Source organism: Giraffa tippelskirchi, chromosome X, assembly GCF_054371585.1.
Source record: "Giraffa tippelskirchi isolate mGirTip1 chromosome X, T2T-mGirTip1v1.2.pri, whole genome shotgun sequence".
Classification (NCBI taxonomy): Eukaryota; Metazoa; Chordata; class Mammalia; order Artiodactyla; family Giraffidae; genus Giraffa; species Giraffa tippelskirchi.
Window position 1 is genome coordinate 94904628 of NC_137289.1, and position 144179 is coordinate 95048806.

Below are 144179 nucleotides of genomic sequence, written 5' to 3' on the forward strand. Positions count from 1 at the left end.
TTAAGAAAGAAGTTTGTTTGGCTTTTAAAATGTCAAGATGAGAGGAGAAGCAGCTTGCACCCACTAGGGGGCAGCAGATGCGTTCCAGATACCAGGCAGAAAAACCGCTGAGGAGAGGGATATCTGCCTGAAGAGGTTTTGAATACAGATAAAAGTGCCCTATTCTGCCGGAACCATGTGGAAAAAGACATTTACGAGTAAGTAAGAGAAGCAAGCACCGAGATTGAAGGCAGGGACGTCAGGACTGACTGACAGACGCTCCGTCGTGTCCGACTCTTTGCTTCCCCGTGGACTTTATAGTCCGTGGAATTCTCCAGGCCAGAATATCGGAGTGGGTAGACTTTCACTTCTCCAGGGGATCTTCCCCACCCGAGGATCATACCCACGTATCTTGCTCGTCTCCTGCCCTGGCGGTCGAATTCTTTACCACTAGCGCCCAGGTAATGGATATAACATACAAAATATGTGTTAATCAACTGTTTATGTTAACCATAAGGCTTCCAGTCAACAGTAGACTATTAGTAGTTAAGTTTTGGAAGAGTCTAAAGTTATACTTGGATTCTTGCCTCAGAGGGGGGTTGGTGCCCCTAACCCCTACGTTGTTCAAGGGTCAACAGAACTGTCATTGTTGCTTCCATGACCCAATACATCACCGGGACAGTGTTTTGCATGCTTGTTCTAGGAATGCTGGATGAAGACCAAAGGAAATTCTCTGGTTCAGGGGCTGCCACATGTAGAGAGATGACAGCAGAGTGTGCAGTGCATTCCCCAACCCATCTCCCTATCCTCTCCCAGGTGTCCGAAGAGAAACAGCAGAGAATCCCTGGAGGACAAAGAGAAGTTACGGCCTTGATTAAGACTAAGATGTGGCAGGTAGATTAGGACAGTAAAGCATCAATACAATGGCCCAGTCTGGCCAGTGGGAAAAACCAGCGCGGGGTGCAGGCTCACTGTGGATTACCGCCAGCGGAATGTATGTTGCTCCGGTGGCCCTGGCCATTTGAGACTTTGTGGCTGTAAACAAATGTACAGCACAGACTGATGGCACTGGGAGTGCTGTGTCACCGCCTAGGCCTTCTTTTCTGTCCCACTGGACTTGGAAGACACTCCTCCATGGGTCTCTTGCGCTCCTACACATCTTGCTGAGTGTGACAGGAAAGCAAGGCCCCGAGTGCTCTTTCCCTGGCATTTCTCAGGTTTGTGCTTACAGCAAATGACTCCAAGGCTGGTTTCCAGGCTTCTCTTAGGGAGCAGGTTGCCCAGGCTCAGGGTCCTTTCCTGTAAGGCAACTCAGTGCACAGGCAGGCATTTGTCAAGGATGATCTGCGTCACCTCTGCGGGAACTCAGGCTTAGGAAACTCACAGCCTTTTAAAACTCACAGCCGTTTTTAAAAAACGGAATCTTCCCTGTTGCTAGAAGAGAAAGAGACCTTTTCCTCCTTCCCTTTTCTTAGAACATTTCCTTGAGAAAACTGGTATTTATAAACCCTTCCTCTGCCCCTTGGGTACATATGTAAATCTGAAAAGGGTTCATAAGCCTTCTGCCAGCAAAACAACCCGGGAATAATTTTCTTTTGGGCCTAGGAGCCATCTCCTTGAACGATAAACACCAAAGCAGACAGTGCTCTGTCTCTCTGTCATCCTGGCACCTTAGCCTCAGGCCCTGGCTCTAAGCTGGAACACAGTTCAGTTCAGTTCAGTCCCTCAGTCCTGTCTGACTCCTTGTAACCCCATGGGCTGCACCACGCCAGGCTTCCCTGTCCATCACCAACTCCCAGGGCTTGCTCTAACTCATGTCTGTCGAAGTCAGTGATGCCATGCAACCATCTCATCCTCTGTGTCCCTTTCGCCTACAGCCTTCAAACTTTCCCAGCAACAGGGTCTTTTCTAATGAGTCAGTTATTCACATCAGGTGGCCAAAGTATTGAAGATTCAGCTGCAGCATCAGTCCTTCCAATGAATATTCAGGACTCATTTCCTTTAGGATTGACAGGTTGGATATCCTGGCAGTCCAAGGGACTCGCAAGAGTCTTCTCCAGCACCAAAATTCAAAAGCATCAATTCTCTGCCTCTCAGCTCTCTTTATGGTCCAACTCTCACATCCATACATGACTACTGGAAAAACCATAGCTTTGACTAGACGGACCTTTGTGGGCAAAGTAATGTCTCTGATTTTTATCACACTCTCTTGGATTGTCATAGCTTTTCTTTCAAGGAGCAAGCATCTTTGCATTTTGTGGCTGCAGTCACAATCTGCAGTGATTCTGGAGCCCAAGAAAATAAAGTCTCTCACTGTTTCCACTGTTTCCCCATCTATTTGCCATGAAGTGATGGGACAGGATGCCATCATCTTTGTTTTTTGAATGTTGAGTTTTAAGCCAGCTTTTTCACTCTCCTTTTCCACTTTCATCATGAGGCTCTTTAGTTTCTCTTTGGTTTCTGCCTTAAGGGTGGTGTAATTTGCTCATGTGAAGTTATTGATATTTCTCCCGACAATCTTGATTCCAGTTTGTGCTTCATGCAGCCAGGCATTTCCCATGAGGTACTCTGCATAGAAGTTAAATAAGCAGGGTGACAATATACAGGCTTGACGTATCCTTTCTCAGTTTCGAACCAGTCTGTTCTTCCATGTCCAGTTCTAACTGTTGCTTCTTGACCTGCATACAGGTTTCTCAGGAGGCAGCTTAGGTGGTGTGGTATTCCCATCTCGTGAAGAATTTTCCATCGTTTGTTGAGATCCACAGAGTCAACGGCTTTAGCATAGTCAATAAGGCAGAAATGCATGTTTTTCTGGAATCCTCTTGCTTGTTTTATGATCCAACGGATGTTGGCGATTTGATCTCTGGTTCCTCTGCCTTTTCTAAAAGCAGCTTGAACATCTGGAAGTTCTCGGCTCACGTACTGTTGAAGCCTAGCTTGGAGAATTTGGAGCATTAATTTGCTAGTGTTTGAGATGAGTACAATTGTGTGGTAGTTTGAGCATTCTTTGCCATTGCCTTTCTTTGGGATTGGAATGAAAACTGACCTTTGCCAGTCCTCTGGCCACTGCTGAGTTTTCCAGATTTGCTGGCATTTGAGCGCAGCACTTTCACAGCATCATCTTTTAGGATTTGAAATAGCTCAGCTGGAATTCCATCACCTCCACTAACTTTGTTCATAATGGTGCTTCCTAAGACCCACTTGACTTCAGGATATCTGACTTCAGGATATCTTGACTTCCAGGATATCTGACTCTAGGTGAGTGATCACACCATCGTGGTTATCTGGGTCATTAACATCTGTTTTGTGTAGTTCTTCTGTGTACTCTTGCCACCCCTTCTTAATATCTTCTGCTTCTGTTAGGTCCATGCCATTCCTGTCTTTATTGTGCGCAATTTTGCATGAAATGTACCCTTGGTATCTCTAATGTTCTTGAAGGCATCTCTAGTCTTTCCCTTTCTATTGTTTCCCTCTGTTTCTTTGCATTGATCACTTAGGAAGGCTTGCTTATCTTTCCTTGATACCTGCTTGTCATAAGAGACAGGAGAAGTCTGACTCTGCCTTCGGATAAAGACAATTAACTGGCACAGATGCCACTACCATGACCAGCTGAGCTTAGGATGAACTACAAGAGAATGTAGAGAAAATGGTGGTCTCAGGTCCTCTTGCAGGACCACTAGTTGTCGTTCTTCTTAAGAACATTCAGGTACTGGACTGTGTATGCTCAGTTAAGCAAAAGGTTGATTTCTTGCTACCTTTGCAGTCTGATTAGCAGATTGCGCATGATGCCAAGCACAGTCTGGTTTAATACTCAGTAATGAAATCATTCTGTCTCTATTCTCCATTTGTGGAGAAGATCTCCTGCGTTTTCAGGAGACTGTATTTTTAATTTTCCCAGTTTGCTGATGAGGCTGGGATGGCCTGAAATTTCCCGAACTGAGCAGACCAGTGAAGATGAATTATAAAATGCCTCCCCCTTAGCTCTTTGCTCTTTTCCAATACTACCTGCATGGATCTCACTGTCCAGATTCTAGATTTTCTTTTTGAGTAAGCATGCGTAATACAGGACCTAAAAATCCATCAGGGTCACCATCAGCTTTAATGGTGGGAAAGACGGGAAGCCCAGATGTTGCCTGCAGATCTTCTCTCTTGAATGGCCACTAGAGCTCTAGATGACATTTGGAAGGGAATCCATTTGAAAGGAAAATGCAGGCTTATATTGGCCTGAGGATGCTTCCATTAATTTGGATGAATTAACACATGCGGTGGTTTTTAGAAGAACCTCTTGCCCAGGTTTCCCTGGTGGCTCAGACGGTAAAGAATCTGCTAGCAACGCAGGATAACTGGGTTCAATCCCTGGGTCAGGAAGATCCCCTGGAGAAGGGAATGGCAACCCACTCCAGTATTCTTGCCTGGAGAATCCCACGGACAGAGGAGCCTGGCAGGCTACTGTCCATGGTGTTGCAAAGAGGTAGACACGACTGATCGACTAACACTTGCACTTTCATCCCCAGCAAAGGAATTACTTGTGTTTACAGGATGAGTATCATCCTAGGAAGAAGGTTAAACACTATTTGGGAAGATGTAGGAAAATGGAAGAGGAAATGGGAGAATTAAAGTCACTTTCTCTTTCTGCAAATCCTCCTCCTCCTTTCTCTGCTGTCTCCCCTCATTTTGGTCCCTTTCCATAGCATCTCTTTATCTTCACACCTCGATCAGACTTCTAGTGAAGGCAAAACTATGATCTTCAAGATGGGCAGTTAAATAGATTTCCCTGCAAAGAAGGACAAGGAGACAGTAATGAATTATCGGCCCTATGTGAGGTGTGTGAGTCTCATGCCCCAGCTCTGACTCCATTTCGGGCTTAGCCTAGATCTCGGTCTTCAAGAGTATTTTCTTATCTACAAACTAAATAGCTAGAAAAGCCGAGATGAGAAAGCAATACTGTTAAGGAGTAAGTGGGAACTTTAATAAAAGACGGTGTCCCCACCCCACCTCCCATGGTGGCTACAGGATGGGGATTTGTCACTTGGAATAGACCAGCAAAAATGGTGCTAGGCTGAAAAATACAATATGGGAAAGGAAACCCAAGAGTCATCTAATTCTACATTTTTCCTGACTCAATGACAAGACAGTTAGCCTTCCCTAACCACTTTGCCAATGAAACTGATGCCATTAAGTGGCTACCCAGACTTGAAACAGTACAAATCTACATGCTGTTCAACTTCCCTACATTATTCACTGAGGGATTCTTTTTGTGGGCCCAGGAAAGACCCACAGAAGTTTGCACAAGTACCTGGCAGTGTGTTTTCAATTTACAGCCCCAAACATTGGGATGTGCCCTGGTAGCTGCACAGAATTGTGCAAGCAGCAGGCTGTGGTTGGTTGATGGAGCAGGCATGTCAGGACCGAAAAGCAACCCAGCATATCAGGGGGAAAGGTGGCCAAAAGACTCAGACTATATGCCACCTCCCACAACCATGGAAGAACTAATGACTTGAGGGACCCACTGAGAGGCCTGCACATGGCCATACTTGAAGTCCTTCTACGAAAAGTGAGCTGGGAGAAATCACCCCACAACTTACCGGCCTGGATCCAGAGGCAGTTCAAAATCACCCACTAGTCCTAGCAACGTTTGCTTCAACCTAGAACAGACGATTGCATAAAACTTAGCAGCAGCTGCTCAATTTGGGGGCATGCTAGAGAAAAAGGAAGGAGAAAAGAAGCAGTTAAACATCACTGTGTTAGCCACTTGGTTACAGCTATTTTCTAAGGGAAGAACCCCTACTCTGGACAACACGTGAAGGGAGCCAAGTTAGGTGGGAAAACTGTATGTCATTATTACAGTATGCCAAGACACTGGATGAGGGACTGGAGAAAGAGACTCCTGAGAATGCAGAACCTGCAGGAACAAGGGAATCAGGAAAGCCCAGGACGAAACCCTCAGCCAGGGAATACTAGGGAAAAGTCTCAAAGTCAACTGATTGAGGGAACCTTGGAGGTGGAACCCAGTGAACTACAGGTTTCAATAACTTGCCCTGAGGCTAATCTATGCTTGCCTTTTCTGGTAAATAGTCATGCTGCAGAAGACTCTTGAGAGTCCCTTGGTCTACAAGGAGATCAAACCAGTGAATCCTGAAGGAAATCATCCCTGAATATTCATTGGAAGGACTGATGATGAAGCTGAAGCTTCCAAGGCATGATGTGGACAGGAGCAGGAGCAGGGTGGGCAAGATCAAGGGCAGGATGTGGGTGGGCTCAGAGGCAAAAGTGGGTGAATTGGGGGGCAGGGTTTGTGTGAGGAGCCACCAGGGAAGCCCACTTGGGTGGGATTGGGAGAAAGTGTGGCCTGGGTTCAGGGTGAAACCACCCTCCTCTTCATCTTTAGCACCTCACTTTCAATCTCTCCCCAGAGCCACAAGGCTCTTCTACGATGTTTACAACCCACAGAGTAAGAGGTCCCAAGCCCTCAGTGGACCCCAAGGTGAGACTTTTCCTTCTCTATTTCATGACCTTCCATTTCTCCCCTTCTCCCTACCTGACCACCTTCTTCTTCTGGTTCTCCATGCTTGAAGTGCCTCCTATTCCTTCTTCCCTCTGCCTGACTGCTTTCATACCTACTGACCAATCTCGGTGGGTCCCCTCCTCTCTTCCTGACCTCCCCTACACTCCCCCGCCCTACTGCTCAGGCATCTTCTAGTCTCACTTTTCTCTCTGCCTGGTTGCTGCTTCTTTATTGATAAGCTCCTTGCCTGACCACACCCCCCCCAAACATTTCTCTTTCTGCCTGTCTCTCTCTTTCTGCCTGTCTAGCCTCCATTCCTCTCCTGCTCTGTAAAACCATCTCCTGTTCATCCTGTCTCCTTGCTTGCCCATCTACTTTCTTTTCCTAGCCCCTGCCCGACATTCCACCCCAACCATCCCTGAAAAGCCACCCTCAATTCCTCTCTTTTGAATTTCGGACTTCCCTTCATTTATGTTTTTATTCTTGCTGCCTCACTTGTCCAGTCACCTTCTCCCTGCTTCTCATCTCCAAAATCCCTTCTTCTTTGCTTGATCAGCCCTCATCCCTCCACACTCCTGACCCCATTCCTCACCTCCTCTATGTTTTACCAACCTCCATTCATCTACTGTGGTCCAGCTAGTAAAGAATCCGCCTGAAATGCGGATGACCCGGGTTCAATCCCTGGTTTGAGAAGATCCCCTGGAGAAGACAAAGGCTACCCACTGCAGTATTCTGGCCTAGAGAATTCCATGGGTCCATGGGGTCGCAAAGAGTTGGACATGACTGGGCGGCTGTCACTCACATTCATCTACTTCTCCCTGTCAGACTTCCCCTCCATCCTTCCTCTCCTTCCTGTTTGATCTCTTTCTACTCTTCCATCCATCCTACCCATCACACCCTTTCCTACATCCCAGCTTAGCTTCTTCCTCCATCCTCCGTGCTTGATCATACCCACTTTGCCCCCTTCTTCTTTACCTAGTAATCACTGAATTCCTCTCTTCCTTCCTGCTAGGTCACTTCCCGGCCCTCTCCTTCTGCCCGACTGCCCTCCAATCCCCCTCTTCCTCTCATTTTACCTGCCCGATCACCCTCCATAGCCACCCCCCTCCACACCTCATCATTATTCTTTCTGCCCTCAGGCTCCAGATGATCAGGTGTGTGGTTGTCCACTAGTGCACAATGTCTTTGAGGTCACTGATGATTTCTGTCATCTCCCCAAATGCCTTTGCAACCTCCACTATTGCTGGGAGAAGCTGAGGCGTGCCGAGGTGGACCTAGAGCATGTTTGTGTGGTAAGTTACGAGGCTGAGTGTGGCTGAGGGGCAGCATGGGATCCTAGAAGCCCCTTCTCACACTTACCCCCCGCAGTTGCACGAGCTGGCTGAGCAGGAACACAAGGAGCGCACAGCCATGATGAATCGGACAGGGTTGCCGGCCCTGATGCTTCACCAAGCAATCCAGCATGATCCACTCACCACTGACCTTCGCTCCAGAATAGACAGCTGAGCTCTGCTCAACTGAGGTCCTATGCCCGATACCTGGTCCAAGGGAGACACTACAAATTTCTCACACACCTGTTCCTATAACCATGTCTTTCTCAGGGCATCTCAAAGTTTCTCTGTGCTTCTCTGTTCCCCATTTAGCATCCTGTCTCTACGCCTCCTTAAGGTGGACTGGTCTTTAAAATTTCCCCATTTCTGTCCTTTCTCTTATCCCCCGTCTCTCTCTTTCCTGAATCTGGGCGGGGCCAAAGGGTCTGCCCTGTGCTCATCTCCCACTGGCCAGAGTTTTGTTTAGAAACTTGAGATTAGCAAGACATTTTAATATCTCCTGGTGGCCCCTAATCCAGTCTCTGTGCCCACAAACTCAATTCCACACCTCCGATGGTGGTGGGTCACAGTGCAGCTTTACTTGGGTGGCAGGCTCATTTGGAGTTGGCTGAGAAGTGCTGCACACTCAGCTCAGTTTGTCCTTTTCTGTCAAGGGAGAGGTGAGGCTACAAAGTGGGTACCAGTGACCCTGAGTCCCCCGTCCCAGGCCATCAGTTCTGTCATTGTCACCTGATCAGTGCACTTTGACCAACTTCTGTATAATTCTTGGCATTCCCCAGGCCAGAGGTGCTGGAAAAATGTTGCAATGGAGGGAAAAGGTGATGATTCCGTTTTGGGACACTGAGGAGAGTTCAAGGTGTCAATGCGATCGTGCCCTTGCCCCTGCCCATCTTGTTCCACCCCTCACCATACCATGAGATCCCAGCCCTTCTGTCAGCCTTGGCCCCTGTCAGTAGAGTCCTGGTCTATGCACACCCCCACTCCCAGACCTCTGATCCTGTCTTGTTCTCCTCTTCCCACTACCCTGCTCTGGGTCTACTCTTTCCAGCTGACTCTGTCTACCTAATGCCTGTAGGGTTGCCAGAAGAGGATTGGGACCTCTGCCACATCTGCCTTTGCCAGGCCCTGCCAGGCCGGTGGAGGTGTGTCCAGTAACGCTGCCTGTGGGGACTGGTATGCCTCCAATGAGAGACTTCAACTACTCTTCCTGTTCTTTTTATATTCACTTGACCCTCAGAGATTTTGGGGGGGCAAGTAATTTTCACTATTGTTTCTTCTGCATGGACTCAGATATTTCATCTAAATATTTCGGGATGTTGCTCTAGACTTACACCTCATATTCCACCATCACTAGTATATTAGTTATCTAATGCACTCCCTATCTGGTGCCATATCTCCTTTTTTTATTCCCAGTATTGTATTTTTTTCTTTCTTGATCATATTTTCCAGGAGCTAATCCCTTTAAATAATTATAAGATTAGATGTTAGTTTTATTTATACTCCCTAAGTTTATATTTATTTCTGTAAACTTTCATTTGATTAATTGCCACCTTGATTGTTTGTTTTGTGTTTCATTTGTATGTGTTTGCTTCATTTTGTTCTTTCTTGAATTGAATTCCTAACTTTATTATTTTTTGTTTTCCAGTCTATTATAGTAGTAAAGGATTTGAAACTACACACGTTTTTCTAATGCAGCTGTACCTCATAAACTCTGGTCTGAAAAGTGCAACTTCAGAATTGATTTCTCACTCTGATTCTACCTTTTGAGGAATGTTTCTTAGTTTCTAACTGCTTAAGCAGTTTTGGCTATCTTTCCTTTCTATATTTGTAATTATGCTTTTACTGTGATGAGAGAATGTAGCATGTTGAATCTGAACTCCAAACATGACTCAAGATTTTCTTTGTGGCCCAGATTACTCAAGTGAGTTTTGTAAGACTTTTCATGGATGTAAGAAAACATATTTTCTGTTAGGTTCAGATTACTCATTAGGACTTTTCTATCTAGTTTGACAGTTACTGCTTCTTTACTCTGACTTTTGTCTTTTTGTCTGTTCCAACTCTTCTGTTATCAAAAGATAGAATAAATGTTGTAATATTTTAAGACAAATTTCTCTTTGTAGTTGTGTTTTTGGCAGGTAGAGGTGGGAAACCCCAAAGTTTTGCACAATCTTAGGCTCTTTTGCACAACGCCACTATGGGTTTTCTCTGTTTTGCTTGTTGAGTCCTTTTGACCTTGAATTTACTTTGCCAAGCACATCATCACTGCTTCTTTTATTTTGCAGCCACTAACCTTCTGTGTGGGTTTCCCAGGTGACTCAGTGGTAAAGAATCCACCCACAATGCAGGAGAGATGGGTTCTATCCCTGGGTCGGGAAGATCCCCTGGAGTAGGAAGTGGCGCTCCACTCCAGTATTCCTGCCTGAAAAATTCCATGGACAGAAGAGCCTGGGGGCTACAGTCCAGGACTTGCAACGAGTCAGACACGACTGAGCAACTGAGCATGCACAACCTTGTGTATCTTTGCCTAAACCTTATTTTTCTCACTGTTTAAGGTATGCTTCTTTTCAACTGTATACATTTGTTGCTCTCATCACACACTTGTGTCTTCGGCTTTAGTCCATTTAAATACGTGTAAGTACGATAATCTTGTCTTTTCTATTATACCATCCTTATTATCAATTTTACTGTTTCCTAAATGCAACGTTTTTCTTTCCTTCTTCCTAATACTTTGATGCTTCTGTTCATTTTTGTCCCTCCCCCTTACCGCATTAATGCTTTTTATGTTTACTAATTGTACAATTATATATTGGGTCACTTCTAACAGGCATGATTTATGTGTTCTCTATTATTTGATCAGAATATAATCAGCCTTTCCTTGTAGAGAAGGATATTTATCACCCGTATTTGCCTCAGGAAGATGAACAGTATTATTTTTGGGTTTTTCTAGCAATATTTAAACTGATCTTTGGAAGACTGTATTTTTCTTAGGGTAAGTCAATTCTGCTTCAAGAAAACTTACTTAGTATTTGTACCTCAAGGTCCCAATCACTTTATTTACCATAATTTAACTCTAGCTACATGAATGTGCAAATGTTTTACCACAACAGTTATTGCTAATCATTGTTTTGCTCTCTTATTTTGAGGTCTATCTTCTCATTCAGTATTCATTTATTTAGAATACTTCCTTTAGTGTTTTCATCAAATAGAGTAAACTGGTGGAAGAGTCTTCAAATTATTTAGTGTCTGAACCTGTTGTTCTTTTGCTTTAAGGAGTGTTTTCTTGGGAGTGGGTATAGGATCTCTGCACTAGAGTCCTTCTTTTTAACTACACTTTTTATTTTTGTATTGGAGTGTAGCAGATTAACAATGTTGTGATAGTTTCAGGTGGCAAACAAAGGGACTCAGCCATACACATATAGGTATCCAAGAGTCCTTCTTTATTGATGGCCTATGAGAAGTGGCTTCTAAGATGGCTCCCAGTGATCCCAGACTCCTGGTAGTCAAGACTTTGTGTAATTCCCTCCATTTGTGTGACTCACTTCTAAGCAGTAGCATACCTTTAACACTGAGGAGATGCCACCTTCGTGATTTGCTTACAAGAGATTGTAGCTTGTGTCTTGCTAACAGACTCTCTTCCTTGTGGACTTAGTGAACCAACTTGCCGTGCTGGGGAGGCCTAGATAGCAGGGAACTCAGGACTGCCTTTGACGAATAGTATGAAACTGAGGCTCTCAGTCCAACAGCCCAGATGAACTGGATCCTGCAAACAACCACATAAATGAGCTTGGAAGAACATCCTTCCCCAGGTGAGCCTTCGCATGAGGCCCCAAGCCCTGCTGAGACCTTGATGGCAGCCACACGAGAGACCCTGAAACAGAGAATCGAGCTATGCTGTGCCTAGGATCTTGACCCACAGAAACTATGAGATAATCAGTATGTGTTGTTTTCGACAACTCAGTTTATGGGGATGTGGAGACAGACAGGTAGGGACTGGAGGGTCAGTGATTTTGTGAAAGATACTAGGTGGGTTTCTGAAATGAAAACCATAGCATCCATCAGGAAAGTTCAGTGTTTGGCTGCTCCATGAGGCAGTTTTCAAAACTACGTGGGTCATTAATTGGTAGTCTGGGGAGACAGATAATTGGAAACCTGCATGGGATGGGGCACTGCTGCACTTGTGTTGGTTATTATTCAGTGTTGTCATAGTCATCACTGTGGATTAGTAATATGAGGAGCCTGGCCATTCAAGTGACTTTGAAGTGTCCTCTGGCAGTCCCTGTAGTGCATCCATGGGTGGATTCTGCTGGGCAGTGAGTGATTGGCAGCGAGAGGAATCAGGGGTATAGTGCCAGGGACGTGAGGTGAGCAGAGACCAACATTTTTGAGTTGGTCAGTCACAGGGGGACTTGGTGCACACCTGGTTTCCAGGGTCTAAGAAAGGAGGGAGGATGAGTTTGAGTTTTGGCCTCTGTCAGAAAAGGGAAATTCAAGCAGGTTGCTGTGGATGTGCACAGAAATATGCAGAAGCTCAGTTTATGCCCACAAGATGTCCTCCTTCAGCCGGAGCATCTTGAAGACGATGGATAATAGGAGTATTGTTTATTGGGAGCCGACCCGGTATGGGGTTCAGAATCACAGACTGACTTTGGAGTCGGCTGACCTTGGCTTCAGTATTTCCTGGTCTTTCTACTTGCTAGTAGTGTGACCTTGGGATAACTGACTTAGCCTCATTGTGCTTCAACAGCTTCTGCTGTCAAATGGTTTTAATGATCATCATTGTCATGTAGCTGGCAAGGTTACAGCGAAAATTAAATGAGGTACCTGATATTGATCAGCAGGGCCTCAGGGCAGAGCAAGTGTGTCACAGGAGGGGCAGATTCCAGACTTGCTGCCCCTGAGATGAATCACCATCCCACTTCTGAGCGTGAGTACCACGTGGCTGGTGTCCCACATCCAGAGCCCTGCCTGTTTCAGTGAAAAATGTGATGTAGTTGATGGAGGAAAGGTGGGATGAAGGGTTAACCCCCAGAGCCTGGGAGAGGGGGAGGTCCAGGGTGTCTGCAGGCAGCAATGTTCAGGTAGGGTGACCACCAGCCCCAGCCTGGGAGACATTGCCCCCTGATGTCCAGCATGCCCCACTGGCTCTGTGGCAAAGGCTCAGCTGATCACCACCCGATCTTCTGTTTTCCTGATCCTTGGGGATTTGCTAATTTCCCCTCTACCCTCATCTAGGGCAGAAAATTCCTTTTTTTTTTTTTTTGGACCCTAGAGGATGGCCAGGTAGTAGGGTGAGCACAGTCTCTAGGGCCCTTCTAGTTCTTCCTCTTCTTCTCAAAGATGAATAAAGTGGCCTGAGAAGGTACATGAGTTGCCCAGGTCCCTGGGGTTGTGACTGTAATGAACTGGAGCCAGGTCTCCTGACTGTGTCCTCCACCCTCCCCACACTCCAGCCAAGACCAGCTTTCCCACTAAAAGTTCCCCTTGAAATTTTGCAAACAGAGGAGAATGAGGGAGCCAGACATTGCCCCACAGCTCCCTTCTTCTGACACTCCCGACTCTGCTGTCAACTTCGGGGACAGGCTGGTTGTCACAGGAGCTCAGTAAGACAGTATGTGTTATAAAACTGCATTACTTTAGTTTTGTTGATTATATGGATTTGAAATAGTTAAATGTATTTTATATTATTATATAGATTCATATATGTATATAAATATGTAAAAATGTATATTAATATATATGATTATATAAAAATAGTTTCATGTTTGTAACAGGAAGTGACACAATCTAAGTAGAAAGATGAAAATTAAAATGACCTCTAACTCTATTATCACCTAACTATCAATTCTAGTAACGTTTTGATGTTTATGGTTTCAGACATTTTTTCTGTGTATGTGCATGTGTGTCTGTTCCTGAGTGTTTAATATATTAGTAATATATGCACACTTAGTTTATATGAAAATTAGAATTGTTTACCTTCATTTTTTGCTCTTTACACTAACTTAAACTTTTCTCCATGTCAGCAAATATTTTTGTATGCAAATTTAACAGTTGCATAATATTGAGTTTTTGCATGTATCATTTTTATAACCAATATACTGTTAATCTAGGAATCATTTTAGGAATCAGTGACCTAAAATAGACTGGAATGGGTGAATTTAACTCAGATGACCGTTATATCTAACACTGTAGGCAAGAATCCCTTAGAAGAAATCGAGTAGCCCTCACAGTCAGTGAAAGAGTCTGATGTGCAAGAGTCTGATACTTGGGTGCAATCTCAAAAATGACAGAATAATCTCTGCTCGTTTCAAGGCAAACCATTCAGTAGCACAGTAAACCAAGTCTATGCCCCAACCAGTAGTGCTGAAGAAGCGGAAGTTGAACAGTTCTATGAAGACCTACAAAACTTTCTAGAACTAACACGCAAAACAGATGTCCTTTTCATTATAGGCAACTGGAATGCAAAAGCAGGAAGTCAAGAGATACCTGGAGTAACAGGCAAATTTGTCCTGGAAGGACAAAACAAAGCAGGGCAAAGGCTAACAGGGTTTTGCCAAGAAAACGCACTGCTCATAGCAACACCCTCTTCCAACAACACAAGAGAAGACTCTACACATGGACATCACCAGATGGTCAATACCAAAATCAGATTGATTATATTCTCTGCAGCCAAAGATGGAGAAGCTCTATATGGTTAGCAAACACAAGACCGGGAGCTGACTGTGGCTCAGATCATGAACTCCTTATTGCCAAATTCTGACTTTCATTGAAGAAAGTAGGGAAAACCGCTAGACCATTCAGGTATGACCTAAATCAAATCCCTTACGATTATGAGTGGAAGTGACAAATAGACTCAAGGGATTAGATCCAAAGGACACAGTGCCTGAAGAATTATGGACAGAGGTTCATGACATTGTACAGGAGGCACTGATCCAGAGCATCCCCAAGTAAAAAAAATGCAAAAAGGCAAAATGGTAGTCTGAGGAGGCCTTACAAATAGCTGAGAAAAGAAAAGAAGCTAAAGGCAAAGGAGAAAAGGAAAGATATACCCATTTGAATGCAGAGTTCCAAAGACTAGCAAGGAGAGATAAGAAAGCCTTCTTCAGTGATCGATGCAAAGAAATAGAGGAAAACAACACAATGGGAAAGACTAGAGATCTCTTCAGGAAAATTAGAAACACCAAGGGAACATTTCATGCAAAGATGGGCACAATAAAGGACAGAAATGTTATGGACCCAACAGAAGCAGGAGATATTAAGAAGAGGTGGCAAGAATACAGAGACGAACTATACAAAAAAGATCTTCATGAACCAGATAACCATGATGGTCTGATCACTCACCTAGAGCCAGACAACCTGGAGTGTGAACTCAAGTGGGCCTTAGGAAGCACCACTATGAACAAAGCTAGTGGAGGTGATCGAATTCCAGTAGAACTATTTCAAATCCTAATAGATGATGCTCTGAAAGTGCTGTGCTCAAATGCCAGCAGATTTGGGAAACTCAGCAGCGGCCACAGGACTGGCAAAGGTAAGTTTTCATTCCAATCCCAAAGAAAGGCAATGCCGAAGAATGTTCAAACTACTGCACAATTGCAATCACCTCACACGCTACCGAAGTAATGGTCAAAATTCTCCAAGCCAGGCTTCTTCAACTGTACGTGGACCGTGAACTTCCAGATGTTCAAGCTGCTTTTAGAAAAGGCAGACGAACCAGAGATCCAATTGCAACATCCGTTGGATCATCGAAAAAGCAAGAGAGTTCCAGAAAAACATCCACTTCTGCTTTATTGACTATGCTAAAGCCTTTGACTGTGTGGATCACAACAAACTGGAAAATTCTTCAAGAGATGGGAATAGCAGACCACCTGACCTGCTTCCTGAGAAATCTGTATGCAGGTCAAGAAGCAACAGTTAGAACTGGACGTGGTAGAACAGACTGGTTCCAAATCGGGAAAGGAGTACGTCCAGGTTGTATACTGTCACCCAGCTTATTTAACCTCTATGCAGAGTACATCATGGGAAATGCCTGGCTGGATGAAGCACAAACTGGAATCAAGATTGCCGGGAGAAATATCAATAACTTCACAGGTGCAAATTTCAGCACCCTTAAGGCAGAAACCAAAGAGAAACTAAAGAGCCTCGTGATGAAAGTGGAAAAGGAGAGTGAAAAAGCTGGCTTAAAACTCAACATTCAAAAACCGAAGATGATGGCACCCGGTCCCATCACTTCATGGCAAATAGATGGGGAAACAATGGAAACAGTGAGAGACTTTATTTTCTTGGGCTCCAAATCACTGCAGATGGTGACTGAAGCCATGAAATTCAAAGACACTTGCTTCTTGGAAGAAAAGCTATGACAATCCAAGAGAGCGTGAAAAACATCAGAGACATTACTTTGCCCACAAAGGTCCGTCTAGTCAAAGCTATGGTTTTTCCAGTAGTCATGTATGGATGTGAGAGTTGGACCATAAAGAGAGCTGACGGGCAGAGAATTGATGCGTTTGAACTTTGGTGTTGGAGAAGACTCTTGCGAGTCCCTTGGACTGCCAGGAGATCCAACCAGTCAATCTGAAAGGAAATGAGTCCTGAATATTATTGGAAGGACTGATGATGCAGCTGAAGCTCCAATACTTTGGCCACCTGTTGTGAGTAACTGACTCATTAGAAAAGACCCCGTTGCTGGGAAAGATGAAGGCTGTAGGAGAAGGGGACAACAGAGTATGAGATGGTTGGATGGCATCACCAACTCGATGGGCATGGGTTTTAGCATGCTACGGGAGTTGGTGATGGAAAGGGAAGCCTGGCGTGCTGCAGTCCCTGGGGTCGCAAAATTTGGACACAACTGAGCGAATGAACTGTACTGATACTGTTAGTAAACATGCATGAAGGATAGTTTGGGTTTTGACAATTAATACCACTGTAGTTACATTTCTGCACTTAAACCTTTCTTCATATAGGTGACTGATTTCTAGAAATTGAAGTCTTGGATCACGGTGTAAGGAAAAATATTTAACAACTTAGGAGGGGATAGTCGGTACACATAGTCCCAGTGAGAAACCTGCCTTTTCTAAGTGTCACACAATCATATCAGTTACAGATACACAGCTTGTGGCCATAGAAATATGGTGCCCCTTGGGTCTCCCACAGGGTGCGACCCCCAGCTGAAGTGTGGGTGTTTTCAGACGGGTGGATCTGATCTCTACAACACTTATGACTTCACAGACCAAGCTCCTTCCCAAAAAAGCAGGAAGTAACCAAGTTTTTAATGAGTTATCATCAATTCATGTATTTGTTTTTTTGCATCCATTGCTTTCCCAGTGTCTTTAGGGGGCCTTTAAGAATCCCTGAAGCATAGCCAAAGCAATCTTGAGAAAGAAGAATGGAACTGGAGGAATCAACCTGCCTGACTTCAGGCTCTACTACAAAGCCACAGTCATCAAGACAGTATGGTACTGGCACAAAGATAGAAATATAGATCAATGGAACAAAACAGAAAGCCCAGAGATAAACCCACACACCTATGGACACCTTATCTTCGACAAAGGAGGCAAGAATATACAATGGAGAAAAGACAATCTCTTTACCAAGTGGTGCTGGGAAAACTGGTCAACTAGTTGTAAAAGAATGAAACTAGAACACTTCCTAACACCATACACAAAAATGAACTCAAAATGGATTAAAGATCTAAATGTAAGACCAGAAACTATAAAACTCCTAGAGGAAAACATAGGCAAAACCCTCTCTGACATAAATCACAGCAGGATCCTCCATGACCCACCTCCCAGAATATTGGAAATAAAAGCAAAACTAAACAAATGGGACCTAATTAAAATTAAAAGCTTTTGCACAACAAAGGAAACTATAAGCAAGGTGAAAAGACAGCCTTCAGAATGGGAGAAAATAATAGCAAACGAAGCAACAGACAAACAATTAGTCTCAAAAATATACAAGCAACTCCTGCAGCTGAATTCCAGAAAAATAAACGACCCAATCAAAAAATGGGCCAAAGAACTAAACAGACATTTCTCCAAAGAAGACATACAGATGGCTAACAAACACATGAAAAGATGCTCAACATCACTCATTATTATTAGAGAAATGCAAATCAAAACCACAATGAGGTACCATTTCACACCAGTCAGAATGGCTGCTATCCAAATGTCTACAAGCAATAAATGCTGGAGAGGGTGTGGAGAAAAGGGAACCCTCTTACACTGTTGGTGGGAATGCAAACTAGTACAGCCACTATGGAGAATAGTGTGGAGATTCCTTAAAAAACTGGGAATAGAACTGCCATATGACCCAGCAATCCCACTGCTGGGCATACACACTGAGGAAACCAGAATTGAAAGAGACGCGTGTACCCCAATGTTCATCGCAGCACTGTTTACAATAGCCAGGACATGGAAGCAACCTAGATGTCCATCAGCAGACGACTGGATAAGGAAGCTGTGGTACATATACACAATGGAATATTACTCAGCCATTAAAAAAATACATTTGAATCGGTTCTATTGAGATGGATGAAACTGGAGCCCATTATACAGAGTGAAGTAAGCCAGAAAGAAAAACACCAATACAGTATACTATTGCATATATATGGAATTTGAAAGATGGTAACGATAACCCTATATGCGAGACAGAATAAGAGACACAGATGCATAGAACGGTCTTATGGACTCTGAGGGAGAAGGTGAGGGTGGGACGTTCTAGGACAATAGCATGGAAACATGCATATTATCATATGTGAAAGAGAACTCCACTCCATGTTCGATGCATGAGACAAATGCTCAAGGCTGGGGCAATGGGATGGCCCAGAGGGATGGGGTGGGGAGGGAGGTGGGAGGGGGGTCCAGGACGGGGAACACATGTAAACCCATGGCTGATTCATGTCAATGTATGGCAAAAACTACTACAATACTGTAAAGTAATTAGCCCCCAACTAAAATAAATAAATTTATTTGAAAAAAAAAAAAAGAATCCCTGAAGCAAAATGTCCAGCTATGACTCTATAAATTTAGGTCAGAGGAGATATAGAGAGAATGAACAAAGTCAGCACCAAGATCTATCTTGAGTGTAGACAGTTGTGCCTGATAGTCCTGCAAAGGAAATAAAATTGAGCTATAAGTTTCTTTCTTACCTTCCTATTAGATGCAGCTGGAAAAGAAATGCAGTCATTTGCAAGATTTACATTGGTCACAGATAGAAAATATGCCAATTCTTCCAGGGTAAATGTTTCCTGATAATTGAATTTCAAAAACAAGTTTGATCTCCTTATGGAGTGTAGATGAGTTAACCTTGTACTTTATCATCTAAATCAGGGCACTTTAGAATGCGGAAGGGGCATCGTTAATAATTATGGTGGGGGACTTCCTTCCTGGCAGTCCAGTAATTAGGACTCTGTGGTCTCACTGCTGAGGATCTGGGTTCAATCCCTGGTCAGGGAACTAAGACCTCACAAGCTGTGCAATGCAGCCATTAAGAATAGTAATAGTGGTTATACCAAACAACAGGTGTAAACTGGAAAAGGGGTCGGCCTAAGGAAAAAGACAGAGTGTTATCGACAGTAATCTTGTCGTTAAGTGTATTGTAGTAGGGTCTGCCACAGCCGTCTTCTAGAAAACGGTTCTCACATATATATGTATCTCACATATTCTCTATCCGTTCGTTTGTCTATGTAGTCCTCATTTTTAGTAAAGAACAACTATTACTGCATGAAAACTGAATTTCAGAAATTTCAGTTATATTTTCTCCTACAAAATGTTCTTTTATATTAGGTATTTAGTAACAGGCATACTATGTTTTATACTAGGATTAAAACTCATTAAGGACTTTGCAGGTGGCACAGTGGATAAGACTCCACTTGCCAACACAGGGGACATAGGTTGGATTCCTGGTCCAGAAAGATTCCTGCAGTAGGAGGAGGGGGGTTGTTTGGATCTGAGGATAGAGATCTGTGATATTTACAGTGCCCCAGTGGTACCCTCAGTTTATTGCATGGGAGCAAGACAGAGAATTATCTTCTAAGACATACAACTAGGGGAGAGGGTGGAAATTTAGGATGGAACAGTCCCCCTTCTGAGATTTACCACTGGATGATCTGAGGAATGGGCAAGTCAGGGAGGTTCACAAGCTACCAATGATAAGATAGCATTAGAGAAGACTGGGGAGGTGTCAGAGTGGTCATGAGGGAGTTCAGGGTATTTCACATTCAGCACACACAGAAGGTTTCCTTCCAGTATGAACATTCAGGTGTACAATGAGGTACGACTTCTGGGTAAAGATTTTCCCACAGTCACTGCATTCATAAGGTTTTTCACCAGTATGAATTCTCTGATATGTAATCAAGACTGACTTGTAAGTGAAGGCCTCTCCACATTCAGTATAAACATAAGTTCTTTGTCCAGTCCGAGTCTTCTGGTGTAGAAGGAGATTGGATCTTTCGGTGAAGACCTTCCCACATCTTGTGCACGTATGGGTTTTTACCCTGTGTGAGTTCTTCTATGCTCATGCATTGGATTTGGAAGGGAAAGATGTCCCATAGTCACTGCATTCATACGGCTTCTCTCCACTATGAAATTTCTGATGTGCGGTCAGGTGGGTCTTCTGGATAAAAGCCTGCCTACATTCAGTGCATATGCAGGGTTTCACTCCTGTGTGAATTCTCTGATGCAACCTCACTATTGACTGATGAGTGAAAGTCTCATCACACTCATTGCATTCATAGGGTTTTCCCACAGACTGGGTTGGAAAAAGAGGTGTGGCTTCTGAGTGAAGACCTTTCCACATTCACTGCATACATAGGCTATCTTCCCAGTAAGAAATTTTCAATGAGGAATGTGTTCTTGTTTCTGGCTGAGGGCTTTCCCACACTGATTAGGTTCACAGAATTTCTCATTTAGATGAGAATTAACATAGTATAGAAAAGGGAATAACTAAAATTTGACTACGACCAACAATCTTCTCAAGGTTTTTCTTATGTTACTTCTGTTAGGACTTGTAAGTTTAACCTATACTTCAAACCATTTCCAAATGTATCATATTTAAGGGGTTGTTCTTATGAACTAACTATGGGCTCACGTAAGTTATTATTCCAGTGTACTTACATTCACAATCTCTATACTTATTCAATGTGTTCTTATTGATGAAAGCAACATGACACAAAGGTGTATTTTGGTTTCCCTTATATTTATCTGGTCATTGTATTGTCACAGTTTTTGTTTAAAATGAATGCAGCTGCTGCTGCTGCGAAGTTGCTTCAGTCATGTCTGACTCTGTGTGACCCCATAGATGGCAACCCACCAGGCTCCACCGTCCCTAGGATTCTCCAGGCAAGAGTACTGAAGTGGGTTGCCACTGCCTTCTCCGTTAAAATGAATAATCATTTTAATTAAAAAGAAACAATGAATAATTCCTCTTGAATTCATCCAGTTTCTCATTGTGAAATGAAGCTTTTACGGTAATCTACTCTATGATTTCAGTCTCAGGTTTCTTTATTAAAAGGAGAAAAAGAAGGCAAAATTCAAACTTAGAACAGTTAGCCAAATATAGAGGAGCTACATGCAAGTGATCCAGGTTGGACACAGGGAAAGCAGATGAGGATGAGGATGATGATGATAGAGAACACTCCTATCGCTCTCTGTTTATGCTATGTGCTTATAGTTTTTAGGACATGCCAGGCACTGTCCTATGTGACACAGAAGTATGTACACACATATAAACTCATTTAATTCTCTCAGAAACCGTAAGAGCTGGATACTATTAAACATTATTTAAAAAGGAAACTAAAGGCCAGAACAAGTAAATACTTTTCTCAAGATGGCATGGGTCATATGCAGGAGAGATTAAAACAATGCAGCACGTCTCCACTTACATAGTCTATCTGGTACCCATTTGGGGGCTTCCCTGGTGGCTCAGATGATAAAGAATCCACCTGTTAATGTAGGAGACACAAGAGACACGAGTTCCATCCCTGGGTCGGGAAGATCCCCTGGAGAAGGGAATGGAAACCCACTCCGGCATTGCTGCCTGGGAAATCCCATGGACAGAGGAGCCAGGTGGGCTACAGTCCACGGGGTCGCAAAGAGTCGGACACGACTGAGTGACTAAACATGCACCTACATAGTACCCATTTAGTTCTTCCAGCAGCTCAGCTTTACCCTAAGTAACGTACCAACTCAGCTGGAAGGGAAAATCACTGATGCTTTGTACAGAAGATGAAATACAATAGGTTTTAATATTAAATAGAATGAATAAGTTATGCTATTATCCCATTATACTAAATTTTAAAATATTGAGCCTGATCAGATCATGAAATCCAGTTTGTTTTCCTCGTTTAGTTAGGCTAAAATAGTGAAATCTAGAACTTTGTCTTATCCCTGCCAAGCTTCACTATTCTTTCACTCCTATGCTGTACTCTTTATATCCACAAGCCTCATTTCATTTATTCTAGAGATCTTATGCATCCCGATTCACAGGCATGGATTGAGACTTCTTCCAACTTTCTACTTCATTTAGTATATATGTACAAAATTCTCTAGAGCCAATAATATCTAGTTACAGTTAACACCATTCAATGTAAAATGTTAATGCCTGTGCTGAAAATAATTATCTTTAACATTCTGAGCCCATAGACTTCCTTATCAGCACATAAATAGAGTCATCAGTCTGGAAACATAGCTATGAACGTGAGTTTGTATTCTGCCAGTCGTGGAAGTGAAAGTCGCTCAGTCGTGTCCAACTCTTTGCAACTCCATGGACTGAACAGTCCCATGGAATTTTCCAGGCTTGAATACTGGAGTGGGTTGCCTTTCCCTTCTCCAGGGGATCTTCTAAACCAAGGGATCGAACCCAGGTCTCCCACATTTCAGACAGACTCTTTACCAGCTGAGCCACAAGGGAAGCCCAGAAATACTGGAGTGGGTAGCCTATCCGTTCTTCACAGGATCTTCCTGACCCAGGAATCAAGCCGGTGTCCCCTGCGTTGCAGGCGGATTCTTTAACAACCAAGCTATGAGGGAAGCCGTGAGTCATGAACGTGTCCTCAAAACATCCAGCTTATTCCCCACTCCAATAATTATTCACATACACGTCTTCCATTCATTTGGCTCTTTCTGCTCTTTGTGCCAGTTCAAAATACATATGTGATTCATAGACCAGTTAAGAGCACTATGCTCTGAAAATTAGTCCACAGTCTCACCACAACTTTAGGGAGACATAATTTTCTCTGAATGTTAAAAGCAGACTTTATCTATGCTGCCCGCCTTGATGCTTTTTGAGGGAGAGTTGTCTCCTTCACTAGAGTGATTAATGCACAAGGCTGAATTCTTTTTTGTTTTCAAGCCATTTCCCCCTTCCTACTAACGAACTCTTTTTGACACACTTTAAAAATAAAAACCCACTGAAACATCTCCAAAACACTATTAATGTCAGTACTTGAACTGTTTGCTCCATTTTTCCACTAGAAAATTTAAGGATAAAATATTATTAATTGTTTAAAGTTTCCTCATAGGTATAGGATGGAATACAATCATGTACCACACAATCGAAAAACATTATCTTTAAAGATATATTTCTGGAAAGAAAGCAAAAAAATGATTAACATGGGTAGTCCCTGGGGAAGAGAACCGGAGCGTAGAGGTGAGAGTGAGATGTTTTAGTGTCTACTCTTTCACACATCTGAATTTCAAAGTTTGTGAATGTGTCATCTCTACAAACAAACAAACTCTGACATCAGATTGTATACTCTTGCTCATCACCCTATACCTCATCCTCAGCTGCTAACTTTGTGGTGTTTCAATTTCTCTTATAATCTGCTACTTTGAATGTTAATTGGATTTCTTATCCATGTGGGGTTCCATTCCGTGAAGTGCTTGTTCTTATTGTTCTATCCATTTGTAACTGTAGATATTTTGCATTTTCCTTCTTGATGAGTACCTTCTTTTCTTTATCCAAACTTTTTCCTTCCAATTAAATTAAAAATTAAATAGAGGGGGGAAAGTTTTTATTTGCTCTGAGTTCTATGGGATGGTGGGGGTGAGAAAAGGAAAAAAAAAATATTAGATACTGGAGTGATTAAGGGCCCAATTTTATGGAACAGGTGAAGCCTGTATCAAAATAGAGCCCTAAATAATCAATAGCCCAGACACAGAGAGAAATTTCCTATGTAGGAAGCATTAAGAAAACTGGAGTTAAACATGAGTTGTGGAAGATATACAGATACAAGTTTGAGTTAGAAATAAGGGGCCTGCTGTCATTAAGAGCAAAGTTTCATTATCATGTGCTACATAATAGGGAGTAACTGCAATTTTATTTCATAAGGCTAGCACAAGATAAATGTCATGGTTTAGGTAATGATATCTGTCAGTAGCACTTAAAATAAACTTGTCAAAAAATGGAATTAGTTATCCCATTAAGAACAGAATGATTCAACCAGGATACAATATGGACTTGTGTTGTGGTGACAGAGATGGGACTTAAAAGGGTGGGGGGGGGGCATTTAAATAACACTTTCAAAAAGAGAAAAAAAGAGGAATTGCAGAGTGAAGAATGTTGGAGAACAATATCTGATTTGGGCAATGATGATTCCAGTTAATAATATATTTAGAGTGAAAGAACTGCACAGTGAGGAATGTCACTCCACATAGGTAAATTTTGGTACTAAGGTACAGACATAATGCAAGGACTAAGGGTATCACTATATGAGTCAGTAGAACAGGAAAATAAAACGTGTTCAGAATGGATGGAAGATTCCATTAAGGAAGGGACGAGCAGAGGACAGTAGACAGCGCCTTTCAGTTAAAGGGAATGGAAGGAAAAAAGTTTGTAAAAAGAAAACAAGGTACTCATCAACAAGGAAAATGCAAAATATCTACAGTTACAGATGGATAGAACAATAAGAACAAGCACTTCACAGAATGGAACCCCACATGGATAACAAATCCAATTAACATTCAAAGTAGCAGATTATAAGAGAAATTGAAACACCACAAAGTTAGCAGCTGAGGATGAGGTATAGGGTGATGAGCAAGAGTATACAATCTGATGTCAGAGTTGACATATATAAAACAAAATGAGGTTGGTTTTAGATGACATTGAGAAGCTGGAGAGGAAATGGAAAGGGATTGGCAGGAGCAAGGGCGGGAATTGGTTCTTTTGAAAGGAAGCAGAGCCATGAAATCCGAACACATAAGGACAAAAACTATGGTGGGGAGGGGGGCAGGACAAAAGAAGCACAAAGTAGGGAAGGAAAAAAATAACTAGGAAAGCAAGGTGCCTGAGATGGTAGCGTGGCATGTGATCTAGAGTACAGGGGTAGGGGGAGAAGGGCAGATAGCTCTCCTGCCAAAAAGCCAAGCAAAGAAGACAATGGATATTCCCAAGGGTCATACTAGGACATGGCATTTAAGTATTAAAGGGGCTTCTGTCAACTCTGCCTAAGCAACCCTAAAAGTTTAGAGACATTATTTTTTTACAGAAACAGTTTACAGTTTTTAGTGAATCTGTAAACCAAAAAGCTCTCGTTTCCAAGTAAAAACAAATTCCAGATCATGTAGATGTTTATAGTGACTAGTTTACCTAAACATATATCCATGTTCAGTTGTAAGATGTTAACTAAAATTCTGTGACAAATATGCTTTTTCTTAAATACCAAGAACATTAGAGAATTAATGCAGTCCTAAGGGTAATCTAGTGGTCACTAAGTTTTTCTTAAGCCTTCACTTAAGATGCTGTTATTTCTAGCACAGGTAAGCAGGCACAGTCTTTCATATGATCAAACACTGGAATCTTTGATTGCTACCATAACAGCTGGCTTGCAAACAAGTAGCCAGCCATTTAAAGAATGTTTTAAATGAACAACTTGCAAACCCCAGGGTTGGATAAACCCTCAGAATGCATTTACAGCCATAGCAACTGTGCTTAAAGACTGTACGGGTTGTTCTTCTGAAATGAGATCTCTCAAAGCAGTAGAGTTCAAAATAAACGATTTTAATTAAAACTGGCATAGGCACAATTTTCCCACCAATTTGTGTGTGTCAAGCATTTAGTGAACTTTTCCACTTGAAAAAGTGATATAGAAAACCAGATACCATGTTTTACTAATTACAGAGCCTTCAGGAGACACCACATCTCTGCTGACCAGAGCGTTTATAGGGAAATTAATTTCCTGCTCCAATCTCCTGCTCTGCATCTTCTGTTCCTTGATTCATGCTTGAGGAGCTTTCACTTTACTTTTGGTTTTGTCACTTGGCTTGCCTGTCCGGGTTTGGGCCTGCTGACCCTGCCCACTTGAAGAGGCAGCCTGCTGTGCTGCTTTCTGCTTTAACACTATCCAATCAAATGCATAGTCATGTTGGTAATTCAGGGTCCTGAAAAGAGTGCGGAATAGCTGCCTCAGGTACGCGTAATCTGGGGCTTCGTCAAAGGACAGCCCACGACAGTGCTTTAAGTACATGGCAAATGCTACAGGAAATCCGTCACATAAGACTTCAGCAGGTGTGGTCATCTTCATTTTGCTAATCTTTTTACATGTTTGCTTCATTGTTGGAGCCTTTAGTCCCTGCCATGGCAGGCTGCCTCTACAAAAATACATCAAAAGATATCCTAACGATTCCATGTCATCTCGGCGACTTTGTTCACCCCCAAGATGTGTGTTGAGGCTAACAAAGTCGGGTGTTCCACTCAGATGTTTACCGTCTCTATAGGGTATGTGTTGCCCTGTCCTGCTGTCTCTGTACTTCTTGGCCAAACCAAAATCAATAAGGAACAACCTCTTCCACTGCTGCCCAGTACCCATGACAAAATTTTCTGGTTTAATATCTCTATGTATCATATTCATTGTATGGACATATTCGAGTCTACTGATCATCTGATTAGCTAACATCAGTATAGTTTTCATCGTGAACCTTCTTGAACAGAAATTGAAGAGGTCTTCGAGGCTGGGTCCCAGAAGATCCATCACTAGCACATTGTATTCTGTTTCCTGACCACACCATCGTATCTGGGGGATGCCAACCCCACCCTCAAGGATACTGTAGAGTTCCTTTTCATGTATCAAGAGCGGCTGCCTCACCTTCCGTGATTCTAATTTTACGGCCACTTCTTCGTGGTTGGTGAGGTCAATCGCCAAATAAACGTCCCCGAAAGAGCCAGAGCCGATGTGCCGTACCAGTTTATATCTCCCTCCGACAATGAAATCAGCCTTGTATCCGCTGCTGCTCGCCATCCTGAGAGACAAAGATGGCGTTAGGGTTAAGCCCCAGCACCTCTAAGGGGACGATGGACGCCCGTAGGGCTCGTCCACGGAGCAAGGCTGTGAAGGCAGGCTAGGAACAGAAAACGCTGGCTGTTTCTCAGCGTTACAGGGCCCAGAATCGGCCAAGGGGAACCTGACCACCGCTACTGTCAGGTTTCTTTTCACCAGCCCTCAGATTGTTAAGGGGGTTCTCACCTTTAGCAGGCTGAGCCACTTGTTTCTGGCGGCGGCCGCGGCCTCGCTTTCGCGGCGAATTCGGGGGCTGGGGAGCCGTGAAGTTACGGTGGTGATACCGCTGCCACCACGGCCGCCGGCTCCGGTCAGGCCAGGCGAGATCCCTCGTCACCCCGCCGACGCTGCCATCTTGGTACAACGGCTGCAGCCAACACAAACTGCCCCGAGTTCCAGGAGGGCGCTTCGTGGCGCAGAGAACTCTGGGAAAGGAATCACGGGCGCTCTTAGAACCTTCAAGCCAGATTCTCTTCAGAGCCTTTCAAAGGCATCAGCCTCTCCTAGAAAAACAGATCTACTCCACGGCCCCATCTCCTCAGCTCACACATCTGAGCAGCTGTGATGTGGGGTTTCCTCCTGCAATGTCCGTGGGCCCTCTCCTTGCTCCAGCTTGAAGATGACCTCTGGTTTGGGAACTTGGTTCCCTGTGAACAGGACACGATACAGGATTGGGTCCGGGTCATTGGGTTTCAGGGCCTTTCAACCACACTTCTATCTGCTCTTCAGGAAAGGGATCCCATTTCCCTGGGAATAGAGTAATATTCAAAGAAGTGCAAAAGGACGGAAGTACCTCGGGCAAATCAAGGATGACACCATTACACACTTCGGATGCCCCAGAGCATTCAGCAGCTGAGAATGGAAGCAGCCTCTCTGAGGCCCCTGGCAGGTGCACAGGGCAGCTGTGCTTACTTACCCACCGCGCACAGGTGGCTGTAGGTCTCCAGTGTCACATCCCGGTACAGGCACCTCTGTACAGGGGCCAAGTGCTGCCACTCCTCCCTGCTGAAGCCCACAGTGACGTCCTCGAATGACCCCTGTTACAATACAGTCCCATTCAAGGTGACATGGTCAGCACTGGGGGTTGGATGGAAGAGATCTAGGAAGTTAGTTGTCTTGAATGATTTTCGCCATGATATGCTATGCTTATTAAATACCTAGTTATACCTAACACTGTGCAGGGTAAAAATAGCTAAAGCTATTAATTTCTCGTATTCAACATGTGTTAAATTCAATCAGTAAAGAATTATTCAGAAATTAAGATTAAATTAGCTTTTCTAAATCTTCTAGTTCTTTTAGGAAATACCTAGAATTCATTTTCTAAACAGGTAGGTACCAGACACGCTAGGTTCCTTGGCCAGTGCTGTGTGCTAATTCGCTTCAGTCGGGTCCGACTCTTTGTAACCCCATGAACTGTAGCCCGCCAGGCTCCTCTGTCCGTGAGATTCTCCAGGCAAGAAAACTGGAGTGGGTTGCCCTTTCCTTCTCTGGGGGTTCTTCGTGACCCGGGGATGGAACCCGAGTCTCCAGCATCGGCAGGAGCCTTCCTGCCATCCCAGCGTCACCTGGGAAGCCTATCTGAGACCTCAGCAAAAACACAGTTATTCCTATTTCTCCCACCAGTTTCTTTGAGGCAACCTAGCCTTTTCCATCAAGCACCTACAAATTTTTCCAGCCTCTACCCGCTGCCCAATTCCAAAGCCACTGCCATGTCTTTTTAGGTGTTTCTTATAATAGCACTCCACTCCCAAGTACAGAAAGCTGTAGTTTCCTAGGACTGTCGTAACAAAGTACCACAAACCGTGTGGCTCAGAACAACAAGAATCTCTTGTCTTGCAGTTCTGGGGGCCAGAAGTCTAAAATCAAGGTGTCAGCCAGGTCATACTCTTGTTGAAGGTGCTAGGGAGGGTTGTGTTCCATGCCTCTCTCCTGGTTTCTGGTGGCCTCAGGCATGTCTTGTCCTATAGAGGCATCACTCCAATCACACGGTCATCTATTCCTTGTGTGCCTCCACGAGGTCTCCCTTGTGTGTTTGTGTGTCTTTGTGTCTACACTTCCCTTTTTTGTAAGAATGCCAGGCATATTGGATTGGGGCCCACCTAATGACCTCATTCTAGCTTGATTACTTCTGGAAAGACCTGATAGGTTACTGCTGTGAGCCGTGTGCTACGCCAGGATTCGTGGCCTCGGGAGGAGAGGAATTCGATCCAGGGCCAGAGATGAGGCTTGGCCACTGGAATTTTTTGTGTAACAGAATTTTATTAAAGTATAAGAGAGACAGAGAAAGCTTCTGACATGGACATCAGAAAGGGGCAGAAAGAATGCCCCCTTGCTAGTTTTTTAGCAAAGTGTTTTATGTCTGTTAGCAAGCTTATTAATCAGATAAGAGAGACACCTCAAGGCTGAGGGAGTTTCACCAGGCCCCTCTCCCACAATAAGCATTTTTGAGATAGGAGGGCCCAAGGTGTGTCATCCCCCAGCCATAAAACAACTGACATGAATACTGGTTTGTTGAGCCATTATCAGCCCAAGGGTTGAGTAAAGAAAAACAAGTTAGTCGTAGGCAGAACCATTTTCAAGGAAGGCAGATTCCAAATCAAATACATGGTTTCATTAACATAGCTTAAGAAAAACTTTTCCATAGGAAACATATTGGTTAGCTCAATTCTGAACCAGGTGTCGTCAACACAGAATTAAAAGCAGAGAAGGAAAACTAATGTCTGCCACTTGCAGTTTATTTTCTCCTGCCGCTCTGGGACTTCTGTGCTTCCTACCTGTTACCCTCTCAGACCCTATTTCTACTTAGGTCACATTTAGAAATAGTGGGGGTTAGGACATCCACATATTTTCTTGGATGGACACAATTTTACTCATAACAGGGTCCTCATACATTCACAGGGTAGCTGCACATACCCAGTGAGAGGAGGTGGCTGTAGTTTTCAGCATCACGTCCTGGTACAGGATCCTGTGAGCAGAGTCCAGGTGCTGCCACTCCTCTCTGCTGAAGTCCGCGGTCATGTCCTCAAAGGACACTGACACCTGTAAACACAGCCCCATTGGGGGTGACCAGGTCAGCGCAGGGGGATCAGGGGAAGATAAGAAATTGCTTTTAGTGAGTTGTATCGTAATACCTCATGGGCTATGATTTTTCTATTGTCACTCTGCTTATTTGACTTATATGCAGAATACGTCATGAGAAATGCTGGGCTGGAGGAAGCACAAGCTGGAATCAAGATTGCCGGGAGAAATATCAATAACCTCAGATACGCAGATGACACCACCCTTATGGCAGAAAGTGAAGAAGAACTAAAGAGCCTCTTGATGAAAGTGAAAGAGGAGAGTGAAAAAGTTGGTTTAAACTCAACATTCAGAAAACTAAGATCATGGCATCCGGTCCCATCACTTGATGGCAACTAGATGGGGAAACAGTGGAAACGGTGACATACTTTATTATTTTGGGCTTCAAAATCACTGCAGATGGTGACTGCAGCCGTGAAATTAAAAGATGCTTACTCCTTGGAAGAAAAGTTCTGACCAACCTAGACAGCATAGACATCACTTTGTCCACAAAGGTCCGTCTAGTCAAAGCTAAGGTTTTTCCGGTGGTCATGGATGGATGTGAGAGTTGGACTATCAAGAACACTGAGTGCCAAAGAATTGATGCTTTTGAACTGTGGTGCTGGAGAAGACTCTTGAGAGTCCCTTAGACTGCAAGGAGATCCAACCCGTCCATCCTAAAGGAGATCAGTCCTGGGTGTTCTTTGGAAGGACTGATGTTGAAGCTGAAATTCCAATACATTGGCCACCTGATGCGAAGAGCTGACTCATTTGAAAAGACCCTGATGCTGGGAAGGATTGAGGGCAGGAGGAGAAGGGGACGACAGAGGATGAGATGGTTGGATGGCATCACTGACTCAATGGACATGGGTTTGGGTAGACTCCGGCAGTTGGTGATGGACAGGGAGGCCTGGCGTGCTGCGGTTCACAGGGTCACAAAGAGTCAGACACAACTGAGTGACTGAATTGAACTGAACACATAATGTATAGAATAAAAATATCTAGTCATAAATTTCTGCCATCTATTGTACGTAGCAGTCTTTCATTTAAAAAATAATAATTTTCATTAGTTATCTATTTTATACATAGTATACACAGTATACCTGATTCAGTATGCTATACAGCAGAAACCAACACAGCAGTGCAAAGCAACTATACTCCAATAATAAATAAATAAATAATGTGATTGAAAGGGGAAAAATAATGTTGTCCAGGATTTGAAGTTTATTCTATTGTGTTGCTCACGTTAAAGGGGAATTTGTGTTTTATTCTGTTTTGAAGGAGGCATGTACACTGTATAAAAATTTATTTACTGATTTATCATTGGCTGTGGTGGGGTCTTTGTTCCTGTGCATGGGCTTTCTCTAGTTGTGGCAAGCGGGGGCTACCATCCAGGTGCAATGTGAGCGCGTCTCATTGCAGTGGCCTCTCTTGTTGCAGAGCACAGTCTCTGGAGTACACGGGCTTCAGCGGCTGGTGTGCATGGGCTCTGAGGTGGGCTCCTGGGTTCTAAAGTGCAGCCTCAGTAGTTTTAGTGCACAGGGTCACTTGAACGGGAGGCCTTTGTCTTGACAAGTGGACTCTTAACTGTTGGACCACCAGGAAAGCCCAGCATCAACCCTTTTTTCTCAATTTACATAGCTCCCACTACTGCTGCTTTCATTTAGTCTTCAAAAATACAGGCATTTTCTCCTGATGCCTTTTTTCTGAGTCAATTTTCACTTAATTCCCTAGTTGTCAGAAAATGTTCAGTTCAGTTCAGTCGCTCAGTCGTGCCCAACTCTTTTGTGACCCCATGGACTGCAGCACACCAGGCTTCCCTGTCCATCACCAACTCCTGAAATTTGCTCAAAGTCATGTCCATCGAGTCAGTAGTACGATCTAACCATCTCATCCTCTGTTGGCCCCTTCTCCTTCTGCCATCAATCTTTCCCAGCATTAGGGTCTTTCCCAGTGAGTCAGTTCTCTGCAGCAGGTGGTGAAAGTATTGGAGTTTCAGCTTCAGCATCAGTCCTTCCAATGAATAGTCAGGACTGATTTCCTTTCGGATGGACTGGTTGGATCTCCTTGCGGTCCAAGGGACCTCAAGAGCCTTCTCCAACACCGCAGTTCTAAAGCATCATTTCTTCGGTGCTCTGCTTTCTTTATAGTCCCAACTCTCACATCCGTCCATGACTACTGGAAAAACCATAGCTTTGACTAGATGGACCTTTGTAGGCAAAGTAATGTCTCTGCTTTTCAATATGCTGTCTAGGTTTGTCATAGCTTTTCTTCCAAGGAGCAAGTGTCTTTTAATTTCATGGCTTCAGTCACCATCTGCAGTGATTTTGGAGCACAATAAAATAAAGCCTCTCACTGTTTCCATTGTTTCCCCATCTATTTGCCTTGACGTAATGGGACTGGATGCCATGGTTTTAGCTTTCTGAATGTTGAATTTTAAGCCAGCTTTTTCACTCCCCTCTTTCACTTTTATCAAGAGGCTCTTTAGTTCTTCACTTTCTGCCATAAGGCTAGTGTCATCTGCCTATCTGAGGTTATTGATATTTCTCCCAGCATTGTCGGTTTCAGCTTGTGCTTCATCCAGTCCAGCATTTCTCATGATGTACTCTGCATATAAGTTAAAGAAGCAGGGTGATATTATACAGCCTTGTCGTAGTCCTTTCGCGATTTGGGACCAGTCTGTTGTTCCATGTCCAGTTCTAACTGTTGCTGCTTGACCTGCATACAGATGTCTCAGGAGGCACATTAGGTGGTCTGGTATCCCAATCTCTTGAAGAATTTTCCGCAGTTTGTTGTGATCCACACAGTCAAAGGCTTTGATGTTGTCAATAAAGCAGAAGTAGATATTTTTCTGGAACTCTCTTGCTTTCTCAATGATCCAGTGGTTGTTGACAAGTTGATCTCTGGTTCCTCTGCCTTTTCTAAAACCAGCTTGAACATCTCGAAGTTCACGGCTCACGTACAGTTGAAGCCTGACTTGGAGAATTTTGAGCATTACTTTGCTAGTGCGTGAGATGAGTACAATTGTGCGGCAGTTTGAACACTCTTTGGCTTTGCCTTTCTTTGGGAACGGAATGACATCTGACCTTTTCCAGTCTTGTGGCGATTGCTGAGTTTTCCAAATGTGCTGGCATACTGAGTGAAGCACTTTCACAGCATCATCTTTTAGGATTTGAAATAGCTCAACCGGAAGTCTAAAACCTCCACTAGCTTTGTTCGTGATGATGCTTCCTAAGGCCCACTTGACTTCACTTTCCAGGATGTCTGACTCTAGGTGAGTGATCACATCATCGTGGTCATCTGGGTCACTAAGTCTTTTTCGTATAGTTCTTCTGTGTATTCTTGCCACTTCTTCTTAATAGCTTTTGCTTTCGTTAGGTCCCTAATATTTTTGTCCTTTATTGTGCTCAGCTTTGCATGAAATGTTCCCTTGGTAGCTCTAATTTTCTTGAAGAGATCTCTAGTCTTTCCCATGCTATTGCTTTCCTCTATTTCTTTGCATTGATCACTGAGGAAGGCTTTCTTTTCTCTCCTTGCTATTCTTTGCAATTGTGGATTCAAATGGGTATATCTTTCCTTTTCTCCTTTGCCTTTGGCATCTCTTCTTTTCTCAGCTATTTGTAAGGCCTCCTCAGATAACCGTGTTGCCCTTTTTACATTTCTTTTCCTTGGGAATGGTCTTGATCACTGCCTCCTGTACAATGTCATGAACCTCCATCCATAGTGTTTCAGGCACTCTGTCTATCAGATCTAATCCTTTGAATCTGTTTGTCACTTCCACTGTATAATCATAAGGAATTTGATTTAGGTCATAACCGAATGGTCTAGTGGTTTTCCCTACTTTCTTCAATTTAAGTCTGAATTTGGCAATCAGCAGTTTTGATCTCAGTCACAGTCAGCTCCCAGTCTTATCTTTGCTGACCGTGTAGAGCTTCTCCATCCTTGGCTGCAAAGAATATAATCAATCTAATTTCTGTATTGACCATCTGGTGATATCCATGTGGAGTCATCTCTTGTTTTGTTGGAAGAGGGTGTTTGCTATGATGAGTGTGTTCTCTTGGCAAAACTCTATTAGCCTTTGCCCTGCTTCATTTTGTACTCCAAGGCCAAATTTGCCTGTTACTCCAGGTATCTCTTGACTTCCTACTTTTGCATTCCAGTTCCCTATGATGAAAGGACATCTTTCTTGGGTGTTAGTTCTAGAAGGTCTTGTAGGTCTTCATAGAACTGTTCGACTTCAGCTTCTTCAGCATTACTGGTTCGTGACTAGACTTGGATTACTGTGATATTGAACGGTTGGCCTTTGAAACAAACAGGGATCATTCTGTTGCTTTTGAGATTGCACCCAAGTACTGCATTTCGGACACTTTTGTTGACTATGAAGCCCATGAACAGTTGGAAAACGTACTCTGTTCGATATCAACCCATGGTCTATCTAGAAGAATGTTTCAGGTGTCCCAAGAAAAGAATGCATATTCAGCCAAGGATGGGTGCCGTGTTCTCTAATATATGTCAAGTTGATTGAGTGTTGTTGAAATTTTATAACACTTTACTCATTTGTCTTCTACTTGATCAATCAATTATTTGTCAACTTTTTGGTGAAAACTGAAATGGAGATGTTAGAAATTTATACTTCTACGCAAAGGAACTAGAATACACAAAGCAGGGACTAGCATGGAGGATTTCTATTATGTAATGTTAAGACTTACCCTAAATCTACAATAATTCAGACAGTGTGTTACTGATGCAAGTAAGTACAGACACATATATTAATGAAACAGAATAGAGGTCCAGAAACAGATTTGCACACATATACACAACCAGTTTATGAAAAAAGTGACGAAGTACTTCAATGGGGAAAAGCAAAGCCTTTTTATTTATTTATTTATTTTGGGGTTTTTTTTTAATCAATTTATTTATTTTAGTTGGAGGCTAATTATTTACAATATTGTAGTAGTTTTTGCCATACATTGACATGAATCAGCCATGGGTTTACATGTGTTCCCCATCCTGAACCCCCCTCCCACCTCCCTCCCCATCCCATCCCTCTGGGTCATTCCATTGCCCCAGCCCTGAGCATTTGTCTCATGCATCGAACATGGAGTGGAGTTCTGTTTCACATATGATAATATACATGTTTCCATGCTATTGTCCTGGAACGTCCCACCCTCACCTTCTCCCTCAGAGTCCATAAGACTGTTCTATGCATCTGTGTCTCTTATTCTGTCTCGCATATAGGGTTATCGTTACCATCTTTCAAATTCCACATATATGCATTAGTATACTGTATTGGTGTTTTTCTTTCTGGCTTACTTCACTCTGTATAATGGGCTCCAGTTTCATCCATCTCAATAGAACCGATTCAAATGTATTTTTTTAATGGCTGAGTAATATTCCATTGTGTATATGTACCACAGCTTCCTTATCCAGTCTTCTGCTGATGGACATCTAGGTTGCTTCCATGTCCTGGCTATTGTAAACAGTGCTGTGATGAACATTGGGGTACATGTGTCTCTTTCAATTCTGGTTTCCTCGGTGTGTATGCCCAGCAGTGGGATTGCTGGGTCATATGGCAGTTCTATTCCCAGTTTTTTAAGGAATCTCCACACTGTTCTCCATAGTGGCTGTACTAGTTTGCATTCCCACCAACAGTGTAAGAGGGTTCCCTTTTCTCCACACCCTCTCCAGCATTTATTGCTTGTAGACTTTTGGATAGCAGCCATTCAGACTGGTGTGAAATGGTACCTCATTGTGGTTTTGATTTGCATTTCTCTGATAATGAGTGATGTTGAGCATCTTTTCATGTGTTTGTTAGCCATCTGTATGTCTTCTTTGGAGAAATATCTGTTTAGTTCTTTGGCCCATTTTTTGATTGGGTCGTTTATTTTTCTGGAATTCAGCTGCAGGAGTTGCTTGTATATTTTTGAGACTAATTGTTTGTCTGTTGCTTCGTTTGCTATTATTTTCTCCCATTCTGAAGGCTGTCTTTTCACTTTGCTTATAGTTTCCTTTGTTGTGCAAAAGCTTTTAATTTTAATTAGGTCCCATTTGTTTATTTTTGCTTTTATTTCCAATATTCTGGGAGGTGGGTCATGGAGGATCCTGTTGTGATTTATGTCGGAGAGTGTTTTGCCTATGTTTTCCTCCAGGAGTTTTATAGTTTCTGGTCCTACGTTTAGATCTTTAATCCATTTTGAGTTTATTTTTGTGTATGGTGTTAGGAAGTTTTCTAGTTTCATTCTTTTACAAGTGGTTGACCAGTTTTCCCAGCACCACTTGGTAAAGACATTGTCTTTTCTCCATTGTATATTCTTGCCTCCTTTGTCTAAGATAAGGTGTCCATAGGTGCGTGGGTTTATCTCTGGGCTTTCTATTTTGTTCCATTGATCTATATTTCTATCTTTGTGCCAGTACCATACTGTCTTGATGGCTGTGGCTTTGTAGTAGAGCCTGAAGTCAGGCAGGTTGATTCCTCCAGTTCCATTCTTCTTTCTCAAGATTGCTTTGGCTATTCGAGGTTTCTTATATTTCCAGACAAATTGTGAAATGATTTGCTCTAGCTCTGTGGAAAGCCTTTTTAAAAAAGTGTGCTGGAACAAGTAGATAAACACTTTGGAAGAGAACACAAACCGTGATCCACACTGCACACCATACACAAAAATTAACTTTAGTGTTCACACCACACACACAAACACACAGACACACAAACTAACTCTGTGAGGTGATGAGTGTGCTGACGAACTTGATTGTGCTATGAAAACGGACATACAGATCAACAGGACAGATGAGAAAATCTAGAAATAAACCCACACATTGATGGTCAATTGCTTTATACCAAAGGAGCCAAGAAAATGAAAAGGGAAGGTCAGTCTCTTCAATTACTGGTCCGGGAAAACTGAACAGCCACATGCAATAGAATGAAACTGGAGCACTCTCTTCAGCACACATCAAAGTGAACTCAAAATGGTTAAAGACTTGACCTTAAGACCTGAAACCATACAACTTCTGTTGAAATCATAGGTGGTAAGCTCCTTGAAATAACGCATGGAGATAAATTCTTGGACTTGACACCAAAATCAAAGGCAACAAAAACAAAAATAAACAAGTGGGAATATACCAAACTGAAAAGTTTATGCATAGCAAGTCAAACCTTCCACAAAATGACAAGGTAGCATACTGAATGGGAAAAATTATTTGCAAATTGTATGTCTGATAAGCGGTTAATATCCAAAATATGTGGGGCTTCCCTGATGGTTCAGATGATAAAAGAATCTGCCCACAATGCAGGACACCCTGCTTAGATCCCTGGGTCGGGAAGATCCCCTGGAGAAGGAAATGGATTTAAGGAAATAGAATTCAAATCCATAGATGTAAAATCTGTGGATTGGGTTGACAACACTTCAACACAGCAAGAGAGATAACCAGACATTATGTGCCATCTGGAGGGATGAATTAACACGCATTCAGTACCATTTCTGAAGTACTTGTGCCTAAAAATCGAATCTGTATCGATCAAGCCTCTAAAATTATCAGTCCATATTAACATAGGGACATGGGAACTATGAACTAACATCACAAGAATGCAATTAGAAAATTCCAAAAGGTGGAACATAGTTCAGGGCAAATGGCCCAGTTGCTTCCACAAGAATGTAACTGGAGTAGAGACCATTACCTCAGTTCCAGATTAAAAGGGACTTCAGAGATTATTGAGGGAGAATTCTCCACAAATCTCAATTTCTGTATATCTTTCAAGCAGACCCAAGATTGCCTTTTTTCCAAACTATATTTTCAAAGATATTTATATAGTGAACAGCCTTAGAAGATAGAGTCACCCTCTCTCGAGCAAAGGGCAGGTTATACTAGAAATTATGCCCAAGACATTTCTTCCTCAAGGCAAGATTCAGGGAGGCTTACCACCCTTTATGAAAGACTCCATCGATGCCCATAAGCTAGGGGTGCTTCTCCTATGATGCAACCTAGCGCACATGCAGGTAGCATCTGGCCTCTGCATTACCCTGTGGGAACTGAAGTCTGGGGAACTGGTGAGAATGTTCATACTCTGGCCACCACTAACGCTATGAGTATTCAAATCGTTTGACTCTGACCCAGGAGTCTCATGTCTGCTCTCAGCAGCCATAACACCGTGGCCAGCTAACTTGTTAGCTTGCATGTAGGATAAAATCTTAGATCCTGTACAGTTCTTGGAAGTTTTGGTGATTAGGATGTGCTGTGCACAGATATGTGGCTTTCTGGAAAAGGAAATAGAAGGGACTCATGAACATCCCTGCCCCAGAGATGTCCACCTCCTAGTCTCTGGAACATGTGGATATGTTATACTACACAGCAAAGGGGGAATTAAGGCTGCAGATGGAATTAAGGTTGCCAATCAACTGCCCTTAAAACAAGGATACTATTTTGGCCTTTCTGGGTGGGGCCAGTGTAAAGAGTCCTTAGAAGTGTAGGAGTGAGGTAGACGAGAAGGCTAGAGTAATGTATGAGAATATCCAACCCGCTGTTGCTGGTGTTAAGGATGACGTGAACCATATCAAGGAATATGTGTGACCTCGAAAAGCTAGAAAGAGCAAAGCAATTGATTCTCCCCTTGAGCCTTCAGGAAAGAATCCATCTGGGTTTCCCTGGTTCGTCAGTCAGGAATCGGCTTGCCAATGCAGGAGACGAGGTTCGATCCCTTATCTGGGAATATCCCACCTGCTACGGATCAACTAAGTCCATGTACCACAACTACTGAGCCGACGCTCTAGAGCCTGGGAACCACAAATACTGAGCCCATGTGCTGCAACTACAGAAGCCCACACACCTAGAGCCTGTGCTCTGCAACAAAAGAAGCCTCCACAGTAAGTCCTCACACAGCAACAAAGAGTCGCCCCCGCTCACTGCTACTAGAGAAAAGCCCACGCACCAACGAAGATCCAGCACAGAAAAAATTAACAAAAATAATAACAAAGAACAAAACGAACCCATACCTGCCAACATCCTGACCTTGGCCCAGTGGGAGCCATTTAAGACTTCAGAACAACAAGATTAAAAATTTCTCTTGTTTTAAGCCACTGAGTTTATGGCAGTTTGTTACAGGAATGATAGAAAAGTGACAGAGGCAAATTAAGGAGATTTGAGAGAAGTCCCTGGAATCAGTAGTGGGAAAATGTTGATCAAATTGTATGGTCAATAAATGGTCCTCCACTTTACTGCCAGTCGGTGAGGAGGAATTGGAGAAGTTATTGCACATGAAGTACCATGTAGTAGGTTTAGACAGCTGCCTCAATAGTGTTACGTATGGTTGGTCTTAATTCTTCTAGGTGGGGGACTTCCTCACCAAACTGTGATCAGTCTCAAGTGTAACTTATAGTACACACTCTCAAGCCTCTAATTGTAACAACTCGTACAGGCATACCTCAGAGATATTGTGGGTATTCCAGACCACCACAATGAAGTGAGTATCACAATAAAGTGAGACACAAATTTTTGGTTTCCCAGTGCATATTCCAAAAGTTACCTTTAAATCATACTGTAGTCTTTAAGTGTTCAACAGCATTGTATCTTAAAAAGCAATGTAAGTTAATAATTAAGAAATATTTTATTCTTAAAGGGCTTCTCAGGTGGCACAGTGGTAAAGAATCTGCCTGCCAGCAGAGGAGATGCAAGAGACAGTGGGTCAATCCCTGGGTCAGGAAGACCCCCTGGAGTAGGAAATGGCAACCCATTCCAGTATTCTTGCCTGGAAAATCCCATGGACAGAGGAGCCTTGAGGGCTACAGTTCATGGTGTTGCAAAGAGTCAAACACTACTGAGCACAGAACAGCACTGAGGCCTAAAAGATGCTAACCATCATCTGAGTCTTCGGTGAGTCGCAGTCATTTTGCTAACGGAGAGTCTTGCCTTGATGTTGATGGGTACCACCTTGACTAAGATGGTGGTTGCTGGGGTGACTGTGGCATTTCTTAAAATAAGACAGAAATGAAATTTGCCTCACTATCTCTTCCTTTCACGAACAGCTTCTCTGCAGCATCTGATGCTGTTTGATATAGCATTTTACCCACAGCAGAACTTTTATCAAAATGTGAGTCAATCCTTTCAAATTCTGTTTTATCAACTAAGTTGATGTCATATACAGCAATCTTCATGGCATCTTCACCTGTAGTCGAGTTTATTTCAAAAAACTTTTTTTTTTTTTTGCTCACACGTAAGAAGCGGCTGTTCATCTATTCAAGCTTCACGATGAGATTGCAGCACTTAAGTCACATCTTCAGGCTCTACTTCAAATTCTAATTCTCTTGCTATTTCTGACATCGGCAGTTACTTCCTTCAGTGAAGTCCTGAAACCCTCAATATCATCCATGAGAGTTGAACCCACTTCTTCCAAACTCCTGTTAATGTCAATATTTTGACATCCTCCCATGAGTCATGAATGTTCTTAATGGCATCTAGAATGGTGAAACCTTTTCAGAATATTTTCAATTGCCCTTGCCCAGATCTACATGAGGAATCACTACCTATGGCAGCTAAAGCATTATGAAATGTATTTCTTAAATAATAAGGCTTAAGCTGAAATTACTCCTTGATCCATGAGTTGTAGAATGAATAGGGTGGTAGCAGGTATGAGAACAATATTCATCTCATTGTACATCTCCATTAGAGCTTTTGGGTGACTGGTCCATTGCCAGAGAGCAGTAATATTTTGAAAGCAATCTTTTTATTTTTCTGAGCAATATGTCTCAAGAACAGGCTTAAAATATTCAGTAAACCATGCAGTAAACAGATGTGCTGTCATCCAGGCTTTGTTGTTCCACTGACAGAGGATAGGTAGAGTGAAAGTGAAAATGTGAGTCTGTCAGTCGTGTCTGACTCTGTGGCCACATGGACTGTAGCCCACCAGGCTCCTCTGTCCACGGAATTCTCCCAGGCAAGAAGACTGGAGTAGGTTGCCATTCCCTTCTCCAGGAGATCTTCCCTACCCAGGCATCGAACCCAGGTCTCCTTCACTCTAGCCAGATTCTTTACTGTCTGAGCCACCAGGGAAGCCCACTTCCAAAGGACAGGTAGAATACATTTAGCCTAATTCTTAGGAGCGCTAGGATTTTCAGAATGCTCAGTGAACATTGGCTTCTTTCTTAAAGTTACCAGCTGCATTAGCCCCTAAAAGAGAGCCAGCTTGTTCTTAGAAACTTTCAAGTCAGGCCTTGCATTCTCGCTGACTATGAAAAGTCCTAGATGACATCTTCTTCTGATATAAAGCTATTTGACTACACTGGAAATTTGTTGTTTGGTGTAGCCACTTTTATTAGTTATTGTAACTAGATCTTCTGGATAAGTTGCTGCAGCTTCTACGTTAGCACTTGCGACTTCAACTTGCACTTTTATGTTCCAGAGACAGCTTTCATTAACCCTCATGATCCAGCCTCTGCTAGATTCAGACTTTTCCTTTGCAGCTTCATTCAACTCTCTCAGGCTTCACAAAGGAGAAGAGTTACAGCTTTGCTCTGAGTAAAGCTTTGGCTTAAGGGCATGTTGTGGCTGGTTTGATCTTCTGTGCAAAGGTGAAAACCTTCTCTCCATATCAGCAGTGAAGGAAAGTTGCATGGCTCGAGGTAGGCTGGAGTTAAAACTCCCCTCCAGGTCCTCCCCACCATTCTAGGCAAAAGAAAGAACTCTCTCACTCAAAGAAAAAATAGACATTAGGTTGATTACACCCAGCTCCAAGCTGGCCCAGCTTCTGGCCGATCTCCAGAACTCCTCGCCCCAGCCATTTAAGAGATAACTACTCCCAGCAACCTTGGAGAAGAACAGGCCCCCTTAAGACAGTAGCTTTCTACATACATGCCTATATATACTTACTCTTTTCTTAGATAAGTGCAGCAGCTCGCTAACCTGACTGCTGCCCCTTCTCACCTCATTAAAGGTGATCTGTTCCTGTAGAGTGTCAGTCTCATTCTTTTTCGGAACCTCGCCTACTCTAACTCCGTACCTTACATTTTTGATGCTGACACCCAGGAGGTTGAGGTTCCTTCTCCTTCTCCACGGCCAGCTCTTCGGAGCGTGGAAGACTGTCGAGCTCACTTTCCTGCCCGAGCTTTCAAGACCTCCTCGAGAGGACGCCTTGTGCCTTCGTGAGCGGTACAAGTCCTGTGTAAGGGCTTTATTGGTTTTCCACGTACCCCGAGGAATACTGCGCCCCTCTTCCTGTTTTCTCTACACTCTCTTTTTCTCGAGACCGATCAACTCCAGGAGAGAGGCCTTTTGCCATTTGACCGCTTTACATGCAACACTCCATTCAAGCCGGCCCCTAAATTACGGTAAGATCCAATCCGGACAGTTTTTCTAGAGGCGCCCTAAAACTTAGTCCTCTCCAGGTCCCGGGGTCCCCCGGCCTAGGGCCACTCTGTAGGCGACAGTAGGGGACGCTCCACCTAGACACAGAGCTCTCTTCTCATAACTCCTATTGCAACTATGGGTGACAACTCGAGCTCCCAGTAGGAGCCTCTACTTGCCTTTCAATTATGGGATCTGGCCAATCTGTCCTAAAGGATTCCCCTCTGGCCTGTGTTCTCAAAAATCTCAAGCCACTCTCTCTCACTGAACTCAAAGCTAACCGATTAAAACAACTCTGTATACAGATCTGGCCTCAATACCAATTAGACAACCAAGACTGCTGGCCTGAGTTCGGGACTTTTGCTTTCAATATTTTATCAGATCTCACTAACTTCCTCAAACGGAATGGCAAAGGGTCAGAGGTCCCATATGCCCAAGCCTTTTGAGCCCTTCGGAGCAGGCCCCCCTTATGCAAGAACTGCTCCACCCACGAAGTCCTTCTATGCACCTTGCCTCCCAAACAAAAGGGCTCTTCTTCTTCAACTAACCACTGGTCATGACCTTCTGCACCCCCAGAATTTGACCCAGCCGACGAGCCCCCTCCCTATCTGCCACCCCGCCAACCCTCTCCTTCCCCCTCATCCAATTCACCTACTACCCCAAAACCTCTCCTGACGCCCCCTCAACCCCGCCACCCCATCTCCGTGACCACCCCTCCCTTCTTGCCTCCCCTCCTGCCACACGGTCACGTACCCAACATATGTTTCCCCTGAGAGAGGTGGCAGGACCAGAGGGCCCCACACGAGTCCACGTGCCATTTTCATTGTCAGATATGAGCCAGATAGAAGAAAAGTTAGGATCATTTTATGAAAATCCTACCAGATACAGAAAACAATTCCTGAGACTCTCCCAGGCCTATAACCTCACATGGAGTGACATATATTATATCCTAAATGCCACTCTCACCCCAGATGAAAAAGACCGTATCTGGCAAGCAGCAAAAGCCCATGCCGATCACTTACATAACCAAGACCGGGATAGCCCAGTTGCTGATGAGGCGGTGCCTCAAACAGATCCCCACTGGACTTACCAGCCCAATGACCCAGGTATCAAGAGACTCAATCATACGATTACTTGCCTTCTAGAAGGAATGCAGAAAAATACTCATATCCATGTCAGTTATGATAAAGTCAGAGAAATCACCCAAGGGGCACACATAAATCCAGCCTTATTCTTAGCACGCCTCATAGAGGCAGTCCAAAAGTATTCCAACCTAGATATCACCACCCCTGCTGGGTTACTCTACCTTCATGTTCAATTCATCAGCCAGTCCACCCCTGACATTAGACACAAGCTTCGACAACTAGAGAAGGGCCCTGAGATCCCCCAAAGAGACCTTCTAGAAGTAGCCTTCAAAGTGTTCAATAATAGAGAGGAGGAAGCTAAGAGAGAAAAAGACCATGAGAGAAAAGCTAAATATGCCCTTTTGGCAGCAGCAATTAAGGGAAGAGATCAGCCCGGCCCAAGTCATCCCACACTGGGACTTAAGACCCCCCCCTCCAGACCCTGCTTCTGATGCAACCAGTCGGGACACTGGGCAAAGGCATGCCCAAACCCGTGACACCCCCCCCCACAAAAGCACACCCAACCTGTGGTCAGTGGAGACACTAAAAGGTGGACTGTCCCCAGGGACGCCCTGACACCACTGGAGAGGTCCCCACCTCCCAGACCTGGAGAATGGAATGTCCACAGGGATGCCCTGGTGCCCCTGGGGAGATCCCCACTTCTCCCCAGAGCCCCAGCCCAACACTATGAGAGTTGTTCCAATGACGGGGCCTAGGTTGCAGCCCCCCAGCCCATGTCCCGGACATGAGCTCGGAACTTACGGTAGACGGGGTAGTGGCCAGAAAAAAGACCTCCTTTATAGTAGACACTGGAGCCGCTTTCTCTCTCTTAACTTCCTACTCTGGCCCAACTGAAGACTCAGAACTCACAATCAAGGGGGTCTCTGGAGTTCCCTTAAGGCCAAAAAATCAGCCCTCCATTACTCTGTCAATTTGGAAAATTGACCCTCGTACACTCATTCCTCATAATGCTTAAGTGCCCAATGGCACTCCTAGGGAGAGATCTATTATCCAAATTGGGAGTCTTTATTACCATAACCCCCCTCGATACAGTCTCTATATTCTGCATGCAGATGGCACCTGGACCATCCCTATCCCTCACCCCTGACCTTCCCTTGGATCTACCTGCCTGAGACCCCCAAGTCTTGGATGCTGATCACCCATCCATAGCCAAACATCATCCCCCAGTCCACATTACCCTAAAAGACCCCTCGACTATAATCACCCAACAACAGTACTCTCTCACCCCAGAGGCCCACAAGGGACTTAAGCCTATCATAGGCCATCTTCTTCAGGCCTCTATCTTAATTCCTACCCATTCACCACACAACACCCCTATTCTGGCAGTAAGAAAGGGACCAAACTCTTGGAGACTGGTCCAGGACCTGAGAAAAATCAATGAGCCTATTACGCCAACATTCCCAGTAGTCCCTAACCTTTACACCCTTCTGTCTGCCATACCCCCAACTGCAACCCACTTCACAGTACTAGATCTCAAAGATGCCTTTTTCACCATCCCCCTCCATCCCCTCTCCCAACCCCTTTTCGCCTTCACCTGGCAAGACCCTGAGACTCACATGTCCCAACAACTAACATGGACAGTTCTCCCCCAGAGGTTCAGAGACAGCCCCCACTTTTTGGAAAAGGCTTTACAAAAGGAGCCACACTCGACCTAGCCCCAAGTTATCTCCTCCAATACATAGATGACCTCCTCCTTTGTAGCCCAACCCAAAAACTCTGTCTCCAACATACTGCCAAGCTCCTTGAGGCCCTGGGGTCCTGGGGTTATCGGGTGTCCCAATCCAAGGCCCAAGTAGTACAGACAAACATCACCTACTTGGGGCTCTCCATATCCCACCAACAAAAAACTATTCCCCCAGATAGAATCTAGGCCTTAATTAACTTTTCACTTCCAAAAACAAAAAGAACTAACTCCTGTCTATCCTTGGCCTCCTAAACTTTTTCCGTATCTGGATCCCTAATTTCTCCCTCATTGCAAAGCCGCTCTATGAGGCTACTAAAGGATGTCCAGATGAGCCCCTCTTTAACACCACCTCTCTGGCCAATCCTATTCGCCAGCTCACCCAGAACCTCTTCCGAGTGCCAACTCTCTACCTGCCAGATCACACCAGACCATTCTTTCTCTTTGCCCATTCCAACCAAGGGCAGGCCCTAGGACTTCTATGTCAGCAGGCCAGAGACACCTGGGCTCCCGTAGCCCATCTGTCAAAACAGCTTGACATGGTGGCCAAGGGGTGGCCTCCCTGCATACCGGCCATGGCTGCTATCGCAGCCCTCGTACGTGAAGCAAATAAACTCTCTTGACATGCCCCTTTAACAGTCTGTTCTCCACACACCTTCCGAGACTTACTATCACATCGGGCATTCCTCTCCCTTCCCCCTTCCAGGGTGCAAGTCCTACATGCCTTTCTCCTCAACCCTCGGCTCTCATTCTCCCCCTGCTCTCCCCTTAACCCCGTCAGCTTATTACCCACGTCCTCTACAACAGACCCTCTCCTACATAGCTGCAGCCTAACAGTAGATCTTACCCAAAACCCCTTTCAACATTTAACAGATCAGCCCATCTTAGACCCAGACACCTCACACTGGTTCGTTGATGGCGGCTCTCAAAAATCCCCACCCTTCGCAGCGGGATATGCCACCATCCAGAGGGACCTTTGCCACAATTACGAGACCCAGACAACTGAAGCTTCACCTCTGCCACCTCACACCACCTCCCAACAGGCAGAACTGATAGCTCTCACCAGAGCTTTGACTCTGACTAAATATCTAAGGGTTAACATCCACACAGACTCCAAATATGCCTGTAACCTACTTCACTCAAACATCCTAATATGGAGAGAGAGAGGTTTCCTAACCCAAAAGGGATTCCCCCATTATTAATTCAGACCTGATCCACAAACTTCTAGAAGCAGCACTCTTACCAAACAAAACCGCCATCCTCCCCTGTAGGGGACATCAAAAGAAAAGTCTCATATCAGCCTACAACAAAGCTGCAGACCAGAAGGCAAAAGAAATAGCCCTGTCCCATCCCTCCCTCCAGTCCCCTGTCATCTTAGCTCTGACTCCATCCGACCCTCCCACCACCAGAAAAATCCTCTCTTATCTACACTCACTCTTTCATCCCTCATCCAAGACACTCCAACAGTTCCTCCGTAACCACTTCCCCACATCCACTGCTGACCAACAATATTTAGATAACCTTAACCGCTCCTGTCAACCATGTCAACGTATTAATCCCAATTCCAACCTTAAACCCACCTCCTTTCCAACCCATCAAATGCGAGGCAGCCTCCCAGCACAGGTTTGGCAGATAGACTTGACTCATATGCCCCCGGTTTGGAGATTCAGATACCTCCTGGCCCTTGTGGACACCTTTTCAGGATGGGTAGAAGCATTTCCCACGACAAACAAAAGAGCCCACACCGTGGCCCAAATCCTCCTCACAGAAATTATCCCCAGGTTTGGCCTGCCTTCATCCCTACAGTCTGATAAGGGCCCAGAATTTACGTCCAAGGTCACCCAACAACTTGTCTAATTCTTACAGATACCCTGGAAATTTCACATTCCATATCATCCCCAGTCCTCAGGAAAGGTAGAGAGGATGAACAGAATAATCAAAGAAACTCGTACTAAATTAACCCTCGAGGTACATCTGGATTGGACTAAACTTTTGCCAACTGTTCTCCACAAAATGCGGGCTTTGCCCAGAAAGCCCTTGTGGCTGAGCCCCTTTGAGGTGATGTACGGAAGGCCCATGCTCCCTCCTGGACTCCCCCGTGAACCTCTTCCCATACCAAGCTTCCTACACTCCCCTCTGCTGGCGGAACTCCGCAATGCCCTCTCGAAATTCATCAACCACAACCTGCTTGCCCCTGACCCCCAAGCCCCCTTGCCCCCTTTACAAATTGGGGACATGGTCTATCTGTCAGAAACTCCCCAGGGTGACCTAAACCCAAAGTGGCAGGGACCATTCAAAATCATCCTGCTTACCCCAACCGCAGCTAAACTCGAGAAGGTCACCTCCTGGGTACACCTCTCCTGCCTAAAACGGGTCACTTCTCATCCTGCGCTACCTGGACACTCTTCAACCTACAGCTGTTCTTGACCCAACAGCTCCAACCCTGATATAACAGAAACATGCCTAGGCAACAACCTGTACTTAACTCTTATCACGTTATTGAAATAGACAACCCACTTTGCCTGAGATGTCAGCCTTAGACAGGTTAGTACAACTTCAAGCCAAAAAAAAAAAAAAAAAAAAAAGAGGGCAAAAAGACCTTTTAATCTTAAAGCAGAAAACTGTGAGATCTCTGTCTGTCTGGATATATATGTATGTCTCAGTGCATGTCTTTGTCTCTGGATAACATTGCTGAGGTTAATTTATAAATGAGCTAAACAACAGTTCATGGTTTCTGAAAGAAAGTAAGATGCATGTGTTCAGTAAAAAGGTATAAGAAATGGAATTAAGAGAAAAAGGAAGTATGGCCTATAGATGGCTGTTCTATGAATGGATGAATACAGAAAGGGTAAAAAAGGTTTGTGGAAAGTGAAACCAAAAAAGTTCTATGTGTGGTACATTTTATTAAGAGAAAAAGAGGTATGGCTTACAGATGGCTGTTCTATGAATGGGCAAATAAAGTGATGAATACAGAAAGTGTAAAAACGGTTTGTGGCAAGTAGAAGAGAGTTTTGTGCATGACACAAGTTTCTTAAGACATTAAACTGCCTTTGCAAACAAACAAACAAACAAACACATGTTTCTATCACATTACCCACTGGAATCACCTCCTGGGAACACCTCCCTCACCTCAAATCTGATCCTGCACTGCCCTCCTTAACTGACCCCTATCAGGTCTCTCTCACAGGCCCACCTCCTTAAAAATTACCCGACGACAACCTCTGTCGACCATCTAAGAAGACACCGAATGACGTGGACACTCTTCAACCTACAGCTGTTCCTGACCCAACTACTACAAGACCTCTAGACCAGCGCCCCAACAGGAACCTCCTTCGAAGACCTGACCATGCTGGGGTCTCAACTGTGGCTTCAGGGAACCTTCTACAACCTGACTCCAGACGAAATTGATTTCTTTACTCTCATTCGCTACATCATTCTACATCCTAATGAACACTGTTCCTCCTCAGATTCAAACCACCACCAACTTGGGACCTTCTGACCCTCGCCCTGGCTGGCCTCTTCCTGTCTCTCTAACTATAACTGCACTCTTAATCTTAGCCCTTGCTATAGGCCTAATAACTATCTCCCCTCAGGACTGGTCACTTATCCTTCGTCTTTCCATTGGCATCGCCTATGTCGTTAGCTGTGTTCTACTCCTAGGGTACTATTTCCTCTGCACTGCCTAACTAACAGGACCATTACTCCTCTGTTCCTTATCTTTGATGCACTCCCCAGCCTTCTGGCTAGTCCCTGCCCCTGTTCAGACATTTATTCCCATGTTCATTCCTCATGTTATAATATGGCTCCAAGTCCATGTACCATGAACCTCGGGGGGGGGGAGGGGAGTCCAAACACCTACTCACTGTTAAAGTACAAAAGAGAGGAAGTTTCGTCAAAAGCCAAATGGAAAAAACATATGTTTCTATCCCATTACCCACTGGGGATACTCAGATAGGGGTGGGATACTAGATCAAAATCAGAAAAAAAAGAACAAGTTATAAAGAAATTAATTTCCCAGTTACAGGCGACCCCTGAGCCTTATAAATGCCTAGGCCTCCCTGTCCATCACCAACTCCCTGAGTCCACCCAAACCCATGTCCATCGAGTTGGTGATGCCATCCAGCCACCTCATCCTCTGTCGTCCCCCTCTCCTCCTGCCCTCAATCTTTCCCAGCATCAGGGTCCTTTCCAATGAGTCAGCTCTTCACATCAGGTGGCCAAAGTATTGGAGTTTCAGCTTCAACATCAGTCCTTCCAATGAACATCCAGGACTGATCTCCTTTAGGATTGACGGGTTGGATCTCCTTGCAGTCCAAGGGACTCTCAAGAGTCTTCTCCAACACCACAGTTCAAAAGCATCAATTCTTCGGCGCTCAGCTTTCTTTATAGTCCAACTCTCACATCCATACATGACCACCGGAAAACCCATAGCCTTTACTAGACGGACCTTTGTTGGCAAAGTAATGTCTCTGCTTTTTAATATGCTATCTAGGTTGGTCATAACCTCCTTTCCAAGGAGTAAGCGTCTTTTAATTTCATGGCTGCAGTCACCATCTGCAGTGATTTTTGAGCCCAGAAAAATAAAGTCAGCCACTGTTTCCACTGTTTCCCCATCTATCTGCCATGAAGTGATGGGACCGGATGCCATGATCTTAGTTTTCTGAATGGCGAGCTTTAAGCCAACTTTTTCACTCTCCATTTTCACTTTCCTCAAGAGACTCTTTAGTTCTTCTTCACTTTCTGCCATAAGGGTGGTATCATCTGCATATCTGAGGTTATTGATATTTTTCCAGGCAATCTTGATTCCAGCTTGTGCTTCCTCCAGCCCAGCGTTTCTCATCATGTACCCTGCATATAAGTTAAATAAGCAGGGTGACAATATACAGCCTTGACGTACTCCTTTTCCTATTTGGAACCAGTCTGTTGTTCCATGTCCAGTTCTAACGGTTGCTTCCTGACCTGCATACAGGTTCCTCAAGAGGCAGGTCAGGTGGTCTGGTATTCCCATCTCTTTCAGAATTGTCCACAGTTTATTGTGATCCACACGGTCAAAGGCTTTGGCGTAGCCCCCTTTTGGGTCAATTCTGGGCGCCCTGTCTGGAAAGGGATGGTTTTCTTCCTTGTCCCCTTCCTTCAGCTTCCCCTTGCAGTTTCCCTTCCCTCCCCTCCTTTGACTCATCTGTCTCGTTTTCAACCACAATGTGAGTTGATCAGCAAGGAACTAATCCCTTAGTAAGAAAATAGGCCAATTTCTCCCTTGAAGTAATAAAGAAGGGCCAAGTCTTCAGACGACATTCGTTAAGTAAGAAAGAGAATTATGATTCTTCAATTGACTAACCCTCAAGACTTTGCTATTGCAAGTGAAAAAATGGACAAATCAATAAAAAATACTCACCTTCATTTAAGCCACAGGGGGAACCTCTGGGTCTGTTTAACTACAAGGTACAGAGGTAGTTTCTGTCTTCAGGCATGGCTGGACGCAGCATTTTGTTCCCTGAGATTTGCCTTCTTGCTCCAACTCCCCCTCTGTCATTTGCCAGTCTGCATCCCCTACAGCCCGCAGACTGTCACTGGTTGGATGATATCACTACGGCTGGAGGAAAGCAGTGGTCCAATTGGGCAGGCCTGAGCCACAAGTCTATCCCTGGAATCAGACTTAAAGTCAACTCTGTCCTAATCATAATGGCCTAGAGAAAAGGAAAGGGGCAACTTTCCAGAGTGACAGCATATCAGTACCAAGAGAAGGAAAGTGGTTGCTGGGTTACAAAACCCATACATGTCCTCGACAGCGGTACAGACTTTTCATCAACTTCGAAATTATTTTCTAATGTTTTAAAGGAACCAGACTGGGAAACATTATTTCCTTATCTAATGGAACGTGTATGCTCAGTCTCTCAGTCATGTTAGACTCTTTGCGAGCCCGTAGACTATAGACCACCAGGCTCCTCTGTCCACGGAATTTTCCAGGAAAGAATACTGGAGTGGGTTGCCATTTCCTTCTCCAAGGGATCTTCTGGACCCAGGGATTGAAACTGCATCTCTTGCATCTCCTGCATTAGCAGGCTGATTCTTTACCACTGTGCCACCTGGGAAGCCCATTAATGTAATAGAGCAAAGTAGTATTTTTCCAAGTAAAGAAAATACTTACGTCAGGGACTTCCCCAGTGGTCCAGTGGCTGAGACTCCACACTCCCAATGCAGGGGGCCCAGGTTCAATTCCTGGTGAGCCAACTAGATCCCACATGCGGCAACTATTAAATAAAAGCTTACGTGCTGCAACTGAGACCCACACACGTTAAAGAAGTGTCACAAGTAATACCCACAGTCACATGGTGGGAGCATACTGTTAAGAACAGGAACATATCATATCCTTACACAGATTCTCAACTTCTTCTGATTTCTTATTGTTTTGTGTTCAGTCACTCAGTTGTGTTCTACTCCTCAACACTATGGATTGTAGCCCACCAAGATCCTCTGTTCACGGGATTTCCCAGGCAAGAATACTGGATGGGTTGCCCTTTCCTACTCCAGGGGATCATCCTGAATCATGGATGGAACCCAAGTCTTCTGCATTGGCACATGGGTTCTTCACCGCTGAGCCACCAAGGGATGGGCTTACTCCTATTTACTGAATCTTTACTCAGTGAAGGTGCACATTTAGTTTCTTTCAATTTTAACCCTGTGCCACTTCCCAGGTGGCACAGTGGTAAATCCAACTGCCAACGCAGGGGCCACAGACTCGATCCCTAGGTCAGGAAGATCCCCTGGAGAAGAAATGGCAACCCACTTGAGTATTCTTACCTGGAAAATTCCATGGATAGAGGAGCCTGGCAGGCTATAATCCATGGGGTTACGGAGAGTCGAACACAGCTGAGTGACTGAGGACACCTTATCTGCAGATAACCAGATCATGCATGTAGAAAGTACAATGTAATTCACAGAACTACTAAAACTATCAGCAAATCTGGTGAGATTGTAGGAAACACTATAGACATTGGAGGGAGCTAAATCCTTCCCCAAAGGCTTAACTAATTGTCCCTAAACTTTTCTACATTGCTCTAAAACAAGGTCAGTAGGCCATAAAGTTACAGATCTAGTGTTTCTGAGTTGTTTGATCTTCTGCAAGCTAAGCTTTTTACTTTCGGAGGAATCAGACCTATTGATAAAAGGTGGTGGGCAAACAAGAATTCTGGTGGAAGGGCACACTTTTGAGTAGCAGCCACCGACTGTAGACCAACAGCCTTAAAAATAAATAGAAATGTGAATTTGTAGCTCATACTTCTACCCCTTGGAATGTATCTAGAGGAGATAACCAGTCAGGCAAAGACTTACACAGAAGATTTCCACTGAATCATTAATAGGGAAAAATGGAAACATATTAAATATCTAACACTTACATTATAGTACTTCTTTTATGCATCCAAGTACATGCTTTGAAGAAATTTTAGAAAGAGAAAAATGCTTATATGTTAAATAAAAATAATTCCAGGAAAAAATTAATCCAGAGCATGCAACACTTACGTTACTGTTGTATATGAAGTGACAGTCTCTCAGTCGTGTCTGCCACTGTGACCCCATGAACTATACCATCCATAGAATTCTCCAGTCCAGAATCCTAGAGTGCATAGCCTTTCCCTACTCAGGGGATCTTCCCAACCCAGGGATCGAACCCGGGTCTCCCGCATTGCAAGTGGATTCTTTACCAGCTGAGCCATATAAATGCCACTATGCTTGCTAAGTCACTTCAGTCGTGTCCGACCCTCTGCGACCCCATGGACCATGGCCCGCCAGGCTCCCCTGTTCATGGGATTCTCCAGGCAAGAACACTGCAGTGGGTTGCCATTTCCTTCTCCAAAATGCCAGTATAAAACTAAGAAAGTATTCCAACATACAGGCAGCAGTTAATGCTGAAAAACAAGGCATAATACATTTAATTTTTTTCCATTTCCTAAATTGTCTTCAATTACACTCTACTACTAGACTATCTGAAGCCCAGAACCTTCCCTTGAAACCAAGGACAAAGGCAATAAGCTGTGGAGGCACAGTATTTGAAAATATATTCAGACACAGAATGATAGTTGAGCTTTATTTTATGCTACAAGAAATATTGAAACACCCTCCTCCTCCTCCAGCCAGAGGAAAACAACAAGGCCAAGAGTGCCCAAAGGCCAAGAAAAACAAACAATTAGGCCCTCATAATAAATCAGCAACCAGTGTAGGAATCAATGCCCTGGGGAAAGATGCACTGCCTAGGTTAATCTTAGGTGCTCTTTCTTGGCCTAGGATCAGGGATAACCAGGGGCACAAAGTACCCTGTCATTGGTTGGTTGATCCCAACCAACAGGAAAAGCTGCTTGAGACAAGAGATGATGGAAATTCGGAAGTGGCCACCATTTTTAGCAGTCAGCCAGCTAAAAAGGGAGGGAAAAAGAAAATCAAATTAAATGTGGGAACTGTTCCTCTAATTCTCTCTGCCTCCTCAGCTGGTGACAGGCTCACTGCACATGTCTACATCCCTAGACTTCGCCTTTCAGGGGTTTCCAATTGACTATTAGAATGACCCCAGACACCTGCCACCCGCCCAGGCCCCTTGGCAGACTGACATTGCTAGGATGCTGCCGTTCACTGTGAGCTCCTTCCCTCTGCCCTGTGGTAGTGCTGGACGCGTGGGCTCAGGGACTGGCGGGCCATCTCTGCCTCCATGGGTGACGGGAAGAGCACTACGATGGAGCTAGTGGCGGCGAGGTTAAGGGACCATCTCACATCAACCTTGCCTGTGCCTCAGGCCTACTCTTCATTCGGAGGCCTGTTTCCTTCTGCCCGTTCTCACTTGTCTCCATCGCCACACCAATCTGCTCCCAGCCCTTCCAGTCCCTCAGGCCATTTCCACGCACCATCTCTCCCTGCCACCCCTGACCCATACCCCCGAGGCCAGACCCTCCAGCCGTCTTCTTGGTCTCCCTCCCCACAGCACTTCCTATCCCCAAGCTGACCGCCTTCTCTCCATTCCACTGTCTCCAGCAGGTCGGTTCCTCCCTGGTCCAACCCCTCACCTCTCTTCAAATAGGATACAAATTGAGAAATTGGCTTCTAGGCCCTCTGGCCACGGGCAGCACATGCCCACCAAGTCCCGATGCAGCATGTCCACCAGGCCACGGCCCGGTGTGTTCTCTTGGCCCTGGGGTGGCATACCACCGGGCCCTGGCACCACATGCCCACCTGGTCCTGGGTCGGTGTGGCCACCCGGCCCTGGCATGGCTTGTCCACCTGGCCAAGGCGCGGCGTGTCCACCGGGCCCTGCCAAGGCCTGTCCGCCCAAGCCTGGCAAGGCGTTTCTGCCAGGTCCCGGAGCGTGAGGTACATGAGCTGGTTCTGGGGCACCAGCCGCGGCTGCACCCGCCTCTCCCACGCCTCTGAGGCCCTGGTTCCCTTCGGGGCCATTTGGGTCAACAGGTTTATCCGGGCCTCCATGGCCTCTAGCACCTCCTGCCATGCCACCTCTGCCGGCAACTGGGTCTGCGACCTCCAGGACCACTCATGCTGCAGTTCAGCCCACCACGGCCAGCCGGACCGTCTGAGGGGCTGAGGCACCCAAAGGAAACCACGCCCCTGGGTGGGTGATGTTACTATGGGTGCCGAGAACGCCTATGCAATCAGGCCCTGACATCAGTCCCTGGATGTCCCTCCTAGGTGGTTATGAGCACGTGACTGTTTCCCACCAAACGTGGAAACACCAAGTGAGCCCCTTCCCCTTACACCTCTGCTGCCATGTTCACGTGACCAGCCTACTGACTTCAACTTCTGGAAGGGAGTCGAGCACCAGGGCCAGGCCCGGTCGGTCTCATTCGTCTCCCACACGTAGCTCAAGTCTACAATCTTGTCCGTGCATGTGGGCATGTGCAGGTGCATGCACATGGGGGTGCGCTGGGAACCGGCCCTGCAGTCCTGAGACCAAGAATGCGGAGTGGGCTGTTCCTGCCCACCTGGAGAGGGAAGTGGGGACTACTGTTGTGCCCACTGGGGAAGGCATGGGGCAGGGATGCTTGTGGGTCCAGGCACACAGACTGCAGGGACTCCAGGCTGTGGGCGAGCCCTGGGCTCCTCAGAAGCACCGGAGGAACCAGCTAGACTCAAGGGCAGAGGGAAGGGCCCTGTTCTCCTGGACACTCGCAGTCTCTTGCCCTCTCCTGCTGGCACAGCTCTCATGGCCTTTCCCTCCCCAGGGTCAATGTCTTGAGGCTGTCCAGAAGGCTGGAGGTACCAGGGGACCTCAACTGGGAGGTGACCCTGTGTCTGCTGACCTGATGGGTGCTGGTCTACTTCTGTGTCTGGAAAGGAGTCAAGTCAACAGGCAAGGTACATCCGGAGGAGACCCTGTGGCTGAGGTAGCACTGCCTGGGCGTGGGGTTCATCTGCCAGGGACCACTGGTGACATGGGAGGTGACTGCATCAGGGGTTGTACTTCAATCCGGTCCCTGAGCCCCACCCCCTGGCTGGAGAGTCCTCGGCCCCCCAGCAGCATTCCCTCACCCACACTGGAGGGGAAGAGCCACCAGCATTGGCTGACCCTTTCCTGTGTGGGGGGCATCCCCATCCCACCTTTCCACCCTCCCAGTTTCTGTTGATTCTGGCTCCCAGTCAGTTTTAGGGTGTGCAAAGACCTGGTCTACTGCCTATGTCTGTCCCCTGCTCTGTGGCCAAGAGGACCCCAGGGGGAGCCTGGACATGTCAATGTATGGCAAAAACCAGTATAATATTCTAAAGTAATCAGCCTCCAATTGAAAAGATAAATTAATTTAAAAAAAAAAAGAAAGAGAGAAGTAAACAGGTCAGTATTTCTAATTCTTGGAATATATTAATACTTTAAGGAAATAACCATTAATGGAAAGATTTATAAATTCCACTAATTCATTAACCATAGTAATGAAAAACGTGGAAACAACTTACATGTTCCATAATGAGATTATTATTGTTGTTGTTGTTTTTATTTAAAGACCCAATTTTAATTTTTTGGCCACGCCACAAGACATGTGGGATCGTAGTTCTGCTGCCAGGGATTGAACCTGCAGCCCTTACACTGGAAGTGCATAGTCTTATCCACTGGACTGCCTGGGAAGTCCCAATAATTACATTATGTTGCATCTTCTATCTACTGAATAACACATTCCTGAAGAGAATTTAGAAAGTGGAAAAGCTAGTATACTAAATGAAAAAAAATTCAGGAAAAAAATTAAAGCTAAACATGATAACTTCTACATCACATGCTATTATATATTTAATGTGCAAGTACAACTAGAAAAAATTCTTAAATGTAGACGTATTTAGTGCTGAACATAAGGCTCGATTTTCATTTTCCCAAATTGTTTTCAATTCCCTTGTTATTGGAATTCAAACATCTGAATTTCAGTACCTTCCCTCTAACACGAGAACAAAGATAAAAAGTGTTTTTAAAATCCGAAGCGCATTAGCTGAAAAGAAACTGGGGCACAAAAAGTGACTTAGATTTATTTTCTGCTGTAATAAACACTGAAGCACCCCACTCCTCAAGCAGCAGGGAAACAAAGCAAGTGAACCAAGAGAGACCAAAGGCCAGTAAAGGCAAAAACTTAGACTCAAATAACAAAGTGGCGATGACTCTTAGCTTGAATTCCCTATGCCCCGCTGAGTAGGGGACACAAGGTTAGGCCTCAGCCCCTTTCCTCAGCGAGGTGGGAGCCCAAGGCTCCGAATGTTCTGAATCACCAGGGAAAGCTGATCGAGGAATGGGTTCATGGAAAGTCGGATGAAAGCAATGTCTTCAGCAGTCCATCTACTAAAAGCAGGGAAAAGAAAATCAGGTTAAAGGGAAGATTGCTCCTGTAGGTCTAGGGTACCAACCCCCCTCCTTATACCAAGCCCCACAGTGTCTCCATCATAGCACGCTTAAGAGGGAACTCAGACCACAGCACCCGCCACCCCCCACTTCCCAAGGCAAACTCGTCTGGAACTCACACAAGCAGGTCACTGCCATTCACTGCAAATTCCTTCCGAATCAATCCTTGGTGGCGTTGGGCATCTGGGAGCAGAGATCTGCGAGCCATGTCTGCCTCCAGGGGCGACTGGAAAGGCACTCTGAGTGTGCTGGGAGAGACACGGTTAAGGCACCATCCATTACTGAATTTTCTGGTATCTCGGGCTTCCTCACACCTCAGAGGCCCGCTTTTTCCCCAGGATGCCCATCCTCCCGACCACAACCTGAGACCACCCTGAGCTGCCTCCCTAACCCTTCGGTCCATCTCCCCCACCCTCCAGGCTCCTCAGGCCTCGACAACCTCCTTTCCTGCCAGGCTGCCCAGTCCTGCTGCCCCGGATCGCCCCGTACTCCCTTCTATCCCTTCCTCAGGCTGCCGGCATGTTTCCCACCACCACACCACTGACCCTGCCCAGAAAGGCTCCATGAAAAGGATACAGCACCACCTCTTCACGTCTACGCCTTACAACCACGGGTGCTACATCTCCAGCAGGTCCTAGGCCACCTGGTGCCTGCTCACCCCGGGGACGAGCTCCAGGATCTTCCATCACCGCTCTTCCTCTGCCAGGCCCACCCCGGCCTTCTGGGGACCGGTGACGATCCTCACCTTCGGCGCTGCCTGAACCACTCTGGCAAGGAGGTGCTCTGGAGCTATGCTGGTCATCTCGGCCCTCTGCACCACCGGCACCACCACGCGATGCCTGCATGGCTGCTGCGCGTCTCCCTCAGATGCCAAATAAGGGGCGGAGAGACTGGGCCCCTCACGAAGTCCCTCCCCTTCTGCGCAAGGACGCCAAAAGTGCGCCTGCGCATACAGCCCAGCCACCCATGGGCTGCCATGGAGACCCCGTGAGGCTGGAGGGACTCCGCCCCGACACAATGCCACGCTCCTTTCAGGTGCCCCCGATGCGCCTGCGCACACGGGCCCCTCCAGTGCCGGCTCAGTTGGCGTAGAATGGAGCCCGCCAAGTGTCCACGGAGACGTCACTGAGACACAAATGCCAACTTTCCCGTCTCATGGCCTAAAGCTAGTTCCACAGTGCAACTTTGATTTCTCCAACGTATGCCGCAAAGGGTCTCACGGGACTAAGGTGGGAGTCGAGGGCAAGGGGCCAAGCCACACCACCCACCCTGGTCCCCTTTTTGCCCACTCCACATCATAGCTGTGTTCTTTGACCGTAGTGATAGCTGGCACTTCCTATGGTCCAATCGTTATTTCAAGTGCTTTCATGTGTTCGTCCATCACTTCAGTTTTCAGACAGTATTGCCATGGCACAGGCCTCCCTTGTGGTTCAGCTGGCAGAGAATCTGCCTGCAATGTAGGAGACCTTGCTTCGACCCCTGGGTTGGGAAGATCCCCTGGAGAAGGGAAAGGCTACCCACTCCAGTTGTCTGGCCTAGAGAATTCCATGGACGCTATAGTCCATGGGGTCGCACAGAGTCAGACACGACTGAGCGACTTTCACTTCACTTCACTTCATAAAATGAGAAAATATTCCAAAATTAATACTGAATGGCAATAAACTACTGTCTTATTCTCCGGCTTCTTACATTGTCTTCACTTATGTTGCACTCCTTGAATATCTGGATCCCAGAACCTCCCCTCCAACCAGAAGACAAATACAGTATTAAGAAGTGCAGAAGCTAAAACTAAAGTCAGAGAGGGCACAGTAGCTCATTTTCATTTTCTGCACTTAACAATCACCGAACTATGTGGACCCTGAACCCGCAACAGCAGCACAGGCACAAGATGAAGCCTGATCCATCTACTGCAGAAATCAATGCCCTCGGGAAGGACACTTGAGGCTAGGGCACATACGCTAGATTTAACCCTGACTTTCGTGCAGAGGCTTAGTAAAAAGTGGAGGGGGGGAAATAGCGCTGCAAGGTCCTCATCACCAGAGAATTCTGCAGACAGACGGCAATGGACGTCTGGAGCAGGGCATGGTTTTCAGCACTCAATTGGCTAAAATAGGGAGGGAAAGTGAAATTCAAGCTCCCAACAAGAAGGAGGAAGTGGAGCATGTCCTTCCTCTGTCCCCGTGCACCGACAAGCCCAGAGCACCACATTTCTCCTTTAGGCTTAACCCTGCATTATGGCTCCTCCTGGGCCAAGACTGGCCCTGGCCACTGCCCACCACCCCCTCCCCAGCCCGGGCCCCTGCCCCCTTTAGAACTGACAGAACCAACAGGCAGCCATTAACATTGAGCTCCTTCTGAACTGGCGCTCACGGTGGAGTACTTTGAGACAGGAAGTTGTTTGCGATTTTTGCCTGAGCGAGTGATGTGAAAGGTACGGTGAGGCTGCTGGTGGAGATATGGTTAAGGCACCATCCGCATTTCTCATTTTGCCTGTACGTCAGGCTCCCTGCTCATGGAGACCCACCTTCTCCCACAAGGTTGCCGCTGGACACCCTGGATATCACCGCCCCGACCCTCTGGATCCCTTCAGGTTGCTTTTCCTCACCACCATGCCCTGGCAGCCAGACCAATCCTGACCCATACCCTCCAGCCCCCCAGAGTACCCTCCTCCTACACTTTAGGCCCCGCTGCCTGCAACCACCCAAACCACCCCTAGCCCACACCCTGAAGTGCGTGGCCGCCCGACAGGGTCCTCAGCTCATGGTGGACAGCCATGTTCACGTCCCCTCTGGTTCCTAAATACTAGGCTCCGAAGCGCTCAGTGGGGCTGCTCATTCCAGCACCACATGAGACCCAGCGACCAGAGCAGGACTCAGGGAACTTCTGAAGCCAGCACCTTGTCCCCTGCCCTCTCCCCTGGTCAGGGCAGGCTCTGCCGACCTGATGGAGCCCTCAGGCCTGCCTCGACCCTTCCCCCTCCCCCTGCCCCTCATAGTCTCCTCACAGCTCTTTCAGGAAACAAATACCACTGTGGAGTCACGAAGACTTTCAGTTACATCCTCCTGTAAGCCACGGGCAGGCACGGCTTCCATCCCCAGCTGGAGGAAGATGAGACACAGAGAGGTGAAGCAATCTGCCCGACATGGCAGGCAGGGTTGCCCGAGCTGAGGTCCGGCCCAGGCTGTGGCTCCAGGATCCGCTTTACAGGGCAATCCTCCATAATTGGTGTTAAAGACGTGTGTGTAGGTGCTCATCCACCAAGGCCACACCCCATCCACTCAGCGCCCCGCTAATAACACCCTGTGTCAGGCCACTACTGCTTCCTCCTCACTAAGGCCTGTCTCGGCGGCTTGGGCTGCCGTAAAAGAACAGCACAGATGGGGCCACTTAAACAGAAAGTGTGTATAGCTTACAGTTCTGGGGGCTGGCAGTCCAAGATCAGGTTGCCATCGGGGTCGGGTTCTGATGAAAACCTTCTTCTTGGTTCACAGACGGTGCCCCGGGCTGTGTCCTCACATGGCAGAGAGAGATCATCTCTCACGTGTCTTCTTATAAAGGCACTGATCCCATTCATGGGGGCTCCATCCTCCTGACCCAATCACCCCAACGACTGCTCCCCCTCCTGACACCATCCCACTGGAGATAAGGGTTTCTGTGCATGAATTTGGGGGACACAAACATTCAGCCCATAGCAGTGCCTTCCAGCTCTGCTGTGCAAAAGCCAAGCCTGTTCTGCCTCTTTCAGGAAGCCTTCCATGACTGCCTCCATCTCCCTCCCTCTAATGCATGAACACCAATCAACATCATGTGATAAAGGGCATCATTTAAGCTCTGAACTGCAGCGATCACCAAGCACAGTTCCTTGTCATAAAAAACAGGGGAGTTAAGACTCTTTAGCTTCTCAAAGTCTGTAGTAACTTTCCTAGATTATGTCATGTGTGTGCATCTTGTCCAAATATTAATCTCCTTCAGGTCTCGCTTTTTTTAAAATTATTTATCTATTTTTTAACTTTACAATATTGTATTTGTTTTGCCATACATTGACATGAATCCGCCATGGGCGTACATGTTTTCCCCTTCCAGAATCCCCTTCCCACCTCCTTCCCCATCCCATCCCTCCGGGTCATCCCGGTGCACCAGCCCCGAGCACCCTGTATCATGCATCGAACCTGGACTGGCAATTCGTTTCACATATGATCTTTATCTCATACAAACACTGGCACAGCTCTGGGCAAACACAGGGATTACGCTTTTGGGTCTGAGCCATCCGAGTTCTCTGCTCCTGGCCTGAGGTCCCACCAGCCCCCTCAGATCCTGGTGAACAGGCAGCAAGCTCTGCACCAGGACTTGAGCCTCACGCAGCCTCAACTAATCCCCTAACGGGACACCAGCATCTCAGGACCACGGCGCCACATGCAGGGGGTGGTGACAATGGTGGTGTCTGCGCCCCCATCTCTGTCACTCACCAGCCATGGATTCAGGGTGCATTTTAATGTCAAAACAGAAGCTGTCTTTTGAAATGTCTCAGGAGGCAAATCTCACTTTTCCAGGCACACTGGGAACAGGTAGGGAACAGGCGAATTATTACTAACTGACCTGATTGGTGAGGTGAGGTCACTGGACAGGATCATGTGCGGGCAGGTGCGTGGGGAAAGGGAGGAAGAAATGAGCTGGGGGCTGAGGAGGAGAGGGTGGGCTACAAACGCCCCCCAGGGGTTGTGAGCGGGTAGGTCAGCCGCCTGTGCATCTGGGACTGTCCCGTGTTAACACTGAACACTCAGAAAAGCTGGGGTGGCCTGTCACCCCGGTTCAGGTGACCCATAAATGGTGGGGAGGGCTCAGCTGGTCTTTATTACCTGTATCATGGGTTGAAAATTCCCTGGACAATCAATGAGAAAAATTATGGAAAAAAACCCAAAGTCCCACATCTTCCTATATGGTTATAGACATCCACACACCAACCTTCACGCGTGTCTGTGTCCACCTATTGCAATGACACCAAGGAGGGTGTTTTAGGGCGTCTCTTAGAGACGGGTTTGATCCCTGGGTCGGGAAGATTCCCTGGAGGAGGGCGTGGCAGCCCACTCCAGTATCCTTGCCTGGAGAATCCCATGGACAGAGGAGGCTGGCAGGCTATGTACAGTCCACAGGGTCACAAGGAGTCAGGCATGACTGAAGTGACTTCACACACATGCTGTGTTCCTGCTCAGACTCAGCCAGAACCTTCCCGGGCCTCCTAGACCCAGCAGGAGCTGCAGGACCGTGACATGTCACCTGACAGGAGCTGAGCCTGCAGCTGAGGGTGGGGAAGGGCGGCAGAGAGGCTCTGGCTCTCTGATGTCACAAGGCAGGTTTGGCCCCCAAGGACACACATGTCTTAAAGACAGACGTGGTGGCAATGGCTTTGGGAGCCCAGCTTAAGGCACTAGGTGCTCTGCCTGGTTCTGAAGGGGCCGCACCAGCCAGGGCCTCCTACCCATCGGGGAGGCTGGCTCTGCTGAACCAGGACATGGTTGAGCCCGGTGGGGAGCATGTGGTGAGACAGTTTAATAGGCAGCCAGTCTTGTGTGCTGAGCTTGGTAATTAGAACTTCTGGAAAATCAGTGCACTCTAAAATGTTAGCAAAATGAAGCTGTTAATTAATTAAGCCAAATTTCAAGCTCCTTAGAATTTCAGGAGACATTTAAGCTGCAAACTCTCACTTGCAATTATGGAAATGTGACTTGGAGAAGACTTAAAGGAACCGTCATCAGGAGGGTCCTCCTTGAGGGTGCTCCGCACTTGCTTTCCCTTAATGGGAACCAGGGCACCATCGTAACCACAAGGGGACCAGGGGACCGCCGTGCAGATAGCCCCTGACTCATGATGCCGTGACTGCTGTCATTTTAAAAGCTGTACTTGGAAGTTTGAAATCTGCTCTTTTCTGGGCAGTGCTGTGTGGTCCGATCCTCTCTCGTGATGCTGGGCAGGGCAACTCCCGGTCAGCCTCGTGACCACGGGGGAAACCACAATACACGAACGACCGCTCTGGACCCAGATGGCCATTCTGCTTTTCACCTTCAGTACACTGTCCAGTAAACTACACGAGATATCCAACACTTGATTATAAAATAGGCTTTGTGCTAGAGGATTTTGCCCAAACCACCAAAGGCAGTTCCAAATGAGGAAGGGAAGCAGTGGTCATCCCCTAACCTGGACTACAACAGGAGCCATCATTTAGTGCCTGCTGCACACTCTGTGTGGTTACTACTATGTGATTTGAGCATCTAGATTACCCCAGGTTCTCCCAATAAACATGCAAATTAGGCATCTTAATCACCGTCATTTTATGGATGAGGAAACTGACTCAGAAGGCTCAAGGTCGAAAAAGCTAACAGGGTCGCCTGGCTCCAAAGTCTATATTTTTCCATTTTGTAATTTTCTCATCATTTGGGCAAAAATTATTTCTTTGGCTCAGATTCAACATACTATTAGGTTTCTCCTTCCACATCAGTGGCCAAGAGAGGGAACTAACTTTGACCATATCAAAGAAGGCTGCTCATGAGTTGTTCCAATAAACTTCACGGCATGCCTGGAGGTCTTTCTACCCTGTTTACAGATGAGGAAACTGAGGCTCTGAGGGGTCTTTAAAGTCACACAGTCCTGTGAGTGGCGGGGCTGGGTTTCAATCCAGCTCAGTTGTTGTTGTTATTGAGTTGCTAAGTTGTGTCTGACTTTTTTTGCGACCCCATGGACTACAGCATGCCAGGCCTCCCTGTCCTTCGCTGTCTCCTGGAGTTTGCCCAAGTTCATGTCAAGCCAGTTCAGGCTGCTTCTAAACTCTATTCTTTCCACCAGGGGAGTACTTCCCAAAGTTTGATTCACCATCAACCACCTTCATGATGTTTTTGTATTTTGATTTGAGTAACACTTAGTACTATTATTTGGGGCTTCCCAGGTGGCTCAGTGGTAAAGAATCCAACTGCCAACCAGGAGATGTGGATTTGATCCCTGGGTCAGGAAGATTCCCCTGGAGGAGGAAACGGCAACCCACTCCAGTACTCTTGCCTGGAGAATTCCTCGGACAGAGAAGCCTGGTGGGCTACAGTCCACGGGGTCACGAAGAGTCAGACATGACTGAGCAACTCAGCACAGTACTATTATTTACTAGTTATCTTTCAATCATTTCCCTTTCAATGCAAGCACATTTCATTTAAAAGGGATATTTTGCCTCACTAGTGTGAAGGGAACACCAGTATTCTCAGTAGTGAAGAGGTGGTAGGCATAAACAAACACCAACAAAACCAAACATTATTTCTAATTCTGTCTAGGTCTACCTAAAGATCTGTTTGTTTAAGATCTATTTAAAGGTCTCTTTGTTAAAAAGCAGTGTTAGCAGGCATCAGGGCTTGTCAAAGACTTTCTCCTGATCTATATGCCAAAGTCTGAAAGAGAAATGAAAATGGAATAATTTGTTTACTACGTACTGCCACCTTCCTTAGCTCTCCATGTCGCACCTACGGTTCGGCCCCAGACCATCCACCACTCGCCTCTTTGTTCCATAACATTAAGGAACTTCACCTATGTGTGTGGAGGAAAACAACCTTCAGAAAATGTCTGAGTTGCATCAAAACACTTTAAAGCTGCTTCTCATGGGTTGTTTCTGCCTAAGATGGTGTATTAGGAAGCAGAACTCGGAAAGATGCTCCTGGCTTTACCAGCCTTCTGTAAATAAATACCGGCTTGTGTAAATAAATACCGGCCGATTTGTTTGGTATGAACAGGATGGTGGAGCCATCAGGGAACACACAGAAACTGGTGGTCCTTAAGGCTGTGGGATTCCTGGCAAACGGAAGGCACTCAAACACTGTTGAATGAACAGGGCTTACAGCCATTATCATGAGAGAAAAGAGACCAGAGCAAATGAAACCAGGGTTGTTTTTTTCCTGTCCTCGACATTTTCACTTATTGTAGCTCAGGTTAACATGAGGATACAGGCAGCTGTAAGGGGGAGTCACCAGTGGCCTGTCTGTAAGGGAAGTGCTGGTGCTGATGGAGAGGAACCAGCCCCTTCTGGTGCCTTGGGATGGGGGATGGACCCGGTGGAAGTAACTGGTCCCAGTGCACTGGACCATTTCTCCTCTCCCCTTAGGCTGAGACGGCTGCATGTGGAAAGAGCACAGCAGGTCCATGGACACAGCTCACTTTTCCTTGCCGTTCACGATGGAGAAGCTACTGAAAGTCAGTGTGAAAGCTCTGGTGTCTACATGTCAGGTCTTGGAGGAGGCCCCACCCAGGGTATGAGGCTTTATCTACAACACTGCTCACTGTCCAGGGAAGTTGTACTGCTGTGTTGATCTGTGCTGTTTCCAGCCAGAATGCAATCTAGGGAGGGTGGTTCCTTCTGGATGGAGTGGCAATAACCTAACAGTCTTGAGTTCACAGATGCTTTTAAAAGATTTCTAAGCTTCACATGTTCATTTTGGGCTTCCCAGGTGGTGCAGTGGTAAAGAATCCGCCTGCCAATGTAGGAGGTGCAAGAGATGTGGGTTCGATCCCTGGGTGGGGAAGAGTCCCTGGAGTAGGAAGTAGAAACCCACTCCAGTATTCCTGTGTGGAAAATTCCATGGACAGCAGAGCCTGATGGGTTACAGTCCATGGGGTCGCAAAGAGCGGGACATGGCCAAGCACACAGACACATGGCATGTTCATTTCGATGAGACTCTCAATAAAATTAACCTGACATAGTCTAGACCTTCAAGATGAGTATCTAATAACCAAGCCCTACCATGTAATTTTCGTTCCTGACTTGATGTTCACAAGCACAAGAGTGCCTGTGACACTACTAGAGGTGTTGTGAGCCAATGAGAAAAGAATAAAAGTGAATTTGACATGTAAATAATACATCTCTGACGAGCAAAGCAAAAATAAGATCATGCTCTACTGTTCCAACGAAGGTTTCTCAGCAGGTCAAATAAAGAAAGTGAAAGTGTTAGTTGCTCAGTCGTGTCTGACACTTTGCAACCCCATGCACTGTAGCCCGCCAGGCTCCTCTGTCCATGGGATTCTCCAGGCAAGAATACTGGAGTGGGTAGCCTATTCCTTCTCCAGGGGATTTTCCCAGCCCAGGGATCGAACCTACGTCTCCCACATTGCAGGTAGATTCTTTACCATTTGAGCCACCCGGGAAGTGCCAAATAAAGAAAAGTCATGGGAAGCTGAATCACAATATGACTAACACAGGCATGAAGATAACACAGGCATGAAAAAAGAAAGGCAGGAACAGTCAGTGCTATGATCACCAGGCACTGCTGCTTTTAAATTTGTTGATTTTGTAAATTTGTTGAGGCTCGTTGGTAAATTATATCTGGCTTTATAAGTTCTGTAAATATATACCAAGCTTTGTGTTTGTACCAAAGTACCATTTTAATAAAGTGATTTAAGTCTAATTCAATAATGTACTTACCGCATTAGCAGGTCAATGTTACTCATGAACATAGATGCAAAAAACATAGAGAAACTACTAGTTTAAAAAACCAGCAACCTATGTGTGCATATACGAAAAAGCTAGATTTATCTAACTGGATTTCTCCTAGTCAAACACGAGATGGCAAGGGTGAACGTCAACACTCTAGGAATCAGCGAACTGAGATGGACTGGAATGGGTGAGTTTAACTCAGATGACCATTATATCTACTACTGTGGGCAAGAATCCCTTATAAGAAATGGAGTAGCCATCATAGTCAACAAGAATCTGAAATGCAGTACTTGGATGCAATCTCAAAAGCGACAGAATGACCTCTATTCATTTTCAAGGCACATCATTCACTATCATGGTAATCCAAGTCTATGCCCCAACCAGTAACGCTGAAGAAGCTGAACTTGAATGGTTCTATGAAGACCTACAAGAACTTTTATAACTAACACCCCCAAAAGATGTCCTTTTCATTATAGGGGACTGAAATGCAGAAGTAGGAAGTCAAGAAACATCTGGAGTAATAGGCAAATTTGGCCTTGGAGTACAGAATGAAGCAGGGCAAAGGCTAATAGAATTTTGGCATGAGAATGCACTAATCATAGCAAAAACCCTCTTCCAACAAGACAAGAGAAGACTCTACACATGGACATCACCAGATCATCAACACCCAAATCAGACTGATTATATTCTTTGCAGCCGAAGTTGGAGAGGCTCTATCCAGTCAGCAAAAACAAGACTGGGAGCTGACTGTGGCTGATCATGAACTCCTTATTGCCAAATTCAGACCGAAATTGAAGAAAGTAGGGAAAACCACGAGACCATTCAGGTATGACCTAAATCAAATCCCTTACAATTATAGAGTGGAAGTGAGAAATAGGTTTAAGGGACTAGATCTGATAGACAGAGTGCCTGATGAACTATGGACGAGGGTCATGACATTGTACAGGAGACAGGGATCAAGGCCATCCCCAAGAAAATCAAATGAAAAAAGTAAAATGGCTGTCTCAGGAGGCCTTACAAATAGCTGTGAAAAGAAGAGAAGCAAAAAGAAAAGGAGAAAAGGAAAGATATACCCATTTGAATGCAGAGTTCAAAGGAATAGCAAGGAGAGGTAAGAACGCCTTCCTCAGTGATCACTGCAAAGAAATAGAGGAAAACAATAGAATGGGAAAGACTAGAGATCTCTTCAAGACAATTAGAGATACCAAGAGAGCATTTCATGCAAAAATGGGCTCAATAAAGGACAGAAATGGTGTGGACCTAACGGAAGCAGAAGATATTAAGAAGAGGTGGTAAGAATATACAAAAAAAGTATACAAAAAAGATCCTCACGATCTAGATAATCACGATGGTGTGATCACTCACCTTGAGCCAGACATCCTGGAATGTGAAGTCAAGTGGGCCTTAGGAAGCATCACTACAAGCAAAACTAGTGGAGGTATTGGAATTCCAACTGAGCTATTTCAAGTCCTGAAAGATGATGCTGTGAAAGTGCTGCACTCAATACGCCAGCAAATTTGGCAAACTCAGCACTGGCCACAGGACTGGAAAAGGTCAATTGTCATCCCAATCCCAGAGAAAGGCAACGCCAAAGAATGTTCAAACTACTGCACAATTGCACTCATCTCACATGCTAGTAAAGTGATGCTCAAAATTCGCCAAGCCAGGCTTCAGCAATACATGAACCGTGAACTTCCTGATGTTCAGCTGGTTTTAGAAAAGGCAGAGGAACCAGAGTTCAAATTGCCAGAATTCGCTGGATCATTGCAAAAGCAAGAGAGTTCTAGAAAAACATCTGTTTCTGCTTTATTGACTATGCCAAAGCCTTTGACTGTGTAGATCACAATAAACTGTGGAAAATTCTGAAAGAGATGGGAATACCAGACCATCTGACCTGCCTCTTGAGAAACCTGTAGGCAGGTCAGGAAGCAACAGTTAAAACTGGTCATGGAACAACAGACTGGTTCCAAATAGGAAAAGGAGAACATCAAGGCTGTGTATTGTCACCCTGGTTATTTATCTTATATGCAGAGTACATCATCAGAGATGCTGGACTGGATGAAGCACAAGCTGGAATCAAGATTTCCAGGAGAAATATCAATAACCTCAGATATACAGATGACACCACCCTTATGGCAGAAAGTGAAAAAGAACTAAAGAGCGTCTTGACGAACGTGAAAGAAGGGAGTGAAAAAGTTGGCTTAAAGGCCAACATTCAGAAAATTAAGACCATGGCATCCGGTCCCATCACTTCATGGCAAATAGATGGGGAAACAGCAGAAACAGTGGCTGACTTTACTTTTCTGTGGCTCCAAGATCACTGCAGATGGTGACTGCAACCATGAAATTAAAAGATGCTCACTCCTTGGAAGGAAAGTTATGCCCGACCTACACAGCATATTAAAAAGTAGAAACTACTTTGCCGACAAAGGTTCATCTAGTCAAGGCTATGGTTTTTCCGGTGGTCATGTATGGATGTGAGAGTTGGACTATAAAGAAAGCTGAGCACCGAAGAATTGATGCTTTTGAACTGCGGTGTTGGAGAAGACTCTTGAGAGTCCCTTGGACTGCAAGGAGGTCCAACCCGTCCATCCTAAAGGAGATCAGTCCTGGGTGTTCACTGAAGCTGAAACTCCAATATTTTGGCCACCTGATGTGAAGAGCTGACTCATTTGAAAAGACTCTGATGCTGGGAAAGATTGAAGACAGGAGAAGGGGGATGACAGAGGATGAGATGGTTGGATGGCATCACCGACTCCATGGACATGAGTTTGGGTAGACTCTGGGAGTTGGTGATGGACAAGGAGGCCTAGCAAGCCGCAGTGCATGGGGTCACATAGAGTTGGACACGACTGAATGACTGAACTGAACTGAACTGAAACCTACAAGTAAACTGTAACAACGTCTGCTCAGGGCTCCCCCTTTGGGGCACCCACAGGGAGCCTGGAACAGAGAGCTCATTTAGTCGTCTGTAAGCAACTGTGAGGCTTTACTTCCTACTTGGCTTTCGTACAGGATCCCTAGCCCAGCTCCGTACCGCCCTTTACTCGGAGAAGCTGGCCTGCTCTCCTCTGGTCATGTTGACATTATTCATATATTTTTGCCTGTGCTGAGTCTTCTTTGATGGACACAGGCTTTCTCTAGTTGGGGCGAGTCGCGTCTACACACTAGTTGCTGTGCACAGGCTTCTCATCGCAATGGCTTCTCTTATTGCAGAACATTGGCTGTAGAACACAGCCTCAGGAGTTGAGGGGCATAAGCTCTGTTGCTCCATGGCTTGTTGGATCTTCCTAGACCAGGCGTTGAAGCAGTGTCTCTTGCATTGGCAGGTGGATTCCCATCCACTGAAACCCAGAGAAGTCCTCCTCATGTTTTATCTTGCTCGTCCTGAACTGTAAAAGCTTCTCTAACCTCTCCTTTCTCCTGGATTAAAAGTATATGTGTATATGTGTGTGGGGGATGAATCATGTCTGACTCTTTGTGACCCATGGACTGGAGCCTGCCAGGCTCCTCTGTCCACGGGATTTTCCAGGCAATGGAGTGGGTTCCCATTTCCTTCTCCAGGGGATCTTGCCCACCCAGTGATTGAACCTGTGTCTGTTGCATCTCTTGCATTGGCAGGAGGATTCTTTACGATAAGCACCACATCTCTTTTGAAAGCCCGAAAGAAAGCATGTGGCTTTACACATTGGACCACCTGAATCATTTCCTCTACAAGGAGTTCACTGACACCATCCACTCACACCTGCTGTGTGACCTTTCCCACTCCTTCCAAACAGGTCCGGCTTAGCATCTGCAGCCTTTGACACATCTCCCTTGACATGGGTTTCAACCTAAATATCAGCTTTATTACTGATGAAACTGATTGGGTAGACCGTGATTGGGCATCTGAGCCAAGTCAATTTGCTGACTTCCTCCAGACTGGCTGAGACATGGGAATGGCCGCCCTCGGGGAACCATGGGCCCTGAGGATTGATCCACCTTCCCAGGTTGCTGCCTCCCATGTCAGGTTCATTCCCTGTCACACTCTGACCTGTGTGACAGACCCATTTTCTTCTGTACATATTACCTCTGAGATTTTCTTTCTCATACTGAGTCAGAATATCTGTCACACACACTCTTTCTGTAATATTCCTGTGTCACTCTATAATGCGTTTTCCATCACACTTATTCTCTCTTGCACCCTATCTCTCCCAGACTCTATCTCTGACACTCTGTGCCACACACTCACTCTGTCATCGTATGTGTGAGAGAGTTAACTTAGGTTGCTAGGGAGACCAAGGCTCTTTAAGGAAGAGGTGAACATTCTTTCTTTTTCACATTCTTTTACTTTAGACATGGAGGCCTGGTCCGCAGCAGAATCTCTTGCTCAAGGACATGATTTTTTTGAGCTCAGAACTTATGTCATGCGAGAAGGTCTGGGTAAAACTTCTATGGCTTTGAGCTCTGGGTTAACCCATTTCTTCTGGGTGATATACTGCAGATGTCATCGCAGGATGTATGTTACGGGAAAGGGTCTGGGCAAAATTTTCACCGCCTTGAGGCATCATTTTAATCTAAATCTATTTTCAGCAGCTAGCAGTAAAGTATATAATGCTGTCTTTAAACTAGCAAAGCAGGTGCTCTTTCCACCCGCTTCTGATGTCTATGTCAGAAGCTTTTTCTATCACTATCCCTTTAATAAATTCCTACTACACAATTCTCTGAGTGACTGAAATTGCGTCTGTTGGTCCCGGAATTAAATCTTTTCCTTTGCAGGCCACGAATCCGGTGGCACTATTCAACACTCACTGCACATGTTAAGTTACCATCTATCATCCTGGGGGCTCACTATCACTATCACTATCATCTGCAACTTAGTCTCTGCCCATGATATTCTGTCCTCTTGAATTCCTGTGCCAATGACACATTCACTCTGTCACACTCACTCAAAACCATTCACCTGTCACAGTCGTAAAATCTCTGAGAAACTCATTCTATCATAGACTGTCTTTCCTTCATACTTCTGTCACTCTGTTCTCACACATATTATTTGTCATTGTCATTATCTTTTTCCTTTCCAGATCTCACAATTCAGACCCAACTTAGGTCCCGTGCCTGATGGAGCACTGCAGTCATCAGCTGTGAGAAATGGAGAAACCAAAATGCACAAGACTTGGAGCTGCTGGTGTTGGGGAGAGAGTGGGTTTATGTGATTTGTTTGGAGGAGAGCTGCATCATGGGAGACAGGAGACTGACATGGCAATACTGTCTGACAACTGACCTGGTGGACCAACACCTGGGAAAGCACCTGAAACAGTGCATGGACCGAAGCAAGTGCTAGCTCTCACTATGGTAGAACAGCACAGGCACCGACGTGGAGTGGGCAGACGGGGCACACTGGTGGGTCATGTGGCTTGGCCCCTCACCCTCTAGTCCATCATAGTCTAGTGAGCCCCCTTCTACAGCATGACTATTCTTACAAGTGTCCCCCCAACCTGACAGTGGGCCGCTGAGGGAGAGATGTGTCCAGGCTCCCCGCTGGGGTCCTCTTGGCCACACAGCAGAAGACAGACAGAGGCAGTAGGCCGGGTCTACCCACACCTTAAAACTGACTGGGGGCCAGAATCGGCAGAAACTGGCAAGGTGGGAATGTGGGACAGGGATGCCGCACCCACAGGGAAGGGTCAGGCACTGCTGGTACCTCTCCCCTCCAAGGGGGGGTGGGGTGAAGGCTGCTGGCCTTGGATCTGGAGGGCCGAGAAGACTCTCTGGCCAGAGTGTGGGGCTCAGGGGCAGGACTGAAGTACAACCCCTGATGCAGTCACCTCCCAAGGCAGCAGTGGTCCCTGGCAGATGAACCCCAGGTCCAGGCAATGCTGCCCCAGCCCTGTCGTCACTCCCAGCTGTACCTTGCCTGTTGACTTGACCCCCGTGCAGACACAGAAATAACCAGCATGCAGCAGGCAAGCAGGCACAGGGTCACCTCCCAGTTGAGGTCCCCTGGTACCTCCAGCCCTCCGGAGAACCTCAAGACTTTGTTTCTGGGGAGGGAAAGGCCGTGAGAGTTGTGCCAGCAGAGGGCAAGAGACTGCGGGTGTCCAGGGGAACATGGCCCTTCCCTCTGCCCTTGAGTCTAGCTAGTTCCTCTGGTGCTTTTGAGGGGCCCGGGGCTCACACACAGCCTGGAATCCCTGCAGTCTGTGTGCCCAGACCCCCAGACGGCCCTGCCCCATGCCATCCCCGGTGGGCCCAAGAGTAGTCCCTGTTTCGCTCCCCAGGTGGTCAGGAATAGCCCCCTCCACATCCTTGCTCTCAGGACTCCAGGGCCAGGCCTCAGCGCACCCCCATGTGCATGCACCTGCAGATGCCCACACGCATGGACAAGGACGCAGACTTGAGTTACGTGTGGGAGACAAATGGGACAGACTGGGCCTGGCCCTGGTGCTCGACTCCCTTCCAGATATTGAAGTCAGTAGGCTGGTCACATGTGAACATGGCAGCAGAGGTATAAGGGGAAGCGGCTCACTTGGTGTTTCCACATTTGGCGGGAAACAGTTATGTGCTCAGAGCTGCCCCGGAGTGACATCCAGGGACTGGTGTCAGGGTCTGATTACATAGCTCTTCTCGGCCCCCATAGTGATGTCAACCGCCCAGTGGCCTGGTTTCCTTCGGGTGCCTCAGCCCCTGAGATGCTCTGGCTGGCAGTGGTGGGCTCACCTGCAGCATGAGTGGTCATGGAGTCTGCAGACCCAGGTGCCAGAGGAGGTAGCATGGTGGGAGGTGCTGAAGGCCAGAGAGGCCTGGATGAACCTGGTAACCCAAATGGCCCTGAAGGGCACGAGGGCCTCGGAGGCATGGGAGAGGCGGGTCCAGCCCGGCTGGAGTCCCAGAGCTGGTACAGGCACCTCACACTCTGGGACCTGGCAGAGACACCCTGCAGGGCTTGGGCGGACAGGCCATGATGGGGCCCGGTGCCCAGGCCATGCCTTGGCCAGGTGGACAAGCTATGTCAGGGCCAGGTGACGATGCCACCACGGGACCAGTTGGGACATGTGGCACCAGGGCCAAGTGGCCACACTGCCCAGGGGCCAGGAGGACACGGCGGGCTGTGGCCTGGTGGACATGCTGCAACGGGACTTCGTGGGCATGTGCCACCTGTGGCCAGAAGACCAAGAAGCCACATTCTCAATTTATATCCTATTTGAAGAAAGATTAGGGGCTGGAGCAGGAAGGAACGGACCTCCTGTAGACAGTGGAATGGAGAGAAGGCAGTGAGCCTGGGGATAGGAAGGGTTGTGGGGAGGGAGACCAAGAAGACGGCTGGAGGGTCTGGCCTCAGGATATGGGTCAGGGTTGGCAGGGAGAGATGGAGGGGGGAGATTGTCTGAGGGACTGGAAGGGCAGGGAGGAGACTTGCTGTGGGGATGGAGACAAGTGAGAACGGCCAGAAGGAAACAGGCCTCCGAATGAAGGGTAGGCCTGAGGCACAGGCAAGGTTGGTGTGAGATGGTCCCTTAACTTCGCCGCCACCAGCTCCATCATAGTGCTCCTCCCATCACCCTTGGAGGCAGAGATGGCCCGCCAGTCCCTGAGCCCACGCGTCCAGCCCTACCACAGGGCAGTAGGGAAGGAGCTCACAGTGAACGGCAGCATCCTAGCGATGTTAGTTTGCAAAGGGGCCTGGGCGGGTGGCAGGTGTCTGGGGTCATTCTAATAGTCAATTGGAGAACCCCCAAAGATGAAGTCTAAAGATGTAGACATGTGCAGTGAGCCTGTCACCAGCTGAGGGGCCAGAGAGAATTAGAGGAACAGTTCCCACATTTAATTTGATTTTCTTTTTCCCTGCCTTTTAGGCAGCTGACTGCTGAAGATGGGGGCCACCTCCAAATTTCCATCATCTCCTGTCTCAAGCAACTTTTCCTATGGGTTGGGATCAACCAACCAATTACAGGATACTTTGTGCCCCTGGTTATCCCTAAGCCTAGGCCAAAAAAGAGTGCCTAAGATTAACCTAGGCAGTGCATCCTTCCCCAGGGCATTGATTCCTACACTGGTTGCTAATTTATTGTGAGGGCCTAACTGTTTGCTTATATTGGCCTTTGGACACTCTTGGCCTTGTTGTTTTCCTCTGGCTGGAGGAGGAGGGTCTTTCAATATTTCTTGTAGCAAAAAATAAAGCTGAACTGTCATTCTGTGTCTGAATATATTTTCAAATACTGTGCCTCCAGTTTCTTGCCTTTGTCCTTGGTTTCAAGGGAAGGTTCTGGGCTTCAGATAGTCTAGCAGTACAGTGTATTTGAAGAACAAGTTAGGGAATGGAAGAAAATTAAAATGTATCATGGCTTCTCATTCAGCATTAACTGCTGTCCGTATTTTAGAATACTTTCTTAGTTGTATAGTGGCAATATATGGCTCAGCTGGTAAAGAATCCGTCTGCAGTGCGGGAGACCCAGGTCTGATCCCTGGGTTGGGAAGATCCCCTGAGAAGAGAAAGGCTATGCACTTCAGCATTTTGGCCTGGAGAATTCTGTGGATTTTATACTTCATGGGGTCACAGTGTCAGACATGACTGAGAGACTGTCACTCCATATTTAACAATAATGTAATTTTTGCATGTTCAGGATTAATGTGTCCCCCGGATTATTTTTATTTAACATGTAAACGTTTTTATCTTTCTAAAATGTCCTCAAAAAGATGTACTTGGATGCATAAAAGAAGTACTATAATGTAAGTTAAATTAAACATTTAATATGTTTCCATTTTCCCTATTAATGTTTCAGTGGAATTTTGTATAATTCTTTGCCTGACTGGTTATTTCCTCAAGATAGATTCCAATGGGAAGAAGTACTGTGTTAAAAATTCACATTTCTATTGATTTTTTAAGGCTATTGGTCCACAGTAGGTGGTTGCTACTCAAAAGTGTGCCCTCCCACCAGAATTCTAGTTGGCCCACCACCTTTTATAAGTAGGTCTGATTCCTCCCAAAGTAAAATGCTTAGCTTGCAAAAGATCAAACAACTCAGAAACACTAGAACTGTAACTTATGGCCTACTGACCTTGTTTTAGAGCAATGTAGTTAAGTTTAGGGACAATTAGTTAAGTCTTTGGGGGAGAAGTTAGCTCCCTCCAATGTCTAGTGTTTCCTGTAACTTCACCAGATTTGCTGATAGTTTTAGTAGTTCTGTGAATTTCATTGTACTTTCTACATGTATGATCAGGTTATCTGCAGATAAGGTGTTTTCAGTCACTCAGTTGTGTTCGACTCTGTGTAACCCCATGGATTACAGCCTGCCAGACTCCTCTGTCCATGGAATTTTCCAGGTAAGAATACTCAAGTGGGTTGCCATTTCTTCCCCCAGGGAATCTTCCTGACCTAGGGATCGAGTCCGCGTCCCCTGCATTGGCAGGTAGATGATTTACCACTGTGCCACCTGAGAACTAGCACAGTGTTAAAACTGAAAGAAAGTAAATGTGCATCTTCACTGAGTAAAGATTCAGTAAATAGGAGTAAGCCCATCCCTTGGTGGCTCAGTAATAAAGAACCCACGCGCCAATGCAGGAGACTCGGGTTCCATCTCTGATTCAGGAAGATCCCCTGGAGTAGGACAACCCATCCAGTATTCTTGCCTGGGAAATCCCACGAACAGAGGATCTTGATGGGCTACAATCCATAGTGTTGTAGAGTAGAACACAACTGAGTGACTAAACAACAAAACAATAAGAAATCAGAAGAAGTTGAGAATCTGTGTGAGGACATGATACATTGCTGTTCTTAACGGTATGCTCCAACCATGTGATTGTGGGTATTGCTTTTGACACTTTTTTAATTTGTGTGAGTCTCAGTTGCAGCACACAGGCTTTTATCTAATAGTTGTAGCGTGTGGGATCTAGTTGGCTCACCGGGACCTGAACCTGGCCCCCGTGCATTAGGAGTGTGGAGTCTTTGCCCCTGGACTACAGGGGAAGTAACTGACATAAGTATTTTCTTTACTTGGAAAAATACTACTTTGCTCTATTCGATTAATGGGCTTCCCAAGTGGCACAGTGGTAAAGAATCTGCCTGCTAATGCAAGAGATGCAGTGTCAATCCCTAGGTCCAGATGATCCCTGGGAGAAGGAAATGGCAACCCACTGCAGTAATCTTGCTTGGGAAATCCATTGGACAGAGGAGCCTGGTGGGCTACAGTCCACAGGGTGGCCAGAGTTGGACATGCCTGAGTGACTAAAGCACTACCACCAACACATTATGTACAATAATTCTGATTTAAAAAGTAGGATTGTTGGGTCAAAAAGTAATCTCTCTTTAAAACGTTTTATACATGTTACCAAATTGCCCTCCAAAAAGGTTGCTTCGATTTGACTTCAACCGATTGGGCATGAAAGTGTCCATTTTCTTACTTCCTACCCTGTATTTGTCAGCTTCTTGCTTAGTCTCTAAGTTGTGCCCAACTCTTTTGCAACCCCTTGAACTGTAGCCCACCAGGCTCCTCTGCATATGTCCTTGGGGTTTTCCATGCAAGGATAATGGAGTGGGTTGCCATTTCTTTCTACAGGGGATCTTCCCGACCCAGGGATCACACTCATATCTCCTGCTTGGCAGGCAGATTGTTTATTTTACCACTGAGCCACCTGGGAAGCTCATTAATCTAATAGAGCAGACGATTATTTTCCCAAATAAAGAAAATACTTAGGTCAGAGACTTCCCTCGTGGTCTAGTGGCTAAGATTCCACACTCCCAATACAGGGGGCCCAGGTTCAATTCCTGGTGAGCCAACTAGATGCCATATGGTGCAACCATTAAATAAGAGCCCGCATGCTGCATTGAAGATCCTGCATGCTGCAACTGAGACCCACACAAATTAAAAAAGTAATACCCACAGTCTCATGGTGGGAGCATACTCTTAAGAACAGGAACGTATCATATCCTCACACAGATTCTCAACTTCTTCTGATGTCTTTCTTATTGTTTTGTTGTTTAGTTGCTCAGTTGTATTCTAGTCCACAACAGTATGGATTGTAGCCCACCAGGATCCTCTGTCCATGGGATTTCCCAGGCAAGGATACTGGATGGGTTGTCCTTTCCGACTCCAGGGGATCTTCCTGAATCAGGGATGGAACCCGAGTCTCCTGCATTGGCACATGGGTTCTTTACCACTGAGCCACCAAGGGATGGGCTTACTCTGATTTATTGAATCTTTACTCAGTGAAGGTGCACATTGACTTTCTTTCAATTTTAACACCGCGTCACTTCCCAGGTGGCACAGTGGTAAAGAATCCGCCTGCCAATGCAGGAGATGTGGGTTCAATCCCTAGGTCAGGATGATCACTTGGAGGATGGCAACCAACTTGAGTATTCCTACCTGGAAAATTTCATGGGCAGAGGAGCCTGGCAGGCTATATAATCTATGGGGTTGCAAAGAGTCGAACACCACTGAGTGACTGAGAACACCTTATCTGCAGATAACCTGATCGTACATGTAGAAAATACAGTGTAATTCACAGAACTACTAAAACTCTGAGCAAATTTGGTGAGGTTGCAGGAAATACTAGACATTGGAGGGAGCTAACTCCTCCCCCAAAGACTTAACTAATTATCCCCAAACTTTCCACACTGAAATGAAACAAGGTCAGTAGGCCATAAAGTTATAGTTCTAGTGTTTCTGAGTTGTTTGATCTTCTGCAAGCTAAGCTTTTTACTTTGGGAGGAATCAGACCTACTAATAAAAGGTGGTGGGCAAACTAGAATTCTGGTGGGAGGGCACAGTTTTGAGTAGCAACCACCTACTCTAGACCAATAGCCTTAAAAAATCCGTAGAAAAGTATATTTTTAACTCAGTACTTCTACCCTTTGGAATCTATCTTGAGGACATAACCAGTCAGGAAAAGACTTATAGAGAAGAATTGCACTGAATTATTATAAGGGGAAAATGGAAACATATTAAATGTTTAACACTTACATTACAGTACTTCTTTTGTGCATCCAAGTACATGTTTTTGAAGAAATTTTAGAAAGAGGAAAAGCGTGTATGTTAAATTAATTCCAGGAAAAACTTAATCCTGAACATTCAAATATTACATTATTGTTATTTATGAAGTGACAGTCGCTGATTCATGTCCAACACTGCGACCCCATGGACTATACAATCCATGGAATTCTCCAGGACAGAATACTGGAGTGGGTTGCCTTTCCCTTCTCAGGTGATCTTCCCAACCCAGGGATTGAATCCAGGTCTCCCACATTGCAGGTGGATTCTTTACCAGCTGAGCCAAATATTGCCACTGTAAAACTAAGAAAATATTCCAAAATACTGACAGCAGTTAATGCTGAATGACAAGACATAATACATTTTAATTTTCTTCCACTTCCTAAATTGTCTTCAATTACACTGTACTACTAGCCTATATAGGAGAAGGCAATGGCACCCCACTCCAGTACTCTTGCCTGGAAAATCCCATGGATGGAGGAGCCTGGTAGGCTGCAGTCCATGGGGTCACGAAGAGTCAGACACAGCTTAGCGACTTCCCTTTCCCTTTTCACTTTCATGCACTGGAGAAGGAAATGGCAACCCACTCCAGTATTCTTGCCTGGAGAATCCCAGGGACGGCGGAGCCTGGTGGGCTGCTGTCTATGGGGTTGCACAGAGTCGGACACGACTGAAGCAACTCAGCAGCAACTAGCCTATATGAAGCCCCGAACCTTCCCTTGAAACCAAGGACAAAGGCAAGAAACTGTGGAGGTGCAGTATTTGAAAATATATTCAGACAGAGAATGATAGTTCAGCTTTATTTTTTGCTATAAGAAATATTGAAACACCCTTCTCCTCCAGCCAGAGGAAAACAACAGGGCCAAGAGTGCCCAAAGGCCAATATAAGCAAACTAACAGTTAGGCCCCCTTAATAAATCAGCAACCAGTGTAGGAATCAATGCCCTGGGGAAGGATGCACTGCCTAGGTTAATCTTAGGTGCTCTTTCTTGGCCTAGGATTAGGGATAACCAGGGGCACAAAGTACCCCGTAATTGGTTGGTTGATCCCAACCGATAGGAAAAGCTGCTTGACACAGGAGGTGATGCAAATACTGAGTTGGCCACCGTTTTTAGCAGTCAGCCAGCTAAAAAGGATGGAAAAAGAAACTCAAAGTAAATGTGGGAACTGTTCCTCTAGTTCTCTCTGCCCCCTCAGCTGGTGACAGGCTCACTGCACATGTCTACATCCTTAGACTTCACCTTTGCGGGGTCTCCAATTGACTATTAGAATGACCCCAGACACCTGCCACCCGCCCAGGCCCCTTTGCAAACTAGGATCGTTGGCATGCTGCCATTCACTGTGAGCTCCTTCCCTACTGCCCTGTGGTAGGGCTGGATGCGTGGGCTCAGGGACTGGCTGGCCATCTCTGCCTCCATGGGTGGCGGGAGGAGCACTACGATGGAGCTGGTGGCAGCGAGGCTAAGGGACCCTCTCACACCAACCTTGCCTGTGCCTCAGGCCCACTCTTCATTCAGAGGCCTGTTTCCTTCTGGCTGTTATCACTTGTCTCCATCCCCACCCTAAGTCTGCTCCCCGGCCTTCCAGTCCCTCAGGCCATCTCCCCTCTCCATCTCTCCCTGCCACCCCTGACCCATACCCCCGAGGCCAGACCCGCCAGCCGTCTTCTTGTTCTCCCTCCCCGCAGCCCTTCCTATCCCCAGGCTGACCGTCTTCTCTCCATTCCAATGTCTAGAGTAGGCCCTTTCTTCCCTGCTCCATCCCCTCACCTCTGTTCAAATAAGATATAAATTGAGAAGTTGGCTTCCTTGTGCTCCGGCCACAGGGGCACATGCCCACCAAGTCCCGATGCAGCACATACACCAGGCCCCGGGGCAGCGTGGCCACCGGGCTCTGGCATGGCTTGTCCCTCCAGCCAAGGCGAAGCATCTCCACCAGGTCCCGGAGCGTTAGATGCCTGCACCGGCTCTGGGGCTCCAGTTTCGGCCGCACCCGCCTCTCCCGCACTTCCGAGGCCCTGGTGCCCTTCAGGGCCATTTGGGTCACCAGGTTATCTGGGCCTCCCTGGCCTTCAGCACCTCCAACCACAACACCTCCACTGGCACCTGGGTCTGTGGCCTCCATGACCACACACGCTTCTCATCAGCCCACCACGGTCAGCCGGAGCATCTGAGGGGCTGAGGCACAAAAAGGAAACCATGCCCCTGAGCAGGTGATGTCATGATGGGCGCCGAGAACGCCTGTGCCATCAGGCCTTGACGCTGGCCCTGGATGTCCCTCTTAGGTGTTTATGAGCACTTCGCTGTTTCCCACCAAACGTGGAAACACCAAGTGAGCCCCTTCCCCTTACACCTCTGCTGCCACGTTCACATGTGACCAGGCTACTGACTTCAACTTCTGGAAGAGAGTCGAGCACCAGGGCCAAGCCCGGTCGGTCCCATTTGTCTCCCACACGTAGCTCAAGTCTGCGATCTTGTCTGGGCCTTAGGGCATGTGCAGGTGCATGCACATGGGGGTGCGCTGGGAACCGGCCCTGCAGTCCTGAGACCACGAATGCGGAGTGGGCTGTGCCTATCCTGCCTGCCTGGGCAGGGAAGCAGGGACTGCTGTTGGACTCACTGGGGATGGCATGGGGCTGGGCTGACTGGGGGTCCAGGCTCAGAGACTGCAGGGACTGCAGGCTCTGGGCTTGCCCCGGGCCCCTCAGAAGCACTGGAGGAACCGGCTAGACTCAAGGGCTGGGGGAAGGGCCGTGTTCCCCTGGACACCCGCAGTCTCTTGCCCTCTGCTGGCACAACTCTCATGGCCTTTCCCTCCCCAGGAACAAAGTCTTGAGGCTCTCCGATGGCCTGTTCGTGCCGGGGCCCTCAACTGGGAGGTGACTCTGTGTCTGCTTGCTTGCTGGGTGCTGGTCTACTTCTGCGTCTGGAAGGCGGTGAAGACAACAAGCAAGGTACAGCCCGGAGTGACGACCGGGCTGAAGCAGCACTGCCTGGGCATGGGGTGCATCTGCCAGGGGCCATTGCTGCCATGGGAGGTGACTGCATCAGGGGTTGTACTTCAGTCCGGCCCCTGAGCCCCACACCCTGGCCTGAGAGTCCTCTCGGCCCTCCAAATCCAAGGCCAGCAGACTTCCCCACCCCCCTGTAGGAGGACAGGCACAAGCAGTGGCTGACCCTTCCCTGTGGGTGGGGCATTCCTGTCCCACCTTACCACCCTCCCACTTTCTCTCGATTCTGGCCCCCAGTCAGTTTTAGAGTGTGGGTAGACCCAGTCTATTGCCTGTGTCTGTCCCCTGCTCTGTGGCCAAGAGGACCCCAGCGGGGAGCCTGGACACATCTCGCCCTTAGGGGCCCACTGTCAGGTTGGGGGAACATTTGTAAGAATAGTCGTGCTGTAGAAGGGGGCTCACTAGACTACGATGGACTAGAGGGTGAGGGGCCAAGCCACACGACCCACTAGTGTGCCCCGTCTGTCCAGCCCACACCTGTACCTGTGCTCTTCCTTCGTAGTGAGAGCTAGCACTTGCTATGGTCCATGTGCTGTTGCAGGGGCTTTCCATGTGTTGGTCCACCAGGTCAGTTGTCAGACAGTATTGCCATGTCAGTCTCCTGTCTCCCATGATGCAGCTCTCCTCCAAACAAATCACATAAACCCACTCTCTCCCCAACACCAGCAGCTCCAAGTCTTGTGCATTTTGGTTTCTCCATTTCTCAAAACTGATGACTGCAGTGCTCCATCAGGCATGGGACTTAAGTTGGTTCTGAACTGTGAGATGTGCAAAGGAAAATGATAATGACAATGACAAATAATACGTGTGACAAGAGAGTGAGAGAGTATGAAGGAAAGACAGTGTATGATAGAATGAGTTCCTCAGAGATTTTACCACTGTGACAGGTGAATGGTTTTGAGTGAGTGTGACAGCCTGAATATGTGATTGGGACAGGAATTCAAAAGGACAGAATGTGATGGGAAGAGACTAAGCTGCAGATGATAGTGATAGCAATAGTGAGCCCCCAAGATGATAGATGGTAACTTAACGTGCACGGTGAGTGGTGGAAGGTGCCACCGGATTTGTGGTCTGCAAAGGAGAAGATTTAATTCCAGGACCAAGGGATGCAAGTTCAGTCACTCAGAGATTTGTGCAGTAGGAATTTTATTAAAGTGATAGTGACAGAAAAAGCTTCTGACATAGACATCAGAAGGGGTTTGAAAGAGTACCCGCTTTGCTAGTTTAAGGAGAGCATTATATACTTTACTGCTAGCTGCTGAGAATAGATTTAGATTAAAAAGATGCCTCAAGGCGGTGAAAATTTTGCCCAGGCCCTTTCTCGTAACATATATCCTGGGATGACATCTGCAGGATATTAACCAGAAGAAATGGTTTAACCTAGAGCTCAAGGCCATGGAAGTTTTACCCAGACCTTCTCCCATGACATAGGTTCCGAGCTCAAAAAAAGCATTTCATTGAGCAAGAGATTCTGCTGCCTACCAGGCCTCCATGTCTAGGGCAAAAGAATGTGAAAAAGAAAGAATGTTCACCTCTTCCTTAAAGAGCCTTGGTCCCGCTAGCAACCTGACTAAGTTAACTCTCTCACAGATACCATGACAGAGTGAGTGTGTGGCACAGAGTGTCAGAGATAGAGTCTAGGGGAGACTGGGTGTGAGAGAGAATAAGTGTAGTGGAAAAAGCATTATAGAGTGACACAGGAATGTTACAGAAAGAGTGTGTGTGACAGATAATCTAACTCAGTATGAGAAAGCGAATCTCAGAGATAATATGTACTGAAGAAAATGGGTCTGCCACACAGGTCAGAGTGCGACAGGGAATGAAGCTGACCACGGGAGGCAGCAGCCTGGGAAGGTGGATCAATCCTCGGGGCCCATGGTTCCCTGAGGGTGGCCATCCCCAGGTCTCAGCCAGTCTGGAGGAAGTCAGCAAATTGACTTGGCTCAGATGCCCAATCACGGTCTGCCCAATCAGTTTCATCAGTAATAAAGCTGATCTATTTAGGTTGAAACCCATGTCAAGGGAGATGTGTCAAAGGCTGCAGATGCTAACCTGGACCTGTCTGGAAGGAGTGTGAAAGGACTCGCAGCAGGCATGAGTGGATGATGTCAGTGAACTTGTAGAGGAAATGATTCAGGTGGTCCAATTTGTAGAGCCGCACACTTTCATTCAGGCTTTCAAAAGACAGGTGGCGCTAGTGGTAAAGACTCTGCCTGCCAACATGAGAGACACAACAGACACAGGTCCCATGCCTGGGTGAGGGAGAGTCCCTGGAGAAGGAAATGGGAAGCCACTCCAGTATTCTTGCCTGGAAAATTCCGTGGAGAGAAGAGACTTGTGGGCTACAGTCCATGGGTCGCAAAGAGTCAGACACGATTCTCCCCCCTCCCCCACATATACACATGTAATTTTAATCCAGGAGAAAGCAGAGGTTAGAGAAGTAGTTACAGTTCAGGATGGAGCAAGACAAAACATGAGGAGGACTTCCCTGGGGGTTCAGTGGATGGGGATCCACCTGCCAACGCGAGGAACACTGCTTCAATGCCCGGTCCTGGAAGATCCAACATGCCACAGAGCAACTGAGTCTGTGCTCTAGAGCCCACGTTCTGCAATAAGAGAAGTGACGGCGATGAGAAGCCTGTGCTCAGCAACTAGAGTGTAGACACCACTCGCCACAACTAGAGAAAGCCCGTGTTCATCAATGAAGACAAGCACCGGCAAAAGTATACGAATAAAGTCAACATGATGAGAGCACAGCATCTAGAGTGTAGTCCCCAATCCCTTCAACTAGAGAAAGCCTGTTTGCAGAAAGGAAGACCCAGCATAGGCAAAAATAAATAAATAAAATCAACAGGAGGAGAGGGGAGCAGGCCAGCTTCTCCAAGTAAAGGGCAGTGCAGTGCTGGGCTAGGGACCCTGTAGGAAAGCCAAGTGGGAAGTAAAGCATTGCAGTTACTTACAGATGACTAAATGAGCTCTCTGTCCAAGCTCCCTGTGGGTGCTAAAAAGGGGGAGCCCTGAGCAGACGTTGTGATAGTTTTAGTTGTAGATTTAGCAGATATTAATAGGTTTTCACCATCATCCCTGGAGAAAAACTGTGTCAGGCCAGAACCGGATTCTCATGGACATGTAGAGAGTAGGTGTGGACACTCTGGTCAGACATGTGGGAGGAAAGCCCAAAGATCGTACAGAGAGAGGGTCTAGCGTGTTGACTTCTGTCATCCATACACAAGTGGAAATTCATGAATTAAGCAGACCCACCTGAGGGTCTGACATTAGAGCAGAAAGACAGTCAGTGGGACGTCTAGGTGTCTCTGACTCACGCCTCCACAGTCGACACCATGAGGACACCCTCATACACCCCCACTGAGGGGACTGGTCACAGTTTCCCAGGAGCAGAAATGCTGGAGGTCAGGGATGTGCAGGCTTCACTGGATTCAGTCATGCCAGACTGCTCCCTGCTATGGCTGCCCCCATCTCCACTCCTACTGTATCCTGCGACCTTTGGGGGTTTCCTCCGCTGTAACTAGCCTGTTTGTATCCTGTTCCCATTTCCACAAATCGGAATTGCAGTTAAATTCTGGATTATCAGCAGAATATTTAAAATATCGGTATATTCTTGATATTAATCTGTTATGGGCTTAAAACAATATTTAGGAAGTAGTTCCCCATTCCTGGCTCAGAAGAATATTTTATTACATTTTCTACAGTAGCTTTATTTATTCGGTAACTCAAGGAACATTTTTTGCTGGACACTGTTCCAGGCCTCCATGGAGGTTCCAGTCTAGCCAGGACAGACTGTCAAGAAATGAAATAACAACTACACTAGATAGCCTTTGGGAATATGGTGACATCTCTGGCCGGAAGGGCAGCAGGAGAAAAGACAGGGAGCACTTGGAGGAGTGGTTTTCCCTTTTCAACTGGGTGGTCAGGGTCGGCTTTGTTGTCAAGCAGAGACGGAGTGAGGACTTGAGGGAGGTTTGGGAGCGTGAGGAGACCAGTGTGGCTGGAGCAGAGTGGGTGAAGAGGAGAGCAGCAGGACAGGGGGCCAAGAGCTGATGGGGACTGGATGTGGAGGCCTCAGGGGACATGCTGAGGGCTTGTGCTCAGAGTGAAGTGGGAGGTGGTGGAGGGTGGCTGTGGGTTGGACTGTGTCCCCCAGAAAAAGATGTTGAAGCCCCACCCCCTGGAGCCTGTGGATGGGACTTGATTTGGAAATGGGGTTTTGCAGATATAATTAGTTAAGGTGAGGTCACAGTGTGTTACAGTGGCCCAAATCAAGTGACTGCTACGTTTATAAGAAAGCCATGTGAGCACACAGAGAGAGAGGCTGTGTGAAGACAGAGGAAGAGTTGGAGTGAAGTGTCTACAAGGCAGAGAAGGCCAGGTGCTGCAGGCCACCACCAGAACCTATGAGAGAGGCCTGGAACTGACTCTCCCTTGGCGCCATCAGAGGGAATCAGCCCTGCCAACATCCCAGTCTCAGACTCCTGGCCTCCAGAACTGTGAGAGAATAAATTTCTCTTGCCTGAAGGCATCTTCTTTGTGGTACTTTATGATGGAAGCCCTAGGAAACTCATACAGTTATCAACAGAGTGGTGATATAATCTGACTGATATTTTTGATTCGTGAAGTCTGGGTTCATATTGTTCTTTTTGTTTTTCATGCTTATCAATATTGACTTCATATGTGCAAGACTTGCCTGCTGAAAAGTCACAACGTTCTCATCTGAGTCCTTAACTTTTTATACTTTTAGCTTTTGCGTGTAGAGCTCTGAGCGTTTGACTGTAATCTTTGTGAATGATGGAAGGTAAGTACACAAGGCAATGGAGGTTTGCTTTCCCCATATGGATATTCCACAACCATTTGCTCAACAAAAGATTATCCACCCCCGCCCCCCCGCATTGAATTACCTAGACTCCTCTGCTGAATATCCATTGACCACATACATATGTCTGGAAATGCTTCTGGACTGTCAGTCCTGTCCCATGGATCCACAGCTCCATTACTGGACATGTACAGTAAGCGATGAAACTAGGCTGTGTTTGTCTTTTTATTTGTGCATAGTCACAAGTCTTCAGGCTATCATCGCGCTTCTGTTCTCACATAAATTTCAATATCAGCTCATCAGGGAGTTCTCTGGTTGTCCAGTGGTTGAGACTCTACCTGCCAATGCAGAGAACACGGTTTCGATCCCTGCTCCGGGAAGATCCCACAAGCTGAAAGGCCACTAAGCCTGAGCACCACAACTGCTGGGCCTGTGCTCTGGAGCATGACAGCTGCAACTACTGAAACTTGAGTGCCTAGAGCCTGTGCTCTGCAACAAGAGAAGTCACCGCAATGAGAAGCTTATCTGCTGCAACTAGAGCGTAGCTCCCACTCACCATAACTAGAATAACCTGACGTGTGCAGCAACAAAGACCCAGCCAAGCCAAAATTACGTAAACAAGCAAACAAATGAATCTTTTAAAAAAGAACCTGCCTCACAATGCAGGGGACATCGCTTCAATCTCTGGTCAGGGAACGAAGATCCTATATGCAGTGGAGCAACTACTGAGCCTGGGCATCGTGACTGGAGTGCCTGTGCACTGCAACAAAAGATCCTGCGTGACACAATGAAGTTTCCACATTCCCCAAATAAGACCTGATGGAGCAAAAGAAAGAAAGAAAGAATTTGTTTAAGAAATCAGCTCATCAATTTCTGCAAAAATCGTTGCTGGCATTTTGGAGGACTCTATCGAGGAGTTTGGGTGAAATTGATCCTTGAACAATATCAATTCTTCCCATCAGACATGATTGAAGAACATGCATATGATACATCGCTGCATTTTTAGGACTTCTTCAATTTCTCCCATGGTGGTGTGTGATAAATTTTCTGAAATGTTCCCTAATGTTTCATAAAGGGCAAGGAGTCCTGTGTGTCTGGATCTAACTAGGCAAAGGTGAAGGAAAGTTGCATGGCTCAAGGTAGCCTGGAGTTAAAACTCCCCTCCAGGTCCTCCCCACCGTTCTAAGCAAAACAAAGAACTCTCTCACCCGAATTAAAAATAGACATTAGGTTGATTACACCCAGCTCCAAGCTGGCCCAGCCTCTGGCCGATCTCCAGAACTCCTTGCTCCAGCCATTTAAGAGATAACTACTCCCAGCAACCTTGGAGAAGAACAGGCCCCCTTAAGACAGTAGCTTTCTACATACATGCCTATATATACTTACTCTTTTCTTAGATAAGTGCAGCAGCTCGCTAACCTGACTGCTGCCCCTTCTCACCTCATAAAAGGTGATCTGTTCCTGTAGAGTGCCAGTCTCATTCTTTTTCGGAACCTCGCCTACTCTAACTCCGAACCTTACATTTTTGGTGCTGAGACGCAGGAGGTTGAGGTTCCTTCTCCTTCTCCACAGCTAGCTCTTTGGAGTGTGGAAGACTGTCGAGCTCACTTTCCTGCCCGGGCTTTCAAGACCTCCTCGAGTGGACGCCCTGTGCCTTCGTGAGCGGTACAGGTCCTGTGTAAGGGCTTTATTGGTTTTCCACGTGCCCCGAGGAATACTGCCCCCCCTTCCTGGTTTCTCTACACTCTCTTTTTCTCGAGACCGACCAACTCCAGCAGAGAGGCCTTTTGCCATTCGACCGCTTTACATGCAACACTCCATTAAAGTCAGCCCCTAAATTAAGGTAAGATCCAATCCGGACGGTTTTTCTAGAGGCGCCCTAAAACTTAGTCCTCTCCGGGTCCCAGGGACCCCCGGCCTAGGGCCACTCTGTAGGCGAAAGTAGGGATGCTTCCCCTCGACACAGAGCTCTCTTCTCATAACTCCTATTGCAACTATGGTGACAACTCGAGCTCCCAATAGGAACCTCTGCTTGCCTTTCAATTATGGGGTCTAGCCAATCTGTCCTAAAGGATTCCCCTCTGGCCCGTGTTCTCAAAAATCTCAAGCCACTCTCTCTCACTGAACTCAAAGCTAACCGATTAAAACAACTCTGTATACAGATCTGGCCTCAATACCAATTAGACAGCCAAGACCACTGGCCTGAGTTCGGGACTTTTGATTTCAATATTTTATCAGATCTCACTAACTTCCTCAAACGGAATGGCAAAGGGTCAGAGGTCCCATATGCCCAAACCTTTTGAGCCCTTCCGAGCAGGCCCTCCCTATGCAAGAACTGCTCCACCCACGAGGTCCTTCTATGCACCTTGCCTCCCAAACAAAAGGGCTCTTCTTCTTCAACTAACCACTGGTCATGACCTTCCGCACCCCCAGAATTTGACCCAGCGGACGAGCCCCCTCCCTATCTGCCACCCCGCCAACCCTCTCCTTCCCCCTCATCCAATTCACCTACTGACCCCAAAACCTCTCCTGACTCCCCCTCAACCCCGCCACCCCGTCTCCCTGACCACCCCTTCCCTCTTCCCTCCCCTCCTGCCACACGGTCACATACCCAACATATGTTTCCCCTGAGAGAGGGAGCAGGGCCAGAGGGCCCCACACGAGTCCACGTGCCATTTTCATTGTCAGATATCAGCCAGATAGAAGAAAAGTTAGGATCATTTTATGAAAATCCTACCAGATACAGAAAACAATTCCTGAAACTCTCCCAGGCCTATAACCTCACATGGAGTGACATATATTATATCCTAAATGCCTCTCTCACCCTAGATGAAAAAGAACGTATCCGGCAAGCGGCAAAAGCCCATGCCGATCACTTCCATAACCAAGACAGGGATAGCCCAGCTGCTGATGAGGCGGTGCCTCAATCAGATCCCCACTGGACTTACCAGCCCAGTGACCCAGGTATCAGGAGACTGAATCATATGATTACCTGCCTTCTAGAAGGAATGCAGAAAAATGCTCATATCCATGTCAATTATGATAAAGTCAGAGAAATCACCCAAGGGGCAGACATAAATACAGCCTTATTTTTGGCATGCCTCACAGAGGCAGTCCAGAAGTTTACTAACTAAGATATCACCACCCTGCTGGATTACTCTACCTTCATCTTCAGTTCATCAGCCAGTCCGCCCCTGACATTAGACGCAAGCTTCGACAGCTAGACAAGGGTCCTGAGACCTCCCCCCAAAGAGACCTTCTAGAAGTAGCCTTCAAGGTGTTCAATAATAGAGAGGAGGAAGCTAAGAGAGAAAAAGACCGTGAGAGAAAAGCTAAATATGCCCTTTTGGCGGCAGCAATTAAGGGAAGAGATCAGCCCGGCCCAAGTCATCCCAGACTGGGACTTAAGACCTCCCCCCTGGACCCTGCTTCTGATGCAACCAGTCAGGACACTGGACAAAGGCATGCCCAAACCTGCGGCCCCCTACAAAAGCATGCCCAACCTATGGTCAGTGGAGACACTAAAAGGTGGACTGTCCCCAGGGACGCCCTGACAACACTGGGGAGGTCCCCACCTCCCAGACCTGGAGAGTGGAATGTTCATAGGGATGCCCTGGCACCCCTGGAGAGATTCCCGCTTCTCCCCAAAACCCCAGCCCAACCCTACGAGAGTTGTTCCAATGACGGGGCCTGGGTTCCAGCCTCCCCGTCCGTGTCCCAGACACGAGCTCAGAACTTAGGGTAGACGGGGTAATGGCCAGAAAAAAGACCTGTATTATAATAGACACTGGAGCCGCTTTCTCTCTCTTAACTTCCTACTCTGGCCCAACTCAAGACTCAGAACTCACAATCAAGGGGGTCTCTGGAGTTCCCTTAAGGCCAAAACTCAGCCCTCCATTACTCTGTCAATTTGAAAAATCGACCTCATACGCTCATTCCTGATAATGCCTAAATGCCCAATGGCACTCCTAGAGAGACATTTGTTATCCAAATTGGGGGTCTTTATTACCATACCCCACCTCGATACAGTCTCTATATTCTGCATGAAGATGGCACCTGGACTGTCCCTCTCCCGCACCCCTGACTTTCCCTTAGATCTACCCGCCTTGGACCCCCACGTCTGGGACACTGATCACCCATCCATAGCCAAACATCATCCCCCAGTCCACATTACCCTAAAGGACCCCTCGAATATAATCACCCAACAAGAGTATTCTCTCACCCCCGAGGCCCACAGGAGACTTAAGCCTATCATAGACCGGTCTTCTTCAGGCCTCTATCTTAATGCCTACCCATTCACCACACAACACCCCTATTCTGGCAGTAAGGAAGGGACCAAACTCTTGGAGACTGGTCCAGGATAGGCAAAAATTCAATGAGGCCATCACGTCGACTTTCCCAGTAGCCCCTAACCCTTACACCCTTCTGTCTGCCATACCCCCGACTGCAACCCACTTCATGCTATTAGATCTCAAAGACACCTTTTTCACCATCCCCCTCCACCCCTTCTCTCAACCCCTTTTCACCTTCACCTGGCAAGACCCCGAGACTCATGCTTCCCAACAACTAACAGTTCTCCCCCAGGGGTTCAGAGACAGCCCCCGCTTTTTTGGACAGGCTTTACAAAAGGACCTAGAGACACTCGACCTAGCCCAGAGTCATCTCCTCCAATACGTAGATGACCTCCTCCTTTGTAGCCCAACCCGAAAACTCTGCCTCCAACACACTGCCAAACTCCTTGGGGCCCTGGGATCCTAGGGTGATCGGGTGTTCCCATCCAAGACCCGGGTGTTCCCATCCAAGACCCAAGTAGTACAGACAAACGTCACCTATCTGGGGCTCTCCATGTCCCACCAACAAAAAATTATTCCCCCAGATATAATCCAGGCCTTAATTAACTGTCCACTTCCAAAAACCAAAAGAGAACTCCTGTCTATCCTCGGCCTCCTAAATTTTTTCCGTATCTGGATCCCTAATTTCTCCCTCTTTGCAAAGCTGCTCTATGAGACAACTGAAGGATGTCTGGATGAGCCCCTCTTTAACCCTTTCTCGCTGGCCAATCCTATTCGCCAGCTCACCCTGAGCCTCCTCCGAGTGCCAACTCTCCACCTGCCAGATCACACCAGACCATTCTTTCTCTTTGCCCATTCCAACCAAGGACAGGCCCTGGGGCTTCTATGTCAGCAGGCTGGAGACACCGGGGCTCCCATAGCCTATCTGTCAAAACAGCTTGACATGGTGACCAAGGGTGGCCTCCCGACATACAGGCCACGGCTCCTATCGCAGCCCTCGCACCCAAAGCAAATAAACTCTCTAGACATGCCCCTTTAACAGTCTGTTCTCCACACACCTTCTGAGACTTACTATCACATCGGGCTTTCCTCTCCCTTCCCCCTTCCAGGGTACAGGTCCTATACGCCTTTCTCCTCAACCCTCGGCTCTCATTCTCCCCCTGCGCCCCCCTTAACCCCGCCAGCTTCTTACCCACATCCTCTACAACAGACCCTCTCCTACATAGCTGCAACCACCCTCTTAATACCTAAAGCCCCAAAACCAACCCAAAATGCTCCTCTAAATGTATGCTCACCTCATTCCTTCAAAGATTTACTCTCTCATCAGACTTTCCTTTCTCTGCCCCCTGCTCGAATACAAATCCTCCACACACACCTCCTCGACCCATCCCTTTCTTTTATGCCTTGTAAACCTCTTAATCCTGCTAGCTTACTCCCTACACCAGATCCAGAAGCAGAACACCTATTTCATGACTGTGTTCAGACCTTAGATATGACACTTAATCCCTTTGAACATATAACCGATCAGCCCCTTACTGACCCCAACGTCCCATCCTGGTTCATAGATGGCTATATGAACACTAATAGTCCAGAGACAGCCCAACAGAGTTATCCCCCCTTGCCTCATCAAGTTAGCCACACTCCCAGCTCACACATCCTCACAACAGGCTGAACTGATAACTCTTACACAAGCTTGGACCCTAGCCAAAGACCAAAAAAGAAACATTTACACTGACTCCAAATATGTCTATAACATATTACATTCTAACATTGTAATCTGGAAAGAGAGGAGATTGCTCACTCAGAAGGACACACCTATTCTCAATGCTTCTTTTATTTCTGAACTCCTCCATGCGGCTCAGTTCCCCAAACAAGCTGCTGTAATACATTGCCAGAGACATCAGCAACATAGTCCTATCTCCTTTTAGAACAATATACCAAATCACAAAACAAAATGACAAGCCGCCTCTGGTAGTCCTGTCTTTACTATAGCCAAAATTGGTGAGCCTAACATCCACACTTTACTTTCATATTTACATTCCCTTTTCCACCCCTCTACAAAAGTACTTAAGACTTGCCTTCAGAACTTGATTAAACTGACTAAAGACGATGTGACTTATTTCAATAATCTGACCCAAACTTCTACCATTTGTCAGCGGACAAATCCTAATTCTAACATTCGCCCCCCTCCTTCCCCCACCCACCGAATTTATAGATATCTTCCCACACAAGCCTGGCAGGTAGATTTCACCCACATGCCACCCGTAAAAAGGCTGAAATTTCTCCTAGTCTTTGTAGATACATTTTCTAGATAGATTGAAGCTTTCCCGACTACTAACAAATGAGCCCCTACTGTGGGTCAGGTTATTCTTACTGAAATCCTCTCAAGGTTTGAAATGCCTTCCTCCCCCCAGGCTGACAATGGACCCGAATTCACATCCCAAATCACCCAAAATATTGCACGAGCCCTTCAAGTTCCTTAGAGGTTTCACATTCCTTATCATCCCCCATTTTCTGATAGGGTTGAGAGAGCCAACCAAGTCCTAAAAAAAAACTCTGACCAAATTAACGATCAAACTTCATCAAGACTGAACGAAACTCCTCCCTTTAGCCCTCTTAAAGGTCCGGCCTTACCAAAAAAACCCTTAAATATCAGTCCATTCGAGGCCATGTATGGGAGGCCCACAATACCTTTGGCTCTTCCCCCCTCCCAAGACAGTCCCAAACTGCTTTCCCACCTTCCTTTTCCTTTACTTGCCCAGACACGAGATGCCCTTTGACAACATATGGATAACTTACTCCCCCGACCACACCCCAATCTTCCATACCCATCCCTTCAAATAAGAGACAAAGTCTATATGACAGTTCAGTCCCACTCAGATCTAACTCCAAAATGACAAGGACCCTACACAGTAATTCTGCTGACCCCTACTGCTCCAAAACTAACAACAAAATCACCCCTTGGGTACACATTACCCGGTTAAAAAAGGTTATGCAGCCCATTGATGAAAATGCTTACCAGACTAATACCTATTAAGTTTCTCACACAGGCCCTACAACTCTAAAGTCCTCACCGCTTCCACCGCCCCCAACTGGCAACAGATGAGCCTGTCGGTTTCATGGCTACAATTATTCCTGAGACAACTTCTTTTTTTTTTTTTTATAAATTTATTTATTTTAGTTGGGGGCTAATTACTTTACAATATTGTAATAGTTTTTGCCATACATTGACATGAATCAGCCATGGGTTTACAGGTGTTCCCCTTCCTGGACCCCCCACCCACCTCCCTCCCCATCCCATCCCTCTGGATCATCCCATTGCCCCGGCCCTGAGCCTGAGACAACTTCTAGCAGAAAGCTGGGTCTGGAGTCCTCAAGGAGCCACGCTGGAACACATTGAAGATTACATCGCCACCCTGTGGCTACAGGAAGCCTTTTCTAACCTTTACCCCTTCTCAGACCATTCATTTTTATCATCCTCCTACTCACCTTTGGGCCTTGTTTGTTTAATCTTTTCCAGAGATTCCTCCAAGACCGAATCCGAGCCTTTTCCTGAGACCAAGTCGAGACTGTTGTTTTGCTTGAGACCCTGATGGCTAAAATAAAAAATCAACACTACAGGCCTTAGACTTCCTTCCTCCCGTACCACCAACCCCTGACCCACATTTATCAGCACGAAGAAGCCCTGAACATTAAGGGCACCCACCTCTCTTTCTCTTTTTGTATATATTCCTTAGGGTCTGGAATGAAGGAAAGTTGCACGGCTGGAGGTAGCCTGGAGTTAAAACTCCCCTCCGGGTCCTTCCCACCATTCTATGCAAAACAAAGAACTCTCTCACCGGAAGAAAAACATGGACATTAGGTTGATTACACCCAGCTCCCAGCCGGTCCAGCCTCTGGCCCATCTCCAAAATTCCTTGCCCCAGCTGTTGAAGAGATAACTACTCTGAACAACCTTGGAGAAGAACAGGCCCCCTTAAGACAGTAACTTTCCACATACATGCCTATACATCTTTACTCTTTTCTTAGGTTAGTGCAGCAGCTGGCTAACCTGACTGCTGCCCCTTCTCGCCTCACTAAAGGTGATCTGTTCCTGTAAAGTGCCGGTCTCATTCTTTTTCTGAACCTCACCTTCTCTAACTCCCTTACCTTACAAGCAATAAGTCTATTTCTCTTTCTTATCATTTATGTGCTCACTGGAGCATCACTTTTAATTTCCTACAAGAACTTTCCCTTTGCATTCATAACTTCAGTAACTGGTGTAAGAGGCCTAGCTTTCAGCCTGCCTCAAATTCTGATGCACCTTCCTCACTCAGCGTAACCATTTCTAGATGTTGATTTGAGCTGAGAGACTCTTCCTTTCACTTGAACACTTAGAGGCAAATTGTAAGTTTATCAACCGGCCTAATTTTCAATATTATTATGTCTCAGGGAAAGAGAGGCCTGAGGAGGACAGGAAGCAAGGCAGTTTGAACACATACATTTATCATCTAAGTTTGCCAACCTAGAGTCATGGATTAGTAGTAACATCAAAGATCACTGATCATAGATCAAGATAACAAGTGTAATAATAATGAAAAAGTGAGAAATATTGCAAAAATTACTGTAATGAGTCACAGAGACAGGCAGTGAGCAAATGCTATTGGAAAAATGAATGGTGCCAACAGACCTGCGGAATGCCCGGTGCCCACGAACTGTCAATTTGGTTTTTTTTGTTTTTTTTTTAAAAACCCACAGTACAGAAGCAGACTCATAGACACAGAAAACAAACTTAATCGTTACCAAAGTAGGAGGTGTTAGTTCGGAGTATGGAATTATCAGATGTACATTACCATATATAAAATAGATAAACAACAAGCACCTACTATATAGCACAGGGAACTAGATTCAATATCTTGTAATAAACTATAATGGAAAAGAATTGAAAAAAAGAAAAAAAACTCATGATATCTGTAAAGCACAATAAAGCAAGGCACAAGTAAAATGAGGGAAGTCTGTACTAGGAGCTGGGGGAGGGCAGATGTGGCTCGCAACATTTCTTCAGACAATAGTTTCAGAGGTGAGCATCTATACTCAGGGAAAAAGGAGAGAAACTCATGACCAGTATGGACAGAAGCCAGGCACATGGTGACAGCTTTCGCTGGTTGGTTGAGCAAGGAGCAGGAGGGGATGTGAAACTTGTTGCAAAAGAAGCTGAAATGTCTTATGGCTCAGTCCATCTACAGTCTACCATGCCTACCTCAGATGCATTGAGAAACCACAGCCAAAGGACTCAGAGGTTTCTGTAGTAGATCCTTCCTGCTGTGGTACAGCTTCTTGGGGAGATTTCACCAAGACAAACTTCCGTAGGAAACCACAGATGAGGCAATGACTGGCATCCGGGCTCTACTGCCCCATACTGGATCTATAATGCTGATGAAGACGACATACTGCCAAGAGAGAAACTGACCCCCAAAATTCTAGATACATTCTTGAGATCAGCTCCACTGCCCTGAAAAATTTCCCTAGCCTTTATCTTAAGAGTGAGCAAAAACGGAAGTTATAGAGGTATAGATGGACTTCAGGATGTGCTACCCCCAAACATGGCACCTTGGTGTATAGAATACTCTAAGTGGAAAGACTCTGAGAAAACAGCTGAAACAGTGCATTCCCTCCGACCTTCCCCCCTGCCCTTCTTCCCTGAAGCAGGTCATTGAACCCTCAGGTGAGTGGTTCCCTGGCTATATACCCAGACTAAAAGAGCATCCTTACTTATCTCAGAAAACAAAGGGACCCTAAGAAACAGTTTGTGCTAAGTCTCTCCCAGTTACTAAGCTTACTCTCTGACTTATCATATTCCTCCACAACCATCCAGTCTTCCTCTAACCCAGCACAGAACTCCTCAGGTCTAACTGTTGCTTCGTGTCTTCATTCCCTTATCAAGGCTCCCACATCATGTAAAACTTATGTGTATGCTTTTCTTCTGTTAATCTTTCTCTGTCAGCTTAAATTTCCCATTCAGCCAGGGACCCTAAGAAGTCAAGAAAACCTTTTTGCTCCCCCACTGTAAATAAAAAGGGTAGCACATGCCCTGAATCAAAGTGGACATCTTTAAAAGTTGCTACTGCTCTAGTCTTCCCTTCAGGGATCACACACCATTTTGAGAGTCCCTTGGACTGCAAGGAACTCAAACTAGTCAATGTTTAAACAGATCAACCCTAAATACTCATTGGGAAGACTGATGCTGAAGCTGAAGCTCCAATACTTTGGCAACCTGATGCGAAGAGCTGACTCATTGGAGAAGACCCTGATGCTGGGAAAGACTGAAGAAAAAAGGAGAAGGGGGCAGCAGAGCATGAGATGAATAGATAGCACCACTGACTCAATGAACATGAATTTGAGCAAAGCCTGGGCGATAGTGAAGGACAGAGAAGCCTGGCATGCTGCAGTCCATGGGGTCACAAAGAGTTGGATACGACTTAGTGACAGAACAACTGCACTAGTAATACCTCAGCTAGCCAATGGGCACAACTAGAAAGCCACATGGCCATGGCTGCAGAATCAAGGCATCCTCAAATTTGAAAGAGATGGCATCAGTCACAAGGAACTTGCTGCCCGATACAGAGCTCTGGGCATACTGAAAACATGAGATCCTTTGGTTGAGGCCCAAGCAGCTGCTGCGTTGTTCAAAACTAAACATAACGGTAAAGACTTGCCTTCTGGCATGGAGCCACACTCTCACTCTACACGCTGTCCCTTCCTTCCCTTGTATTCTGCATATTGGCCATTTTGAAGCAGTTATTGGGTTGGAGTGGGGCTTCCTGTTCCCAAGAGGGACCAAAGGCCATACACCCCCCTCTGAGTATTCTGGAGAACTTTGGTGAAGGGAGAGACTTGGACTTTTAAGGATCTGTTGGCGACATGCACCTCGACCGTTCTATCTGATCTCGAGGGGTGAGAGAGCACCCAGATCCAACTGATGGGGGTTAGGCCTGGAGAAGGGAAAAGGACCATAAAGTCGCCCTGTTAAGTCAATTCAATGTACACCTGACCCCTGAACAACATGGTTCTGAGCTGTATGGGTCCAATCATGCATACATTTTTTTCAAAACATCTACTGAAAACATTCTTTGGAGTTTTAACAACTTATTTGAAAAATTTGCAGATGAATCGTGTAACCTAGAAATATTGAAAAATTAAGAAAATAGCGGGTACATCCTGAATTCATAAAGTACGTGTAGATAACAGTCTCTTTTGGCATTTACTACCATAAAATATACACAAATCTATTATAAAAAGTTAAAATTTATCAAACCTTCAAGCACACGTTTATAATCCATGGCGCGGTTCACAGTCAAGAGAAATGTAAGCAATGGAAAAAGTCAGGAATACATTCTAACTGCATAAATTGAACCGTAGTCCATACCTACTACTGTAATCATTTCATAGCCAGCTCCTTTTGCACCTGCCATGAGCTCAAGACATGCAGGTATCCACTTAAACACCATGTGATAGTAATCATCTCTGTGTGAGCAGTTTGTTTTTCCAAAAAATTGTGTGTTGAAGTAATAAGCCATCTCCTGTGGTTCTCAAGTAGTTTTCATCATGCTTAGTGCAATATTGTAAACCTTGAATGACACCATGAACCAGACCAAACCACTAGTGATGCTGGAAGTGCTCCCAAGAAGCAGAGAAAAGCCACAGCATTACAACAAAAAATTGAACTGCTTGATATTTGCTATAGGTTGAGGTCTGCAGCTGTGGTTTCCCACCATTTCAAGACAAATGAACCCATCGTAAGGCCTATTGCTTTTGAAAAAAGCAAATTGGTGAAGCTGCCATTGCAGCTATACCAACAGGCCTGAAAACCTTGCACTTTTTGTGAAACGCTGTATCTGATTTTGAAAATGCAGCTGTAATGTAGATGCAGGATTGCTCTGAGAAAGGCATACCAAAAGCCTCTATATGATTCAAGGAAAAGCCAAGTCTTTCAACAACAACCTAAAGCAAAGGAAGGTGAAGAATCTGAAGCTGGGGAATGCAATGTCAGCAAAGAAAGGTCTGATAATTTTAAGAAAGAAGTTTGTTTGGCTTTTAAAATGTCAAGATGAGAGGAGAAGCAGCTTGCACCCACTAGGGGGCAGCAGATGCGTTCCAGATACCAGGCAGAAAAACCGCTGAGGAGAGGGATATCTGCCTGAAGAGGTTTTGAATACAGATAAAAGTGCCCTATTCTGCCGGAACCATGTGGAAAAAGACATTTACGAGTAAGTAAGAGAAGCAAGCACCGAGATTGAAGGCAGGGACGTCAGGACTGACTGACGGACGCTCCGTCGTGTCCGACTCTTTGCTTCCCCGTGGACTTTATAGTCCGTGGAATTCTCCAGGCCAGAATATCGGAGTGGGTAGACTTTCACTTCTCCAGGGGATCTTCCCCACCCGAGGATCATACCCACGTATCTTGCTCGTCTCCTGCCCTGGCGGTCGAATTCTTTACCACTAGCGCCCAGGTAATGGATATAACATACAAAATATGTGTTAATCAACTGTTTATGTTAACCGTAAGGCTTCCAGTCAACAGTAGACTATTAGTAGTTAAGTTTTGGAAGAGTCTAAAGTTATACTTGGATTCTTGCCTCAGAGGGGGGTTGGTGCCCCTAACCCCTACGTTGTTCAAGGGTCAACAGAACTGTCATTGTTGCTTCCATGACCCAATACATCACCGGGACAGTGTTTTGCATGCTTGTTCTAGGAATGCTGGATAAAGACCAAAGGGAATTCTCTGGTTCAGGGGCTGCCACGTGTAGAGAGATGACAGCAGAGTGTGCAGTGCATTCCCCAACCCATCTCCCTATCCTCTCCCAGGTGTCCGAAGAGAAACAGCAGAGAATCCCTGGAGGACAAAGAGAAGTTACGGCCTTGATTAAGACTAAGATGCGGCAGGTAGATTAGGACAGTAAAGCATCAATACAATGGCCCAGTCTGGCCAGTGGGAAAAACCAGCGCGGGGTGCAGGCTCACTGTGGATTACCGCCAGCGGAATGTATGTTGCTCCGGTGGCCCTGGCCATTTGAGACTTTGTGGCTGTAAACAAATGTACAGCACAGACTGATGGCACTGGGAGTGCTGTGTCACCGCCTAGGCCTTCTTTTCTGTCCCACTGGACTTGGAAGACACTCCTCCATGGGTCTCTTGCGCTCCTACACATCTTGCTGAGTGTGACAGGAAAGCAAGGCCCCGAGTGCTCTTTCCCTGGCATTTCTCAGGTTTGTGCTTACAGCAAATGACTCCAAGGCTGGTTTCCAGGCTTCTCTTAGGGAGCAGGTTGCCCAGGCTCAGGGTCCTTTCCTGTAAGGCAACTCAGTGCACAGGCAGGCATTTGTCAAGGATGATCTGCGTCACCTCTGCGGGAACTCAGGCTTAGGAAACTCACAGCCTTTTAAAACTCACAGCCGTTTTTAAAAAACGGAATCTTCCCTGTTGCTAGAAGAGAAAGAGACCTTTTCCTCCTTCCCTTTTCTTAGAACATTTCCTTGAGAAAACTGGTATTTATAAACCCTTCCTCTGCCCCTTGGGTACATATGTAAATCTGAAAAGGGTTCATAAGCCTTCTGTCAGCAAAACAACCCGGGAATAATTTTCTTTTGGGCCTAGGAGCCATCTCCTTGAACTATAAACACCAAAGCAGACAGTGCTCTGTCTCTCTGTCATCCTGGCACCTTAGCCTCAGGCCCTGGCTCTAAGCTGGAACACAGTTCAGTTCAGTTCAGTCCCTCAGTCCTGTCTGACTCCTTGTAACCCCATGGGCTGCACCACGCCAGGCTTCCCTGTCCATCACCAACTCCCAGGGCTTGCTCTAACTCATGTCTGTCGAGTCAGTGATGCCATGCAACCATCTCATCCTCTGTGTCCCTTTCGCCTACAGCCTTCAAACTTTCCCAGCAACAGGGTCTTTTCTAATGAGTCAGTTATTCACATCAGGTGGCCAAAGTATTGAAGCTTCAGCTGCAGCATCAGTCCTTCCAATGAATATTCAGGACTCATTTCCTTTAGGATTGACAGGTTGGATATCCTGGCAGTCCAAGGGACTCGCAAGAGTCTTCTCCAGCACCAAAATTCAAAAGCATCAATTCTCTGCCTCTCAGCTCTCTTTATGGTCCAACTCTCACATCCATACATGACTACTGGAAAAACCATAGCTTTGACTAGACGGACCTTTGTGGGCAAAGTAATGTCTCTGATTTTTATCACACTCTCTTGGATTGTCATAGCTTTTCTTTCAAGGAGCAAGCATCTTTGCATTTTGTGGCTGCAGTCACAATCTGCAGTGATTCTGGAGCCCAAGAAAATAAAGTCTCTCACTGTTTCCACTGTTTCCCCATCTATTTGCCATGAAGTGATGGGACAGGATGCCATCATCTTTGTTTTTTGAATGTTGAGTTTTAAGCCAGCTTTTTCACTCTCCTTTTCCACTTTCATCATGAGGCTCTTTAGTTTCTCTTTGGTTTCTGCCTTAAGGGTGGTGTAATTTGCTCATGTGAAGTTATTGATATTTCTCCCGACAATCTTGATTCCAGTTTGTGCTTCATGCAGCCAGGCATTTCCCATGAGGTACTCTGCATAGAAGTTAAATAAGCAGGGTGACAATATACAGGCTTGACGTATCCTTTCTCAATTTCGAACCAGTCTGTTCCTCCATGTCCAGTTCTAACTGTTGCTTCTTGACCTGCATACAGGCTTCTCAGGAGGCAGCTTAGGTGGTGTGGTATTCCCATCTCGTGAAGAATTTTCCATAGTTTGTTGAGATCCACAGAGTCGACGGCTTTAGCATAGTCAATAAGGCAGAAATGCATGTTTTTCTGGAATCCTCTTGCTTGTTTTATGATCCAACGGATGTTGGCAATTTGATCTCTGGTTCCTCTGCCTTTTCTAAAAGCAGCTTGAACATCTGGAAATTCTCGGCTCACGTACTGTTGAAGCCTAGCTTGGAGAATTTGGAGCATTAATTTGCTAGTGTTTGAGATGAGTACAATTGTGTGGTAGTTTGAGCATTCTTTGCCATTGCCTTTCTTTGGGATTGGAATGAAAACTGACCTTTGCCAGTCCTCTGGCCACTGCTGAGTTTTCCAGATTTGCTGGCATTTGAGCGCAGCACTTTCACAGCATCATCTTTTAGGATTTGAAATAGCTCAGCTGGAATTCCATCACCTCCACTAACTTTGTTCATAATGGTGCTTCCTAAGACCCACTTGACTTCAGGATATCTGACTTCAGGATATCTTGACTTCCAGGATATCTGACTCTAGGTGAGTGATCACACCATCGTGGTTATCTGGGTCATTAACATCTGTTTTGTGTAGTTCTTCTGTGTACTCTTGCCACCCCTTCTTAATATCTTCTGCTTCTGTTAGGTCCATGCCATTCCTGTCTTTATTGTGCGCAATTTTGCATGAAATGTACCCTTGGTATCTCTAATGTTCTTGAAGGCATCTCTAGTCTTTCCCTTTCTATTGTTTCCCTCTGTTTCTTTGCATTGATCACTTAGGAAGGCTTGCTTATCTTTCCTTGATACCTGCTTGTCATAAGAGACAGGAGAAGTCTGACTCTGCCTTCGGATAAAGACAATTAACTGGCACAGATGCCACTACCATGACCAGCTGAGCTTAGGATGAACTACAAGAGAATGTAGAGAAAATGGTGGTCTCAGGTCCTCTTGCAGGACCACTAGTTGTCGTTCTTCTTAAGAACATTCAGGTACTGGACTGTGTATGCTCAGTTAAGCAAAAGGTTGATTTCTTGCTACCTTTGCAGTCTGATTAGCAGATTGCGCATGATGCCAAGCACAGTCTGGTTTAATACTCAGTAATGAAATCATTCTGTCTCTATTCTCCATTTGTGGAGAAGATCTCCTGCGTTTTCAGGAGACTGTATTTTTAATTTTCCCAGTTTGCTGATGAGGCTGGGATGGCCTGAAATTTCCCGAACTGAGCAGACCAGTGAAGATGAATTATAAAATGCCTCCCCCTTAGCTCTTTGCTCTTTTCCAATACTACCTGCATGGATCTCACTGTCCAAATTCTAGATTTTTTTTTGAGTAAGCATGCATAATACAGGACCTAAAAATCCATCAGGGTCACCATCAGCTTTAATGGTGGGAAAGATGGGAAGCCCAGATGTTGCCTGCAGATCTCTCTTGAATGGCCACTAGAGCTCTAGATGACATTTGGAAGGGAATCCATTTGAAAGGAAAATGCAGGCTTATGTTGGCCTGAGGATGCTTCCATTAATTTGGATGAATTAACACATGCGGTGGTTTTTAGAAGAACCTCTTGCCCAGGTTTCCCTGGTGGCTCAGACGGTAAAGAATCTGCTAGCAATGCAGGATACCTGGGTTCAATCCCTGGGTCAGGAAGATCCCCTGGAGAAGGGAATGGCAACCCACTCCAGTATTCTTGCCTGGAGAATCCCACGGACAGAGGAGCCTGGCAGGCTACTGTCCATGGTGTTGCAAAGAGGTGGACACGACTGATCGACTAACACTTGCACTTTCATCCCCAGCAAAGGAATTACTTGTGTTTACAGGATGAGTATCATCCTAGGAAGAAGGTTAAACATTATTTGGGAAGATGTAGGAAAATGGAAGAGGAAATGGGAGAATTAAAGTCACTTTCTCTTTCTGCAAATCCTCCTCCTCCTTTCTCTGCTGTCTCCCCTCATTTTGGTCCCTTTCCATAGCATCTCTTTATCTTCACACCTCGATCAGACTTCTAGTGAAGGCAAAACTATGATCTTCAAGATGGGCAGTTAAATAGATTTCCCTGCAAAGAAGGCCAAGGAGACAGTAATGAATTATCGGCCCTATGTGAGGTGTGTGAGTCTCATGCCCCAGCTCTGACTCCATTTCGGGCTTAGCCTAGATCTCGGCCTTCAAGAGTATTTTCTTATCTACAAACTATATAGCTAGAAAAGCAGAGATGAGAAAGCAATACTGTTAAGGAGTAAGTGGGAACTTTAATAAAAGATGGTGTCCCCACCCCACCTCCCATGGTGGCTACAGGATGGGGATTTGTCACTTGGAAGACCAGCAAAAATGGTGCTAGGCTGAAAAATACAATATGGGAAAGGAAACCCAAGAGTCATCTAATTCTACATTTTTCCTGACTCAATGACAAGACAGTTAGCCTTCCCTAACCACTTTGCCAATGAAACTGATGCCATTAAGTGGCTACCCAGACTTGAAACAGTACAAATCTACATGCTGTTCAACTTCCCTACATTATTCACTGAGGGATTCTTTTTGTGGGCCCAGGAAAGACCCACAGAAGTTTGCACAAGTACCTGGCAGTGTGTTTTCAATTTACAGCCCCAAACATTGGGATGTGCCCTGGTAGCTGCACAGAATTCTGCAAGCAGCAGGCTGTGGTTGGTTGATGGAGCAGGCATGTCAGGACCGAAAAGCAACCCAGCATATCAGGGGGAAAGGTGGCCAAAAGACTCAGACTATATGCCACCTCCCACAACCATGGAAGAACTAATGACTTGAGGGACCCACTGAGAGGCCTGCAGATAGCCATACTTGAAGTCCTTCTACGAAAAGTGAGCTGGGAGAAATCACCCCACAACTTACCGGCCTGGATCCAGAGGCAGTTCAAAATCACCCACTAGTCCTAGCAACGTTTGCTTCAACCTAGAACAGACAATTGCATAAAACTTAGCAGCAGCTGCTCAATTTGGGGGCATGCTAGAGAAAAAGGAAGGAGAAAAGAAGCAGTTAAACATCACTGTGTTAGCCACTTGGTTACAGCTATTTTCTAAGGGAAGAACCCCTACTCTGGACAACACGTGAAGGGAGCCAAGTTAGGTGGGAAAACTGTATGTCATTATTACATTATGCCAAGACACTGGATGAGGGACTGGAGAAAGAGACTCCTGAGAATGCAGAACCTGCAGGAACAAGGGAATCAGGAAAGCCCAGGACGAAACCCTCAGCCAGGGAATACTAGGGAAAAGTCTCAAAGTCAACTGATTGAGGGAACCTTGGAGGTGGAACCCAGTGAACTACAGGTTTCAATAACTTTCCCTGAGGCTAATCTATGCTTGCCTTTTCTGGTAAATATTCATGCTGCAGAAGACTCTTGAGAGTCCCTTGGTCTACAAGGAGATCAAACCAGTGAATCCTGAAGGAAATCATCCCTGAATATTCATTGGAAGGACTGATGATGAAGCTGAAGCTTCCAAGGCATGATGTGGACAGGAGCAGGAGCAGGGTGGGCAAGATCAAGGGCAGGATGTGGGTGGGCTCAGAGGCAAAAGTGGGTGAATTGGGGGGCAGGGTTTGTGTGAGGAGCCACCAGGGAAGCCCACTTGGGTGGGATTGGGAGAAAGTGTGGCCTGGGTTCAGGGTGAAACCACCCTCCTCTTCATCTTTAGCACCTCACTTTCAATCTCTCCCCAGAGCCACAAGGCTCTTCTACGATGTTTACAACCCACAGAGTAAGAGGTCCCAAGCCCTCAGTGGACCCCAAGGTGAGACTTTTCCTTCTCTATTTCATGACCTTCCATTTCTCCCCTTCTCCCTACCTGACCACCTTCTTCTTCTGGTTCTCCATGCTTGAAGTGCCTCCTATTCCTTCTTCCCTCTGCCTGACTGCTTTCATACCTACTGACCAATCTCGATGGGTCCCCTCCTCTCTTCCTGACCTCCCCTACACTCCCCCGCCCTACTGCTCAGGCATCTTCTAGTCTCACTTTTCTCTCTGCCTGGTTGCTGTTTCTTTATTGATAAGCTCCTTGCCTGACCACACCCCTCCAAACATTTCTCTTTCTGCCTGTCTCTCTCTTTCTGCCTGTCTAGCCTCCATTCCTCTCCTGCTCAGTAAAACCATCTCCTGTTCCTCCTGTCTCCTTGCGTGCCCAGCTACTTTCTTTTCCTAGCCCCTGCCCGACATTCCACCCCAACCATCCCTGAAAAGCCACCCTCAATTCTTCTCTTTTGAATTTCGGACTTCCCTTCATTTATGTTTTTGTTCTTGCTGCCTCACTTGTCCAGTCACCTTCTCCCTGCTTCTCATCTCCAAAATCCCTTCTTCTTTGCTTGATCAGCCCTCATCCCTCCACACTCCTGACCCCATTCCTCACCTCCTCTGTGTTTTACCAACCTCCATTCATCTACTGTGGTCCAGCTAGTAAAGAATCCGCCTGAAATGCGGAAGACCCGGGTTCAATCCCTGGTTTGGGAAGATCCTCTGGAGAAGACAAAGGCTACCCACTGCAGTATTCTGGCCTACAGAATTCCATGGGTCCATGGGGTCGCAAAGAGTTGGACATGACTGGGCGGCTGTCACTCACATTCATCTACTTCTCCCTGTCAGACTTCCCCTCCATCCTTCCTCTCCTTCCTGTTTGATCTCTTTCTACTCTTCCATCCATCCTACCCATCACACCCTTTCCTACATCCCAGCTTAGCTTTTTCCTCCATCCTCCGTGCTTGATCATACCCGCTTTGCCCCCTTCTTCTTTACCTAGTAATCACTGAATTCCTCTCTTCCTTCCTGCTAGGTCACTTCCCGGCCCTCTCCTTCTGCCCGACTGCCCTCCAATCCCCCTCTTCCTCTCATTTACCTGCCTGATCACCCTCCATAGCCACCCCCCTCCATACCTCATCATTATTCTTTCTGCCCTCAGGCTCCAGATGATCAGGTGTGTGGTTGTCCACTAGTGCACAATGTCTTTGAGGTCACTGATGATTTCTGTCATCTCCCCAAATGCCTTTGCAACCTCCACTATTGCTGGGAGAAGCTGAGGCGTGCCGAGGTGGACCTAGAGCATGTTTGTGTGGTAGGTTACGAGGCTGAGTGTGGCTGAGGGGCAGCATGGCATCCTAGAAGCCCCTTCTCACACTTACCCCCCGCAGTTGCACGAGCTGGTTGAGCAGGAACACAAGGAGCGCACAGCCATGATGAATCGGACAGGGTTGCCGGCCCTGATGCTTCACCAAGCAATCCAGCATGATCCACTCACCACTGACCTTTGCTCCAGAATAGACAGCTGAGCTCTGCTCAACTGAGGTCCTATGCCCGATACCTGGTCCAAGGGAGACACTACAAATTTCTCACACACCTGTTCCTATAACCATGTCTTTCTCAGGGCATCTCAAAGTTTCTCTGTGCTTCTCTGTTCCCCATTTAGTATCCTGTCTCTACGCCTCCTTAAGGTGGACTGGTCTTTAAAATTTCCCCATTTCTGTCCTTTCTCTTATCCCCCGTCTCTCTCTTTCCTGAATCTGGGCGGGGCCAAAGGGTCTGCCCTGTGCTCATCTCCCACTGGCCAGAGTTTTGTTTAGAAACTTGAGATTAGCAAGACATTTTAATATCTCCTGGTGGCCCCTAATCCAGTCTCTGTGCCCACAAACTCAATTCCACACCTCCGATGGTGGTGGGTCACAGTGCAGCTTTACTTGGGTGGCAGGCTCATTTGGAGTTGGCTGAGAAGTGCTGCACACTCAGCTCAGTTTGTCCTTTTCTGTCAAGGGAGAGGTGAGGCTACAAAGTGGGTACCAGTGACCCTGAGTCCCCCGTCCCAGGCCATCAGTTCTGTCATTGTCACCTGATCAGTGCACTTTGACCAACTTCTGTATAATTGTTGGCATTCCCCAGGCCAGAGGTGCTGGAAAAATGTTGCAATGGAGGGAAAAGGTGATGATTCCGTTTTGGGACACTGAGGAGAGTTCAAGGTGTCAATGCGATCGTGCCCTTGCCCCTGCCCATCTTGTTCCACCCCTCACCATACCATGAGATCCCAGCCCTTCTGTCAGCCTTGGCCCCTGTCAGTAGAGTCCTGGTCTATGCACACCCCCACTCCCAGACCTCTGATCCTGTCTTGTTCTCCTCTTCCCACTACCCTGCTCTGGGTCTACTCTTTCCAGCTGACTCTGTCTACCTAATGCCTGTAGGGTTGCCAGAAGAGGATTGGGACCTCTGCCACATCTGCCTTTGCCAGGCCCTGCCAGGCCAGTGGAGGTGTGTCCAGTAACGCTGCCTGTGGGGACTGGTATGCCTCCAATGAGAGACTTCAACTACTCTTCCTGTTCTTTTTATATTCACTTTACCCTCAGAGATTTTGGGGGGCAAGTAATTTTCACTATTGTTTCTTCTGCATGGACTCAGATATTTCATCTAAATATTTCGGGATGTTGCTCTAGACTTACACCTCGTATTCCACCATCACTAGTATATTAGTTATCTAATGCACTCCCTATCTGGTGCCATATCTCCTTTTTTTATTCCCAGTATTGTATTTTTTTCTTTCTTGATCATATTTTCCAGGAGCTAATCCCTTTAAATAATTATAAGATTAGATGTTAGTTTTATTTATACTCCCTAAGTTTATATTTATTTCTGTAAACTTTCATTTGATTAATTGCCACCTTGATTGTTTGTTTTGTATTTCATTTGTATGTGTTTGCTTCATTTTGTTCTTTCTTGAATTGAATTCCTAACTTTATTATTTTTTGTTTTCCAGTCTATTATAGTAGTAAAGGATTTGAAACTACACACGTTTTTCTAATGCAGCTGTACCTCATAAACTCTGGTCTGAAAAGTGCAACTTCAGAATTGATTTCTCACTCTGATTCTACCTTTTGAGGAATGTTTCTTAGTTTCTAACTGCTTAAGCAGTTTTGGCTATCTTTCCTTTCTATATTTGTAATTATGCTTTTACTGTGATGAGAGAATGTAGCATGTTGAATATGAATACTCAAAATATGACTCAAGATTTTCTTTGTGGCCCAGATTACTCAAGTGAGTTTTGTAAGACTTTTCATGGATGTAAGAAAACATATTTTCTGTTAGGTTCAGATTACTCATTAGGACTTTTCTATCTAGTTTGACAGTTACTGCTTCTTTACTCTGACTTTTGTCTTTTTGTCTGTTCCAACTCTTCTGTTATCAAAAGATAGAATAAATGTTGTAATATTTTAAGACAAATTTCTCTTTGTAGTTGTGTTTTTGGCAGGTAGAGGTGGGAAACCCTAAAGTTTTGCACAATCTTAGGCTCTTTTGCACAACACCACTATAGGTTTTCTCTGTTTTGCTTGTTGAGTCCTTTTGACCTTGAATTTACTTTGCCAAGCACATCATCACTGCTTCTTTTATTTTGCAGCCACTAACCTTGTGTGTGGGTTTCCCAGGTGACTCAGTGGTAAAGAATCCACCCGCAATGCAGGAGAGATGGGTTCTATCCCTGGGTCGGGAAGATCCCCTGGTGTAGGAAGTGGCGCTCCACTCCAGTATTCCTGCCTGAAAAATTCCATGGACAGAAGAGCCTGGGGGCTACAGTCCAGGACTTGCAACGAGTCAGACACGACTGAGCAACTGAGCATGCACAACCTTGTGTATCTTTGCCTAAACCTTATTTTTCTCACTGTTTAAGGTATGCTTCTTTTCAACTGTATACATTTGTTGCTCTCATCGCACACTTGTGTCTTCGGCTTTAGTCCATTTAAATACGTGTAAGTACGATAATCTTGTCTTTTCTATTATACCATCCTTATTATCAATTTTACTGTTTCCTAAATGCAACGTTTTTCTTTCCTTCTTCCTAATACTTTGATGCTTCTGTTCATTTTTGTCCCTCCCCCTTACCGCATTAATGCTTTTTATGTTTACTAATTGTACAATTATATATTGGGTCACTTCTAACAGGCATGATTTATGTGTTCTCTATTATTTGATCAGAATATAATCAGCCTTTCCTTGTAGAGAAAGATATTTATCACCCGTATTTGCCTCAGGAAGATGAACGGTATTATTTTTGGGTTTTTCTAGCAATATTTAAACTGCTCTTTGGAAGACTGTATTTTTCTTAGGGTAAGTCAATTCTGCTTCAAGAAAACTTACTTAGTATTTGTACCTCAAGGTCCCAATCACTTTATTTACCATAATTTAACTCTAGCTATATGAATGTGCAAATGTTTTACCACAACAGTTATTGCTAACCATTGTTTTGCTCTCTTATTTTGAGATCTATCTTCTCATTCCGTATTCATTTATTTAGAATACTTCCTTTAGTGTTTTCATCAAATAGAGTAAACTGGTGGAAGAGTCTTCAAATTATTTAGTGTCTGAACCTGTTGTTCTTTTGCTTTAAGGAGTGTTTTCTTGGGAGTGGGTATAGGATCTCTGCACTAGAGTCCTTCTTTTTAAGTACACTTTTTATTTTTGTATTGGAGTGTAGCAGATTAACAATGGTGTGATAGTTTCAGGTGGCAAACAAAGGGACTCAGCCATACACATATAGGTATCCAAGAGTCCTTCTTTATTGATGGCCTATGAGAAGTGGCTTCTAAGATGGCTCCCAGTGATCCCAGACTCCTGGTAGTCAAGACTTTGTGTAATTCCCTCCATTTGTGTGACTCACTTCTAAGCAGTAGCATACCTTTAACACTGAGGAGATGCCACCTTCGTGATTTGCTTACAAGAGATTGTAGCTTGTGTCTTGCTAACAGACTCTCTTCCTTGTGGACTTAGTGAACCAACTTGCCGTGTTGGGGAGGCCTAGATAGCAGGGAACTCAGGATTGCCTTTGACGAATAGTATGAAACTGAGGCTCTCAGTCCAACAGCCCAGATGAACTGGATCCTGCAAAAAACCACATAAATGAGCTTGGAAAAACATCCTTCCCCAGGTGAGCCTTCGCATGAGGCCCCAAGCCCTGCTGAGACCTTGATGGCAGCCACACGAGAGACCCTGAAACAGACAATCGAGCTACGCCGTGCCTAGGATCTTGACCCACAGAAACTATGAGATAATCAGTATGTGTTGTTTTCGACAACTCAGTTTATGGGGATGTGGAGACAGACAGGTAGGGACTGGAGGGTCAGTGATTTTGTGAAAGATACTAGGTGGGTTTCTGAAATGAAAACCATAGCATCCATCAGGAAAGTTCAGTGTTTGGCTGCTCCATGAGGCAGTTTTCAAAACTACGTGGGTCATTAATTGGTAGTCTGGGGAGACAGATAATTGGAAACCTGCGTGGGATGGGGCACTGCTGCACTTGTGTTGGTTATTATTCAGTGTTGTCATAGTCATCACTGTGGATTAGTAATATGAGGAGCCTGGCCATTCAAGTGACTTTGAAGTGTCCTCTGGCAGTCCCTGTAGTCCATCCATGGGTGGATTCTGCTGGTCAGTGAGTGATTGGCAGCGAGAGGAATCAGGGGTATAGTGCCAGGGACGTGAGGTGAGCAGAGACCAACATTTTTGAGTTGGTCAGTCACAGGGGGACTTGGTGCACACCTGGTTTCCAGGGTCTAAGAAAGGAGGGAGGATGAGTTTGAGTTTTGGCCTCTGTCAGAAAAGGGAAATTCAAGCAGGTTGCTGTGGATGTGCACAGAAATATGCAGAAGCTCAGTTTATGCCCACAAGATGTCCTCCTTCAGCCGGAGCATCTTGAAGACGATGGATAATAGGAGTATTGTTTATTGGGAGCCGACCCGGTATGGGGTTCAGAATCACAGACTGACTTTGGAGTTGGCTGACCTTGGCTTCAGTATTTCCTGGTCTTTCTACTTGCTAGTAGTGTGACCTTGGGATAACTGACTTAGCCTCATTGTGCTTCAACAGCTTCTGCTGTCAAATGGTTTTAATGATCATCATTGTCATGTAGCTGGCAAGGTTACAGTGAAAATTAAATGAGGTACCTGATATTGATCAGCAGGGCCTCAGGGCAGAGCAAGTGTGTCACAGGAGGGGCAGATTCCAGACTTGCTGCCCCTGAGATGAATCACCATCCCACTGCTGAGCGTGAGTACCACGTGGCTGGTGTCCCACATCCAGAGCCCTGCCTGTTTCAGTGAAAAATGTGATGCAGTTGATGGAGGAAAGGTGGGATGAAGGGTGAGCCGCAGAGCCGGGGAGAGGGGGAGGTCCAGGGTGTCTGCAGGCAGCAATGTTCAGGTAGGGTGACCACCAGCCCCAGCCTGGGAGACATTGCCCCCTGATGTCCAGCACGCCCCACTGGCTCTGTGGCAAAGGCTCAGCTGATCACCACCCGAACTTCTGTTTTCCTGATCCTTGGGGATTTGCTAATTTCCCCTCTACCCTGATCTAGGGCAGAAAATTCCTTTTTTTTTTTTTGGAACCTAGAGGATGGCCAGGTAGTAGGGTGAGCACAGTCTCTAGGGCCCTTCTAGTTCTTCCTCTTCTTCTCAAAGATGAATAAAGTGGCCTGAGAAGGTACATGAGTTGCCCAGGTCCCTGGGGTTGTGACTGTAATGAACTGGAGCCAGGTCTCCTGACTGTGTCCTCCATCCTCCCCACACTCCAGCCAAGACCAGCTTTCCCACTAAAAGTTCCCCTTGAAATTTTGCAAACAGAGGAGAATGAGGGAGCCAGACATTGCCCCACAGCTCCCTTCTTCTGACACTCCCGAGTCTGCTGTCAACTTCGGGGACAGGCTGGTTGTCACAGGAGCTCAGTAAGACAGTATGTGTTATAAAACTGCATTACTTTAGTTTTGTTGATTATATGGATTTGAAATAGTTAAATGTATTTTATATTATTATATAGATTCATATATGTTTATAAATGTGTAAAAATGTATATTAATATATATGATTATATAAAAATAGTTTCATTTTTGTAACAGGAAGTGACACAATCTAAGTAGAAAGAAGAAAATTAAAATGACCTCTAACTCTATTATCACCTAACTATCAATTCTAGTAACGTTTTGATGTTTATGGTTTCAGACATTTTTTCTGTGTATGTGCATGTGTGTCTGTTCCTGAGTGTTTAATATATTAGTAATATATGCACACTTAGTTTATATGAAAATTAGAATTGTTTGTTTACCTTCATTTTTTGCTCTTTACACTAACTTAAACATTTCTCCATGTCGGCAAATATTTTTGTATGCAAATTTAACAGTTGCATAATATTGAGTTTTTGCATGTATCATCATTTTTATAACCAATATACTGTTAATCTAGGAATCATTTTAGGAATCAGTGACCTAAAATAGACTGGAATGGGTGAATTTAACTCAGATGACCGTTATATCTAACACTGTGGGCAAGAATCCCTTAGAAGAAATCGAGTAGCCCTCACAGTCAGTGAAAGAGTCTGATGTGCAAGAGTCTGATACTTGGGTGCAATCTCAAAAATGACAGAATAATCTCTGCTCGTTTCAAGGCAAACCATTCAGTAGCACAGTAAACCAAGTCTATGCCCCAACCAGTAGTGCTGAAGAAGCGGAAGTTGAACAGTTCTATGAAGACCTACAAAACTTTCTAGAACTAACACGCAAAACAGATGTCCTTTTCATTATAGGCAACTGGAATGCAAAAGCAGGAAGTCAAGAGATACCTGGAGTAACAGGCAAATTTGGCCTGGAAGGACAAAACAAAGCAGGGCAAAGGCTAACAGGGTTTTGCCAAGAAAACGCACTGCTCATAGCAACACCCTCTTCCAACAACACAAGAGAAGACTACACATGGACATCACCAGATGGTCAATACCAAAATCAGGTTGATTATATTCTCTGCAGCCAAAGATGGAGAAGCTCTATATGGTCAGCAAACACAAGACCGGGAGCTGACTGTGGCTCAGATCCTGAACTCCTTATTGCCAAATTCTGACTTTAACTGAAGAAAGTAGGGAAAACCGCTAGACCATTCAGGTATGACCTAAATCAAATCCCTTACGATTATGAGTGGAAGTGACAAATAGACTCAAGGGATTAGATCCAAAGGACACAGTGCCTGAAGAATTATGGACAGAGGTTCATTGTACAGGAGGCACTGATCCAGAGCATCCCCAAGTAAAAAAAATGCAAAAAGGCAAAATGGTAGTCTGAGGAGGCCTTACAAATAGCTGAGAAAAGAAAAGAAGCTAAAGGTAAAGGAGGAAAGGAAAGATATACCCATTTGAATGCAGAGTTCCAAAGACTAGCAAGGAGAGATAAGAAAGCCTTCTTCAGTGATCGATGCAAAGAAATAGAGGAAAACAACACAATGGGAAAGACAAGAGATCTCTTCAGGAAAATTAGAAACACCAAGGGAACATTTCATGCCAAGATGGGCACAATAAAGGACAGAAATGTTATGGACCCAACAGAAGCAGGAGATATTAAGAAGAGGTGGCAAGAATACAGAGAAGAACTATACAAAAAAGATCTTCATGAACCAGATAACCATGATGGTCTGATCACTCACCTAGAGCCAGACAACCTGGAGTGTGAACTCAAGTGGGCCTTAGGAAGCACCACTATGAACAAAGCTAGTGGAGGTGATGGAATTCCAGTAGAACTATTTCAAATCCTAAAAGATGATGCTCTGAAAGTGCTGTGCTCAAATGCCAGCAGATTTGGAAAACTCAGCAGTGGCCACAGGACTGGCAAAGGTAAGTTTTCATTCCAATCCCAAAGAAAGGCAATGCCGAAGAATGTTCAAACTACTGCACAATTGCAATCACCTCACATGCTACCGAAGTAATGGTCAAAATTCTCCAAGCCAGGATTCTTCAACTGTACGTGGACCGTGAACTTCCAGATGTTCAAGCTGCTTTTAGAAAAGGCAGACGAACCAGAGATCAAATTGCAACATCCGTTGAATCATCGAAAAAGCAAGAGAGTTCCAGAAAAACATCCACTTCTGCTTTATTGACTATGCTAAAGCCTTTGACTGTGTGGATCACAACAAATTGGAAAATTCTTCACGAGATGGGAATAGCAGACCACCTGACCGGCTTCCTGAGAAATCTGTATGCAGGTCAAGAAGCAACAGTTAGAACTGGACGCGGTAGAACAGACTGGTTCCAAATCGGGAAAGGAGTACGTCGAGGTTGTATACTGTCACCCAGCTTGTTTAACCTCTATGCAGAGTACATCATGGGAAATGCCTGGCTGGATGAAGCACAAACTGGAATCAAGATTGCCGGGAGAAATATCAATAACTTCACAGGTGCAAATTTCAGCACCCTTAAGGCAGAAACCAAAGAGAAACTAAAGAGCCTCGTGATGAAAGTGGAAAAGGAGAGTGAAAAAGCTGGCTTAAAACTCAACATTCAAAAACCGAAGATGATGGCACCCGGTGCCATCACTTCATGGCAAATAGATGGGGAAACAATGGAAACAGTGAGAGACTTTATTTTCTTGGGCTCCAAATCACTGCAGATGGTGACTGAAGCCATGAAATTCAAAGACACTTGCTTCTTGGAAGAAAAGCTATGACAATCCAAGAGAGCGTGAAAAACATCAGAGACATTACTTTGCCCACAAAGGTCCGTCTAGTCAAAGCTACGGTTTTTCCAGTAGTCATGTATGGATGTGAGAGTTGGACCATAAAGAGAGCTGACGGGCAGAGAATTGATGCGTTTGAACTTTGGTGTTGGAGAAGACTCTTGCGAGTCCCTTGGACTGCCAGGAGATCCAACCAGTCAATCTGAAAGGAAATGAGTCCTGAATATTATTGGAAGGACTGATGATGCAGCTGAAGCTCCAATACTTTGGCCACCTGTTGTGAGTAACTGACTCATTAGAAAAGACCCCGTTGCTGGGAAAGATGGAAGGCTGTAGGAGAAGGGGACAACAGAGTATGAGATGGTTGGATGGCATCACCAACTCGATGGGCATGGGTTTTAGCATGCTACGGCAGTTGGTGATGGAAAGGGAAGCCTGGCGTGCTGCAGTCCCTGGGGTCGCAAAATTTGGACACAACTGAGCGAATGAACTGTACTGATACTGTTAGTAAACATGCATGAAGGATAGTTTGGGTTTTGACAATTAATACCACTGTAGTTACATTTATGCACTTAAATCTTTCTTCATATACGTGACTGATTTCTAGAAATTGAAGTCTTGGATCAGGGTGTAAGGAAAAATATTTAACGACTTAGGAGGGGATAGTCGGTACACTTAGTACCAGTGAGAAACCTGCCTTTTCTAAGTGTCACACAATCATATCAGTTACAGATACACAGCTTGTGGCCATAGAAATATGGTGCTCCTTGGGTCTCCCACAGGGTGCGACCCCCAGCTGAAGTGTGGGTGTTTTCAGACGGGTGGATCTGATCTCTACAACACTTATGACTTCACAGACCAAGCTCCTTCCCAAAAAAGCAGGAAGTAACCAAGTTTTTAATGAGCTATCATTAATTCATGTATTTGTTTTTTGCATCCATTGCTTTCCCAGTGTCTTTAGGGGGCCTTTAAGAATCCCTGAAGCATAGCCAAAGCAATCTTGAGAAAGAAGAATGGAACTGGAGGAATCAACCTGCCTGACTTCAGGCTCTACTACAAAGCCACAGTGATCAAGACAGTATGGTACTGGCACAAAGATAGAAATATAGATAAATGGAACAAAACAGAAAGCCCAGAGATAAACCCACGCACCTATGGACATCTTATCTTCAACAAAGGAGGCAAGAATATACAATGGAGAAAAGACAATCTCTTTACCAAGTGGTGCTGGGAAAACTGGTCAACCACTTGTAAAAGAATGAAACTAGAACACTTCCTAACACCATACACAAAAATGAACTCAAAATGGATTAAAGATCTAAACATAAGACCAGAAACTATAAAACTCCTAGAGGAAAACATAGGCAAAACACTCTCCGACATAAATCACAGCAGGATCCTCCATGACCCACCTCCCAGAATATTGGAAATAAAAGCAAAACTAAACAAATGGGACCTAATTAAAATTAAAAGCTTTTGCACAACAAAGGAAACTATAAGCAAGGTGAAAAGACAGCCTTCAGAATGGGAGAAAATAATAGCAAACGAAGCAACAGACAAACAATTAGTCTCAAAAATATACAAGCAACTCCTACAGCGGAATTCCAGAAAAATAAACGACCCAATCAAAAAATGGGCCAATGAACTAAACAGACATTTCTCCAAAGAAGACATACAGATGGCTAACAAACACATGAAAAGATGCTCAACATCACTCGTTATCAGAGAAATGCAAATCAAAACCACAATGAGGTACCATTTCACACCAGTCAGAATGGCTGCTATCCAAAAGTATACAAGCAATAAATGCTGGAGAGGGTGTGGAGAAAAGGGAACCCTCTTACACTGTTGGTGGGAATGCAAACTAGTACAGCCCCTATGGAGAACAGTGTGGAGATTCCTTAAAAAACTGGGAATAGAACTGCCATATGACCCAGCAATCCCCCTGCTGGGCATACACACTGAGGAAACCAGAATTGAAAGAGACGCGTGTACCCCAATGTTCATCGCAGCACTGTTTACAATAGCCAGGACATGGAAGCAACCTAGATGTCCATCAGCAGACGACTGGATAAGGAAGCTGTGGTACATATACACAATGGAATATTACTCAGCCATTAAAAAAATACATTTGAATCGGTTCTATTGAGATGGATGAAACTGGAGCCCATTATACAGAGTGAAGTAAGCCAGAAAGAAAAACACCAATACAGTATACTAATGCATATATATATGGAATTTGAAAAATGGTAATGATAACCCTATATGCGAGACAGAATAAGAGAACACAGATGCATAGAACAGTCTTATGGACTCTGAGGGAGAAGGTGAGGGTGGGACGTTCTGGGAGAATAGCATGGAAACATGTATAATATCATATGTGAAACAGAACCCCATTCCATGTTTGCTGCATGAGACAAATACTCAGGGCTGGGGCAATTGGATGGCCCAGAGGGATGGGATGGGGAGGGAGGTGTGAGGGGGGTCCAGGACGGGGAACACATGTAAACCCATGGCTGATTCATGTCAATGTATGGCAAAAACTACTACAATACTGTAAAGTAATTAGCCCCCAACTAAAATAAATAAATTTATTTGAAAAAAAAAAAGAATCCCTGAAGCAAAATGTCCAGCTATGACTCTATAAATTTAGGTCAGAGGAGATATAGAGAGAATGAACAAAGTCAGCACCAAGATCTGTCTTGAGTGTAGACAGTTGTGCCTGATAGTCCTGCAAAGTAAATAAAATTGAGCTATAAGTTTCTTTCTTACCTTCCTATTAGATGCAGCTGGAAAAGAAATGCAGTCATTTGCAAGATTTACATTGGTCACAGGTAGAAAATATGCCAATTCTTCCAGGGTAAATGTTTCCTGATAATTGAATTTCAAAAACAAGTTTGATCTCCTTATGGAGTGTAGATGAGTTAACCTTGTACTTTATCATCTAAATCAGGGCACTTTAGAATGGGGAAGGGGCATTGTTAATAATTATGGTGGGGGACTTCCTTCCTGGCAGTCCAGTAATTAGGACTCTGTGGTCTCACTGCTGAGGATCTGGGTTCAATCCCTGGTCAGGGAACTAAGACCTCACAAGCTGTGCAATGCAGCCATTAAGAATAGTAATAGTGGTTATACCAAACAACAGGTGTAAACTGGAAAAGGGGTCGGCCTAAGGAAAAAGAGTGTTATCGACAGTAATCTTGTCGTTAAGTGTATTGTAGTACGGTCTGCCACATGTTTAAGGGGTTGTTCTTATGAACTAACTATGGGCTCACGTAAGTTATTATTCCAGTGTACTTACATTCACAATCTCCATACTTATTCAATCTGTTCTTATTGATGAAAGCAACATGACACAAAGGTGTATCTTAGTTTCCCTTATATTTATCTGGTCATTGTATTGTCACAGTTTTTGTTTAAAATGAATGCTGCTGCTGCTGCTGCGAAGTTGCTTCAGTCATGTCTGACTCTGTGTGACCCCATAGATGGCAACCCACCAGGCTCCACCGTCCCTAGGATTCTCCAGGCAAGAGTACTGAAGTGGGTCGCCATTGCCTTCTCCGTTAAAATGAATAATCATTTTAATTAAAAAGAAACAATGAATAATTCCTCTTGAATTCATCCAGTTTCTCATTGTGAAATGAAGCTTTTACGGTAATCTACTCTATGATTTCAGTCTCAGGTGTCTTTATTAAAAGGAGAAAAAGAAGGCAAAATTCAAACTTAGAACAGTTAGCCAAATATAGAGGAGCTACATGCAAGTGATCCAGGTTGGACACAGGGAAAGCAGATGAGGATGAGGATGATGATGATAGAGAACACTCCTATTGCTCTCTGTTTATGCTATGTACTTATAGTTTTTAGGACATGCCAGGCACTGTCCTATGTGACACAGTAGTAGGTACACACATATAAACTCATTTAATTCTCTCAGAAACCATATGAGCTGGATACTATTATACATTATTTAAAAAGGAAACTAAAGGCCAGAACAAGTAAATACTTTTCTCAAGATGGCATGGGTCATATGCAGGAGAGATTAAAACAATGCAGCACGTCTCCACTTACATAGTCTATCTGGTACCCATTTGGGGGCTTCCCTGGTGGCTCAGATGATAAAGAATCCACCTGTTAGTGAAGGAGACACAAGAGACACGGGTTCCATCCCTGGGTCGGAAGATCCCCTGGAGAAGGGAATGGAAACCCACTCCAGCATTGCTGCCTGGGAAATCCCATGGACAGAGGAGCCAGGTGGGCTACAGTCCACGGGGTCGCAAAGAGTCGGACACGACTGAGTGACTAAACATGCACCTACATAGTACCCATTTAGTTCTTCCAGCAGCTCAGCTTTACCCTAAGTAACGTACCAACTCAGCTGGAAGGGAAAATCACTGATGCTTTGTACAGAAGATGAAATACAATAGGTTTTAATATTAAATAGAATGAATAAGTTATGCTATTATCCCATTATACTAAATTTTGAAATATTGAGCCTGATCAGATCATGAAATCCAGTCTGTTTTCCTCTTTTAGTTAGGCTAAAATAGTGAAATCTAGAACTTTGTCTTATCCCTGCCAAGCTTCACTATTCTTTCACTCCTATGCTGTACTCTTTTTATCCACAAGCCTCATTTCATTTATTCTAGAGATCTTATGCATCCCGATTCACAGGCATGGATTGAGACTTCTTCCAACTTTCTACTTCATTTAGTATATATGTACAAAATTCACTAGAGCCAATAATATTTAGTTACAGCTAACACTATTCAATGTAAAATGTTAATGCCTGTGCTGAAAATAATTATCTTTAACATTCTGAGCCCATAGACTTCCTTATCAGCAAATAAATAGAGTCATCAGTCTGGAAACATAGCTATGAATGTGAGTTTGTATTCTGCCAGTTGTCAAAGTGAAAGTCGCTCAGTCGTGTCCAACTCTTTGCAACTCCATGGACTGAACAGTCCCATGGAATTTTCCAGGCTTGAATACTGGAGTGGGTTGCCTTTCCCTTCTCCAGGGGATCTTCCAAACCAAGGGATCGAACCCAGGTCTCCCACATTTCAGACAGACTCTTTACCAGCTGAGCCACAAGGGAAGCCCAGAAATACTGGAGTGGGTAGCCTATCCGTTCTTCAGAGGATCTTCCTGACCCAGGAATCAAGCCGGTGTCCCCTGTGTTGCAGGCGGATTCTTTAACAACCAAGCTATGAGGGAAGCCGCGAGTCATGAACGTGTCCTCAAAACATCCAGCTTATTCCCCACTCCAATAATTATTCACATACACGTCTTCCATTCATTTGGCTCTTTCTGCTCTTTGTGCCAGTTCAAAATACATATGTGATTCATAGACCAGTTAAGAGCACTATGCTCTGAAAATTAGTCCACAGTCTCACCACAACTTTAGGGAGACATAATTTTCTCTGAATGTTAAAAGCAGACTTTATCTATGCTGCCCGCCTTGATGCTTTTTGAGGGAGAGCTGTCTCCTTCACTAGAGTGATTAATGCACAAGGCTGAATTCTTTTTTGTTTTCAAGCCATTTCCCCCTTCCTACTAACGAACTCTTTTTGACACACTTTAAAAATAAAAACCCACTGAAACATCTCCAAAACACTATTAATGTCAGTACTTGAACTGTTTGCTCCATTTTTCCACTAGAAAATTTAAGGATAAAATATTATTAATTGTTTAAAGTTTCCTCATAGGTATAGGATGGAATACAATCATGTACCACACAATCGAAAAACATTATCTTTAAAGATATATTTCTGGAAAGAAAGCAAAAAAATGATTAACATGGGTAGTCCCTGGGGAAGAGAACCGGAGCGTAGAGGTGAGAGTGAGATGTTTTAGTGTCTACTCTTTCACACATCTGAATTTCAAAGTTTGTGAATGTGTCATCTCTACAAACAAACAAACTCTGACATCAGATTGTATACTCTTGCTCATCACCCTATACCTCATCCTCAGCTGCTAACTTTGTGGTGTTTCAATTTCTCTTATAATCTGCTACTTTGAATGTTAATTGGATTTCTTATCCATGTGGGGTTCCATTCCGTGAAGTGCTTGTTCTTATTGTTCTATCCATTTGTAACTGTAGATATTTTGCATTTTCCTTCTTGATGAGTACCTTCTTTTCTTTATCCAAACTTTTTCCTTCCAATTAAATTAAAAATTAAATAGGGGGGGAAGTTTTTATTTGCTCTGAGTTCTATGGGATGGTGGGGGTGAGAAAAGGAAAAAAAAATATTAGATACTGGAGTGATTAATGGCCCAATTTTATGGAACAGGTGAAGCCTGTATCTAAATAGAGCCCTAAATAATCAATAGCCCAGGCACAGAGAGAAATTTCCTATGTAGGAAGCATTAAGAAAACTGGAGTTAAACATGAGTTGTGGAAGATATACAGATACAAGTTTGAGTTAGAAATAAGGGGCCTGCTGTCATTAAGAGCAAAGTTTCATTATCATGTGCTACATAATAGGGAGTAACTACAATTTTATTTCATAAGGCTAGCACAAGATAAATGTCATGGTTTAGGTAATGATATCTGTCAGTAGCACTTAAAATAAACTTGTCAAAAAATGGAATTAGTTATCCCATTAAGAACAGAATGATTCAACCAGGATACAATATGGACTTGTGTTGTGGTGACAGAGATGGGACTTAAAAGGGGGGGGGCATTTAAATAACACTTTCAAAAAGAGAAAAAAAGAGGAATTGCAGAGTGAAGAATATTGGAGAACAATATCTGATTTGGGCAATGATGATTCCAGTTAATAATATATTTAGAGTGAAAGAACTGCACAGTGAGGAATGTCACTCCACATAGGTAAATTTTGGTACTAAGGTACAGACATAATGCAAGGACTAAGGGTATCACTATATGAGTCAGTAGAACAGGAAAATAAAACGTGTTCAGAATGGATGGAAGATTCCATTAAGCAAGGGAGGAGCAGAGGACAGTAGACAGCGCCTTTCAGTTAAAGGGAATGGAAGGAAAAAAGTTTGTAAAAAGAAAACAAGGTACTCATCAACAAGGAAAATGCAAAATATCTACAGTTACAAATGGATAGAACAATAAGAACAAGCACTTCACAGAATGGAACCCCACATGGATAACAAATCCAATTAACATTCAAAGTAGCAGATTATAAGAGAAATTGAAACACCACAAAGTTAGCAGCTGAGGATGAAGTATAGGGTGATGAGCAAGAGTATACAATCTGATGTCAGAGTTGACATATATAAAACAAAATGAGGTTGGTTTTAGATGACATTGAGAAGCTGGAGAGGAAATGGAAAGGGATTGGCAGGAGCAAGGGCAGGAATTGGTTCTTTTGAAAGGAAGCAGAGCCATGAAATCCGAACACATAAGGACAAAAACTATGGTGGGGAGGGGGGCAGGACAAAAGAAGCACCAAGTAGTAGGGAAGGAAAAAAATAACTAGGAAAGCAAGGTGCCTGAGATGGTAGCGTGGCATGTGATCTAGAGTACAGGGGTAGGGGGAGAAGGGCAGATAGCTCTCCTGCCAAAAAGCCAAGCAAAGAAGACAATGGATATTCCCAAGGGTCATACTAGGACATGGCATTTAAGTATTAAAGGGGCTTCTGTCAACTCTGCCTAAGCAACCCTAAAAGTTTAGAGACTTTATTTTTTTACAGAAACAGTTTACAGTTTTTAGTGAATCTGTAAACCAAAAAGCTCTCGTTTCCAAATAAAAACAAATTCCAGATCATGTAGATGTTTATAGTGACTAGTTTACCTAAACATATATCCATGTTCAGTTGTAAGATGTTAACTAAAATTCTGTGACAAATATGCTTTTTCTTAAATACCAAGAACATTAGAGAATTAATGCAGTCCTAAGGGTAATCTAGTGGTCACTAAGTTTTTCTTAAGCCTTCACTTAAGATGCTGTTATTTCTAGCACAGGTAAGCAGGCACAGTCTTTCATATGATCAAACACTGGAATCTTTGATTGCTACCATAACAGCTGGCTTGCAAACAAGTAGCCAACCATTTAAAGAATGTTTTAAGTGAACAACTTGCAAACCCCAGGGTTGGATAAACCCTCAGAATGCATTTACAGCCATAGCAACTGTGCTTAAAGACTGTACAGGTTGTTCTTCTGAAATGAGATCTCTCAAAGCAGTCGAGTTCAAAATAAACGATTTTAATTAAAACTGGCATAGGCACAATTTTCCCACCAATTTGTGTGTGTCAAGCATTTAGTGAACTTTTCCACTTGAAAAAGTGATATAGAAAACCAGATACCATGTTTCACTAATTACAGAGCCTTCAGGAGACACCACATCTCTGCTGACCAAAGCGTTTATAGGGAAATTAATTTCCTGCTCCAATCTCCTGCTCTGCGTCTTCTGTTCCTTGATTCATGCTTGAGAAGTTTTCACTTTACTTTTGGTTTTGTCACTTGGCTTGCCTGTCCGGGTTTGGGCCTGCTGACCCTGCCCACTTGAAGAGGCAGCCTGCTGTGCTGCTTTCTGCTTTAACACTATCCAATCAAATGCATAGTCATGTTGGTAATTCAGGGTCCTGAAAAGAGTGCGGAATAGCCGCCTCAGGTACGTATAATCTGGGGCTTCCTCAAAGGACAGCCCACGACAGTGCTTTAAGTACATGGCAAATGCTACAGGAAATCCATCACATAAGACTTCAGCAGGCGTGGTCGTCTTAATTTTGCTAATCATTTTACATTTTTGCTTCATTGTTGGAGCCTTTAGTCCCTGCCATGGCAGGCTGCCTCTACAAAAATACATCAAAAGATATCCTAACGATTCCATGTCATCTCGGCGACTTTGTTCACCCCCAAGATGTGTGTTGAGGCTGACAAAGTCGGGCGTTCCAGTCAGATGTTTACCGTCTCTATAGGGTATGTGTTGCCCTGTCCTGCTGTCTCTGTACTTCTTGGCCAAACCAAAATCAATAAGGAACAACCTATTCCACTGCTGCCCAGTCCCGATTACAAAATTTTCTGGTTTAATATCTCTATGTATCATATTCATCGTATGGACATATTCGAGTCTACTTATCATCTGATTAGCTAGCATCAGTATAGTTTTCATTGTGAACCTTCTTGAACAGAAATTGAAGAGGTCTTCGAGGCTGGGTCCCAGAAGATCCATCACTAGCACATTGTATACTGTTTCCTGACCACACCACCGTATCTGGGGGATGCCAACCCCACCCTCAAGGATGCTGTAGAGTTCCTTTTCATGTATCAAGAGCGGCTGCCTCACCTTCCGTGATTCTAATTTTACAGCCACTTCTTCGTGGTTGGTGAGGTCAATCGCCAAATAAACGTCCCCGAAAGAGCCAGAGCCGATGTGCCGTACCAGTTTATATCTCCCTCCGACAATGAAATCAGCCTTGTATCCGCTGCTGCTCGCCATCCTGAGAGACAAAGATGGCGTTAGGGTTAAGCCCCAGCACCTCTAAGGGGACGATGGACGCCCGTAGGGCTCGTCCACGGAGCAAGGCTGTGAAGGCAGGCTAGGAACAGAAAACGCTGGCTGTTTCTCAGCGTTACAGGGCCCAGAATCGGCCAAGGGGAACCTGACCACCGCTACTGTCAGGTTTCTTTTCACCAGCCCTCAGATTGTTAAGGGGGTTCTCACCTTTAGCAGGCTGAGCCACTTGTTTCTGGCGGCGGCCGCGGCCTCGCTTTCACGGCGAATTCGGGGGCTGGGGAGCCGTGAAGTTACGGTGGCGATACCGCTGCCACCACGGCCGCCGGCTCCGGTCAGGCCAGGCGAGATCCCTCGTCACCCTGCCGACGCTGCCATCTTGGTACAACGGCTGCAGCCAACACAAACTGCCCCGAGTTCCAGGAGGGCGCTTCGTGGCGCAGAGAACTCTGGGAAAGGAATCACGGGCGCTCTTAGAACCTTCAAGCCAGATTCTCTTCAGAGCCTTTCAAAGGCATCAGCCTCTCCTAGAAAAACAGATCTACTCCACGTCCCCCATCTCCTCAGCTCACACATCTGAGCAGCTGTGATGTGGGGTTTCCTCCTGCAATGTCCATGGGCCCTCTCCTTGCTCCAGCTTGAAGATGACCTCTGGTTTGGGAACTTGGTTCCCTGTGAACAGGACACGATACAGGATTGGGTCCGGGTCATTGGGTTTCAGGGCCTTTCAACCACACTTCTATCTGCTCTTCAGGAAAGGGATCCCATTTCCCTGGGAATAGAGTAATATTCAAAGAAGTGCAAAAGGACGGAATTACCTCGGGCAAATCAAGGATGACACCATTACACACTTCGGATGCCCCAGAGCATTCAGCAGCTGAGAATGGAAGCAGCCTCTCTGAGGCCCCTGGCAGGTGCACAGGGCAGCTGTGCTTACTTACCCACCGCGCACAGGTGGCTGTAGGTCTCCAGTGTCACATCCCGGTACAGGCACCTCTGTACAGGGGCCAAGTGCTGCCACTCCTCCCTGCTGAAGCCCACAGTGACGTCCTCGAATGACCCCTGTTACAATACAGTCCCATTCAAGGTGACATGGTCAGCACTGGGGGTTGGATGGAAGAGATCTAGGAAGTTAGTTGTCTTGAATGATTTTCGCCATGATATACTATGCTTATTAAATACCTAGTTATACCTAACACTGTGCAGGGTAAAAATAGCTAAAGCTATTAATTTCTCGTATTCAACATGTGTTAATTCAATCAGTAAAGAATTATTCAGAAATTAAGATTAAATTAGCTTTTCTAAATCTTCTAGTTCTTTTAGGAAATACCTAGAATTCATTTTTTAAACAGGTAGGTACCAGACACGCTAGGTTCCTTGGCCAGTGCTGTGTGCTAATTCGCTTCAGTCGGGTCCGACTCTTTGTAACCCCATGAACTGTAGCCCGCCAGGCTCCTCTGTCCGTGAGATTCTCCAGGCAAGAAAACTGGAGTGGGTTGCCCTTTCCTTCTCTGGGGGTTCTTCGTGACCCGGGGATGGAACCCGAGTCTCCAGCATCGGCAGGAGCCTTCCTGCCATCCCAGCGTCACCTGGGAAGCCTATCTGAGACCTCAGCAAAAACACAGTTATTCCTATTTCTCCCACCAGTTTCTTTGAGGCAACCTAGCCTTTTCCATCAAGCACCTACAAATTTTTCCAGCCTCTACCCGCTGCCCAATTCCAAAGCCACTGCCATGTCTTTTTAGGTGTTTCTTTTTTTTTTTTTTCTTTTAGGCACTTTTTATTTTCAAAAAAAAAAAAATTGTCGTTTATATATATAAACAATTTCATTCTCTCAAAAAATTCTACAACTATACAGCTGTTTGCTCCATTATTTGCATAGGAAATGACCACAATACAAAAATAAGAGGGAAAAAGAAGCAAAACAGCAACCAATTTATGCTTTTCCTGTAAGTATGTTTCCACGTATAAACATTTTGAAGCCTCTTACAAAATATTTACACCATTTGTCATCTATGTACACATTTTTAAGAGAAACTTTTCTAACAAACAAAACTATAATTTATCAAGTTATGAAAATTTTCTAAAAAAATTTACTATATTACCACAAAATAAATAAAGATAAACAATATTTTAAAAACAAAATTAAATTTTCATTTCAATTAAGACCCCTTTTGGCATTTTGCTTATTTATTCTGCCCTTTGGTTAACAGCATCAGTGTCACATTACTATTTTATATTGCATATATGTAGCACTTACTTCCTTAAGTTTTCAACATGTCATTTATAATTAAAGGCAGACACTGAGTCAGTGTTAACAATAGATTAACTAAACTGCACTGTAATTTAGGTAAAATTACTGTGTCTCACTGTATATTACATGCAAAGTCCACATAAATTGGCATTTAAACCAATTGTACTGCACAAGCAAACATCTCAGTATATGAAAACTGCATCATAAATTCAACGTTTCCGTATATGAAAACTGCATCATAAATTCAACATTCCCAAGTGAAAACTACATATGTCCTTCTTTTTCAAAAATGATACTGTTTAGCTTATTGTAAGATGTTTTAACTTTTGAATATTCTATCTTTAAGCTCTTGAGTTCACAATTTATATAAAATGTAGCTTGTATTTAAAATAAACAATCCGATTTTAATCAGTGCATGAAATCTGCTTTTGAAGTTCATTTGAGTCATTTATTTCTACCTACCACAGAAATGAATTTGGTAAGGTTTTACGAGGTATCTTACCACAAGTTCTAACTGTAAATGTATTCATGGTTATTTTCAAAAGAATTATTTATGATTTTTTCCCCAAAAGAATCTTAGAAAACGTGTAATAAACTATAAAGCTGATTTGCATATTTACAAAATTTTGAATAGCAAATATAGGCAACTCATATAAAAAACAAAACAAAACAACACATTTGTTCAATGGCTATTTGTGAATTGCCAGGTATGCTGCGTACCTCTAGAGAATTATCTTAGTATTTAAAAAAAACTCCTCTGATGTCAAGCAAACTCTTGACACACAATCCAGCTGTCTTCTTGTGCCCAATGGACTCGTTTGCTAAACACTGTCACATTAAATGGTGGTGCTTTGGGAAGAACACTGCAAACATACCCTACACGCCCAGCCCACGCTGAGATGGGGCTACCTGTCTGAGATGACAGCATCTGCCTGGGTCAGGCCAGCATATAGCAAGCATTCCAGATTCGGACAAGGACCAAACACTTTGGTATTAACACAATGTATTCCCTGTTTTCTCAAATATACAACATATACATTTCCAGTTTTGTGTTTTCATTTTCTTTTATATATATATAGAATTAATTGTGTAGTTTAAAATTTTGCCAAGTGAGCTGTGTGGGGCAGGCGGCGGAGGATGCACGGGCGGCGGCGCTGGCAGCTCAGTTCTGGTGCCTCTTCATGTGCAGCGCCAGGTGGTCGGAGCGCGAGAAGCTGCGGTTGCACACGCCGCACTGGAAGGGCTTGGCCCCGGTGTGCTTGCGGTAGTGGCGGGTCAGCTCGTCCGAGCTCGCGAACCTCCAGTCGCAGCCTTCCCAGGTGCACTTGTAAGGCTTCTCACCAGTATGAGTCCTCAGGTGAGCTTTTAAATGAGAAGACTTTGTATAAACTTTTGTGCAGCCCGGGTAATCGCAGTAGTGGATGCGCCGTTTCTCCAAATCGGGGTTACTCCTTCTATTGTATCTGACAGGCTGTATGTTTTGCGAAGTAACTGGCAGGGTGGCAGGTAAATTTGGATTATGAATTGCCAGTTTAGAAGCAATAGTAGCAGCATAGGATGGAGGTGGGGTTAAATTCTGGAGCATCTCTGCTTGTCTATCTGGACTTCCAGGCTCTGAACTTGGTGGTGACGGGGGGGAGTAAGTGGCCTGCTGGGGAAGAAACTGACTTGGCATGGTGTATGTGCAAGGGGGCATGCTCTGGAACTGCTTCATGGCGGTCGGCGGGACAGCGGACGCGTGAGTGTTAAGGCCTGCCATGGCGGCCGACATTGAGACGTGAAGAGTGTCCATTACTGCTGTCTGGTTGGTAGAACTGGGCATATCTAGATCCGGTGTATTCAGGAGCTGGTACAGATGGCCCTGCTGGGGAGGGACAGAAAGATGAAGGTCTGGTGTAGGAAGTTCTTGTTTGATGAAAATATTGTTCACCTCTGGAGCTGCGGTCTGGTGGGAGCTGAATATGCTGGTGAACTCGGGGAGGGCCTGGGTTGGGGCCGGAGGAGGGGCTGTCGTCTCACTCTGGTGGCTGAAAATGGTAACAGGTTCTGTCTTGATGTGTGTTACGCACGGTCTCTGGGATTTGTAGAGGCCAGTTCTCAGGTGAGTGATGTCAGGGAGGAAGACGTTCATGTTGATACTGTAAGGTAACCCTTCACTGTCAGTGAAGAACTGGTCTACGACTGAGGCACTGTCTCGTCTATACTTTTTATGTTCTGGAATTATAGAAACTGGAGGAAGCTGAGGTGTCAGGTACTTCTCCATTTCACATCTTGTCTGGACCAGCTCCTCGGCCGGCAGCCGCGGGCCCGCGGCGGGCGGCGGCGCGGGCTGCGGCGGCGCGGGCTGCGCCTGCGGGTGGTGGTGCGGGTGCTTCAGCTCGTCGCCGGCGAAGAGCGCCGCGTCGCGGGCCGGGTTCGCGGCGCCCAGCACGGGCTTGAGCTGCGCGAACACGGGCTCATCCTGCGGGGCCGGCGGCTGGGGCACGGGTCCCAGGCGGGCGCTCATGGTCAGCACCCGCGTAGCCATGGGCACTCGGGGGTGGGGGGGCGGTTCCGGGCGAGGGGCGCGAGTCGAGCGCGCTTCCCACGTCGCCCACGCTGCTCGGGGCGGCGAGCTTGGCTCCGGACGGACCCCTCAGCTCACAAGCAGGCGCGGTTTTCAAAGGCGCGCACGAAAAACCAAACTCTTCCGCTCCGCCACGCGTAAACGCCGACGTCCACCCGGCGACCACTTTCTCCCGTCCCGCCCCACCGCGCTCCCTAGCTCCCCGGAGTCCGCTCCCGCCACTGCCTGTCTCCGAGAGCGAGCTGCTAGCGCGCGTACCTGCCCCGCGACTCGGTGTTTCTTATAATAGCACTCCACTCCCAAGTACAGAAAGCTGTAGTTTCCTAGGACTGTCGTAACAAAGTACCACAAACCGTGTGGCTCAGAACAACAAGAATCTCTTGTCTTGCAGTTCTGGGGGCCAGAAGTCTAAAATCAAGGTGTCAGCCAGGTCATACTCTTGTTGAAGGTGCTAGGGAGGGTTGTGTTCCATGCCTCTCTCCTGGTTTCTGGTGGCCTCAGGCATGTCTTGTCCTATAGAGGCATCACTCCAATCACACGGTCATCTATTCCTTGTGTGCCTCCACAAGGTCTCTCTTGTGTGTTTGTGTGTCTTTGTGTCTACACTTCCCTTTTTTGTAAGAATGCCAGGCATATTGGATTGGGGCCCACCTAATGACCTCATTCTAGCTTGATTACTTCTGGAAAGACCTGATAGGTTACTGCTGTGAGCCGTGTGCTACGCCAGGATTCGTGGCCTCGGGAGGAGAGGAATTCGATCCAGGGCAGAGATGAGGCTTGGCCACTGGAATTTTTTGTGTAGCAGAATTTTATTAAAGTATAAGAGAGACAGAGAAAGCTTCTGACATGGACATCAGAAAAGGGCAGAAAGAATGCCCCCTTGCTAGTTTTTTAGCAAAGTGTTTTATGTCTGTTAGCAAGCTTATTAATCAGATAAGAGAGACACCTCAAGGCTGAGGGAGTTTCACCAGGCCCCTCTCCCACAATAAGCATTTTTGAGATAGGAGGGCCCAAGGTGTGTCATCCCCCAGCCATAAAACAACTGACATGAATACTGGTTTGTTGAGCCATTATCAGCCCAAGGGTTGAGTAAAGAAAAACAAGTTAGTCTTAGGCAGAACCATTTTCAAGGAAGGCAGATTCCAAATCAAATACATGGTTTCATTAACATAGCTTAAGAAAAACTTTTCCATAGGAAACATATTGGTTAGCTCAATTCTGAACCAGGTGTCGTCAACACAGAATTAAAAGCAGAGAAGGAAAACTAATGTCTGCCACTTGCAGTTTATTTTCTCCTGCCGCTCTGGGACTTCTGTGCTTCCTACCTGTTACCCTCTCAGACCCTATTTCTACTTAGGTCACATTCAGAAATAGTGGGGGTTAGGACATCCACATATTTTCTTGGATGGACACAATTTTACTCATAACAGGGTCCTCATACATTCACAGGGTAGCTGCACATACCCAGTGAGAGGAGGTGGCTGTAGTTTTCAGCATCATGTCCTGGTACAGGATCCTGTGAGCAGAGTCCAGGTGCTGCCACTCCTCTCTGCTGAAGTCCGCGGTCATGTCCTCAAAGGACACTGACACCTGTAAACACAGCCCCATTGGGGGTGACCAGGTCAGCGCAGGAGGATCAGGGGAAGACAAGAAATTGCTTTTAGTGAGTTTTATCATAATAGCTCATGGGCTATGATTTTTCTATTGTCACTCTGCTTATTTGACTTATATGCAGAATACGTCATGAGAAATGCTGGGCTGAAGGAAGCACAAGCTGGAATCAAGATTGCCGGGAGAAATATCAATAACCTCAGATACGCAGATGACACCACCCTTATGGCAGAAAGTGAAGAAGAACTAAAGAGCCTCTTGATGAAAGTGAAAGAGGAGAGTGAAAAAGTTGGTTTAAACTCAACATTCAGAAAACTAAGATCATGGCATCCGGTCCCATCACTTGATGGCAAATAGATGGGGAAACAGTGGAAACGGTGACATGCTTAATTATTTTGGGCTCCAAAATCACTGCAGATGGTGACTGCAGCCGTGAAATTAAAAGATGCTTACTCCTTGGAAGAAAAGTTCTGACCAACCTAGACAGCATAGACATCACTTTGTCCACAAAGGTCCGTCTAGTCAAGGCTAAGGTTTTTCCGGTGGTCATGGATGGATGTGAGAGTTGGACTATCAAGAACACTGAGTGCCAAAGAATTGATGCTTTTGAACTGTGGTGCTGGAGAAGACTCTTGAGAGTCCCTTAGACTGCAAGGAGATCCAACCCGTCCATCCTACAGGAGATCAGTCCTGGGTGTTCTTTGGAAGGACTGATGTTGAAGCTGAAATTCCAATACTTTGGCCACCTGATGCGAAGAGCTGACTCATTTGAAAAGACCCTGATGCTGGGAAGGATTGAGGGCAGGAGGAGAAGGGGACGACAGAGGATGAGATGGTTGGATGGCATCACTGACTCAATGGACATGGGTTTGGGTAGACTCCGGCAGTTGGTGATGGACAGGGAGGCCTGGCGTGCTGCGGTTCACAGGGTCACAAAGAGTCGGACACAACTGAGTGACTGAATTGAACTGAACACATAATGTATAGAATAAAAATATCTAGTCATAAATTTCTGCCATCTATTGTACGTAGCAGTCTTTCATTTAAAAAATAATAATTTTCATTAGTTATCTATTTTGTACATAGTATACACAGTATACCTGATTCAGTATGCTATACAGCAGAAACCAACACAGCAGTGCAAAGCAACTATACTCCAATAATAAATAAATAAATAATGTGATTGAAAGGGGAAAAATAATGTTGTCCAGGATTTGAAGTTTATTCTATTGTGTTGCTCACGTTAAAGGGGAATTTGTGTTTTATTCTGTTTTGAAGGAGGCATGTACACTGTATAAAAATTTATTTACTGATTTATCATTGGCTGTGGTGGGGTCTTTGTTCCTGTGCATGGGCTTTCTCTAGTTGTGGCAAGCGGGGGCTACCATCCAGGTGCAATGTGAGCGCGTCTCATTGCAGTGGCCTCTCTTGTTGCAGAGCACAGGCTCTGGAGTACACGGGCTTCAGCGGCTGGTGTGCATGGGCTCTGAGGTGGGCTCCTGGGTTCTAAAGTGCAGCCTCAGTAGTTTTAGTGCACAGGGTCACTTGAACGGGAGGCCTTTGTCTTGACAAGTGGACTCTTAACTGTTGGACCAGAGGAAAGCCCAGCATCAACCCTTTTTTCTCAATTTACATAGCTCCCACTACTGCTGCTTTCATTTAGTCTTCAAAAATACAGGCATTTTCTCTTGATGCCTTTTTTCTGAGTCAATTTTCACTTAATTCCCTAGTTGTCAGAAAATGTTCAGTTCAGTTCAGTCGCTCAGTCGTGCCCAACTCTTTTGTGACCCCATGGACTGCAGCACACCAGGCTTCCCTGTCCATCACCAGCTCCTGAAATTTGCTCAAAGTCATGTCCATCGAGTCGGTGATGCAATCTAACCATCTCATCCTCTGTCAGCCCCTTCTCCTTCTGCCCTCAATCTTTCCCAGCATTAGGGTCTTTCCCAGTGAGTCAGTTCTTTGCAGCAGGTGGTGAAAGTATTGGAGTTTCAGCTTCAGCATCAGTCCTTCCAATGAATAGTCAGGACTGATTTCCTTTCGGATGGACTGGTTGGATCTCCTTGCAGTCCAAGGGACCTCAAGAGTCTTCTCCAACACCACAGTTCTAAAGCATCATTTCTTCGGTGCTCTGCTTTCTTTATAGTCCCAACTCTCACATCCGTCCATGACTACTGGAAAAACCATAGCTTTGACTAGATGGACCTTTGTAGGCAAAGTAATGTCTCTGCTTTTCAGTATGTTGTCTAGGTTTGTCATAGCTTTTCTTCCAAAGAGCAAGTGTCTTTTAATTTCATGGCTTCAGTCACCATCTGCAGTGATTTTGGAGCACAATAAAATAAAGCCTCTCACTGTTTCCATTGTTTCCCCATCTATTTGCCTTGACGTAATGGGACTGGATGCCATGGTTTTAGCTTTCTGAATGTTGAGTTTTAAGCCAGCTTTTTCACTCCCCTCTTTCACTTTTATCAAGAGGCTCTTTAGTTCTTCACTTTCTGCCATAAGGCTAGTGTCATCTGCCTATCTGAGGTTATTGATATTTCTCCCAGCATTGTCGGTTCCAGCTTGTGCTTCATCCAGTCCAGCATTTCTCATGATGTACTCTGCATATAAGTTAAAGAAGCAGGGTGATATTATACAGCCTTGTCGTAGTCCTTTCGCGATTTCGGACCAGTCTGTTGTTCCATGTCCAGTTCTAACTGTTGCTGCTTGACCTGCATACAGATGTCTCAGGAGGCACGTTAGGTGGTCTGGTATCCCAGTCTCTTGAAGAATTTTCCGCAGTTTGTTGTGATCCACACAGTCAAAGGCTTTGATGTTGTCAATAAAGCAGAAGTAGATATTTTTCTGGAACTCTCTTGCTTTCTCAATGATCCAATGGTTGTTGACAAGTTGATCTCTGGTTCCTCTGCCTTTTCTAAAACCAGCTTGAACATCTCGAAGTTCACGGCTCACGTACAGTTGAAGCCTGACTTGGAGAATTTTGAGCATTACTTTGCTAGTGCGTGAGATGAGTACAATTGTGCGGCAGTTTGAACACTCTTTGGCTTTGCCTTTCTTTGGGAAAGGAATGACATCTGACCTTTTCCAGTCTTGTGGCGATTGCTGAGTTTTCCAAATGTGCTGGCATACTGAGTGAAGCACTTTCACAGCATCATCTTTTAGGATTTGAAATAGCTCAACCAGAAGTCCATCATCTCCACTAGCTTTGTTCGTGATGATGCTTCCTAAGGCCCACTTGACTTCACTTTCCAGGATGTCTGACTCTAGGTAAGTGATCACACCATCGTGGTTATCTGGGTCACTAAGTCTTTTTTCGTATAGTTCTTCTGTGTATTCTTGCCACTTCTTCTTAATAGCTTTTGCTTTCGTTAGGTCCCTAATATTTTTGTCCTTTATTGTGCTCAGCTTTGCATGAAATGTTCCCTTGGTAGCTCTAATTTTCTTGAAGAGATCTCTAGTCTCTCCCATGCTATTGCTTTCCTCTATTTCTTTGCATTGATCACTGAGGAAGGCTTTCTTATCTCTCTTTGCTATTCTTTGCAATTTTGGATTCAAATGGGTATATCTTTCCTTTTCTCCTTTGCCTTTGGCATCTCTTCTTTTCTCAGCTATTTGTAAGGCCTCCTCAGATAACCGTGTTGCCCTTTTTACATTTCTTTTCCTTGGGAATGGTCTTGATCACTGCCTCCTGTACAATGTCATGAACCTCCATCCATAGTGTTTCAGGCACTCTGTCTATCAGATCTAATCCTTTGAATCTGTTTGTCACTTCCACTGTATAATCATAAGGAATTTGATTTAGGTCATAACCGAATGGTCTAGTGGTTTTCCCTACTTTCTTCAATTTAAGTCTGAATTTGGCAATCAGCAGTTTTGATCTCAGTCACAGTCAGCTCCCAGTCTTATCTTTGCTGACCGTGTAGAGCTTCTCCATCCTTGGCTGCAAAGAATATAATCAATCTAATTTCTGTATTGACCATCTGGTGATATCCATGTGGAGTCATCTCTTCTTTTGTTGGAAGAGGGTGTTTGCTATGACAAGTGTGTTCTCTTGGCAAAACTCTATGAGCCTTTGCCCTGCTTCATTTTGTGCTCCAAAGCCAAATTTGCCTGTTACTCCAGGTATCTCTTGACTTCCTACTTTTGCATTCCAGTTCCCTATGATGAAAAGGACATCTTTCTTGGGTGTTAGTTCTAGAAGGTCTTGTAGGTCTTCATAGAACTGTTCAACTTCAGCTTCTTCAGCATTACTGGTTGGTGACTAGACTTGGATTACTGTGATATTGAACGGTTGGCCTTTGAAACAAACAGAGATCATTCTGTTGCTTTTGAGGTTGCACCCAAGTACTGCATTTCGGACACTTTTGTTGACTATGAAGCCCATGAACAGTTGGAAAACGTACTCTGTCCTATATCAACCCATGGTCTATCTAGAAGAAAGTTTCAGGTGTCCCAAGAAAAGAATGCATATTCAGCCAAGGATGGGTGCCGTGTTCTCTAATATATGTCAAGTTGATTGAGTGTTGTTGAAATTTTATAACGCTTTACTCATTTGTCTTCTACCTGTTCAATCAATTATTTGTCATCTTTTTGGTGAAAACTGAAATGGAGATGTTAGAAATTTATACTTCTACGCAAAGGAACTAGAATACACAAAGCAGGGACTAGCATGGAGGATTTCTATTATGTACTGTTAAGACTTACCCTAAATCTACAATAATTCAGACAGTGTGTTACGGATGCAAGTAAGTACAGACACATATATTAATGAAACAGAATAGAGGTTCAGAAACAGATTTGCACACATATAGACAACCAATTTATGAAAAAAGTGACAAAGTACTTCAATGGGGAAAAGCAAAGCCTTTTTATTTATTTATTTTTGGGGTTTTTTTTTTATAAATTTATTTATTTTAGTTGGAGGCTAATTACTTTACAATATTGTAGTAGTTTTTGCCATACATTGACATGAATCAGCCATGGGTTTACATGTGTTCCCCATCCCGAACCCCCCTCCCACCTCCCTCCCCATCCCCTCCCTCTGGGTCATTCCATTGCCCCAGCCCTGAGCATTTGTCTCATGCATCGAACATGGAGTGGAGTTCTGTTTCACATATGATAATATGCATGTTTCCATGCTATTGTCCTAGAACGTCCCACCCTCACCTTCTCCCTCAGAGTCCATAAGACTGTTCTATGCATCTGTGTCTCTTATTCTGTCTCACATATAGGGTTATCGTTACCATCTTTCAAATTCCATATATATGCAATAGTATACTGTATTGGTTTTTTTCTATCTGGCTTACTTCACTCTGTATAATGGGCTCCAGTTTCATCCATCTCAATAGAACCGATTCAAATGTATTTTTTTAATGGCTGAGTAATATTCCATTGTGTATATGTACCACAGCTTCCTTATCCAGTCGTCTGCTGATGGACATCTAGATTGCTTCCATGTCCTGGCTATTGTAAACAGTGCTGTGATGAACATTGGGGTACACGCATCTCTTTCAATTCTGGTTTCCTCAGTGTGTATGCCCAGCAATGGGATTGCTGGGTCATATGGCAGTTCTATTCCCAGTTTTTTAAGGAATCTCCACACTATTCTCCATAGTGGCTGTACTAATTTGCATTCCCACCAACAGTGTAAGAGGGTTCCCTTTTCTCCACACCCTCTCCAGCATTTATTGCTTGTAGACTTTTGGATAGCAGCCATTCTGACTGGTGTGAAATGGTACCTCATTGTGGTTTTGATTTGCATTTCTCTAATAATGAGTGATGTTGAGCATCTTTTCATGTGTTTGTTAGCCATCTGTATGTCTTCTTTGGAGAAATGTCTGTTTAGTTCTTTGGCCCATTTTTTGATTGGGTTGTTTATTTTTCTGGAATTCAGCTGCAGGAGTTGCTTGTATATTTTTGAGACTAATTGTTTGTCTGTTGCTTCGTTTGCTATTATTTTCTCCCATTCTGAAGGCTGTCTTTTCACCTTGCTTATAGTTTCCTTTGTTGTGCAAAAGCTTTTAATTTTAATTAGGTCCCATTTGTTTAGTTTTGCTTTTATTTCCAATATTCTGGGAGGTGGGTCATGGAGGATCCTGCTGTGATTTATGTCGGAGAGTGTTTTGCCTATGTTTTCCTCTAGGAGTTTTATAGTTTCTGGTCTTACGTTTAGATCTTTAATCCATTTTGAGTTTATTTTTGTGTATGGTGTTAGGAAGTGTTCTAGTTTCATTCTTTTACAATTGGTTGACCAGTTTTCCCATCACCACTTGGTAAAGAGATTGTCTTTTCTCCATTGCATATTCTTGCCTCCTTTGTCGAAGATAAGGTGTCCATAGGTGCGTGGGTTTATCTCTGGGCTTTCTATTTTGTTCCATTGATCTATATTTCTATCTTTGTGCCAGTACCATACTGTCTTGATGACTGTGGCTTTGTAGTAGAGCCTGAAGTCAGGCAGGTTGATTCCTCCAGTTCCATTCTTCTTTCTCAAGATTGCTTTGGCTATTCGAGGTTTCTTATATTTCCATACAAATTGTGAAATGATTTGCTCTAGTTCTGTGGAAAGCCTTTTAAAAAAACTCTGCTGGAACAAGTAGATAAACACTTTGGAAGAGAACACAAACTGTGATCCACACTGCACACCATACACAAAAATTAACTTCAGTGTTCACACCACACACACAAACACACAGACACACAAACTAACTCTGTGAGGTGATGAGTGTGCTGACGAACTTGATTGTGCTATCAAAAAGGACATACAGATCAACGGGACAGATGAGAAAATCTAGAAATAAACCCACACATTGATGGTCAATTGCTTTATGCCAAAGGAGCCAAGAAAATGAAAAGGGAAAGTCAGTCTCTTCAATTACTGGTCCGGGAAAACTGAACAGCCACATGCAATAGAATGAAACTGGAGCACTCTCTTACAGCAGCACACATCAAAGTGAACTCAAAATGGTTAAAGACTTGACCATAAGACCTGAAACCATACAACTTCTGTTGAAATCATAGGTGGTAAGCTCCTTGACATAACGCACGGAGATAAATTCTTGGACTTGACACCAAAATCAAAGGCAACAAAAACAAAAATAAACAAGTGGGAATATACCAAACTGAAAATTTTATGCATAGCAAGTGAAACCTTCCACAAAATGACAAGGCAGCATACTGAATGGGAAAAATTATTTGCAAATTGTATGTCTGATAAGCGGTTAATATCCAAAATATGTGGGGCTTCCCTGATGGTTCAGATGATAAAAGAATCTGCCCACAATGCAGGACACCCTGCTTAGATCCCTGGGTCGGGAAGATCCCCTGGAGAAGGAAATGGATTTAAGGAAATAGAATTCAAATCCATAGATGTAAAATCTGTGGATTGGGTTGACAACACTTCAACACAGCAAGAGAGATAACCAGACATTATGTGCCATCTGGAGGGATGAATTAACACGCATTCAGTACCATTTCTGAAGTACTTGTGCCTAAAAATCGAATCTGTATCGATCAAGCCTCTAAAATTATCAGTCCATATTAACATAGGGACATGGGAACTATGAACTAACACCACAAGAATGCAATTAGAAAATTCCAAAAGGTGGAACATAGTTCAGGGCAAATGGCCCAGTTGCTTCCACAAGAATGTAACCGGAGTAGAGCCCATTACCTCAGTTCCAGATTAAAAGGGACTTCAGAGATTATTGAGGGAGAATTCTCCACAAATCTCAATTTCTGTATATCTTTCAAGCAGACCCAAGATTGCCTTTTTTCCAAACTATATTTTCAAAGATATTTATATAGCGAACAGCCTTAGAAGATAGAGTCACCCTCTCTCGAGCAAAGGGCAGGTTATACTAGAAATTATGCCCAAGACATTTCTTCCTCAAGGCAAGATTCAGGGAGGCTTACCACCCTTTATGAAAGACTCCATCGATGCCCATAAGCTAGGGGTGCTTCTCCTATGATGCAACCTAGCGCACATGCAGGTAGCATCTGGCCTCTGCATTACCCTGTGGGAACTGAAGTCTGGGGAACTGGTGAGAATGTTCATTCTCTGGCCACCACTAACGCTATGAGTATGCAAATCGTTTGACTCTGACCCAGGAGTCTCATGTCTGCTCTCAGCAGCCATAACACCGTGGCCAGCTAACTTGTTAGCTTGCATGTAGGATAAAATCTTAGATCTTGTACAGTTCTTGGAAGTTTTGGTGATTAGGATGTGCTGTGCACAGATATGTGGCTTTCTGGAAAAGGAAATAGAAGGGACTCATGAACATCCCTGCCCCAGAGATGTCCACCTCCTAGTCTCTGGAGCATGTGGATATGTTATACTACACGGCAAAGGGGGAATTAAGGCTGCAGATGGAATTAAGGTTGCCAATCAACTGCCCTTAAAACAAGGATACTATTTTGGCCTTTCTGGGTGGGGCCAGTGTAAAGAGTCCTTAGAAGTGTAGGAGTGAGGTAGACGAGAAGGCTAGAGTAATGTATGAGAATATCCAACCCGCTGTTGCTGGTGTTAAGGATGACGTGAACCATATCAAGGAATATGTGTGACCTCGAAAAGCTAGAAAGAGCAAAGCAATTGATTCTCCCCTTGAGCCTTCAGGAAAGAATCCATCTGGGTTTCCCTGGTTCGTCAGTCAGGAATCGGCTTGCCAATGCAGGAGACGAGGTTCGATCCCTTATCTGGGAATATCCCACCTGCTACGGATCAACTAAGTCCATGTACCACAACTACTGAGCCGACGCTCTAGAGCCTGGGAACCGCAAATACTGAGCCCATGTGCTGCAACTACAGAAGCCCACACACCTAGAGCCTATGCTCTGCAACAAAAGAAGCCTCCACAATAAGTCCTCACACAGCAACAAAGAGTCGCCCCCGCTCACTGCTACTAGAGAAAAGCCCACGCACCAACGAAGATCCAGCACAGAAAAAATTAACAAAAATAATAACAAAGAACAAAACGAACCCATACCTGCCAACATCCTGACCTTGGCCCAGTGGGAGCCAGTTAAGATTTCAGAACAACAAGATTAAAAATTTCTCTTGTTTTAAGCCACTGAGTTTATGGCAGTTTGTTACAGGAATGATAGAAAAGTGACAGAGGCAAATTAAGGAGATTTGAGAGAAGTCCCTGGAATCAGTAGTGGGAAAATGTTGATCAAATTGTATGGTCAATAAATGGTCCTCCACTTTACTGCCAGTCAGTGAGGAGGAATTGGAGAAGTTATTGCACATGAAGTACCATGTAGTAGGTTTAGACAGCTGCCTCAATAGTGTTACGTATGGTTGGTCTTAATTCTTCTAGGTGGGGGGCTTCCTCACCAAACTGTGATCAGTCTCAAGTGTAACTTATAGTACACACTCTCAAGCCTCTAATTGTAACAACTTGTACAGGCATACCTCAGAGATATTGTGGGTATTCCAGACCACCACAATGAAGTGAGTATCACAATAAAGTGAGACACAAATTTTTGGTTTCCCAGTGCATATTCCAAAAGTTACCTTTAAATCATACTGTAGTCTTTAAGTGTTCAACAGCATTGTATCTTAAAAAGCAATGTAAGTTAATTAATTAAGAAATATTTTATTCTTAAAGGGCTTCTCAGGTGGCACAGTGGTAAGGAATCTGCCTGCCAGCAGAGGAGATGCAAGAGACAGTGGGTCAATCCCTGGGTCAGGAAGACCCCCTGGAGTAGGAAATGGCAACCCATTCCAGTATTCTTGCCTGGAAAATCCCATGGACAGAGGAGCCTTGAGGGCTACAGTTCATGGTGTTGCAAAGAGTCAAACACTACTGAGCACAGAACAGCACTGAGGCCTAAAAGATGCTAACCATCATCTGAGTCTTCGGTGAGTCGCAGTCATTTTGCTAACGGAGAGTCTTGCCTTGATGTTGATGGGTACCACCTTGACTAAGATGGTGGTTGCTGGGGTGACTGTGGCATTTCTTAAAATAAGACAGAAATGAAATTTGCCTCACTATCTCTTCCTTTCACGAACAACTTCTCTGCAGCATCTGATGCTGTTTGATATAGCATTTTACCCACAGCAGAACTTTTATCAAAATGTGAGTCAATCCTTTCAAATTCTGTTTTATCAACTAAGTTGATGTCATATACAGCAATCTTCATGGCATCTTCACCTGTAGTCGAGTTTATTTCAAAAAACTTCTTTTTTTTTTTTGCTCACACGTAAGAAGCAGCTGTTCATCTATTCAAGCTTCACGATGAGATTGCAGCACTTAAGTCACATCTTCAGGCTCTACTTCAAATTCTAATTCTCTTGCTATTTCTGACATCGGCAGTTACTTCCTTCAGTGAAGTCCTGAAACCCTCAATATCATCCATGAGAGTTGAACCCACTTCTTCCAAACTCCTGTTAATGTCAATATTTTGACATCCTCCCATGAGTCATGAATGTTCTTAATGGCATCTAGAATGGTGAAACCTTTTCAGAATATTTTCAATTGCCCTTGCCCAGATCTACATGAGGAATCACTACCTATGGCAGCTAAAGCATTATGAAATGTATTTCTTAAATAATAAGGCTTAAGCTGAAATTACTCCTTGATCCATGAGTTGTAGAATGAATAGGGTGGTAGCAGGTATGAGAACAATATTCATCTCATTGTACATCTCCATTAGAGCTTTTGGGTGACTGGTCCATTGCCAGAGAGCAGTAATATTTTGAAAGCAATCTTTTTATTTTTCTGAGCAATATGTCTCAAGAACAGGCTTAAAATATTCAGTAAACCATGCAGTAAACAGATGTGCTGTCATCCAGGCTTTGTTGTTCCACTGACAGAGGATAGGTAGAGTGAAAGTGAAAATGTGAGTCTGTCAGTCGTGTCTGACTCTGTGGCCACATGGACTGTAGCCCACCAGGCTCCTCTGTCCACGGAATTCTCCCAGGCAAGAAGACTGGAGTAGGTTGCCATTCCCTTCTCCAGGAGATCTTCCCTACCCAGGCATCGAACCCAGGTCTCCTTCACTCTAGCCAGATTCTTTACTGTCTGAGCCACCAGGGAAGCCCACTTCCAAAGGACAGGTAGAATACATTTAGCCTAATTCTTAGGAGCGCTAGGATTTTCAGAATGCTCAGTGAACATTGGCTTCTTTCTTAAAGTTACCAGCTGCATTAGCCCCTAAAAGAGAGCCAGCTTGTTCTTAGAAACTTTCAAGTCAGGCCTTGCATTCTCGCTGACTATGAAAAGTCCTAGATGACATCTTCTTCTGATATAAAGCTGTTTGACTACACTGGAAATTTGTTGTTTGGTGTAGCCACTTTTATTAGTTATTGTAACTAGATCTTCTGGATAAGTTGCTGCAGCTTCTACGTTAGCACTTGCGACTTCAACTTGCACTTTTATGTTCCAGAGACAGCTTTCATTAACCCTCATGATCCAGCCTCTGCTAGATTCAGACTTTTCCTTTGCAGCTTCATTCAACTCTCTCAGGCTTCACAAAGGAGAAGAGTTACAGCTTTGCTCTGAGTAAAGCTTTGGCTTAAGGGCATGTTGTGGCTGGTTTGATCTTCTGTGCAAAGGTGAAAACCTTCTCTCCATATCAGCAGTGAAGGAAAGTTGCATGGCTCGAGGTAGGCTGGAGTTAAAACTCCCCTCCAGGTCCTCCCCACCATTCTAGGCAAAACAAAGAACTCTCTCACTCAAAGAAAAAATAGACATTAGGTTGATTACACCCAGCTCCAAGCTGGCCCAGCTTCTGGCCGATCTCCAGAACTCCTCGCCCCAGCCATTTAAGAGATAACTACTCCCAGCAACCTTGGAGAAGAACAGGCCCCCTTAAGACAGTAGCTTTCTACATACATGCCTATATATACTTACTCTTTTCTTAGATAAGTGCAGCAGCTCGCTAACCTGACTGCTGCCCCTTCTCACCTCATTAAAGGTGATCTGTTCCTGTAGAGTGCCAGTCTCATTCTTTTTCGGAACCTCGCCTACTCTAACTCCGTACCTTACATTTTTGATGCTGACACCCAGGAGGTTGAGGTTCCTTCTCCTTCTCCACGGCCAGCTCTTCGGAGCGTGGAAGACTGTCGAGCTCACTTTCCTGCCCGAGCTTTCAAGACCTCCTCGAGAGGACGCCTTGTGCCTTCGTGAGCGGTACAAGTCCTGTGTAAGGGCTTTATTGGTTTTCCACGTACCCTGAGGAATACTGCGCCCCGCTTCCTGTTTTCTCTACACTCTCTTTTTCTCGAGACCGATCAACTCCAGGAGAGAGGCCTTTTGCCATTCTACCGCTTTACATGCAACACTGCATTCAAGCCGGCCCCTAAATTACGGTAAGATCCAATCCGGACGGTTTTTCTAGAGGCGCCCTAAAACTTAGTCCTCTCCGGGTCCCAGGGACCCTCGGCCTAGGGCCACTCTGTAGGCGACAGTAGGGGACGCTCCACCTCGACACAGAGCTCTCTTCTCATAACTCCTATTGCAACTATGGTGACAACTCGAGCTCCCAATAGGAGCCTCTGCTTGCCTTTCAATTATGGGATCTGGCCAATCTGTCCTAAAGGATTCCCCTCTGGCCTGTGTTCTCAAAAATCTCAAGCCACTCTCTCTCACTGAACTCAAAGCTAACCGCTTGAAACAACTCTGTATACAGATCTGGCCTCAATACCAATTAGACAACCAAGACTGCTGGCCTGAGTTCGGGACTTTTGCTTTCAATATTTTATCAGATCTCACTAACTTCCTCAAACGGAATGGCAAAGGGTCAGAAGTCCCATATGCCCAAGCCTTTTGAGCCCTTCGGAGCAGGCCACCCTTATGCAAGAACTGCTCCACCCCCAAGGTCCTTCTATGCACCTTGCCTCCCAAACAAAAGGGCTCTTCTTCTTCAACTAACCACTGGTCATGACCTTCCACACCCCCAGAATTTGACCCAGCAGACGAGCCCCCTCCCTATCTGCCACCCCGCCAACCCTCTCCTTCCCCCTCATCCAATTCACCTACTGACCCCAAAACATCTCCTGACTCCCCCTCAAACCCGCCACCCCATCTCCCTGACCATCCCTCCCTTCTTCCCTCCCCTCCTGCCACACGGTCACATACCCAACATATGTTTCCCCTGAGAGAGGTGGCAGGACCAGAGGGCCCCACACGAGTGCACATGCCATTTTCATTGTCAGATATGAGCCAGATAGAAGATAAGTTAGGATCATTTTATGAAAATCCTACCAGATACAGAAAACAATTCCTGAGACTCTCCCAGGCCTATAACCTCACATGGAGTGACATATATTATATCCTAAATGCCACTCTCACCCCAGATGAAAAAGACCGTATCTGGCAAGCAGCAAAAGCCCACGCCGATCACTTACATAACCAAGACCGGGATAGCCCAGTTGCTGATGAGGCGGTG

The 144179-nt window shown here is 45.4% G+C and overlaps 2 protein-coding genes, 3 long non-coding RNA genes and 3 pseudogenes across 8 annotated transcripts in view; 1 reads left to right on the forward strand and 7 right to left on the reverse strand.

The window, feature by feature from the left end:
- Nucleotides 1–717: 717 nt before the first annotated feature.
- On the reverse strand, nucleotides 718–54757 carry LOC145535703 (uncharacterized). The gene is given in 6 exon segments (XM_081564075.1): nucleotides 718–724; nucleotides 2043–2545; nucleotides 27626–27723; nucleotides 27993–28113; nucleotides 29990–30115; nucleotides 54506–54757. Coding segments are annotated over 6 exon segments (1107 nt in total).
- On the reverse strand, nucleotides 25780–27466 carry LOC145535408 (casein kinase I pseudogene; annotated as a pseudogene). Its single transcript, XR_014075403.1, has 2 exons — nucleotides 27263–27466; nucleotides 25780–27038 (listed from the first exon to the last, which is right to left on the reverse strand). The product of XR_014075403.1 is annotated as a casein kinase I pseudogene (transcript).
- Nucleotides 54758–56776: 2019 nt separating the features above from the next.
- Nucleotides 56777–59345, reverse strand: LOC145535947 (uncharacterized). The gene is made up of 3 exons (XR_014075549.1): nucleotides 57735–59345; nucleotides 57278–57406; nucleotides 56777–57098 (listed from the first exon to the last, which is right to left on the reverse strand). It is a non-coding gene; the product is annotated as an uncharacterized LOC145535947 (long non-coding RNA).
- Nucleotides 59346–86678: 27333 nt separating this feature from the next.
- Nucleotides 86679–94244, reverse strand: LOC145535549 (uncharacterized). The gene is made up of 3 exons (XR_014075464.1): nucleotides 94201–94244; nucleotides 87070–87235; nucleotides 86679–86753 (listed from the first exon to the last, which is right to left on the reverse strand). It is a non-coding gene; the product is annotated as an uncharacterized LOC145535549 (long non-coding RNA).
- A 5463-nt stretch (nucleotides 94245–99707) lies between these two features.
- Nucleotides 99708–126369, reverse strand: LOC145535704 (zinc finger protein 510-like; annotated as a pseudogene).
- LOC145535543 (casein kinase I pseudogene) lies at nucleotides 123084–124768 on the reverse strand (annotated as a pseudogene). Its single transcript, XR_014075458.1, has 2 exons — nucleotides 124567–124768; nucleotides 123084–124342 (listed from the first exon to the last, which is right to left on the reverse strand). The product of XR_014075458.1 is annotated as a casein kinase I pseudogene (transcript).
- On the reverse strand, nucleotides 126168–129431 carry LOC145535541 (Krueppel-like factor 5). 2 transcript variants are annotated; one of them, XM_081563993.1, is made up of 2 exons: nucleotides 129021–129431; nucleotides 126168–128939 (listed from the first exon to the last, which is right to left on the reverse strand). In XM_081563993.1, exons 1-2 carry the CDS (start codon nucleotides 129135–129137, stop codon nucleotides 127773–127775), a joined length of 1284 nt encoding a protein of 427 aa, XP_081420119.1. In that variant the 5' UTR covers nucleotides 129138–129431; the 3' UTR covers nucleotides 126168–127772. The 2 variants fall into 2 exon arrangements, with proteins under 2 accessions (XP_081420119.1, XP_081420118.1); XM_081563992.1 differs by having other exon boundaries at nucleotides 126168–129431.
- A 12802-nt stretch (nucleotides 129432–142233) lies between these two features.
- LOC145535546 (uncharacterized) overlaps nucleotides 142234–144179 on the forward strand; it is a 9957-nt gene continuing 8011 nt past the window's right edge. The window contains exon 1 of the long non-coding RNA XR_014075461.1: nucleotides 142234–143100. This is a non-coding gene — a long non-coding RNA (uncharacterized LOC145535546). The remainder of the gene's footprint in view (nucleotides 143101–144179) is intronic.

What these genes read in the sequence shown, in the direction of transcription:
- LOC145535541 (XM_081563992.1), bottom strand. Translation starts at nt 129,137, where the DNA reads ATGGCTACGCGGGTGCTGACCATGAGCGCCCGCCTGGGACCCGTGCCC.